At 47.1% G+C, this 144179-nt stretch overlaps 3 protein-coding genes across 6 annotated transcripts; all 3 read right to left on the bottom strand.

Annotated features, from left to right (window-relative positions):
- Window positions 1-14606: 14606 nt before the first annotated feature.
- Window positions 14607-17354, bottom strand: pmp22a (peripheral myelin protein 22a). The gene is made up of 5 exons (XM_086176251.1): window positions 17197-17354; window positions 16396-16486; window positions 16161-16254; window positions 15925-16065; window positions 14607-15817 (listed from the first exon to the last, which is right to left on the bottom strand). The coding sequence occupies exons 2-5, from the start codon at window positions 16471-16473 to the stop codon at window positions 15660-15662; spliced, it is 471 nt and encodes a 156-aa protein (XP_086032377.1). The 5' UTR covers window positions 16474-16486; window positions 17197-17354; the 3' UTR covers window positions 14607-15659.
- Window positions 17355-31606: 14252 nt separating this feature from the next.
- cdc42ep4a (CDC42 effector protein (Rho GTPase binding) 4a) lies at window positions 31607-43745 on the bottom strand. 3 transcript variants are annotated; one of them, XM_086176375.1, is made up of 2 exons: window positions 43264-43745; window positions 31607-34577 (listed from the first exon to the last, which is right to left on the bottom strand). In XM_086176375.1, exons 1-2 carry the CDS (start codon window positions 43273-43275, stop codon window positions 33387-33389), a joined length of 1203 nt encoding a protein of 400 aa, XP_086032501.1. In that variant the 5' UTR covers window positions 43276-43745; the 3' UTR covers window positions 31607-33386. The 3 variants fall into 3 exon arrangements, with proteins under 3 accessions (XP_086032501.1, XP_086032502.1, XP_086032503.1); XM_086176376.1 differs by having other exon boundaries at window positions 43469-43745; XM_086176377.1 differs by lacking the exon at window positions 43264-43745 and adding an exon at window positions 35544-35752.
- A 5483-nt stretch (window positions 43746-49228) lies between these two features.
- Window positions 49229-141082, bottom strand: sdk2a (sidekick cell adhesion molecule 2a). 2 transcript variants are annotated; one of them, XM_086175504.1, is made up of 45 exons: window positions 140962-141082; window positions 88238-88397; window positions 86234-86340; window positions 85896-86043; window positions 84340-84473; window positions 81445-81556; window positions 80709-80899; window positions 80329-80412; window positions 80043-80237; window positions 79407-79523; window positions 78100-78267; window positions 77615-77717; window positions 76709-76885; window positions 76346-76482; window positions 75769-75916; window positions 74639-74779; window positions 74084-74265; window positions 72421-72536; window positions 72050-72245; window positions 71852-71950; window positions 71593-71784; window positions 71398-71519; window positions 71171-71280; window positions 68673-68823; window positions 66084-66321; window positions 65875-65990; window positions 64770-64959; window positions 64503-64601; window positions 64217-64411; window positions 63930-64131; window positions 63753-63856; window positions 63527-63597; window positions 63314-63449; window positions 62112-62168; window positions 61548-61649; window positions 61351-61466; window positions 61090-61276; window positions 59022-59159; window positions 58316-58498; window positions 58097-58222; window positions 57831-57995; window positions 57606-57746; window positions 54585-54729; window positions 52131-52260; window positions 49229-49973 (listed from the first exon to the last, which is right to left on the bottom strand). In XM_086175504.1, exons 1-45 carry the CDS (start codon window positions 141023-141025, stop codon window positions 49569-49571), a joined length of 6600 nt encoding a protein of 2199 aa, XP_086031630.1. In that variant the 5' UTR covers window positions 141026-141082; the 3' UTR covers window positions 49229-49568. The 2 variants fall into 2 exon arrangements, with proteins under 2 accessions (XP_086031630.1, XP_086031631.1); XM_086175505.1 differs by having other exon boundaries at window positions 58316-58477.
- Between the last annotated feature and the right edge of the window lie 3097 nt (window positions 141083-144179).

Here is a 144179-nt window from a genome sequence, read left to right as displayed (position 1 = left end):
TAAACTTCAAAGATGCACCGTCCTGAATTGGTACCCAGAAATAACTTGGCCACTCCTCTGAACCGGTTGAGTATCGAAAAACAAAGGAGGTCCGCGTTGTTTCGCGTTTCACGGACCTGCAAACTGCGACTTATCTCTTCATCAGACTGTGACCTCCCATTGGAGACAACAATTGCCAGAAGGCACCGGAATCCACAATCCAGGACAAGCGGCCCATCCGATTGGAGGACATCGGTGAGGCAATGACAGAGTTTAAGAGTCCCTTCGGCAGATTTAATAACACCGGTTCTGTATCAAACCCGGGGATGGAGATTCAAGCTATAATTTGCACCTCTACTGCCAATCATGTCAGCTTAAAGCCGGCTAAATTCACGAGCTCCGGGTTATGACTGAAAGAATAGCGTCTGAGACGAGGAGCCAGGATATTCTGTTCTTCTTTATTACCTTGATATTAAAAGCAGCAAACTCGCCTTTGGAGATGGAGATCGTGAAGGCGCAACCAGTAAATGAGATGCAACGACAGAATTAAATCTAAAAGATTAGATTATCTGTGTCTGTTGGAGTTTGATGATAAATGGAATCGTGGGGCGCTCTGACAAATGATACCACGTTTATACATCTATGACTGCCACTGCTCCATATTCCTGTTTTAGGTTTATTGTCTATTGGCATGTATTATAGATTATTCGTCTTTATACAGTCAAATAAATTGCATCCGCTACAGTCCCTGCTTTAACATGATACAGCGCTTCATTTGAGCAGTGGCGAGCCGTGCATCTGCTACTCCGGGAACCTACACATCTTAATCCGTCGCTTAATCACGTTGCAATTAAAAATAATATCAATACATTAAAAAAAATGCAATATAACAAGGTGTGGTGTTACACAAAGAGAGACACATTTCTTGCATTGGGGTTGAATACCATTTTTGCTGAAGCAAGAAACCCAGTTTAAACAAACATCTACACTACAACTGCAACTGTGCCAATATTTATCTAACGTGACCAAAACATAAAAGAGAAGGAAATAAAACTCATCCTACTCACCGGAGATGCAAAGTACATTCTCCTTTTTTTGCACAGGACGGCTTCGGTGATTGTGATGGAGGTGATCTCTACGTTTTAGTTCCAGCCACGGAGGCCAAAGATGCGAGTTGTCCATTCCTGGCATATGTTTTTATTCTCTTGATGGCAGTGAACGTCTGCTCAAAAGTTGCTGTGGATATTCACGGTCGGACGTGCAAACACGTGCGGGTGTGGCATGTTCTCGCTTGTAGATAGCCGCAGATAGCGCCGATCCGTCCCCTCTCTCGCTCGATTGGCGTCACAAAACTCCTTCGGCCTTGCCGGACAGAATTGTACATCCAGATTGTTTTGCACAATCCTAAAAATCCCATTGAATGCGTGCAGCAAAAAAATACAACTGGAAGTTATCCGGACTTTTTTTTTAAATCCGGTCCTCGTCATGCTCGTCATGATGTGAAACACCTCTTTGAGGGCATCTCTCTTCTCAAAGTTCATCTAGGCGATGAGTCCGCGATAGTCATGGAAGACGCTGCTGGCAAATATTGTCCGGTAGCTGCGTGTGTGTCGGAGATCTGGAAAGAAAAGCAGACAGGCCACTGAGGTGGGAAAAAAAGATCTTAGAGCAGAAGATAAAGCTAATACGTATAGCTGTGTATAAGGCCGTTGATCATTTTGTCTCTGTAAGCGGTGAACAAACCCTTTCCGGGTGTGAGACAAGCTAGCTAGCTAGCTAGCCGTGGGCTTTGCCGATCTCCTTACAATGTCTAGCTTTTCTGGAAAAAGTCCACATTGAAAGTGGATATTAAATTGTAACTGAGACCAAGTCAATTTCTCCTCCTCCATTCATTTTGGCCATAAAATTAGTAGTTGCCTCCAGGGGACAAAAAAAAGGAAATAAATAACCAACTGAAATGTATTAATGTACGCTGATGATTGTAGACATGTCTTGCAAAGTTGACCGTAACAAGCAAATCAGAGGGTGGAAACAAACTGATATTGTTTGCGTTATATCGGCCAGCGCTGCTGATTCTGAAGGCATTGGGCAGATTAGATTCACATGCAGGTACGGTACACAGTGCAGCCATGAGAAATGCCACAAAATACGGAGAGCAGACTGCTAAGAATAAATCACCATTTCATTGAGAGATCTTACAATCCACATTTACAATAAAAATTACATTGTAAATGTTGGTTGGCGCATCTGATAGTGTTTAGGCCAGCAGAGAAGGCCTTGCTGGCCCTTACAGCCCAACAACTTAAATGATTTGGAGGATTGTTCATCTGAAATTTGCATATCCTATCACAGCCATATTGGACGCCTTGAAACATTTTATTATTTTGGCTTTGGGAGACGGGTTGGGGGTTCTGAATATAGGCGGGGGAATGAACATTTGGACTGCCGGCAGCTGAGGTCAACCAACCTTGTCTTGCCTCCCTGACCAATTCAAACACTTTGCCAAGATACACATAAATAGATGTTAATTCAAATGTCTGAGATAGTAGATATCAAGAGTGCTGGATTTTAAAGTTATCCTCTCTACTGTGGCTGCAAAGGTGTCGATCCTGCTGATGTTAAAGACAATGAAGCGCCTCACAAATGTATTTGCCTCTGTAAGACATTTGTGAGCATGTATTTAATTTTTGGACTACATAAATCAATAAATAAAATTCAAATATTGTAAGAGATGACACCCTGAGTCGCCTGGCTCGGCTTGCGTTGCATTTCAAACAGACTGCATTCTGTGCGGGAACGAGACGCATTCTGTTAGAGTCAGCTGTGTTTCGGCATCTTTATTATTCTGTCAGTTTGCGGCAGAGTTAAAGCAAAGCAGCCTCTCTCTCTCTCTCTCTCTCTCATCATGCATGTGAGCGTGCAGCAGTGTGTCTTAGCAGCAGAGGGCGTTTCCACATGAGTGATAGGACCACATCCCACAATAATTTGAAACAAATCGCGGCCAACCACAGGATCAGAGTCATGTCAGCGGTGAAGATGGCACCGTAGCTTGTGAACCTCAAACGCTTTAGCTTCTGGAGAATCTGACTTGCATCCACATGCAACCTGGCTACGGCGCAGATGATTGAGTGGCATTTCAATGTTCTCTTTCTCTCCTCTTTTACTCCTTCCATGATAATGAAGACTAAAATAAAGCTTAATATCTGACCTACATTCTTGGTGCCTGGTCTGAAGCAATTAATCTTTTAAAAAGCTTCTTAAGCTAGGAAGCAAGTGCACAGCACTGTTTTCTTAATTTGAATTGAAGGGTGAATAATGGCAGGCGCTCTCTCCTCCTCCTCCTCCTCCTCCTCCTCCTCAGCAGCCATCCCAGTCCGTATGACAAATCCATGTCAAAGTCCAACTTTCCGTCACACACCAGGAGATACGAGGGGCCCCGGGAGGAAAGTGTATTGATTAATCCGTTACGTAAGATCTACGCGATGCCCGTTAACCTGTGGATAAGTGTATGTTCTGAGCGCTTCTTCATCCGGAGCAGGTTCTTGAATGCTAACGTGCACGCGGTGAAGGAGGGAAAGCCGTGAACACGAGTCACACGGTCTTCTACTCCTCTGTAGGAGATGTTATCGGCGTTCCTACACTTTGTCGATCCTGAAGTGCGCACGCGATAGCGAACCTGTTATATTCTCACAGTCTGTTTTATCTTATCCCAATTCTTCCTGTGAAATGCCCTCTTTATGATCCCGGCGCCGAGTGTTGATGTTTGCTCGCCCCGCTATCGAAGGGCGTCGGCCTCCGAGCGGCAGATAGACGGTATGAGCTGTCAAAAGCCCTCTTGGCACCTTGTCGAGCCACAGATGTAAAAGTCTCAGTTCAGTGCGTATGCAAAGCCGAGGTGCCGACGGAGCAGCCAAAGCTCTCGCAGCTCGTGTCAAAGATGGCCGGTTTCATAGCGCTTCTATTTCCGAGAACATCTTCGGCAGATTAGAGAGTTTTTCTCTCGACGGACGACAAACGTCGCTTTCGGTCTGTGCAGTCGGACCAGAAATGCGAGAGCTCGTTTGTCGATTGATTGTTTTGGTTTCATTGCCATGCTTGCAAATGTTTCATCAAAAGATTAGTCAAAATCACCAGACCTCTACAAGATCTGTCCATAAGATTTCCCCAGGAGTCTGTAAAAGCAGAATGGGGGTCGGTGCATCCACTTACTGAGCCTCTTCTGTGGAACCGTCTTCCGATCCCCCATCCGGGAGGGGGCGGGGAAGGGCGTCATCCTGTCTTTGTTGAAGAACAGGCTTAAAAGCTTTATTTTTGAGTTAGCGCTAGGCTAGCCCCCTAGTTATGCTGCCACTTGCTGAGGGATATCCCACAATGCACCTCTCACGTCCCTTCATCCATGCACGATACACCCCTCATATCTTCTCCAGGGTCCTCGGGCCCTCAGGTTCCCGCCTGGTCGGCTTGATCTTCCGCAGCAGTCCTGCAAGGCGTCATCATCATTCAATTTATGACTATTAAGGCTATTATTTTATCACGTTAGCTCTGCTGCTATCTGTCCCTCCCGAACCTGGGACTCCCCTGCCTCTATTATAGGACAAAAACTATAAGATAAACTTTATTGATCCCCATAGGGGAAATTCCTTTGTCACAGCAGCGTAACAGTTGCAAGGTTAGAAAATAAAAAAAAGTAGAATAAATATGAATATAATTATAAATAGACAGACGACAGAAGATAGCAAGACATTCACAAATAAATAGACAGCAGGAAGAAGAACAACAGGGATAATAAGATAAGATAAGATAAGAACAACTTTATTTATCCCGAAGGAAATTGTTGTGCCAGAGTTTCAAGCAAAAACATAACAATAATAGATAATAGTAGGAAGGAGGGAGAATAAGAGATACAATAAAATATAAAATATAAACTGTAAGGCTATCAAGTGTTTTAAGGTCTTGTCCATAATAATGTCCATAATGTCTGGTTGTGCATTTTGCACAACCAGAACTAAACGACAATATAAATAGTGACAATAGCGATGACAAGAATAAAATAAATAAACAAAAACAGGCAGTTCGGGCCGGGACCAACAAGGATAAGAAAGACAGCAGAGTTTGGGCCTGACATGTGAATGGGTGAGATTGTGGAAGCGGCACAGGCCGCTCAGAGTTGTAATTCATTCCTTCACTTTCATTCTTTCAATCTCTCCGTCCTTCTCTCTCTCTCGCTCTCTCTCTTCCTACCCTGGCCGGTCGACGCAGGAGACCTCCCACATTGGTGTCCGCTGCCGTAAAAGGCGACGTTTCCTCACCGCCGTCGCCGAGTGCATGTTAATGGGGGAATGTCGGGTTTCTGTAGATCATCTCAAAGGAGCGGTCCAGACCTGCGCTTTCACTCCAAGCGTCATCACACAGCTACGTTGTGATTCGGCGCCATAAAAAAACAGAATCTGACTTGACGCGATGTCGATCGATCAATTGTAGAAAGCATCTTATGACATATTCCAATTCTTCACCTTTATTTTGGGTCTCTCTACGTTCTACTACCTATCATGGCTGAACTGTTACCTCACAAACTTCACCTTCCTCAGTTTTAACGAGTTTACGTGGTGCATAAAACTTTATGATGGTGATTACGCGGAGCCTTGTACCCCGCGGTGATGGAGGCAACGCACACAACGGCTGATCCGTGCACGTGCAGCTTAAAGTTTCATAGTTAGTTTTTATGATGTACCAAACATTATCTCTATTTTCTGTTGCCATTTTGGGGGTTTATAACACAAAAAGTACATCTATCTATAAATAAGGGATTTTTTTTTTTTTTTTTTGTTAAACGTGAGCAACCGGATTCTTTATATACGTGTCATCGGTTTGTTGGCAGGTTGTTTTCAGAAATTTGCCAGATGTGAGACGGGCGCTGCCGCCGTTTTGGAAGAGGCATGTTCTGCCGAGGAGTGTTTCAGCGTTTTCACGCTTAACCACAAATCACTCACAGGCTCAAACTTTTCAAAAACACATTTATTGGGTTCACAGCCTTGTGTGGGCCCGGGGCTGTTTTCTCTGCCTGGCACCAACGAAGACAAGATTAAGAGGCGCTGTAGAGATATGTGAATTAACCTGGCTTTCCGCGGTTAGCAGTTATTCTGGCTGACTCTGCATAAGTAGAAATGTGTTGTTTTACAAAGAAGCGCCGGGATACTTCTCCGGGGCCGCAACCTTCAAGAAATAATTTCTCGGAGTGCGTGCGGCGGATCATAAATTGGTTGAACTTTTAATTTATCCAATAACCCTCCGCAAGAAGGTCACTACACTTTGTCATAACGCCAGACACTTTGATCGGCATCTGCTTGACCAGAGCTGGTGCAGCTTTGGTATCGCGGCATTTAAAATCATGCTTTTTATTCAGTTATCCGCTTGAAATGATAGCATAAATGAGATTATAGATGACAACATCCGAGATGCGACCCCCGACCCCCCTCCCGACGCTAAACATTAACATGGTCCGTTGAACTATAATTTCTGTTCGGTTCGCTCATCGGGCGACCCAAATTGTATTTTCAAAGCAGATGCTGCGCAATTACGATGTGTACTGCAATTTCAGAGGATGCCGTTCCGTGCTCGTTTTTAACCCCCCCCCCCCCACCAACGTGGATGTATTCAATGCAATGATTAGCAGAGGGAGTTAATGCCACGTTCGCAGAGCGGTTGCTCGGGGTCTCGGGGAAAGGTTGGATTATTATATAAGAAGTTGCACGGTGGATATTTGCAGGAACCTATCGGCCCCGTCTGAACCGAGAATTTGTCTTCTGAGGAGATGTTTTGTTATTTTTTTTTCCTCTTTCTCTTTCTTGCTCTCCCTCTCTGCAGATCCGTTCAGACGTTTGAACATCCTCACTGACGGCGTTGACTGGGAGATAACAAGAATTAGACCGGCTTCTTATGCAGACGAGCTTCCCCGGTGTTAACAGGTCCATGCCAGCAGCTTTATTTTTTGCCATTTATGTCAAGAATCATTAAACACCTTACAAGGATTTGAACTCCTGCATATCGAAATTATAACATAAATAGAAATGGATCGATTTTCCTCCGTCTCGTCACAATATCTTCCCATTTGTCACCGGAATATTAGACACCTCCTCTATCTGGTCGGTCATTGTATCACAGACAGACATAATTATTCATCGAAGTCAGAGTGAAGCATTGTGATGTCTTCATGCGCTGAATAGACGTCACTGACGATCACGCAGCTGTAGCATAGCAACAGCAAACCTCCTTTATTTATTTATTTACTTATTTATTTATTTATTTTACAAAAAACCTTGAGTTTCTTTTGTACCGAGATATTTGTCCTTGGACAGTTTTCAACTGATGAGGATAAAACGGTGCAAACTTAACCTGACTGGTGGTGATCTGGAGATGATAAACAGCCTCTTGTGTTGATGGGTGGGGTTGGAGAACTTGACATCAAGCCACCAAGTTTACCTGTGTGTGTGTGTGTGTGTGTGCGTGTGTGTGTGTGTACAAGTCTCCACTAACGTTTTGTCCTGCACTGTTTGCCGAGGGTGTAATTCTAGCTTGCGTTACACCAGCCTTCAGTGACCACCGGTGCTCTGATCATTAGTCATCAGAGAAGGGCATCCAGCCTGGGAAGATAAACAGACACATCCATTTAAAACACCTACCGCCGGGTCGGCCTCCTCTCCCTGTCCGCCCTCAAATCCACCGGGGGAGACCGGCGCTCCTGGACGGGGTCAGTGAGGTTGAAATAACACAGCTACTTCACTTTGACCCCTGATAGTGTCTCAACCACCATCCTTCATCTGATCTGCCGGCAGATACCCCGCTCGCCATTCAGACCTACTTAGCGTCCCGACACACGCGAGGCGCCGAACGGCTCCGCTTACGCAGACGCGAGCGTAACAAGGCAACGAAAAGTGTGACTCGTCACAAGGGCCGATGTTCGGAATTGGCATGCAACTGAATTAGCGTTTCATTTACGCACAAATATAACACCAAACAGTGTTTTTCGAATCCCCTCGGTCCGAGATTTGTGTCAAAACATTCTCACATCCGTGGATGAAATATATAAAAGTGAACGCCTCCTTCTGGCTTTCTTTATCCCGTGCTACGTGTTTCTCGCGTCCGTTCTGTTTTTTCCCCTCACGTGCCTGTACGCGCAAGCTCTCACAAGCTCTCTCAAATTATCTACATATTTTCATCTCCGACGCGAGGAGCATATTTGAAACCCATAAATGGATCGGCAACCATATAACTACTGTTCCCGTTTTCCCCCACAGTGATGTACTGTATCTCGACGCTGTCGTACTGCTCTCTAATTTGGGGGAGCTTTGCTCGGGCCTGAATCACCAGAGAGAGAGAGAAACATGGCGCTCTCCGACTCACTGTTGTATAATTAAAGGAGAAAATGTTTTTCCTCCGTATCTTCATCGCATCATTGGGAGAACGCTTGAAATCCGAGATCTCCGTTCATGATGCACATTAGGGCTGCGTTTGGGTGTGTGTTGGTGTGTGAGCGGAGACCCAGATATGCGTGGATCCAAGCACACACACACACACACACACACATGCGCTGAAAGCGTGGAGGGGACTATATGTCTCATATTGAGGCACCAAATGTTGTCATCTTCTTGCCATATTTTCATACATGCGCTGATGTGAGGTTTGGCTTTTAAAAATAGCAACTGTCTCATGTAACCACCTTATTCAACAACTATGAGTGACTGCAGGTCATCATCATATAACATTCAGATTAGGTTTTTTCCAGAGATGCACAACACAGCTGTGTGATGGCACTTTACCTTGGATAGATCCCGGCTCTAAAGGAAAGACATAGAAAGCATGGATGCGGTACAGACCGAGATAAAAATGATATTGCACAATTAATTTTATTACCGTATTTTCCGCACTATAAGGCGCACCTGAAAGCCTTTAATTTTCTCAAAAAATTAAGTGCGCCTTATAATCCGACGCGTCTTATATATGGATCAATATCGGTTAATCATGGCCGCCGTAGTCAGGGGGCGTCGCCGAAGTCGCAGCGGTGAAAACGGTAAAGGGGAATTCCAGTCCCGCAGCACTTATGTGTGGATAAAGACCCCAAAATGACACCTTTCAAAACACACGCTTACGACGCAGAGTTCAAACTTAAGGCGATCGGTCACGTAGTAGAACAAGGGAATAGAGCAGCGGCCAGAGGAATCAACATTAATGAATAAATGCTACGGAAATGGAGGATGCAACAAGATGACCCGCGCCGAGTAAAGAAGACTAAACAGAGTTTCCGAGTAAACAAAGCGAGACGGCCACAGTTGGAGGATAAACTGGAATAGTGGGTTGTTGAACAGAGAGCGGCAAGCAGAAGCGTCTCTACAGTCACTATTCCAGTGACGGCATCAGCGCTAGCTAGCGACATGAACATCAATGAATTTAGAGGCGGTCCTTCTCGGTGATTTCTTTTTATGAAAAGCCTTGAACTGTGACAAATGGAGTTGGAAAAACATTGTTTTCAACAAAGGCGGCGCGAACACTGGTAAGAGCTACCGGTACGTACGGTACCGTATTGTGAATCCATTAACTTGTTTTGGGAGTGAACAGAGTTGTCAGACCGTTGGTTTGTATTCTATTAATGAAGTTTGACTGACTGACTTATCTGACTGTTTTGTTGACGTTCCCCTTAGCGCAGCTATGCGCCTTATAATGCGGTGCGCCCTATATATGAAAACATTTTTAAAACAGGCCCTTCATTGAAGGTGCGCCTTATAATCCAAAGCGCTTTATAGTGCGGAAAATACGGTTATCCCTCGTGGGGAAATTCGTTCTCTGTATTTAACCCATCATGGATGAACCGTGAGAAATAGGCTGTTTGGGTTCGGTCTCTTGCTCAACAACACTGGGAGGAGCCGGGGTTCGAACCGGGAGTGTTCGGTTCCAAAGACGACCCCCCGACATCACCCAAATCACAACAGCATTGCTGATGATGCTAATAGCTAACTTGATACCGTAATAGCTTTGATATTGGTCGAATAAATAATGGCGCAGATCAAACCAAGCACCTGCGAATTGAGAGACTGATTCCAAAGTTTGTCGGGACTCAGGAGAAGACGGTGTTCCTCTCATGAGAGGCCCATCGTGGGACATCCATGGATAGACATGACTAGGGGCTAGCCTATCCCTGCCTGTAAAGAAGAGATAATTTTCTAATCTAATTTTGCTTTTTTTTTTTTACATTAAAAAAAAACCTCACGTTGAAGGGTGAGCACGTCAAGAAAAAACACCAACTTAAAAACTTAAGCCTCTGTTTCTTGTTAACAGATGATAAAGTCAGAATGCAATTCAGGTCTCAAGTCTAGTTGTTTGTTGTCATGTCATACACTTGTGCGGTTGATAGCATTTGGGGGCTGGTAAACCCCCTTCCTGTACGGAGAATGTGGACAATTGTTGTAGTCGCCCCTCCCCCTTTTCATCCCCACGCCATACAACCCAAAGTTCCCTCGAGAGATTTCGACAGTTTAGGGCAGGAAACGGAGCTGGGTGCTTCCTGTTCATGGCAGGGGTCTGAGGCAGACACTAGTGGTGGGATTTAACAGTGAGAGGTCACGGGTCAGAGGTGCCTTCAGGTTCCACATCTGCAATTTCGCCCCGGATCCTGTCCGGACCGGTGTCAAAGCGGGCAGCCAGCCACACGCTAATGTGTATTAGCAAGACAAAAACAGCGGAGAGGGGCGGGAGGAAGACGGGCTTTGATTTCTCCGAGATTTATGGGCGTGTTGAAATCAGCTCTGAATGAAGCGGGGCTCGCCCATTTTCCATATCGTTTAGTCTCATCTAAGGCTCCGGGGGTTGTTCCCGGAGACGGGCGGTCCCGGGGAAAAGACAACAAATCCATAGAGGAGAAGCGGGGAGGTGCCGTCGCCTTCTCTGAAGTCCTCGCCCGACCTATTCACCGGACCCATCAGCCGGCTCCGGTTCATTGTGCAAACGCCATTACTCTGTTCACCGCAGAATTATAGGAATCATCCTAATGTGTTCCTAGGATACCGAGAAAAATCTCAACGTGCCTCCTGGCTTGCTGTTTTGGAGCAGTTTGATGCAATTGAGAAGCGCGCATTAGAGAAATACGCCGGTCTTTAACAGGTCATGAAACGGCGTTGATGTACGCGGCGGCTAAAATAAGCACCCAGTCAAGCGGTGATGGAGGCGGCTTCCTCTCAAGCCCTTCTCCCCCCGCTCTGCACGTCCTGCAGTAAATACTAAGTGCCCCCCGGTGACCCTGCCAGTGATAAATAACCCTTAAGGTTAACCACATTTGAAATGGAGCCGCAAGGCCATTATAGACCTTGGGAGTTTTCTTGACATCCTCAATATGTTATCTCGACCCTTTTTGGAGCGGCGCTTGACGCCGTCTAGCGTCTGATGAAGTCAGAAAGAGCTTCCTTTTTAAAAAGACAAACTTCAGGGTTAAGATGCTTGCCCGGCGGTTCAATCGGTTACGCAAAAAAACGCGCGGGGGTCCGTTACGAAAGCGTGTAGATGGTGTCGGTTGGCGCGCCGTTTAAAGCGGGCGTATTCTCAGATACTCTCTGAAATTCCGAAAAAAAAAAAAAATCATCCCGGATTGTGCATATTTCATCAGGCTGGATGACGTGACGGACAGATGAGCAATTGCTTCCCCATTAAACATTATTTACTTATGGTTTGCAAAAAAAAAAAAATCCCACTTTTTCCAGTGTGTTCTTGTGTGAGCAGTAAGAAATCCAAACTTTATTTGATCAAAGGCTGAATCCTCTTTCAATAATCCACTGTGGTGTCAACTTCTGAGAGGCCGAGAGATTACTGTCGTGTTGCTTTACCATCGAAAGCTTTGAACAGTTTCTCTCAGAGCCGTAGAAACAGCGAAATACTCGGCATGTCTGAAGCAGCAATCTGTGATTTATTATCGTCACTTTTATTTCGGGATAAATAGTTAAAATGAGATAAAAAGAAACGTGTCGACGATAATGTGGCAAAAAAAATAAAAATAAATGTGTTGCTGTCACCACCTGCTGGAGTGAAAAGCAAAAAGCGTTCAAAGTGGGTTTGACCCTTTCAGGGCTCCGTAACTTCAACATCCTCGCTCCTCCAGAGGAAGTCCTGACAGTTCTGACTTCCGGAGAAGATCAATGACCAATAGAAACACAGGACACTAAAAATCCCTCTGGTCTGATTGATCTGCATCTCCGACACCGCTAAGAAGTGGTAACGGTGTATTTTCCGGCTGCCTAAACCACCATCTGGAGCGCTGAACGGAAGGCGACACCACACCCCGGGCCCGTGAATGGACGGAGAGGAACCTCACCCGAGGAAAAAGAAACCTCGCCAGCGATCGCCTCCTCCCTTGGCCGACCCGGAGGCCCATGAGCAGAGCGGGCGTGGAGCAGGGGAGGTGCTGATGAAAAGCTCGGGACTTTCAAACAGATGACAGATGCAGCTGTGGTGTCCGTGTTCCACCTGCTGGAATACACCAACACCCGCCGATGCAGATGATAACACCTGGCCGGAGCCCGGCTCGGCAAAACCTCGAGAGATTGTGACAGATTTGAACACAAAGAAGAGGAGATTTTACAAACTCGCGGTTTATATGTTGCAGTTTTTGTACGTTTTATCCAATAATGTATTTCATGCGTTCATTATCTCGATCGATATAGAGCCTAAAGCAGGGGCGCTCACACTTTAGCATCATGCGAGCTACTTAGAAAACGACCGAGTCAAAATGATCTATCCGGAGGCCTTTTTCAGCCATCTTGAAATATCTTCAAGAATCGTCCCATTCCGGTCGCCGCGATAAGATTTATCGGCGAATGACGTGACCGAGGTCATCGGCGATCATCACGGAATCATACTTACATTATTTCTTCCACCTCTCCTTTACCCTTTAGGGCAGGGGTGCTCACACTTTAGCGAGCTACTTATAAAATGACCAAGTCCAAATGATCTACCCACAACAAAAATGCAAAACATTCTTTATCTGTACAATGTATGTCGATGTACCTTGCATAACCGCGTGAGCCAATATTGCACAACACAAAATAAGATGTACATTTTTGTCATTACCCAAGTTCACTCTGATGACTTGCATTGAAGTGAATCATCCAGGGATGCTTAGTCCCTGCGTAGTCCCAAAGTATGTTGTGTGAAAAGCGACTGCTGTCCGAACAACTGGGATTTTAGTTCCTTCACCTTTCTCCGTCTGAGCTCACTTTTCGGCCGTGTCGTATTTTCCAGGAACGGTCCGAAAAATGCCGCTCCTCATTACCCGTATTGCGAATTTTAGATCAGCAGATTAGGCAAACGCACTTCAAAAATGTGAGGAAAAAAAGTCCTCCCATTTTGTATGAAAGTGATAGGTTTTTGTCTTCTTACTTGTTCCCAACTCATTTAATAGCCTTTCTTAAGTTTAAGAGAAAAAAAACGAGGGCTAAAAACTGGGGGTAACTTGCCGACTAGCTTGTTAGTTTTGCCGCGCTTTGCGCCGCTGTTTGTGCACGTGCAGTGACCTCAGTGTCGGAAAAAATCAGATGTCTGGCTGCCCTGTTTATCAATCAAGTGACGGGCTGGACGATAGGCTGACGTCTATTTTTTTTAATGTCACACGATCTACCAGCATTACCTTTGCGATCGATGTATTGAGCACCCCTGGCCTGGAGGTTTGGGGTTCACCCTGGACCGGTCGCAGGGCCACATATATGTCTGCTCGCTCCGCAGTTGCATGCCGGCAAAATGCACTGCGGGCAGAAAAGTAAGAATTCCGTTCCCGCCGAGAATCTCGGTCATCCGGGTCATGGTGAATTCTTGACGAAATCTTCTCGTCTTGCCAACCGGACTTGAATTTCTTCACTCGACGACGTTTCGCCCCTCATCCGAGAGGCTTCTTCGGTTCTGCGGTTCAGTGAACCGAAGAAGCGTCTCGGATGAGGAGCGAAATTTCAAGTCTGATTGGCAAGACGAGAAGATTTGGATAAGAATTTCATTGTACGGGGAAACGCGTTTCCACACTACATATGACAATAAACACTTTGAATTTTGAATATAGAGACGTACAGCTCGACACCCTTATTTACGAGTCGTACGATAATACGACCGTTCACCCTGTCATTCACGCTCCTTCACGATTTAGTGACTCCAATGACCATACTGCATGTTTTTGGATCGCGGGAGGAAACCCATGGAGCCGAACCCCCACCGGCACTTACCACCGCGCCGCCACAACAGCGTCTTTTCAAAATTCAACTTTCGCTCCTCTTTTGAATAAAATTACGATTAAATAATACCTTCTCCCGCAAACGCACTAGTCACCAGCGGTGGCCGAGCGGTTTCAGATGGGACCGCTGCACCACGTGGCCATCTAGTGGTCGTTGGTGGGGCGCTGCGAGGCGCCATTCCTGAAGCTCTCCATGTCTGGTGTTGCTTCCTGCTTTCTGCTCCCCAAGCTGTGAATGTGGCTCCTGGCAGGGGATCAGAGAAGAAGGCTCAACAACAAGCAGCGGGCCAACGCGCTCCAGCGAGGTGTGAAAGCTATTCACCGATCGGTGAAAGGGAATCCACACACAGGAAGTCCATTCTACCAACGTGTGGATGTTTTAAAAAGTGAGGGGTTTATTTAGAAGAATACAGACGAAAACAGAAAATAAAAGACAACAAAAACAAAACAAACAAAAAAAAAACTTTTTACAAAGCAAATTAATCACAGGACATGACTCGCTTACAAAGTAGATACAAACAAAAACAAACAAACAAAAAAAGAAAAGCTATACATTTAAAGTAGTAGATGAAAAAGCACCATTTCTTCAAAACAAGGTTACAAAATGCAATTTTTTTTTTTTATTATTATTTGGGATATCAAGTATAATAGTTCATTGAAAAAAAAAAAAAAAACACTAACTTCTCCACGTGGTTAATTCTTAAATCTCAAGAGGATCTTCTCGTTTCTCCGAGGATGAAGATAATAGTCTAGGTTAAGGCGCGTCGTTCGACGGTCGAAACAAACGAGGGGACGGGGTCGGGGGACGATACGCAGAGAGCTCGATACGGCGGCTACTGATGCAACGCTTCTTTGGCACAGCTGCATGACTTGTGAGAGACAAACTCTAAACATAAACGAGCGTGACAATGTTAACTTGACAACACTATATACAACATGTATGTAAAAATGTTATAAATATGTCTAAAAACCACAGACACTATGTACATCTTTGTACTGAAGCGAGGCGGGTTATTATTTCTCTCTTTTATCACACGCGGGTGGAATTTTGTGGATCTCGGGCGCCGGCCTGCAACAAGAAAAAAAAAAAAGAAGCTAGAAAGTCACCGATTTATTTCTAAACACGTTCAAAGACACCGTCACGAGCGCGAGAGGAGGAGGGGGGGGTAAGGGAGTGTAGTGACGTGAAGCCTTTTTTTTTTGTTTTTGGTTTTTCCTCCACCTCGGCTGACGTACGGAAGATGGGAAAACGTCCAGCGGTGAGAAATGTCTTCTTTTAGTGTTTACAAGTGTTTGGTGACATATGCACTTTTGGTGTGTTGTTGAGGTGTCAGTCTATGGTCTGTGGGCAGTAGGCACAGTGCGATGTTGTGGTAAGAGGTCCTCTAACTACCCCTCCTCTTTCCTTCCCCTGCCGCCCCCCGTCTCATTCCTTCTTCCTCAGGACGATGTAGATGAGGCCGCTGATGAGACAGAGCGGGAACGCCACCCACGCCAGTACGTAGGCGTAGCCGAACTGTCCCTCGGATACATCATCCGGCTTCATGACGGTGTAGATGATCGCCCCGCACATCACAAACAGACCTGGCGGGAGGGCAGCGAAAGGGTGAGGCTTCTGTGATCCGCTCGTGTGTGTGTGTGTGTGTGTGTGTGTGTGTGTGTGTGTGAGACGACGACGTGCTCAAACTCACTCGCCAAGATCTGGAAGATGGCGGTGAAGAAGAATCGCCCGCCTTTGACCAACCGGAAAAGCTGATACACGAAAGCGATGAGGGAGAAGAAGCAGAAGAGCAAGGAGAGGATCATGAGGGCCTGGACCGCCTGGATCCAATCTGGGGCGGAGACACGGACGACAACGAGCGTGAAGTATTTTCCCAGAAATATACAAAACACGCCACGCGCAGCTTTTCCTTTCATTCCTCCGTACCTTCATTGCCGGCTGGCGAACACTGGTAGCTTCCAGTGGACGTCCTGCAGCTGTACCACAGATCCGTGCTCGTATCCCCGGTTACGGTCCATGCCTGGAGAACCGAACCGAACCGCAAACACACACATGCACACACACACACACACACACACACACACACACAGCCGTGTGAACACAGAGCAGTGCCTGCGAGGTTATTTTTGCAAGAACCACGCGGGGCGAGAGGACAACTTACGCTGGCCGCCGTGGAGACGATCAGGAGGATGAGGATGATTAAGTGCAAGATCAGCACTCCGAGCAGGATGAGCAGCATTTTCAAGTACTTTCTAGAAAGGGGGGGGGGAAGAGGAGAAGAAAAAAAAAAAAGAAAAAAGACAAGCCACATGACTTCACTGGGCCTCTGGAAAAAAAACTGAAAACGGCCGCCAGGGGGCGCTGTTTCCCCGCTTCACGACCGACCGCAATGTTTACTTCTCTGTGAAAGTATCCTCTTACATCCAGCCGTAGAAAGAATGAGGGTAACAACCACCTTCTTTTTTTTTCTCTCTTCCTGGTGGCTTTAAGTGACGCTTGTCGTAGTGGAACTGCCTCGATTAACAAACACGGATGTCACGACACGAAATCTGACCCGTTGGCAAAAATGAAAATAAAAGAAGAAACCCGGAAAAGTCTTAAGACGCATGAAGTCTTAAGACGCTGGGAAAACAAACCATCTGCAGGGAAGGGAGGAGGGAAAAACATCCCAGCGTCCCGCCATGTGTCGGGCTGGTAATCTTTACTTTTCATATCTTAAACTCGGTCGGGGAGGGAAAAAAAAAACTCCAATGTTACAAATCAAACTTTTTTTTTTTTTTTTTTTGAGAGTTAATCCAAGAGAGCGTCCACAAATGGCGACGTCCCGCCGGGAAGGAGGAGGAGGAGGAAGGGAGGCGAAGACATGCAAGGGAATACGAATCGAGTGAATAAACAGGGTGGAGGAGGGGGGAGAAGAAAAAAAAAAGCCAACAAACTCTCCAAGCGACTCGTCCAGACTTACAAAAGTGAAAGCAAAGAGGTTGGTTTCCCGGGAAGAAGGCGATCCGAGTCTCACCGACGCGCTGCTCCTGTCGACGGGCTCCGCAGCTACTATTCCAGATGTGGCTCTCACACCCCAGTCAGACTTTTTGTCCGCCTGAGAACACCGCCCTGCAGGCCGTGCACGTCACCACGGACCCGCTCCAACCACCCCCACCTCCGCGCACACACACACACACACACACACATACACACACACACACACACACACACTCACTCATACACACCCTCCCCCAGATCCCCGTGGTGGCCGCGTTGCGCGAAACTCCCAAGGATTTCACGGGTTATCAAACGGTATCGCCGCGCGTCCGTGACAACTTCGGGCGTGTGAGTGACATTTACACGCTTATTTGTGTGTGCGCGCTTACGGACACACACACACACAAACACACACATAGAGAAACAGCGCACAACTTCCAGCGGGGTCGTGATGATTTATGACGCGGAGGAGGAGATGGGCTCCACTCCTCCGCTGGGTTCGATCGGACGCGGTGAAGTGCGCGTGCACGCGCGTGCACGTGTGCGTGTATGTGCGCGTGCGTGCTTGCATGCACGTGTGAATCGCCTGCCCCCCCCTCTCACCAGAGGCCCCGCGGTATGCCCAGAATGCCACTGTGTGTGTGTGTGTGTGTGTGTGTGTGAGGCAGGCCCTCTGTTTACTCCTGCGCGCAGAAGGGAGGGGTTGCCCCGTGCCAGGGGGGAGTTAACGTGGGGAAATGCTTCGGTCATGCTGGAGTGATGGGGCTGCTCGGAGCTCCACGCAAAGGGGGGGGTGGGTGTGTGTGTGAGTGTGTGAGGAGGGCAAGCCTACCGTGTTTTTTTTTTTTTTTTTTTTTTGTGCAATTTACACGCAGTGTTGTCAAGCAGAACACAATGACAGTGGCACAACATAAACAAGCAGGGCGATTCGTCCCCAGACAGCGTCTGCTGCCGCTGCCGCTGCAGCTTCTCACCTTTCCCTCTCCTCCTCCGAACTTCTCCCGGCTCCTCAGGTGGAATCCTGCGGTCCCGTGTTTGTAAACAGAAGAGCCACCGGGAGCCGTGGCCCGCCGGATGGTCCCGGCAGAACCGGTGGAGGTCAGAGAGACGGAGAGGAAGAGTGCTTTTTGCCGCTGCTCTGAAGGTGTGACCTGGCTCTGAGGTGGAGGTGAGGGACGGATCCTGCAGGTGAGACGGGATCCTATGAGGCGTTCAGATCTCCCCGGCGGCCGCTCGCCGCGCGGTCGTCCCGTGACGCTTTCCACGGGGAGCGCGTCTGGACAGAATTGATCTGCAGAGACCCGGGTGAGCGTTTGGCGAAGGCGGCGAGGAAACGCCGCCGTCTTCAGAAACCTCGGAGCGGGCGGCCTTCTGCCTCGACCGGTTAGGAAGGAAAGACAGAGATGAAAAGCAGGAGTGTGATTGAGGCAGAGGGCGAGGGAGGACAGACACAAATGGTCTCACGCTAATAATAACAGCTAACAGCTACACGCTAATAGCTGACTTGATTCAATAATAGCTTTTGTGTTCACAAAAGAAATAGCGACAGTGGACGATCAAAAGGAACCTGCGACGCGAGAGAGCCCAAGCACTCGGGAGGAAGACGTGAGGTTACAATGGCGCGTCGGTGAAGGGACGAGACGGGGAAGGAGGAGTGGGAGGAAGCAGCGAGGAGCATCATGGGACGTCTTCTCAGCGGAGTAAGCCGATGGTGGCATAACTAGGGGCTAGCATAGCGCTAACTATCTGCTTTCTCAAAAAGAAGGGTTTTAAGCCTGTTCTTAAACAAAGAGGGTGTGTGTGAGTGTGTGCGTGTGTGCATGTGTGTGTGTGTGTGTGTGTGTGTGTGTCCTGCTGGAGATCGGAAGACGGTTCCGCGGAGGAGGAGGAGCTCTGCACCAGCACCGCCCTGCTACTAATAAAGCAGAATGGAAACACAGAGATAAATATGAAAATTAATTCGTCGTCTACCAAAGATAAAAACAAAATGAATTTTAAAAAGTCACGCTATCTCTTGATCGGTCTTCATCACATTAACTCTTTTTGGCGCTGCGCGTTTAACTGATCATCCCTGCTTGGGAGGAGAGGCCGCGGAGTGGAAGATTACCAGGCAGGCAGGTAGGTGAAGGTGACACCCAACACCGGCAACAAAGGTCACGCAGCCATTGTGGCGAAGGCTGCCGGCTGAGAGCGAAACCCGATACCTTTTAAAGGGACTCGTCGGGACAGGGAGGCGAGTTGTTTTGGAAGTTGAACAACGGGTTTATGGATATTAACTCGGGAGTACATTCTGTTTCTTGTCATCGGCGACCCGCGGCTGCAGAAGAAGCACAGCGCTGTTAAAAAGTGCACCTCAAGCGAAACAGCTGACCTGGGACTCGACCGCAGGGCTGTTATGGTGACTGTGTTTGTTATTACTGGAAACACAAACTTGGACGTGATTAAACTTTAGACTCTTCGAATTTCAGCTCTCCCGGTTCGGTTATCTGTGTTTAAGGCGCGGACGGTTGCGTTTCCTGCTTGGCTGGTCGTGACTAAAGATCGGGAGGAGAGAATACTTTCAGTTTCATTTACGGTGTGTTTAATAAAAACAGATAGAGAGCCCGTGGCTCACGTAAGGAGTCATATAGCCGCAGTGAGTCACCAGACTTTGACAGAATGTGCGCGCTCGCAGCCCCGAGCTCCACCTTCAGGAGTGTCCACATGGCTGTTGGAGAGCTGCCGACGCTCCGGTTTCAAGAATGGGAGGGAAAAGAGAGACAATAACGGGTATGAACCTTTTTCCCGGCAACCTCTGGGACAACTCTGCGAAACAGCTGTACAGACAGTTGCACTTGTGAGAATACGAAGGAATGACGGTAACGCCCAGCGTTCACCTACAAAAGCCAGAACAGAAGAAACACTCCCGGCGCACTTCGGAGTATCTTTGTGACAAGTAACGAAATGGCGCACTATCTGCATGTAGAACTTTAAACTCCTCTAATAACTCAGCGTCCCCCCTATTCGTCGGACTGGTTTCAAAACTCGGGGTCAAACGCGAGGCTCAGACATTCCTCTCGCAGATGCCGGCGCTGCTTTCCAGGATGTTGCACGGCTGTTTCCACGTGTTGTCCGTCCTCCGGGGCAGCGCCGGCTGTCGTCCGTACCGCTTTTAATGTTTGCGTTTCGACGCTTTAGCGACTGCCAGATAGCGTCGCATAGGACGAGGGGCAAAAGAGGAGACCCGGGCGACACACTCGCACGCTCAACCGTGGAAAACCGACGCTGATAACGTTTTACAAGGTGACGCGTCGTGGCCGCATCACTTTGGACGCGTAAACAAGCAGCTTATCTATTCCAAAACATCTTATCTTTGTAGGATTGCGCGATGAAACGTGTTTTTCTGCGGTGTGAGGGAGAATCATTTTCCAGAATCTGCGCAATTCGGATCCCTCGCCTCACTTCCAACCCGAGCCCTTGAGAAATCAACCGTGGCCACGGTGAAGATCTTCATCAGCCCAGGTGTTGGGACAGACCAAGAGGGTCAAGTGGAGGAGAGGGCTTTATTTTATTTTTTTTTTTCCTTTTGGATCCGGCCCGTCCCGCCCTCCGAGGCGGCGACGGTCAAATAAATCAGATACATACGGCGTGACGAACTTCAAAATGTGGCACCCGAGTGATCCTAAACATGTGCTAATCATTAGCCCCTGGCTTCCTGTTGGGAGTCGATGTCATCGAGCGCCGCAAACATCCCAGCAGGCCTGTCCCCCCGCGCACGAGCCGTTGTTTCGAGTCCGCATAACTCAACCGGAGCGATAAAAGGACTTCATTTTGATCACGTTGTTGAAATATCTGCCGTTTGTTCCACATCTCCGTTGGATATTGGACACGCTGGAGTTTTTGATATTTCCAGTCACCATCAAATCCGTCTGAATACACACTTGTGTTCATGTGATCCCGGTTTGCAGCTAAAACCCCCTACGACTCGCAGGGAAGAAGATAAGTCTTGTCTATTTGTAATCAGCTTTTTTTTTTTTTTTTTTTCTCTAATTCCCGCTGCCCTTTTCCAAGGAGCACATGGGTCGCTTTGACTGCAAACAGCGCAGCATGCCCTGATCAGATTGGCAAATGAGCATTAAAATGAGGAGGCGGTGCGAGGTTTACCTTTGAAAAACGGTTGACCTGGCAACGGTAAAAAATATACTCGTTTTAGTTTTGGAGAAATTACACACGTGGTTGATTGCAAGCTCTAAAGCAAACTTTTTTTTGCTGCAGGGCCTAATTTAGTTTTTCAACCCACCGAAAGCAGGTGAGGTGAAAAAAGGACATAAAGTCTGAAATGTATGTGAGGTCTGTTTCCATTGTTCTACTTTTCAACTAAGAAATTCATAAACTGAATAAGAAAAAAAAAAAATCTTCTTACCAGCTGTCGGAGGGTTGAAACCAGCTGCTCCTCCAGCAGGTTGCCGGATTTCCTCGCATTTCGAGCGTCTTCTTCCAACGTCGCTGACGTGCGGAAAAATGCGGCAAATGACCTGTTTGTCATCTGCCGCTTATTACCAATTTGTACGCCAGCACGTAACTTGCTTTTTATGCTGTTGCGAATGTAACAAAAAAAAAAAAAAAGTTTCGCTGAATCCGCGTGCTCGCGGCTTAACTCGCTGCAGGAAGCGACTTTTTCCTCAAATGACAGGTTGCTAGCATAGTTAGCATGCTAACCGCTAAATTCCTTCTTCCTGGCAATGTTTTCCTGAGTTATGGGTTATAACTCAGCTGAAATTAACTTTTCGGCCCTCTGTGTTGAAAACCTGATACTCCCTGTCAAATTTCCCACCTTTTTGATAGCTTATTTTGTCAAGGAGCATTTGAGCTCCGGACTTAGCATTTGAAAAGGCCCGCTGAAATTGTTGTGCGTCACCTAGCGGTACTAATAGATATAGGGAAATTAATACTTCAAAATGTAAATTAGTAAATATCCTCCAGGAATTTAGCCGATTCGAATCTCTACAGGTCGGAGAAAACAACACATTTATCTGTAGTTTGCCCAACCCTGGTCAAAAGTCCTGAAGAACTAGCATAAACCCCACACTTTAGGAGTATGTTTACATGGTTGGCACAGCTCTGAAACCAGGTGGTTTCCACACATGCTTACACTTGACACTTTGTTTTATGAGTTCTATCCGCTACCTCGTGTGAAAGAGATGACAAATATCAAGATAACACCCGTGCATACCGGCGTTTTCATTCTTGCACCTCTGTTTCTTCGAAAACCCTCAAAGAGAACACGTATGGGCTACGGCGTCGTTTCCTCTCTTGTGTTTTTAAAAGAGGATAGTCGGTCAAGTATTGTTTGTTTTAGGGGGGAACGAGACGACGCGGCGGTGTGTAACGGCTGTATCGCGGCCCGGCCGGAGGAAACCGCGGTCATCGCCGGACCCGGCATCCGTTCGGACAAACACAAAAACACGCACAGCGTCGACAGATAACAAAGACGTGCACGCACATATATAATATGTACATGTGAAGAAGTCACATGCATATCAGGTATTCGTCCGGTGACCCGAGCACGTCGTGCGTTTGTGAATAACTTTGACCCAAAAACCATAATTCCTACTGTATTTCAATAATATCTTTTTTTTTTTTTTTTTATTTTGCAAGGAAACCGCAGGATGTTTAGTGAAAATAATTACACATCTAGATTTAAGAGGCTCCTGCGAACAGCGGTTACCTCCATAAGCACAAGTACAATCCCACAACCCCTTGAATATTATTTCAACCTAAATATTTGCCCCCTTCTCCCACTCCCCTGCCACAAACGTGCACATTCTTTGTTTATGAAGGAAAAGAACAGGAAGAACAAAATGATCTATACAGAAGGGAGCACTAGCATATATTCATCGAGCAGGATTTCATCCATCCCACCCACTCCCATCCCAGCCTGACCTCGCTCTTGAGCCAGAGTGATGAGAGGTGTTGGGCTGTATTGTTATGCTTTATGCATTCCAGATGAGACCTTAGCTGGTCGCCCCCACCCATATAAGAGTCTCAAAACATGTGTGTGTGTGTGTCCCCCCCGAAAGCTTCTTTATGTAATGAACTTCGCCCTTTCCTGAGAGAAGAAAATGAGGGTGTGGTCGTAGTAAAAGGGGAAAAAAAAAAGGCATTTTATTCAATTTTCTTTCCTCATGTGACGAAGACCATAAGCTGCGCTTGAACTCTCTTCCAAAATGAGGAAAGAAAAAAAAAAAATGCAAAGTTCAGAATGCACGGACGGAAAAAAAAAAAACTATATTAAATCCCACACTCGGCCATATGGTGTGAGCACGTGGTGAATTCCATGAAGAAAATATAGCGCGGCGGCTCGGATTGAACCCTCCCTACTCTCATCGCGGAGGGGGGAAGGGACAGAACAACTTAATTGAAAGCAGGGGTTGTTTTTTCTTTATATTTTTTCCATTATAAAATAACCCCCCCCCCCGCCAAAAACAATTACCTGGGCTGTCATTATGGGGGGGGCTATATGCCAGCATCGACGCGGTTAAACAAAACGCTCCGTCAGTTTTGTCCGTTGTAACTAATGCAAAGAGTAAAGTACAAACATCTGTTTACTAGACACAGAGAACACACGTATTTTAAGCCACAAACAATAGCGTCTCTCTCTCGTGCACGCACCAGCTTACGCGTACGATCGCAACGCCGCTGACAGACGAAAATGCCACTTTGGGGGTTTCCGAGGAGAATATTCGATTCACTGAGGTCACGGTTTTTTTGGTGTGTAAAACTCCAGCCTGTGAAAAAAAAAAAAAACTACACACACGTGGTCGCGGGAGGAGGAAGGCCGCGTCCGCCAAGTCTTCCGAACCGCCAGTACTACAGTGTAATTTTTTTTTTCTTTTTTTACTCGACGGAAAACTGGATACTTTAAGGTGAAATTATGACAACAACAACAAAAAAAAAAAAAAGTTAACTTCACGCCGTCGGCTTCAAAAGGTATTGATTTTCCGCGCAATAACGGGGCGGCTAAATGTCAACCGTTTGAGTTTCACTCCCCGACGTGACCCTCGGAGATCCGCCCGTTCGGCGTTCTAATGGGATTATCAGGGGCCACAGTTCGGGCCAGAAAATGACCGTGATCTAATTTCCTAGTGAAACTGCTGGTGACCAGAAAATTCCAAAATCCTACAGCCGTTCTTTCCATTGAGTAGCCTTTCCTCTTTGAGTCACTGTCTCGCTGGCGCTTCTCCCTCGCTATGAACCAATGGGCCAGGCTTCAGACGTCATGCAACTGGAGCAGCCGTAACACACACACACACACACACACACAAACACACACATATGCACCGCAGCCCACCCTGGTCACACCCAAGGCATCCCAAGCACGCAGGGCCAGGCACTTACACGGTGATCTCTAAATATGACCACGCTGGGTTGACTCACGCTCGCTGCGGGTATATTTGTGAAAGCGGGGTTCAAACCGACAACCCTGCTTCCAGCGGGGGGGGCTTTCGCCGCGCAGATGAATGGACGGCTGACGATTAAATGGTGGGCCGAGGAGAAAGAGCCGCAACAGTGGGTCGAGTGTCTTCACTCTCAGATATCCTCCCTTCCCAAGGGCCGACAGCGGAGTGACCTCACCCTGCCTCCGCCCCCCCTCCGACACTTCCTGGCTAGCCAAAAGCTGCGGCACAGCTGGAGCATGCAGGCGGGGGGAAGAGCGGAAAAAAAAAAAGAAAGAAAGAAAAAAAAAAAAAAAAAAAAAACAGCATGATTACTTAACCAGCCCCTCTCTATTTGTTCCCTCCCGCTTTGATTTACATTTTATCCAACTTCCCTCTGGCTCATCCACGTGCCCCCACGTAAGCATTCCCAAACACACCAGCCCCATTCACATAAAGGATGAGTCTTCACTGTCAACATGACCTCTTTTTTTTTTTTTTTTTTTTTTTTCTTGTGTAAATTATGCAACGCTGCTTTTTCCGCCTGCGAGGGATCCGGTACACCTTTATTTTTCTTTACCCGGGTGAACCGGCGCGCCGTCAGATCCGACAAGACGGCCACGGACGGAGGGTTTACGGGTCGAGAGACGCCGCAGCGAGGCGGGCGTCTGATCGGGAGAAGCTGGGAAGGAAGGCCTCGTTCTCGGCCGAGGCGTCTTCTGAGCTCAGACCGCCCCCGCCTACACCCGGACACGCCCCTGCGTCACATGCGTGCTGTCACAACTGGGTGTTTATGTTTAAAATAAACACCAAAGATAGATTTAATTTCAAGCCCACGATCATCCAGAGAGAAAAATATCTCATGACAGGGAGCGTCTGATCAGATATTTTTCGTCACCGGGGTTCCGTCCAGTATTCAAGCGTTAAAACGTTAACTTCGAATATATCATTTTCCCCTCTTGTCGAAGTTTATTTTTCAACAGGAGAGCCGTCAAAGCTGTTTTCATTTCAGTCACTTCACGCATTTTTTTTTTTTTTTTTAAAACTCAATATGTCTACCGTGTGACCTTGGGAATTATCCTTGAATGACAAGACGAGTGAAAACTCAATAACAAATAAACCAAACTGACCGCACAAGTAATTGGTTAAAGGTCTACTCGCTCTTATTGGCTTCGTGAACGCAGGAGGAGGAGGAGGAGGAGGAGGAGGAGGAGGAGGAGGAGGGGAGCCTGAGATGACGGAGTGAGCCAGCATCAGCCGGACTTTTCCCCCTCTCCTCTCCAGCTCGGGCCCGGAGGGAAACATGGCTAGTGGGAGGGGAGCAGAAACTGGATGACGGAGTTGTTAAATGGTGGACCAACACCCAGTACAGTGTGTTTTAAAGACGTCTCTCTACGGAGCTCTGGGATTCTTCACCCTCGTGTTGTTTCTATCTCCAGACACGCCCCGGGTTATAATGTCGCCGAGATTTTGCGGGGAGTGAAATAAACCCCTCGGCCGGCGCTGGTTTTGCTCCGGTAAGGTTAGCGGGCTTTTTTTTTTTTTTTTTTTAAAGAGACCTGAAAACAAGAAATGTTGTAATGGAAAGTCCGCCCGATTGGCTCGGCCCACTCCGATATTAGCGTTCACGCAACATCACTGTGGTTGACCTCATATGAGCTCTGTGTACCATGTTGGTGGAGCTAAGAGGCCTAAAGTCATCCACACAAACACAAAGTGAAAGCACAATCGACTTCTATTTTAAGACGGAATCGGGGGCGATGTCTGGAAGCTCCCCGGTTTGATTCCGACAGGGAGTTTTCCTCTGCTGGGTGTCCAAAAACATACTTCATTGGAGACCCTGAATTCCACAGATGCGTGAATGTTTATATATTCCATTCTCACCCCTGAATGAAAGGATGAATGGTCTGTATTTGCTCCAAATGATATGTGAATGAGAGGGTGAATGGCTATAAATGATGAGTGAATGATGTTCCCTTTAATTTTTCATATGTCTGGGCATACAGACGAAGGCCCTGAGCGCACCGAGGATCGCTGTGAGCAACGTTGGATGTGCACGCTGTGGCCGCACACACCAGTATCACACCCAGGATCATAGCGTCCATTTCGTCCATATTTTCCTATCAGAAAACTCGCTAACTACTTTAGCTTCGCTGCATGTTTTGCAGAGCCGACCTTTCTCACTCGAAAAAGGAAAAAAATCTCACCCAATTTCACCGCTTGTTCTTCTATTTGCAGATAATCCAACAGTGATTCCAACTTAAAGGAACCGCATTTCTTTTTGACTTTGGTTCGGTGAGGGGACGAATCACATTCACCGCCCGCTCGTTTCGCCATGATAAAGGGTTAGCATGTTAGCATTAGCGTCACTTGCGCAAATACTGTCAATGCCGTGATTGGCTGGGTAGCGTAACTGCATCTGATCGTATGATGGGCTGGACACCTGTCACTCACAGAGTTACACAGCAAAATGATACAGAAATTTTTTTTATAAATCTAGCCGTGCGCCCACTGCGCTGGATCGGTTTTCTTGTGCGCAGAGAGTGTGCGAGCGGCGCACATTTGCGCAGCTTAGAGGGAACATTGACTGTATGTCTATATATAAAGTTGTGAATGAGACAATGAATGGTTGAATGTTTCGATATGACGTGAAAATGATAAGAACAACTTTATTTATCCCGAAGGAAATTGTTGTGCCAGAGTTTCAAGTAAAAAATAACAATAACAGATAATAGTAGGAGGAGGAAGAATAAGAAATACAATAAGAAGGTGAATGCTAGTGTCTCTCAATGACATGAATGAGAGGGTGAATGATTATATGTCTCTAAATAATGTGTGAATGAATGAGTGAATGGTTGCACAGTACGTCTCTATATGTCTCGCCCAGTGAGGCTCCAGCCTTTCCGTGGCCTCGTATTTGGCATAAGCCGTATAGATAATGAAGGACTGAATTTTCCCAGACTAAATTCCTCGGGAGCCGATATTGTCCTCCCCTTTCGTCCATGAAAGCGGTGAAAGTGTAACAGCGGCATGTTGGCAGATGTGATTAAATTCAAGAAGGCCCGGAGGGTCAAAGTTTAAAGATGGCCGATGGGAAGGGTGACCCTTTCTGATCCCTCGCTTCCTGGTCGGCTTCGGAGTATTTGGCTCCGCGGCAGGCATGCGGCGTCTATCTAACAAGGGAAGTATTGTATGGATGTACACACTGGGATGGCGCCAAGTTGACACGGCTCTGGATGTGGCCTCGCTGTGGGATCATATAAAGATTCCTTTTTAAAACAGACCGGGGTTCCTCAGCAATGTGCTCATGGGGCACCGTCAGATGTTTCTCCTCGGTATGTGGTGTTCGGCGCAGATGTCCTCGCAGGGCGTCCGCACGATACAAACAGTTGGTCGACAGCTCACGACAAACGCCCGGGACATATCTCACTCTGGGCGTTTTGGGGAAGTATAGAACACGCGAAGGTATTAAAAGCTCTTCTTCCCGCCACGGACGGTCGTCCTAGAAGAAGGCCTCCGCCGGTGGAGACGAAAGGGAAGAGAAGCCCTCGCCCCGAGCCATGCGGTCATGGCTGAGCGGAGGCCGGGGCCGGACCTCCTGAGGGTGCGCGCTGCAGCCGGGAGCGCTCTCCAAGCAGCAGAGTGAGACGGGGTTAGCAAAGCAAAGAGGGGAAAAATGGAAAAATGAGGGGGTGAATCATTGTTTCTGTGCTTGTGGCAGAGGCCGGGCCTCCGCGTGCCGAGTTTAGCAAAGCGTGCCGGGCGTTCACAATGGCACCCCGACTGAGCTTCACAATCATTGAATTGAACCAATTTGACGCGAATGTCTCTTATATATTCCGGAGAGCGTTTTCCTTAACAATTCAATGCGCCGGATGGTTTCCGTGTTGCTAAATTAAAGGCAGTTGCGATTTTCCCGGACGGAAAAACAGATTTTAAGACAGAATATTTGAGCGCAACCCAAGAAAGCTGTGACACAATCTCCAGATTTATGAAGGGAACAACTGGTTGCACAATGACCAGGGAAGAATGGAGGATACAGAGGCGTTTTTTGGCTTTTTTTTTTTTTTTTTTTTTCTTTTTTCCCCGGGAACAGCTTTTCCATCTGAGGGAGATGTACCCGCACAGACATACCTGCACCGGCAGCAAGCAGACACCGAGCGAGAAAGCTATTCTGATGTTTAGAGGATGGGCTTCTTCTTCTTCTTCTTCTTCACTGTCCTTGGCAGAGGCATCTGAAGGTCTGAAAAGTGAGGACATCAGAGAAATATTGCATCCTCCCTGCACCCCCCCCCCTCCACACACACACTCACACACCCGAGTCGTGTGTGGTCTCCTCCTGCAGGCCCTGCAGATCCTGGGTTTAGAGGTCAGAAGGCCTACGCTGGGTACTGGAATGTTTATGTTAGCTGCTCCTGCTAACACTAGTATCTGGTGTGCCGAATGCAGCCCCTTCTGGAGGAACATTCTGGCCTATCTCGGACGACGCGAAGAGGAATGCGTCTTAAATAAAGAGTTGCGCGGATTGATGGTGTTGGCGGAGAAGCGGGATCCGAACAGGAGAAGATAAGGTCTTACAAGCATGTTATTTTATTTGAAATAAAGTCAAATCTTATCTCATTAGATGCTAGCGCAGCACAAAAATCCTCCAGAGGCGTGTGAATAAAACATCAGTGCGCGCCCCCCCCCCCAAATTTTTTTTTTTACAGCACGGCTTGAAGATTCACGTCCTCCTTGAATGCTGAATACACATCTGGGTCTAGTTCACGTTCTATACATCCTCTTCTCACTCAGGCGGAGCACGCCTCGCCGGCCAGCGAGCGTTCGTCAGGTCAGAGATGCACGTATGAAAGCATGGGAATGGATGTTTGGAGGGAGTCCAGCTTTTCATTCTTGCCTGCAACCGCAAACTCACAGTTGGGTCTCTCGACCGTGATACTCGCTGTCCAGTTCTGCTCTGCAAACAGATCCTTTCACACCAAAATGCGCACGGCACACAAAAGCACACCATCCCGCACACAGACACACACACACAATCCATCCCCCAATGCAAAATTGCATAGTCAAATCGACTGTTTGTTTGTGGCGCTTAAAAGCAAAAAACTTGCAAAACACTGCAGCAAACACATGAGAAGAAACACCGGAGTTGCATGGGGAGTGGTCTGGGTTTTCGGGGGAAAGCTTGTGTGTGTGTGTGTGTGTGTGTGTGTGTGTGTGGGAGGGGAAAGGGAGCAGAGCCAGGCAAAGGGCGGTATATGAACAATTTAGTATTCTGTTTCTTTTCTCTCCCATCCCCCACTTTACTTCCCTTCTCTTGCTTGCGCCCTCATCTCCCCCCTCCGCCTTCCACCCCCAACCCTCTGCCCTCCCCTCCCCAGTCCCCTCCACCAGCAGGTTGTTTAATACTTTCCAGATTTCGGCATGCCGTTGGCCCCTGGAAGACTTGCAAGTCTGCTGATCTGCTGATGGAATTTGGTGGAAAGAAAAAAAAAAAAAAAAAAAAAAGTTGTGGATCCAAGCAGGGGATCCTCATATGATAAACCTAAAGGCAATGAGCGCCTCCCATTGGTCGTACAAGTAAAAAAAAAAAAAAAAAAAAAAAAAAAGAAACAGAAGAGAGAGAGGGAGGGAAAAAAAAAAGCAAAGAGTGTTGGAAAAATATGAGGAGATAGCTACTGCTGTAACTGTACCCAGGGTGTCGGGATGAGCGGCCAAAGCAGCTGCAATTCTGACTCATCTTACACGAGGGGAGGGCGTAAACAGAGACCACTGAACAAATCAGCAAGTTCAAATGTGAAGGGAAACATGAACGTTTCGTTCACATCTCATTTCCTTTCCAACCCTCTGCCCCATGGCATCATCTGAGGCGTACACGAGACACTGCAATCTGTTAAAAAAAAAAAAAAAAAACATTAATAAAAAAGTTAAACCTGTGAATCAACGGGGTATTGGGGGTTCTTATAATAATAAAGTTTTCAAAACATCTATGCATCAGCCTATGCAAACCAGCCTTGACACTGACACGCCCATCGTGCTGCAGTAGCGTCTCCCCGCCGCTAGATGGCAGTAAACAACAAGACTTGCACGGAGGGAGGGAGGAAATACTGCACGATCAGCAGCACTGCAGGGAAAACTAATAACTCAGGAGAAATGAGTGATTAAAAAAAAAAAACGACTTTTAGAAGAAAACATAAAAAACGTGGTTGAGTTGAAGATTTAGGTTTTCCCTCTTCATAAAAAAAAAAAAAAAAAAACACCCATCAAAATGTAAAAAGATAATGATTTTAAACTGAAGTGTAGGATTAATAGCACTACTGGTTTGTATTGACCACGGCAATCAATACAAATGGCCTGTTTTTACCACAAGAGAAAGAATAATGATGCTTTGGACCCTTCTGGGGATTTGAACGCTTGTATAATGTGACTTTGAAGAACTCAACGTGGTGGGAGATTGAAGAGATGAATGATTGAATCGGGGATTGAATGATTGTGTTGTGGAGAGGGGGGTGAAAAGATTGGAGGAGTTGGCCGTCGCCGCCGAAAGTCCCGAAATGAGACATCCGGCGAGAGGGATATGGCAAAGCTCGACCGTCTTCTGATCAGCAGGCAGGGGAGTTTTTACCTGTCGCCGGCGTTTAAGGGGCTCAGCTAGTCAATTTCCAAACCCTTCCCCCTCCCGGGGCTGAGAAGCCTCTCTGCAGCGGCGGTGGCGGCGGCGGCGGCGGCGGCCTTCCATTTGAATTCCGCTGTCACGCGTTCATGTGACTCAGCACATAACTCCCAGCTTGGACTGCAAATGCTTGAGAGGCGCATCCAACTAGGCGTCAATTGCTTCCTTCCTTCCTCTGTGGGAGAGCGGGAGAACAGACAGGAAACAGGAGGTAGCGAGGAATTGCTTTTTTTTTTGTTTTGTTTTTATATGCAACTGATGGGAGCAGCACCTCATGCATGCATATGGATGTACTGGAGACCATATACAGCAGTAATCATGAATTATTTTATTGAAAAATAGAGGTTATTTTGGATTATACAGAAAGAAGCTGGAAATTTACAATCAGGACGAGGACAGTAAGGCGTACTATACAACCACATACCAAAGTAGCCACATAATTCAACTTCCCAATTACAAAATCGTGAACATACCAAAATATATTGGATAGTGTTTTGAGTTATTGGATCTATAATATAATTTTTTGTTTTTTTAATCCTGCCTATGTGATAGGGTCCTGGTATAATAAGGTCCCCCCCTAACCTGCAAACTCAAATGGTATTTATTTAATTCTTCACACGAACTGAGAAGGAATTGTTTTTTTTTTTTTTTTTTTTTAATTTTTTTTTTAAATTATTTTTTTAATTAAGGTACACAAAACATGACCCTCTCAAGAACGTTTGGCCGCTTGGTCAAGTCATTTGGCACATTTATCGGTTTCGGTTAAGGCGGAGCACGGCTGAATTAGCCTTGACTCAGACGACACAGGAGATCCGGTCGAGCCGCCGCGGCTTCGACTTGCATAAATATGGCTAATTTTTTTTTTTTTGGCCTGCTTTTTTTTTTCTTTTTTGCACTCACTCGACTCCTCAAACGGACAAGGTGAAGATTAAAAAAAAAAAAAAAATCTAACGGGAATAACAACAAATTCATGTAGTGTCGGGGCGGATGATGAATAACTTAAAACTGGGGTTGTATTTTTTTTTTATATATAAAGCTGCCCCTGGACTCATGACGATCTACATCTGCCAGTTCACTTGCACGACTGCAGTAAAGCAACAAGGAAGGAAGTGGGTTTCGTTCTTTGTTTTTTTTTTTTTTTTCAGTTGATTTGAGAAAGCACACAGCGAGTCTCACGAATGACGTCAACCTACGAGCCGCCTGTTAAGATCGCGACTCGGAGGACGCGAAAGAAAAGGTCAACCGGTGAGGAACGCGGCAAAACGATGGACGGCCCCTCCTCGCCGTCGCCGTCCTTCTAGCAGCGCCGGGGTTAACGGTTCACGCGAGCCGATTTATCTCCATTAGCGATCGCCGTTTTTTGCTGTTCTATAATTCACACTCCAGCTGAATTAAAAATGTGAGAATGGCGTCCTGGCGATCGGGGGGAGGGGGGGCGGGGGGGCGTCTTGGGAGGTCAACGCCACTTTACAACAACATTTCTGATGAAAAGAGGCCTCGGGGCGTGACTTGCTGCCACGGCGACAAACACAGCCCCCTTTTATTGTGACAAGATAGCGACGGCGCGGCGACAGAGACCTTCTTTCAGCCCGGGCCTCATGACACGACGAGAGAGAGAACGCGCCGCGAGAAGGGAGTTCAGCCAAATTTCTACAGAAGAAAAAAAAAAAACAAACACGTGATACGTCAAGCGAGAGGGGAGGACGGAGCCCGAGCTTTAGTTATGGAGACTCGTCGGCACAAAAGTTTCTTTTCACCCCGTCCTTTCCTTCTCCCTCCTAGAATGTTCCATATTCAGCGTCTGCTCTTCCTGTCGGTCTTCAAAGAGGAGAGAGGGATTGATGGACAAACAGAAAAATGGAGGGTAAGCCTCTCTGACAGATGGGAGTCTTGGCTCGGAGCTCTTTCTGCAAGACCTAAAAAGTCCTTCCGTCTTTCTTCACAATCCCATTCCCCGCCGCATCCGGAGACGGCGTCTTATTTCCGTTTCGAGTGAAAATCCGCGCCGTTGCCGCGGACCGGTAAAATCCCACCCCTCCCTCCCCCCCCAACCCCGCGACGCACGCCCGTCCCGCTTCTCCGAAGGGCTCATACGCGAATCTCGTCGTCTTCGTCCTCCAAGAAGGAGGAGAAGTTGTTCTCCTCCTCCGGCGGGGCGCTGAAGGTGGCGCTGTCCGTGTCTCCGCCGTGCGCCGCCGGCTTCTCATCCGTGGCGGCGGAGCCCGAGCTGGACACGGAGCAGCTGTCCAGGTGTTGCAGGTGTTTGGGTCGTGTCTCCGGGGTGAACTGAGGGGTGAAGGGCCCGCCGTTCTCCGAATTTAGATCCAACCCAGGATGCAAAGATCTCCGCTGCTTCAAATCATCCTCCCCGGCTGCTATCCTCTTCTCCTCCGCCACCTTCCCCGTCAGCAAGCCGTCTTCTTCTTCTTCTTCTTCTTCTTCGTGCGCGCTGAGCGGCGGGGACGCGCGGCCTTCGCTGCTCTTGCCTTCCTCGTAGCCGAGATCGTCGTCCTCCTTTTCCATCACGCCCAGGATGTCCCCCAGCATGGACGGTCCCAGGTCCACATGGAAGGACATGACCGACTCGGCGTGCTTCATCCCGCCCCCGTAGGGCCGTTGTGCCTCCGGAAGCTCGGTCAGCTCGCCGAAGCGCCGCTCCTCCGCTTCCAGGAAGTGAACCGCCGCAGCCGCCGCCGCCGCTCTCCCGTCCAGCTCCTCCGGCAGCTTCAACGGGCTGGAAGACAGACTCTTCGCCACCATGCCGTCGCCTCGGTCTCCATCGTTGAGGAACGGCAGAGACATGGCGTTCTTCACGTAGGTGGGCGAACCTCCCGGGACGGACAAGGCGTTGTCTCCGTGCTGGTCCACCCTGGTCACTGACTGAGAGCGTTTGCTGCTCCTGAAGGTGCGCGACAGGAGGCCGGGTCGAGGGGAGCGGGGGAAGGAGGACGTCTCCTGGGGAGGCTCGCCCGAGCGCGTGCTGAGGAACGAGGTGTCGCCGAAGGCGTCTCCGCTGCGCCCCACGTGCATGGTGTGGCGGAAGTCGCCCAGCGGCGCGCTGATCATCTCCCGGGTCAGATCCATGCGCGAGCGACGTTTGGTCTGCGAGGAGCTGGACACCAGCTGCTTTAGGATCGGCATGGCGACGGCTCGGGGCTGCTCCTTATCCGAAAAAAGGAGGTAACCGCGGGATACGGTCGGGCCAAGGGAGCCGGGGGGCCGGGGGGGGGGGATCCGCGGGGAAATACCGGTGTCCTCAATTTCACTCAGCCCTGGAACCTGAAAGCAAAATAAAGCATTTTTTATCGCATAAACCCTTTACAGAATAATACACCTTTGTTGAATTATACATTTTCACATTTAATGCATTTAATCCGGGATCAAATAAGATGCTTTGAATACGCAGACACGCCAAACGCCTCCACACCTCCTCCATTCAAAAACACTTTGAGTTGTATTTCAAGAAATGAAAGAGTGAATGAATGAATTGTCCGCACAAGTTCAGCACAAAGCAGCGCAGGATTCGATGTTTGACTCTTAAATCACACACAACTGATTAAAAACATTCAAAATGCACCGCTAATCACGAGAGCTAAAGCCATCAATTACGCCAGCTCCTTAATGAAAACAACAACTCTCCTGCAACGGCGGGGTTAGACGACCACTAAGAGATGGACACAAACGCACACATGCACACACACACACACACGAACACACACACACGTGCACATGCACTAGAGGATTCTGTTGTAAAACTGCAAATACGAGACCAGAACTCATTCCATGTGCAGGCCGAAGGTAACGGTCAGAGTTTTGCAAGAATAGAGACAATAACATAACCGCCGGAGACCGATGGCTCCCCTGTTGGGGGGCGGAGGGGCAGCATTATAAAATAAAAAAAATAAAAAAAAATCAAATATGATCCCAACCAGGGGGTTTGAGAAATGAGAACATTTTCATATTTCCTCTTAAAAGTATGGAACGATGGGCTTTTTTTTTTCCCCCCCACTGAAGCGGGTGGAGGAAATCGCGGCGTCAAATCTCAGCGGACGACCTCGCCGCCTCGGGCGCGGCGTCGGGGCACCGGAGCCTCATCAGCGACTCCATCCGATGCGTACGGAGCGCACGGAAAAAAAGGGGACCACCGTAGCGGCGAGCGCTCTTTGCGGAGCCGGATATCAAAAACACGTGCAGCTCAGACTGTGATCGGAAAAGGCTGTACGGTCGCACCAGAGCGGCGCTTACCTTGCAGTAAAGAGCGTGCACGTCTCTCACCGGCTTCCTCACGGTATCTCTCTCCGCATTTACTCATGACGGCAGCGTCGGCAGCCCGACCTCGCCTTGGGATTTCTCCGAGCGGGCCTTGGAAAAGCCAAAATAGTTTTTTTTTTTTCAGGCGGGACGGCTTTTCAGCTGTTAAATGTGGCATTGACCTCGTTCCTGTTACTCCAACCCCCCCCTCCGTCCCTACCAGCTGAGCCCTCCACTCCTCTTCCTGTTAACGTCTACACCTGCCCCGGTTTCCATGGAAACCCCAACCTCCCCTCCCCTCCCCTCCCATGCAAGAAATCAAGACGGTTTCCTGTAAGAGGCTGCAGAAGCCTTCATGCCTCGCAGAAATGCGCGACACGTGACCTCCTTTTGGGTCTTCCTGATCTGCAAAAAAAAAAAAAAAAAAAACCCTTGAATGCGTTCGTGCCGATTTTCAGCTGCTTCTCCACGGTCCCTGTTTTTATTTTCGGTAGCAGCAGAACTCAAAGACGCTCCGGTGCCGCGGGCAGCTTAATAGGAACGAGAAAGCAAGGTCAAACGATAAGATCGGAACATGGAAAAGAAATCTAAATTGTCTATTTGTTTCGATTTATCTATGAAGGACAGTTCTCTCTCTTTATCAGGTTAAATAATGTGAAGCTTTGTATCATAGATTTTGCAAAACACGGCGCCCAGAGCTCTGCTTTTCCTTTTTTTTTTTTTTAACAATATCCCTCTCCTCCAAATCACACTGCGGCTGGATTTGCCAGATCACGGGACCACAAAAGAATCCGACAAAGGACCGGACGGACAGCTCCTGCGTGCAGAACCTCTAAACCCCGCCGATTGAAACATTCCTGCCATTTCATAAAAGAAGATACAATCGTTTCGCTGGCATGTTTTTTTTTTTTTTTTTAAACAGGAGACGAGAAAACTTTCCTCCTTCAAAAAGTCGGACTGGTTCGTTGCCAGAGCACACAAATAAAGATCACCCCTCTCCCAGAAAGTTGTTTATTATCACGGCTCCGCGTTCTGGTATGTTTTGTTCGGAAGGGGGAAATAATGAGGACCGGATAATTTCATATTCTGCTCAAAAACAAAAAGTTTTTTTCTGTTTTTTTTTCCGAGGCGTGGTGTTGTTGCGGGGTATAAACAGAGGAGGGGAAGAAGAAGAAGAAGAAGGAGAGAGAAATAAACAGAGACGTCCTTCTGTTCCTTCATCTGGGTTTCGCTCCGGGCCGGGATCAAACCGGAAAACCGGGGTCTGTCGCAGGAAATCAGTTTGCAAAATAGTTTCAGGACCACCAGACAGACGCGCCACCGTCATCTGAATCTAAAGTGGCTCCGTGGAGCTCGGCAGCACCGCGGGGCCTTCCACACTCCAACCCGAGCCAAATTCACAGCCCAGCGTCTATTTATAACTGCGTGTGTGTGTGTGTGTGTGTGTGTGTGAGCATCTGTGGGCGTACATGTGAATGAAACAGAAGAGAGGGGCCTGAGAAGGCACCGGTTAGCGTGGGAACCGCGGGGTCACCGCGGAGGGATTGACTTTATAAACAGGCTTTCGCAAACGCCCGAGCCGTGGCGGAGCTCGCCGGGGGGCAGCGGCGGCGGCGCTGGAGACGGGGACGAGAAATCTGCGCCCTTTCGCTTCCGCGGCGATCGACAAAATAACTACTTCCGCGCCGACCTGGAGTTCGCGAAGACGACCGGCCGCTAGCAGTCGCTGGTATTTGTCAGCCCTTTTCCCTGCGTCGCCTTCGGTCCGCACGGGCCACGAGCTCAAAGTGTCACGATTCCTTAACGCTGATAATAATTTAATTGCCTTCAGGACTTCCGCGGAGCTGAATATACTTTTTCAAAGACGCGTCGGCTGATATTGGAGCTGACAGCGCACTTCCCTAAATGTATGTGTGCCGTGGGAATATAACTCCAAACGCTTATACATCACACATAAATACCTAGGCCGAGTTTATGGAGGACTCTAAATCTATTTAAATATGATGAGGTTACAGCCGCTACTTTGTGGGGAGAGAATCCACGCCCAGATCCTCCGAGGCAGGAAGGAAGAGCAATAACATGGGAGACGAAGGTAAAGAGGAACAAGTCCTTCTGCAGAAACGGTGACGCTAAATCTGCGGCCTTGGAATTTTTCAGAGTCCGGCGGAAATACGGCGGTTGTTTCTTTGACCCCCCAAATGCACCCCTGCGGAGCCGATACTCAAATCACCCATGATGAATATTGCGGCGTCACGGCTCAAAAACGCATAAAACCCGGACGAAAGGATCGGGATTATGAGCGGGAAGAAATTAAAAAAAAAAAAAAAATCTTGCTCATCGCAGGAACATATTGACCTCGCGGATATCGAGTCTCCAAGACCAACATTTCACTTCCTGTCAATAATCTCACACCGGGCCAGTTAAGACCAATCCCCATGACAAACACACTCAGGGTTAAACATGAGTAATGGCACATTTCCCTAATTGAGTATCGACGCAGCTTCTTTGTACTTAATTCATCCGGTATGTGGTCTCCTGTCCGCGCGGGGGGGGGATCCTTTGTCCGGGACGTTTAAAGCGGTTGACCTGGACGGACGAGCGAATGACCCGAGGTGACGCTTGACGGCCACCTGCGCCCAGATCTGGAGAAACACGTCCGACGCTCTCGTAAGAAACATTTGCACCGTTTGCAAATGCGACAACGGCACGATTCTTTTTATTTTTTCCTCCCTTTTCCATATGCCACGTGAGCCGGAGGTTCACTGCGGTTCGGCACGCACGCGCATTCGTGCGCCTTCCAGTAATTAAGCAGACGAATGGCCTTTCGTAGATCGCTATCTAACACGCAACTCAAGTTAGCGCGTCTGAGTATCTCATTTAGCAGAGAGCGGCCCCGGGACGCGCGGTGGAAATCGCATTATCTCTCAATCACACAGCGGGGCCAGCAATGGCAGGCCGCGGAGATAAATACACCAAACAAACTGATTTAATGAGAATGCACAAATCCCCCCCCCCCGTCCCTCTCCGCTTATTGAAAAGACAGATTTAGCCGCAGCCCGGATGGCCCGTTTGGGGCACCGGAAGAGGCACGCCATTTGCTTGTTACGCCGCGCCCGCCGATCAAGACGTCGACCTCCGCGGTGACCTCCCGTCTCAACGCCGACATTTCAGAATGGACGGAATAGAAATCCCGCCACCGAGGCCGACGATAGACGTCCGTCGTTTTCTTCTGCATGTGGAAGAGCCGTGCAAAGAGTAAGAAGGAAAATGATGGGTATTTCTTTTGTCTTTTTATAAGGCTGCAGAGAGGAGATACCGCAGAGATACTGAGAGAGCACCAAAAACCAATGAAAGGCTTCCCGGCAGAGAACAAGCCTGCAGCAAGTAACCTCAGAATGTTCCGGCTGACCTCTGATACCTGAGAGGAGATGACTAGTCTCTCCTGCATTTTACAGCCAGCCTGGCCTGCAGCCATGATGCTCCAGCGCTCCCTCCCTGGCCCCGCGCAAAACAAAACAAACCGCGCGAACGGCGGTCGTGACAGGAACCCGCCGGACGTCGCTTCCGCGCCACCGTTATTGGAGCCGATCGATCCGGCCGGGGCGACGACATCAGCTTCTCCAACGAGAGGGCACGCCAGAGAGGCGTCTGGTGAAAAATACAGATGGTGAAAAGGAAGGGTCTGTTGGGCTTTGCGGGCTGACAGAACAGCTTGGCGACTCCCGCTCCCCCCGGGGGAGGAATACTTTGGCGGCAAACGTCTTTCTTCCCAAGTACACACCCCTGTTTGGTGTGTGAGGGGGGGAAAATTTGTAACGTCGCTAACAAGCCACTTCCCGATAACGCCCGGCTCCCTCCTCCTCCTGCCCCTGCGGATGCGATGGCCCTTCGACGGTAACACCGCCATTGTGACGCTGCGTTCATTTCCACACACACACAATGTCACCCAAAGGTGTCAAGTCACACACCTTTACCGGAGTTCCGCTGCAGAGGAGTGATTTGCAAATCCGCCGCCGGCGGCACAATAGCATTCAGACTTTCCCCTTTTCCGCAGAGATGTTTACAGCTACAACGGTCACTTCCTCTGCTGGCGGCGTGCAGCCAACAACATCGCGTGCCGCGTAATCATACGGACGGCGATGGAAAAGGTGGGGTTTTGAGGAAACTGAGAACTGGTGAGTCATTGTAAGACCAGGCTACGCTAGAACGCTGGCGAAGACCAGCCTCCCCGGATGAGGAAACTCATTTATGATTTTTTTTTTTCCCCTACAATCTCATTATTTGACCGCATGTTGCTATTTTAAACTGGTCGGATAGAGCCGGCCCTCAAGGCGGCTGCCTAGAAAGCTAAGTCATCCCTTTTTATCATTCAGAAGGGCCACCGCCACTATAGGCAGATGATGAAGTCTCTGCGTTTCCTTTTTGGATTCGCATGACTCGGGAGAGTTTAAATAATAGCGGAAATACTTCGGTCTAAAAGGCCCCTGTGCGCTGGTGTTGCATTGTCAATTACAAGCGGCCGCCGCAATGGCTCGAACCGTGACCGTAAACATGCTTCCCATGCGTTCTTCCCATGCAGATCAGGCTCGTGCTTTCAAACAACAACAAACATGGCCGCCGCGTTTCTGTGAGGCCCATCGATGACAAGAGTCCAAGGAATTCCACTCCCTCGTAGCATAAACAATAAAAAAAACAAACAATTCTTCCTCTGCTGAATTTCGCTTGTCTTTCTTGACCCTCCCTCCCTTCTGCCTCACGGGTATTCTTCTAAAAAAAAAAAAAAAAATCAATGCTAACGAGTCCGTGTATGTCTTAGTATTCAATGCCGAGACCAAAAAAGTTCACTGTAGATCTGCGGACGGTTGACGCCAGCGCGTCATTTTTTTTCCCCCCACCGATTTTTATCGTTAATTCGTCACTCGAACTCATTTCCCGCCCTTTTCATGGCAGACCGGCGGTGCTTGTCAGGTAAACAATCGGCCTCAGGATATTAATAACTGTCTGGACAGAGACGTCTCCGCCGCGCACAAAGAGTTGCGTGAGTGCGACAAAATGCGATATGGGCGTCGATGCAATTAGTTCGACGGTTCTCGGAGTTGCGGATGACGGAAGCGTTTTGCGGGGGGAAAACGCCGTCGGGTGGGTGGAAGGGGGGGTGGGGGGGGCGTGTCGACAGGAAGGGCAGGGAGAAAATGAGTCGCTAAAGCTCTCCGGAAATCTATTCAGCCTGCCCTTCCTCCATACGCAGGCCAGCGCTTTATTGCCGATGAGTTGACCAAATAAACACAGCTCATATCTCCATCAACACATTGCAATAGGCCAGAAAGCGCTGCGACGCTGCACGCCGTGACTAAAAGCAGGCCGGTGGCGGCGAAACGAACGCCCGGCGTTAAAAAAAATCCGTCTGGAAACTCTCCACGGCGGGTCGTCGAATCGCAGCTCCGACCGAGGAGGTCCGCGTGGTTCGGAAGCCCGGCCAGGTGGCTGGGAGAAGCTGCAGGAGGGGAGTTAAGTTACGTTTTAAAAGCTCCTGCGACTTTGGTTGGAAAACCAGTCGATGGAAAGAATGCGGGGGAATCATGGGAGCCAGAGAAAAAGGCTTTAAAAAAAAAAAAAAAAAAAAAAAAAAAATGTGCCACAATGTAAGTTTGAGGGGGGGGAGCTGCGGAGAAGCAGGAAAAATAAAAATGCAAAGACCGGAGAGAAACTCAGATGACAGATTATAGCAAAACAAAAACAAACCCCTCGAGCCATGAGGGAGAATACGTTAGACTCTTCTGTGATAAAGCACCGATAATTGAATTCACGTGAATTCGCTAAAAACAAAGAGCGGCTCGGAATGAAATTAAAGTTTGCTTCGTGCAAATCGCTCGGCCGACGTCTCCCGGACGGCCATCGGAACGTCGGAGCGTTTCGAGATCACGGCCCGTCGGTCGGTTTCAAAACCAATTGGGCGCTGAGAGGCCGAGGAGACGAGGAAACCGGCTGGTACGGCGGGACGGACGTTTCCTTTGGCTTATGCAACCAGGCCGGCACGCTGGGTCACAGCGCGGGCCCGGAATACAATGCCTCCAAACAAAAGCGCCCAAATCAAACAAAGCATCCACACACTAACACACACACACACAACCCACTTATGGGAATTTTCATTTGGGACAACGCTGCTAGTGAAAAACATAAACCCAACTAATAGCATTCAACTATATCGCAATCCCTACTAAGAGCAAGTAGGTTTTGGGCGTGAGGTTTACGATCGGCGTGTTGCGCCGACCTCTTGTCATAACAGAGAAACAAAAAAAGATTAAAAAAAAAACCTAAATGTGTTCCTTAAGCCAAACATCCTTCGCGAGGCCTCGAGAAAACCCAGCGTTTTTTCGGCGTCACATCCTCGGAGGCATTCCCGGGTAACAAATAACAGTTTATGTTGGCATTTCCTGGAATGCGAGGGGGCCGGACAGGACACACACATTGCCTGCACTGAGCACACCAACTGCAGAAGACATGTTCCAACAGGGACACCCAACCATACATTCGCCGGCCACAAATAACACAGTAAAATTGCGCTCCAGCGCCGCGCACTACCAAGGTGGTGGGTTAGCGTAAACACTGTGCTTATTATTTGAATTTTTTTTGTTTCTTCCCAGGCCTTGGCACGGTGCGCCGACACCACATGAAGGCAGGGTAGCTTTCACCTTGGCGTTGAAGCCGACGAGGTGCTTTGTAATTTAAGCAGAAAGTAGAGGCGTGGAGGGGGTAACCTGTGCGAACGCGCTCACAATACTTTGCTTGTTCACCGTCGGGAGGGGATGGGGAACTCAGAAGCATCCTGAGAAGCAAGTAAACAGGCTCTGGCGATGACACGCCACTCACAGTGGTGAGTTTTTTTGTTGTTTTTTTTTTTTTTTGACAGGGTTTCAACTTCCAATCCATCCAATCCATCATGGGCTGAGAACCACCTCCGACCCCCTGCATGTTTTGGATAAGGCAGGTCAAATGTCACATTTAAAAAGGGTCAAAGACAAAGAAAGCCTCACACACACACACACACACACACACACTGATAGCTGATAACATTGTCTTCCGTTGCGATGTGGAGTGATGACCTGCAGACCTGATCTGAGGTCCATCACCCTCTCCCTAGTCAGGAGATGCTACCAGCAGGCCACTGAACCGGGACAAACACACACACACACACACACACACCACATACACACACACACACACACACACACAGGGACAAAAGGTGTACATCTTCACACTGGACCAAACATCATCTGAATGTGCTTCATCCTGCAATATTAGACGACTTAAAGCAAGTGTAAGAACATTTCATTAAGTCTTCTCATTTGATACCAATATGAGCTCCCTTTCATTTCATGTGATAATATTCCTTTTTTTTTTTTGCTGCAAATCGAATTAACCTTATTAACAAACGGGAGAAACCTCGATTCTCACGCAATAAACGGTGCTGATCCTATTCTTTTTTTTTTTTGCGGGGGGCTTTTTAAGTCTCAGCATCAGCCGGTGCGTTACCGCCGTGTTCCAGGGTGGGTCCCCCGGCGGGCGGTAACAATGAGCGGCCACAAAGGAGCCGCGCCGCCGCCCCGCCGCCGCCGCCGCCACGCAAACTCGCTATTTACATTTTTCCTTTTTTTTTTTTTTGTGCAGTGCAATTTTTAGTGCGGATTCGTCCACGCAAAGCCCACGCACTTACCGAGCATCCCATTCATCACAGCCGGATCCACTTTTTTTTTTTTTTTTAGGCCCCCAGCAGGTTGACAACGGGGGTGCGCTCATCACACGACACGGAAATTGCGAAACGTGCAGGATTACGATCGTGAGTTTACCACAAAAAAAAAAAAAAAAAAAAAAAAAAAAAAATCACAAAAATAGGAGAGTTAAGACGGGTTGATTCTCACTTATTTTCTCTGGGAGATATTTTGTGTGAGTGACACCTGGTCCTCGGAGAAGCCGCTGCTGATCTGAAGCGCAATAACTCACGTCCAAAGCCTCCTGCTTTCCGTGGCGCTCCTGAACACGCCCTCTTTACATGGCTCCTTAAAGACACAGGCCGCCGGCGTGGGCGCCTCTCCACGCACGACACTGCCCTAGCCGTGGGGCTAAAAACTATACAGCTCAAAAAAACAAACAAAAAAAAAAACAACATTTAAACAACACTGTGTAACTCCGTGTCAATCCCACTTTAGAATTTGGACTTTAAATACATTGTGGTGTGTTTTTCCACTTTTATTTTGTGTGTGACTCCAAATCTAGACCTCCATGGGTTAATATTCCATTGATAATTTTTGTCTGATTTTGTCTGATTCCACTATGTAAACAAAGTATTTCATAAGAATATTTATGTATTCTGTGTATGTTCTGTTTCTTCTGTTTTTTACTTGTGAAGCGTCTTTGAGTGTCATGAAAAGTGCTATAAAAATCCCATGTATTATTATTATTATTGTTTAATTCATTCAGATCTAGGATGTGTTTTTTTTTTTTTTTTGAGCAGTGTACATGTAGCACATCGTTTTTGACCATGTGAAATAAAATGCATTCATTTTTCATTATTTCCTAGAAATCCTCATTCACTCCGAGAATACACACATGGTTGCAACACAACAGAAAACAAATGCTTTTTTTGCGCATAACTGTGCGGACTTGAAAGAAATGAAAAAAAAAATTCCACTTTGTGCCTCATTGATATCCTTATAAACGGACCCAGATTTCAAGGAATTAGAATGGAATAAAAAGAATAGAATAGAGCAGAATGCATTATTTTATCTCCAGAGTGGGGAATTCGAAGGGCAGCAGGTGCTGCAGCACAGCGAGCTCAGTATACATATTAAAATAGAAGTGGGAGTTAATGGAAGAAACGATGCGCATATAAAAATGAAATAAAAAATTTAAATAAAAAAAATCATAATATATACCAGTGATTGCTCAGACATGCGAATAACAGGCCGCATGTCTCTTTATGCGGTGTGAATGAGAGGATGAATGTTGTGTGTTTTGATATTTGGCCTTGTGATCGACCTCCCGCCCAGCGACGGCTGGTTTCGGGAAAAGCGTAATATATAATAAATGAATATTATAAAAGATGGGAAAAAGGAGTGACCCGAAGAGGATAAGTGTGTTTAAACAGCAAATGTGCAAATTTAAGCGGGATCAGTTATTCATGCTGAATTTAATTAATGATAGTAAACTTGAAATATTAAATTCCTCTGTCAAAAAAAAAAACATACTAAATATATTTATACGTGAAATCTTTTCCCTTGCTAAGAGATGTGACCGAGTGGACCATTTGCGTGAGCTCGCGTATTCCGGGCCGCGACCGGTCGGCCCCATTAGTTCCTCTCCGCGAGGTGAGACCTTTGCAATGGAAATGAGTTGGAGGCTGCAGACGCGAGGCTGTTTCACTCATTCTGCACCGGAGACAAAAGAACGGCCCAATGCTTGATAATTATCACAGGACAAATGTCAGCCGCCTTCACCACCTGCACGGAATACCTAATCGTTTTCTCCTTTTACGGCCTCGTGGAATCCCGACGCCCATCCACGAGCCTTCTGTTTAATCATCTCCTTCCCGTGGTGTCGTCAGCTGATTGTCCATCGCGCGCGTTGAAAAGTTATTTTCCCACCTGGTTTACGGGACAGCGGGGATCTTTAAGATGAGTCTTAGCGTTTTTTTTTTTGTCCGGGATCAACTTGCATTCAAGTTTAATAAGTTCTTTATCAAATCACAGAGAAACCGTCTTGCATTATTGAACCGCTGTCCTCTAAAATTGACGATAAGCGCATAAAAAGAATATTATGAACCAGGAAATCTTCACCGTATTGCACTCCGGAGATGTTTCTCCCGCTCTCTTCCGAGCGCGGTTAGTGAACAGAAGTTAAAAACGGAAATTAAAGTATGCGGCCGGCTTTCGGAACATAAAGCACCTAAAACTCACAAGCTTTAATTACTCCGGAGGCCGGGCCTCCGGCTGGAACGTCGCCGCCGGCCGAATCGAACGCGGGTTTCCGCCGTGTTTCAAACACGCCAAGTGGAATGATCACATTTTAGCATGGAGCTGGTGAAGTAGCATGAAGCCGCACGACGCGTTCTCGAAAGCTAATGTTAATTCGTCAAATATAACCCGTGTGTATTTGCAGCCTGTTATCGTTTCCTTTTCGCATTTCCATGCAATTCATCAACCCGGGGTCTATCACCGTACAATTTTTGCAAATGCATTCCCGCTAATGTAAAGCTGATCTCCCGGGCAACGCCCCCCTCCCCCCCCTCCACCTCCCCATCTCCAGTTGATGTTTTGTGAGCAAGTAGGTCACCAGTGAAGTCTAAAACATTTCATTTTAGGCAGCTAAAAAAAAAAAAAAAACAGAAAAAAAAAAAAACGAAGCAGCCTGAAAAAGCGTCGCGTCTCGCTGTCTCCCCTTTGCTCCCGTTGCCACATCTCTGCAAACCTGCCGGCGGAGGACGAACCGGCCCGCTATCAGAGAACGACCTCTGTTCCGTGACAAACGTAAACACACGGACTTCTCCTAGCCGGTCGAAGGGAGTCGGCGTTGCGTAACCCGCCGGGCCGGTCGCGTCGACGAGCTAAATCGTCCGAAAAAAGCCGCAGACAGGGGTTGCGTAGCGACAGCGAGACGGTGACCTTTAACCCCCCCCTGAGCAAAACTATCCCGTTTCGCCATCTGTTCAATGCGGTAGGTTGACATTTCTCCCCCACCTGGACACGACGGCCCTTTTAACCTCGCAATGTGTACCACCACCCCCCCCCGCACCCTCCCCACGCCGCTCCCCCTCGCAAGATTCATGGAAATGAGTGCTGTAATTTTTACATAATCCTGCCGACAGACATACGAATCAACAGAAGCGACCAAAAACATAATCTCTCGAGGGGAGGTAAATATGATAAACCAAAGACTGCTACCTCTGCTGTTCTGACAAACGTCTTTGATCATCAAAACTTTTTAAAAGCCGTAACTTTCAGCCCCCCCTCCGCCTTCCCTTCCCCCCGTATCTAGCATTGCGATTGTGTCCTAATTTTGGCGTCTGCAGTCAAGATGAGTTAGCTGTTTTGCAGGAGCGCTCTGATGCTTCTAACAAGCCAAGTTGGAATTAGGACGTGCAGCGAAGATCAGCGTCCCGCGAGGAGACGCCGATCTAAAATATGACAGATTTGTTGCCGTGCAGCTTTGTGCGTCTCTTTGTGTGTCAGTTGGAGTAAGAAGAAGAAGAAGAAGAAGAAGAAGAAGAAGAAAAAGAAGAAGAAGGCCAGTTTATGTTTTTTTTTTTTTTTTCAACAGAGCCTTAGAAGGTGATCAGATATGTAGCGGTGATAATACTGGATTCGTTTTTTTTTTCAAATGTTACACTCATTTCTGAAACTCAAAAACACCAAGTATGTTATTCTTTGGGTTATTAAATATTGAGGAGGTAGAGATGTACGAACACACACACACACACACGCACATGTGGCCTCCCTTGTTTGCATGTTTCACAAGTTTGTGCAGCCATCCTTAACAACATGCTGCAACACGGCCTCAAACAAATCTAAACGGCCGAAAGGACGTTTTTGTCGCATTCAGACATCGTCCAAGGTTGTTTTTTTTAAGTCAGAGCCAAAAACTAGATGGATTTATGCCGTCCCCCGACAGGAAACGCAACATATGTCGGCATGTGTTGCGAAAGTAGCTCTGGAAGAAGCAAACAAACACCATATTCCTTTCGCGTTTGCAGAAAAGGCACATAAACACGCAATGCGGAAGCTTCATGTGAGACGAGGTTTAAATCTAACGTTACTGATTAGCGATTTATTGTGCTTAAAATGCACATACAGTCGGAGCCAAACCCATCTGATAGGGAGGGTAAGTAAGAGATACCGCGACCTTCGGAGGATTAGCGAGTTGACAAGTAGACACAAACATTTTGGTCTGTGGGAGGAAACCTTGAGAAATCCCATGCTTGTTAAAAAAAAAAAAAAAGGAGGGGGCCTCAAAGCAGCCACCCTTTTTTGAAGATCAATTATCCATTAATAATCACCCGCACACCTTCGTGAATCAGACGCTTGAAAGTATGTCGGGAAAAACGTACCGAGATCAAACACAGACGTTCCAGCAACAGCCGTACCCTTGAGTTGACTTTTCCTTAAAACCATCCAGCTTGATCCCTCTGTTCTTCCCCTCTTCTGCCTTTTTCTTAAGATCAATGTTTTCCGGCCTGAAATAAGGAGATTACCCAGACACACTCTCCGAACCTCCCCCAGCTTTTCAGCGTGCTTGCACCAAATCTTCCTCAGATTCCTCCTTGTAACTCATGCTCTTATGCATCCCAATTATGTCTCCGTTGTGGGTGAGGGAATCAGGTCAATTTTTTTTTTTTTTGCAATGCAGGATCAAGTGTCACTTATAATCGCTTTGTGTTCCCAGACTGTGGAGGGGGGGAAAAAAAAAAAAAAGAAAAAAAAAAAAGTCTGATATTCGAACAAAAAAAACAATACGTGCGCTCCGATTTCAAAGCGTTTCTCGGGTCTCGATGTCAGAACAATAACACTGACTTACCTCTGTGTAATGTAGCGGCAGATGACTAACACATGCAGATGAGGCGTGGAGAGCAGACGTTACAAAATAGAATAATTTATTTTTAAAGAGCTATAGATCCATTGGGTTTCGCCGTTTACAGTGATTTTCACAACGATTTGACAAAAAAATGTGTTTGAAGCTCTAAGACATTCCTTTGAATTGTACACTACAGATCCTGTGGAGATAGAGGGGGGGGGGGGCTGACAGTCCCATTTGGTAAGCGAATAAACAGATGTGTCACTGGAAACGTTATCATAGCCTTTATGTGTATGTGCTATATATATATATATGTGTATACATATATATATATATATATATATATATCATAAAATATATTACATTAGCTGTAGTCATTCACTAACGCGCCAACCTGTGCCGTCATCGTCTTCGACCAGACCGATGTAATCGTGGAGTTTTTCCGCCGGCCGCCCCGGCGTGACGTTTTTCGTGTTATTTGTGCTTTTGCCCTTCCCCGAGCGAGCGCCGTTCCCGTCGACGGTATAAAAGCAAAGAGATACACACTGAGGAAATCCTACGGGTCGGCTATTCATCTACCGAAACCTGCACACAATCAAACACATTCCCCAGACTGCTAAAGGTGCCACAATGCTTTAATGTGATTCATAACATTGTCACTAAGTGATCTTTTGACAATGTTGCGCTTTAAGCTGATCGATATAAATATCTGGTAAACAATAAGACGAGTACGTACAGTAAACACGTGATGTATTTAGGCAGAGTGAGAAAGTGGCAGGCAGCCGAGGGGCGGCGTGGACCGCGGGTGCCTTTCTGCAGGTCAGAGTCAATTTCTCGTCGGCGCGTCCTTTATTCAAACAGGACATTATTCTATCAGAGTTGCTTTTTTTTTTTTTCCATCATCCAGTCTCAGCAATCCAAGGGGTCCACACTCTAAATGGTTCTATGGTGGTTGTTTTCCCATAAAGCTCTCATGATAAACGATAATACAGTGTTCTTTTTAAAAACAAGGACTTCGCTTCTTTTTTTTTTCCTTTTTTTTTTTTTCTTTTTTTTTTTTTTTGGGAACCTTAGGTTCTGTTCTTCCTTGTTTGCCCGGTTGTTCCACCAAATAATTTTTTTTTTTTTTTTTTTTTTTACTCAAGCAACACATAAAAACTTTGAAATGATTGTCTTTTTGATAAAATACATGTCACATTGATTAACCGACGGCTCACGCGCACGCACGCACTCACTCACTCACTCACTCACTCACTCACGCACACACACACTCTCTTCACAGGGAATAAAAGCGCTATTCGAGATGCTTGCAATGCGTAATACTGAGCAACGACTCTGTCGGTGTGACAGAGGGGAACGAATGATAAGAAAAGAGCAAAATACAAATAAACCAACAACAACAAAATAAAAGACGCGTCCCGTGGGTCCTGTTGTTATTGGAAGGAGAGCTGTGTGTCAAACAAAAGAGGAGAATCCTGCGGTGGGCGCCTGCGCGGCACAGCCCAGGCTGCTGGGGGGGCGATAGAGGGTGCCGTGCTGGCTGGGGGGCTCGGAGGACAGCAGCGAAGGGGTGGGAGTCCGACTCCCCTTGGGCCTGAACAGGGTGCCCTGGCCCTGGGGTTGTGGAGACGGGGCGCCTTGCGGGAGCAGAGGCGGCAGGGGGGGCACGGGGGGAGGGTGCTGCCGGGACTCCTGCTCCACCAGGGGCTCCGGCTGGGAATATCCGTACGCCGGGGGTCGAGAGACGCCCTTCTGCTGCCGTCGCCAGGAGTTGTAGTAGGTCGGGTCGCTGATGTAGTGACTGACGAAGGAGTGCGTCTTCTGCCGGCTCTGATCCATCTCGTATTCGCTGTCGCTGCCCTGCGCGAAGAGGACGGAGAGCAGGGGTGTCAAACGTAAGGAGGAAAAAAAAACCCACGCGCCAAAAAAATGCTCCAATGGTTACATTATCGTAATTCCCCGGACGATAAGCCGCGACTTTTTTCACTTGAATAACGATGCGGCTAATATATGGATTTTTTTGGCGGGGGAGCTAACAAGCTTCACGCCGCTACAACACTTATCCTCGTCACATCGGACCGATGAAATGACCGGGAATTCTGACAGCGAAGAAGACGGCTGACGTGGAAGCCCGAGATAGTGATCGGTTAGCAGGTGCCGCTTATATTGAGGTGCGCTCAATAGTCCAGAAATTACGGTACATTTTCTTTTACATTACAGTAATTCGGCAGATGCTTTTAACCAAAGCGACTTACAAGAAGAGCAATTCAGTCACTGGAGATCCGAAGTACAAGTAGTTGGAAGTCGGAAGTACCCACTCAACCAAATAGCCATCTCAGAACCATATACATGCACATACTCATTTCATTTTCTTTTTTTTTGGGGTGGTTTGGGGGCTAAGTGCGATTAGTAGTGCTTGGTGAAAAGGCATGTTTTCAGCTCACGGTGAAAGACGGGCAGCGACCCCGCTGTTCTGACCTTTTCTGATTTATTTCAACACGAAATCGCGCGCATGACGTTCTGAGCAAAAAGCAGGATCTTCTTCAGATGCTTAGCGGAAAAATACGTGTGCAAAAATACACATATTTTTGGTGTGCGGATTTTTTTTTTCCAAACTCTACCAAGTCAAATTTTTTTTGGGGGGGGGGATCCAGCACCCATCCATGACCGGGCAGTATCAAACTCAAAGGCCGCGGGACGAATCAGGCAAACAAACGGATTTAATCCGGCTCTCGAAGCTAAAAGATACCAGGTTTCAGGAGTAAATTAAACAATAGGTACATTAAAAGTAATTAATATATCATGATTTTTTCCTCCATGTGGCCCCTGAGCTAAAATGAGTTTGACACCCCTGATGTAGAGCAATGCCACTCGTACAGGATTTGGTAAAAGACTCAAGAATCCATTTCCTTCCCACCATGCAATGTTTTCACCGGGTACCTGCAGAGCTTCTGCAATTTCAGCCCATCGCTTTTTCTCCACAAATCGGTCGTGGTACGTCGGAGAGTCGACACTGTGAAATCTAGAGGCTGTTCCGCCCACAGCTCCGCCATCCGCTCCTCTTTCTGGATATCGATCGGGATGTCCTTCGCCGTTCCCGTTCATCCGTACCGCCGACAAATACCGTCTCTGGCGGCAATACCGCTCCGACGATTGTTTGTCTACCAGGTTTCCGGTTGCCAGTTTTGTTAGAGCTCATCTATTGGTTATTGATTGTCACCGTAAAGACTGAAAACAAGAATATCAAACGTGTTTTGACATTGCTGTAAGCCTCAGCTGAAACAGCTCAGGTTTCCACCTTCTACTTAGTCATCGAGAGGATGGGAGATTTTAGTTATGTGACTGTGAAAATCCTTTGGTGAAAGGCTTAGAGAGGCATCGATGGTGAACTGCACATACCGTGCACAAATCTGTGCATGTTTGTGGCTCCCGGATGTGATAAGATTTGTTCGTTCGGACGATCGACGATCTTTGTTGTTGTTTAAAGACACGACACGCGTGAAAGTATCGGCATTCTGCACCGTCGCGTCCCGCGGTGCTTGTCGAGAAACACAAATAGCAAAAAAAAAAAAGAAAGAGCCGAATAAATGATTCCAGATGTTACATACCTGATACAACAGTGTTTCTGACAAATACCCTTTTTATTGTCCCGCTGAGATTTCACAGTTTAGCACTGTTTGAGGCGCCGTGTATTTGCACAAGTGGCAGACGAACGGCGGGGAAGCGTCGCAAACGAAAAGAACAACACTTGTTCGAGTCTTCCCCTGTTGCGGTAGTTAGTAGTTTTTCTTAAAAAGCGTGGAACAAGGTGTTTTGACAGGTAGGTGCTGCGAATTGGCCGAGGAAATCCTGCGCGGCGAAGACAGAATTTCGCTACATCCTCCTTCCTGTGGCCGCTCAACGCTCCTCCCTTATGACATCGGCGTTTCCACTTGGTCTCAGCAGATTCCCGTCCACGAAGGGACAAACATTTCGACGCGTCCGACACACGAAGAATCTTCTTCCTTCTGAGCTCACCTGAGAGTCGGAAATCTCCGAGGGCTTCTCCGTCAGACTGCTGCTCTCGGCCGGGATCAGGTCGTTGTACTTAGTGCTGACGTCCTCGTCCGAGTAGTGCAGACTTCCAGGACTGGGCCTGGGGGGAGACCTGCTCAGTTGAGGGGGGGGCGGAAACAAGGCAAAATAAGGAGATAACTGTTATTCATTCATCTCCTTCTGCACGATCACGGCTGTTTTTGGGGCGAGATGTTCGCCATGGACGGTGCCGAGACCTACGACCGCTCACTTGTCCGCACGTTCGGACAATTTAGGGATCTCCGATGAACCTCCTGCATGTTTTTGGAACCCCACGCAGGCACAGCGGGAACATGGTAACAGAAAACCTTGCTAACCGCTGTGCCGCCGCGTTACAATTATCATATGTAAATTCAAACTAAAGCAAAAAACCCCAAGCCTCGGAGGCAGTCGGCTAATATGTTATGTGAAAAAAGCGACACATTCCTTATTGAAGATTTATGCGCGGGAACCACCGGGGAGGCGTTAAATCTCACATCAATCACAGGAAGAACACAACACATCATATGCCACAAAAAAAAAACAAAAACAAACAACCAAAAAAAAAAAAACTAAACACATCTTTAGCGCAGAGCAATTTATCTCCAAACAAGTTAAAAAAAAAACTGCGGAAATTGTTATTTGTGGATTCGTTCCTCGAAGATGCGGAAAGGTGGATATAATTGGCTCTTTCTACATTTCGCTCACAGCCTCTTCCTGCTGGAGGGCGACTCCGAGGGGACGAGTTCTGCCTGAGCTTTTTGCCCGACCTCCATCGTCACGAGACGTTAGAGCGAATCCCAGTGTAAAAGGAAAAAATAAAAAAATAAGAAAAAGCGCTCGAGCATCCGCACGAAAGACGACTCTGAGAGAGAGCTGAATTATCCCGAGAAACTGTGCCATACGTTTGGAAAAGTACTTTTTTGAGCGCGGGTCAAGTAAAGAGACCCTTTGCTTCTAGTCATTAAGTGTATAAAGTGTCTCGACTGGGTTATTTCTTTTCTTCTGCGGTAAGGAGCGCTGTTGCCGTCGCGTTCGAGGTCTACCGAGATGGAAGCCGATGACCGGGGAGCCCCGAAACGAAACGGAAAGGGGTCGCCGGCCCCTCGAATCATCGGCGAGCAACATCGCCGCTCAGCCCGACACTGAAAAGGGTCGCTTCGGGCCCGCGGTGAACTCGGATAGGTGTGAAAATAAACCTAAATGGAAAGAGTCGTCCGCGGGGGCCGGGAAGACCGGCATAAAAAGCACCCGTGTCAAGTGTTATATTTCGGCGTAAAGTGGAGAGGCGTGAACTCCGCTCGCACGCGAAAATCTGTAACGTATATTGGAATACACGCAGGGTCCTGGGGAGGGGCGTCTGCGAGAGGTCGAAGGGGATCGCTGGAGTGGGTGGACGGCGACAAAAAAAAAAGGAGAGGAATAAAAAAAACAACAAAAAAAAACTTGGAATCCAGACAAGTTTGAATCAAACATTAAAAGAGTCCGGAGGGGGAGGGGCCACGGATTCCGCTACAGATCACGCTCAATCTTAAATACTGCCAGCGAGCTCTGAATTATTTAGGAGTGTTGCATTTTTTCCCCCTTGCCGTATCCATCTAATTCATCCCCTCTTTCCTTCACCCTTTCAAAGTTCCCACAGGGAGCCCCCCGACGCTTCTTCCTTTAAGTCAACAGATCATTAGCAAACAGTACAGTACCAGATTGGAGCTCTTCAAAGAGAGGGACCATCTCAGGAGTCTTTGATCCCCCTCCGGCCCCCCGGGGCCTCCTTGGGCCGGGAGAAAAGTGCATAGTCTGCTGAGCTCTTCACGGACGAAAGCAACACCTTTTTTAATTAGCCTCACGCTCCCCCCCCCCCGCCCCTGCGACCGCCTCCCGACCGCCGCCGTGGTCAATTCGTCTCCGAACGAGACGCTCCCCGTCGGCCGACGGGGTTTCGGGATCCGACTCTTATCGGATGTTTACGTGGACGGTATCTAAAAGTCAACCTGACAAAGCCGCGGCCGGAGCGGGTTGAAGGATACGCTCGGATTCCGGCGATGCCGCACTTCGGGGTGTTTTTGATTGCGCCGACAGCTCAAGAGAAGTTCTGGGCGAGAGGCCAAAGGCGGACAAAAAAAAAAAAAAAAAAAAAAAAAGCTTTTCGAAAGCTTTGGACGGACGGACAAAGAGCTCATGGCAGAGCTCGTGAATGCTAATTAAACGGCATTGTGCGGACGCCTCATGTGAACCGTTGCTACGTCGAGGCGCTGAATGCCGACGAAGGGGAAACGGAAGGAGGCCGAAAAAACCGACGGCCCGGCTCCCCACGGACTCGGGCGTCGTCGTTACGACCGTATGTCGCCGAGCAAAGTTTGAAAAAGCGGTCGATATCGAGATAATACGGATTGGAAAAGCGATACTTCGGCGACTGACCGTGTGTAGATGCCGTTCTTCCGGCAGAAGGAGTTCTTCACCGAGAGGCGTCTGTTGTTGAGCTCCAGGGAGGGGAAGCGTCCCTCGTCCAGACGCACCATCTCGCCGTGGGTCAGCGGCAGCACCGTGCAGTTGGAGTGGTTGCCTGGACAAGGGTATGAAGGCGACACCGCGTGGGTTCGGGAGGAAATAAACGGTTTGTGATCCCCTGTCGAAATTAGGCAATGATCGATGATGAAGGTTAGAGCGAAACAATCGCATTAATCCAAACAGTGGAACCTCGACCACCGCTTTTGTCCCCTGACCGAGCTCGGTTTGCCCGCATGTCAAATTTAAATTCCCTATTGAGATTCATTGAAATGCTATCGATCCATTCCCAGTTTTTGTTGCGTGTTTAAAATGAGAAAATGTATTCCATAAATAATAAACAATCTATTGAAAAAAAAAAAAAATGTCTCTATTACACTACCTTGCACTGCTTTGCATGACTTGCCATTTTGCACAACCAGCTGCAATTGCACTGATCGCACTTTTTTGTTGCCTCTTACATTGCAAAATCCTTGTAGTTGACTTGGCACATAAAGCGATTCTGATTTTCGTAACATATAATAAAAGAGAATGAATAGAAAAAAAGTGTATTTATTAAGTGTATTTACCTTGAGGATCAGACGAAGATGCCGACAGCGGCAGAGGAAGTTTTTCATTCGGTGCTCTGTCACTTAATTTACTGGCTACACACTCAATGCTACAATGTGTCGCTAAATGTAACTTGCACACTTTGCGGTTAACCTACATTTAGCAACGGATTGAACGCCGCTGCTCTTTTTAAAATGATTTGAAGACGTTCCCGCCGTCTGCTGCACCAAATCCCGGGTTAGCGCCTTCTCACAGGCGTTGCTCTCGGTCACGGTGTCTCACCGACGACAACTCTATCTCTTCACGCGCGCCTCGACAACACACACGCCTCGTATCACGAAGCAGAGAACCGACTGAGCGACGGCTCGTATCCCGGAAAACTCGGAAGTCGATGAACTCATCGGTCAAGCTTCCAGGATTAAACATATCGTCCGAGTTGGAAACAAAACGGCACGGCTGCGCCTCGTCGCCGTTCCGAGATGTTAAGAAACTGTGACGGCGACAACATTTTACCCGCCTGGGAATGAGTGGGAAGGCGGGTAAAACGAAATAAGACGATAATCTTTTCTTATTCTGGTTAAAAGTGAATCAACTTGAATCTGTGGTGAAATTGAAATGTCTTTTTTTTTTTGGGGGGGGGGATTTTATTTGAAGAATAAGATTTGATTGAAAAAGAAAACAATGTTTACAGGGGAGGGGATAAGAAATTCCACTGGTATATCATCAGCCCGGGTCAGGGAGGCCCCCGGTAAAACAAACAGGGCCCGATGGAGCCTCGCAGGGAATGGAAAGAGTTGACAGGGGCTAAAGCCGCCTTTATGTCCTCGCGCAAACACAGGCCCGGTTTTTACTGCGTGTTTACTGACCCCGGGAGCCCCGGCACCTCGATAAACGCTGACGAGGCTCAAAAAGCGACCGGTTTAAGGCTCCGTTTTGACTTTGCCCTTAACTTTCCCCGGGCGTCTCCCAGCTCGACCCCGAATTCATCCCCGGCGAAGCGCGGGATCGTTGGCCGGCAAACCAGCGCGGAACTCTAATAAACAGGTCAAGGAGCATTGATTAGGCTTCCCTTCGGTTTGTTTAAGTTTTAAGGAAAAATAAAGATTCCCGGAAGAGATGGTATCACCTGGGAAACTTCACAATCAGGGAAATTGGCTCCTTGATGCAGCGCCGCGAGAGCCACCGGCGGTGTAGCTTTTTTTCGTCTGACTAATGACCCGGGCATTAAACCGAGGCCGAGCCATTTATCCCGCCATTGATCCTCCCTGCATTTCAGCACAACAATATTTAATCTGCCTGCCTCAGCCTCGCAGATGGGATAAAAGATGGATGACGTTGAAGCTAACCACAAGCTAACCCCCGCACCCCTTCATGTCAGCAAACAGACAAACTAAAATAAACCCCAATGCATGCGATCCTTCTCTCCACGCGGACTCTCATTTAGCTTTTCTTAGATTTTTGGATGGACTGCAGGAGCTCTTTGCAGCTCCCCGAACCGTTTCAGGAACAAGGCAGCAGAGGAACTACACAGAGGAACAGTTCCTGGAACCATTTCAGTTCCTACTCCCAGGGTCGGGTCTTCATATCCTTCCATAGGAACTCGTGCGAAACGGTGATTGGTGGAACTCGTAAGCCAAGCCCATTACCAGACACTGCTTGCGGACCGCGGGCGCAATTTTTAAAAACTATTTTTGGTCACTGGTCAGATGATTTCTTGCGACTTTAGACGAAATTGACGGAACAAGCAAGGAATGGATTTGTCGCGCGCGCGCGCTCGCAGAGGAACGTCAACATTTTGGCTCGGATCAGCAGGGAGAAGATAAACGCCATCTGATAACGCCAATCTTTTACTTCCCGTTGAAGAAGCTAGTTCGTCACGGCAAATTTCGAACCGGACGGTTCTTAAAACTGAGTCCTCGCGACTTTTCTGTCCGAAAGCCGCTGAAGTGTTGCGACCCCTCGACCTTCAAAAGGTCCGGAAGCGCCGGTCGCCACGGAGCCGCTCGGCGACATTTGAGGATGTTCGATGACAACGATTGATTACGAGTGAAAACAACCTGCTGTTCCGCATTAAAATGACTGACGGTGATTAATGGAGGAGGGACCTCATTACCGCATTAGTTGTGCAAAGCGGAAAGCGGAGCGGAGGCGTTCATCTCGATGCACAACCGACAATTTAATCTGTTTCATCAGCAACTTTTAGCCGCGCTATCATTTTTCAAAACCAGACAAAGTAGCAAAATGTATGAATACCGTCTAAACACGAGCATTAAACATTTATACAAACTAGGTCGGGGAAAGGTAATTGTCAGCAGCGCCGTCCAACACGAAGATTCTTTCCGATCGATAATCGTTAAAAATCGCCGAACGGACTGCGTGTCCTACCTGAATCCGCGTTTTTGGTGTATTTTTTACTCTGCCCTCTTATGATCAGGATGAAAACCAGGAGGAGGATGAAAATGAGGCCGACCAGAGCGATCACCACCAGGAACCACCACTCCTCGTAAAACGGAGACACTTTCTGGGCTGCAGAAGGAAAAAAAAAAGAAGGATAAATGAATAAGCGAAACCCAAAAGCGTACAATCGACATCCTTCCACGTACGACCAACCTGATATCGAGGGGGACGGGGCGCTGGGCGAGCCGTATCCGTAGTCGTTGACCGCAATCACGCGGAAATCGTAGGTGACGCCCTCTCGCAGCATGTCCAGGTTAAGTGTGTAAGATGTCACTTCTTTGGGAATATCTTTGATGAAGATGTCCCACAAACCTTCATCTGAGGGCCGAACGGGAGCATAATACGCGTCAAGCGCGATGCGGCCGAACAAAGTGCAAAGCATCCCTGACCAAAAGTGACGTGCTTTTCGTCCGGCTCACCGGAGGGCCTGGCCTCGATGACGTAGCGCGTGATGGGCGCCCGACCTTGATCGCCGCTCGTCCAGTGCAGCGTGAGGGCGGAGCCGTAACGAGAAATGAACGGCTCTCCGGGGGGACCGGGGGCTCCTTGGGAGTTCAAAAAGTACAGATGGTGAGGAAAAACGTCGATTCTGTCATACGAGAGCTATATTATTGCCTCGGATAGCTTCGCGGCCCCACCTTCTCCCGGACCTGTCGTGATATTGGCCTCCACCTCGGGGCCGTAGGTGAGCGTTTTGGCCCGAATGCGGAAATTGTAGGTGACTCCATCGGCCAGGTCCTTTATTTTCATCCATAGCGGGGCGCTGCCTTTCACATCTACTGTCACAATCTTACTAACACCTGGAGTACGAGGAGAGGAGTCTGTACGGAGAACACTAAGACTCTAGATGCTGTTTGCTGCAAGCCACGTACAGCCAAGCTTTCGGCACATTGCAAGAGACATGGAGGCGCATTCAAGATGACGGAGAGTCAGATGAGCGGATCGCAAATACAGGCACTAAAAAGCGTTTTCGGGCATCTTCGATGCTATCGGCGTGATATTCCCCGTTTCTCCCGGTCCATTAGCCGAGGGAGCGCGGCAGCCGTCGGTTTCGACATCCCGCCTCTCCTCCCGATTAAATAACGCCCGGGTTCAGGCGGCGGCGACACAACGCACAACTATTAGCGATTTTTGTTTTCAGAGAGAGAAAAACCGTTATCAGCCAAAGCGCATGAGCTACCGACAGTTCGAGACGCATCTGTTACAAATTAGAGCATGAACCCACGCAGCCTCGGTGAGGAAGTAAACGTTGGCGCGGCTGGAGGTGGTAAATGACTGCCTGGGAAAGCAACGGGAGGGATGCTAAGACATGACAGAGTGACTGGACTCCAGGCGGCTCCTCACCATCCACGGGTGTGCAGGGCTCGTACACAAGGCGGTAGCCCTCGATGATGCCGTTGGCCTGTTTGGGCTCCCCCCAGGACACGTTGACCGAGGTGGTGGTCAGCTCGCTGAAGTGGATGGCGCTCGGAGCGCTGGGTGCTTTTGGACGCCAAATGAAGAAGAAAAAATTAAAGTGAACGTGTTTTTCACACTATAAGGCGCACCTAAAAATCCTTACATTTTCTTAAAAATCGTCCGGGCGCCTTTTGGATGAATTCCTGTTGTGCTAACTGACCTCGAACCAATTTTATCCGTCAAAATTTTTCAGGTCGACTTTGGTAAGCGACGAAGCCGCTCCGCTCGATTGATTGTCGGACCGTTCCCACCTGACGCCGGGACGTTGTCGGTCCTTGGTTGAATATGGGTTGCAACGTCGGACAACGTTATACAACTAATTATGTAGTACTGGAGTACAACGTTGGCAATGATAAACCAACCAGAGAACGGTACGCTCACTTTTTGTAATACCTGTACATACTGTGCTTCGACATAATATTACTGTACGTTTGGCAACTGTTAAGAGAAATTCTTACTAAGCGGTATTCAAACTCAAGGGTATCAGTCACGCAGTAGATCATGGAAATAGAGCAGCTGCAAAAGAGTTCAACATTAATGAATCAATGGTACGGAAGTGGAGGAAGCAAGCGGATGAACTGGGCCAAGAAAAGAACAGAGTTTCCGAGGGAATAAAGTTCGACTAAAATGATATCGCTTGATATGCCGTATGTTTTATCCTCTGTCTTATTACGCGGTGGGCCTTATGTATGAAAATAGACCCGTTCATTGATATTGCTCTTTATAATGCGGCGCGCCTTATGGTCCGCAAAATACGGTACTAAAGGGAACTCATCCATTCATGATTCATTGTTATCAACCTCCTGCATGTTTGTGGACTGTGGGAGGAAACCAGAGAACCTGGAGGAAACCCATGCAGACACAGACGCAGACGCAGACGCAGACGCAGACGCAGACGCAGACGCAGACGCACATATTCTCATTATTAAATTCGGTTGATAATTTGGGGAGAACGTGGTAACTCTGCACTGAAATGGGGGAATTGAACCGGGAACCTTCTCGTCGTGAAGGCGGAAGAACCCACTACGGAATATCCACAAAATTAATATCCTGTCTAGGAGCTCTTCAGAAGTCATTTGACATGTTTATAAAAGCCAAATCCCAGTCATAATATTTGATAAAGATACTTTTGAGTACGGTCATGTCTGTAAAAAGTGTCCTGGAAGGCGTCGCAAGAGAGCAAAATCTTTGGGTGACCTTGAACAGCAGTGAGCTGTGAGAATCCCGCCCGCTGACCCGTCCCAGATCCAGCTAAGTGTCGGGATTTAGCCGCAGTTCTGCATAAAATTCACATAAGCTTTTGTTGGCCGTCTTCCCGGTACCCTGTTGTGTGCGGAGCCAAAAAATGTTGCCTGTGTTTTTAAAAGTTTTCAGCAGTTTGAACCCCTCGCTAATGTCACAGCCTTCAAGGGGGCGGGAAACAGGCAAGAGAAATGTATACTGTAAACCCTTTTTTGTGCTGAAGCCGCAGAGGAGGGACTCCCACTGGCATGTAAACACAGACATCTTTGTGCAGCCGCGGCCAAAAAAAAACAACTAATCTACATGTGTCCCCGCACTCCGTATTCACCGCTCCTCCGCTGTCATTAGGCTCCCGCCCCCGCGGCCCGTCCTGCAGGAGGTGCCAAAAAGACTCCCTTCGCTTCTGCTTTATTTCATAAAATGCGATTCTTTAATGAGAATCTTTGACGTCTCGGCCAATGAGAGGAGCCGGTCGAGCTTAAAGTCGCGTATCAGGCGGACCGTTGCGGGGGCGGAGCGGGGGGGGGGGGGTAACCTTGGGAAAGTACCCGGAGTACTCGGGAGGTGAAAAAATACCGCGGGTAAACAGGAAATGGGGCGATAGTATGCGTGCGCAGATGGCAGTCAGACAGACTGAGGCGCTGAAACAGCAGGGGTCCTTATGAATATCAATATCGTCTTTCCGCGCACATCTGGATTCGGTGCGACGAACCTGCTTGCTGAGTGCGCCCTCTGGTGGGGAGGGAGCGAGGCCCGTCGCCTGCAGCGTTGAAGGCCGCCACGCTGATCATGTAGGTGGTGTAACCCGTCAGGTTCTTGAGCTTCGCCCCGAGCTCCGGCAGGAACAGGGTGCGGAGGCGCTCCGTCTCGTTCTGCAGCTGAAACTCCCAGAAATAGATCTGTCGGCCAGAACGGGGCGGTTCAGGACTCGCGAAAGCTCGAGGGAAAAATTCCCCGGGGAGACCGGCGTTACCTTGTAGCCCTGGATGTCCCCGTTCTGAGCCTCCAGAGGCGGGGGGTCCCACGTGACATCCAGCTGCGTGGCGGTGGAGGACTGAACCACCACGTTTTGCGGCGGCGCCGTCGGGACTGGGAACACGACGGCGCAGAATGTCAACGGCAAAGGTTCAAATACTCTTCCGCGCGCCGCCACGTGAACTGCCAACGCACCTGCTTCTCCCACGAAAACTTCCTGCGGCGCGCTGCTCGGACCCTCCCCCACCGCGTTGTACACGCTGAGGCGGATCTCGTAGCGTTTGTGTTTACTCAAATCTAGGAGGAAAGAACCCCGTGACGGAGTTATAACAGCGCTCGGGATAAAAGAGCGAGGAGGACGTGTTCCTCCGGAGAGACAAACAGTCTTCGTGACGCCCGTGGCCAGACAACATCACAAATTGAAAAGACCAAAAAAGCAAAAAAAAAAAAAAAAAAAAGGCAGAGGAGTGGAATTATAAGACGAACTGATGAAAAGATGAGGTTGTCGCCGGGACACGGAGAAGATTTGTCAGTGATTTAAAGGCGGGAAAACACTAAATAATGACAGGGCAGCTTGCAGAGATAAAAGTCATAGACACATCATAAGAATCTGCAGAGGCCCCTCGGTGGATGCAGCTGAGTGGGAGGATAGGATGAGCAGAAAATCATCGCAAAAAAAGGCCGCACTTTGTGGAAAAATACCGCCGATGATGGATGGAGAGTGATGGCGGAGAGTGACACGAGAGATTTAATACTTACTGTCCAGCTCATACTGGGTTAGTGAAGATTCACTCAGGTTTCTGATGTTGTAAGGAGCTGACAGGACAGGAGCAGGTACATCAAGACCAAAAAAAGAAAACACACGGGATATCGGTCGGGTTACTCGTAAGTCTTGCTTCATGCATTCATTATCTAGACCGGTGGTTCCTGACTTTTTCGAGACCGGCGACCGGCTTTATGCATGAAAATGTTTCCGCGGACCGCTTAGAGGCGCTTTTGTCAGTTCACAGGATTTAATCTGAATACAATGCTACTTGTGGTACCTCATGTGTGAAACGGCGTGACGGAGCTCAGCGCGGCGGTAAGGTGAAGGCGGAAACGGTCGTTTTTCAAAATAAGATCCGGAAAGTCTAATGAAAAAAAGCCGTCATTTGTACCGAGAAAGATTTTCTTCGCGGACACGTCGCGCACACGTCGCGCACACGTCGCGCACACGCATGCAAGCTATTACCCTCATGTAACACGTCATAAAAAGACAAACGACCATTCAGCTTTTAATCACATGCCATGTAGATCAGCGGTCCTTTATTGCGCCACGGACCGGTTTAATGCCAGACAATGTCGATATATACATATTAACGTTTTTTTCTTTCAAAATACTGAAAAGGCTGTTTTTTGCAATGCAAGTTGCTTGGTCTCGACGCAGTTTTGAAAGCTTCATTGCCTCATCGGACAGCCGGTCGCTGCGTACTATGCGCTGCAGGCTCGGTGCGTGGGAATCACCTGCGATAAATCCATATTTTAAGTGGGTCTCCTGGTTTTCGTCTGCTAAATGCAGCTTCCTTTTTTTTAGAGATCATGGGCTCTTCTTCTGTCTCCTCACTGGACCCTTTTCCCATTTGCAAAGAAACTTCCCAAAGACGTCTATTTTTTACCCATTTTGCAACCTCCTGGGTTTAATATTAGAGCTAATGTAGCGCCTGACAAGCGTTTTGAAATGCGTCAAGAGTGAGTCACAGAGAATTAGTTCAGACTCGGATAATAAATAAAACCGAAATAATGTAAGTTATTTATTCTCTCTGTGCGACCCGCAACCGGTCCGCTGATATAGATACATACGACCATTCACAATCTCCAGAAAGTCGGAATCAAACCGGAGACCTTCTTGTTGTGAGTCAAAAGCGCTTCCAATCATGAATATAGTCCTTCGGGTCGGCACGAGAAAAAAAAGTGAACCCTACCGGTGAGATCGGCCCAGTTAGCAGAGGGACTGTTGACAGTCCGGACCGTGAAGCTGCGGAGCCGGTCGTAGTGTAGCTCCCGGTACCTGACCCTGAACCCCAGCAGCACGCCGTTTATGTGATCTTCAGAGGGAGGCTGGAAAAAGAGAGGATGCGTCTTCTTAGTTTCCTAAAAAAAAATAACATTTTGAATGTGTGTTTTATACTCGGTACCTGCCAGCGGACTAGCACAGACGTGGTGGTATGCGGGGTAACGGAGAGGATCGTGGGGGCTTTGTCCGGGGCTAAAAAGACAAAAAAAAAAAAAAAAACACACGCGATGTGCAACATGGCGTCCGACGAAACGCGAACCGTCATCGGGATCGTTGCGAAAAATCCCGCGTCGGGAGTCTTTAACCGCGGCTCGATCGAAAAATCGTGTTTTATTTCTTTTTTTTACCATCTTGCAGAGTGGTGATGGCCTCGCTCTCCCGACTGTATTCGCTGTCTCCGATGTCGTTGGTGGCTTTGACGCGAAACTGGTACGAAGTGAAGGGTTTTAATCTGCGGAGGAGACGGGGGGAGATGAGGACGGGCGGGCGGCGAGCGTGAGCCGCCGGCAGAGTTGCGCGTCTACCTGTCCACGGTGTAGGAGTGTGTCTCATGGCTGACTGATGCAGAATGCACCGTCCAGTTGCTGTCTGGCAGCTCCCTGTACTGGACTGTATAATAACGAACTGGAGACAGGCCATCACTGCCCGGTTCCCATGACAACACCACTTGGCGAGCCTGGACTTCCTCTTGAGGCACTACAGGACAGCTTGTTGGTTGGGGTCGGGCTAAAGGGCAAAGACAACGGCGATTTTCACACGCTATATTTGGAGTTGAAGAATTGCGCTAATAGCCGCGGCGCTTGACTCGTACCTCTCTTTTCCGTTGTGACGACCAGGGCCTCGGCAGCTTCCCCCCAGCCCTTTCGGGTCTGAGCCGTGAGGCGAAAGATATAAACCATTTCCGGTTTGAGTCCGGTGGCCGTGTACTGCCGGGCGCTGGGGCTCAGCACGTCCACGGTGGCGGCGTTACTGTTCGAGGAGTTTCTTCTGTAGGTGATCTGATAAGCTGAAAAGAAAAGAAAAGAGGCGTTGGCCGTGAACAAAGAACTATTAGACTTTGAAAGTCAAACAATTTTATTCGACCTATTGTCACTCACCTAGAATAATGCCGTTCGGCTGCGCGGGCGGCTGCCAGATGAGTCTGACCGACGTGGTTCTGACTTCCGGGAACAGGATTCCCACCGGGGGGCCGGGCACTGTCGCACGGTTAACATCGAAAATTACAAATCCGGCGAGAGAAAACCACCCCGCGCGTCCTAACATGCAGATTTACATGCAGAAACTACGTGGATGTTGTGTTGCATCGCACTACGAGCAACGGAAATGGTCACGGGGGAAACTTTCCGACCGAGTTGCCATCTAACCGTCATCCAGAGTCCTCTCCAGGATGGTCGGCGAGCTCCCCCTCCCGTCTCCGATGCGGGTGAAGGCCAGGACCTGGATCTCGTACAGGACGTACTTGCCCAGACCGCTCAGCTGGACGCTGTGGGTGGTGTTGCCCTCAACTGTCCAGAAGTTCGGAGATGTGTCCGAGTCCTTCTCCTTGTACACGACCTAAAGTACAAGCACGACAAAATCTTCACTGAAGGGATTATTAGATTCTAAACAAGGCTGTTTTAGCAGTTTAGCCACGACTTGTGAAATGATAATGCTATATAATCTATACCAGGGGTGTCAAACGTACGGCCCACGGGCCGCTATCGGCCCGCCAGGGGGTCCAATCCAAATTGAAAATCGACAATTTGAAAAAATACATAAAAATCATGAACTACTTTTCCGAAATAAAAATGCAGTTCCTACATCGTCTGCTGAGGACACGCTGTTTAAGTCAGTGTTAGCGACATGGCACAACACTGTGTGACTCAGAACTTACAGCAGATGACAGCAATGCGGCTTCCGAATCTGTAAATAGCATTTTTTACTTATTGTTAGAAACATACCTGGTTTTCCGTTTGCCACGACACCCTCATCAGCGAGATGTCGTGGTCAAAAAAAAGAAAAGTGGACATGGAGTGTAGGGCTCTCCAAGAAAATTGAACCACTTCTTATTTGTTCATTGAGGTTAATAAGAAACCCTGTATGCTCGATGTGGACGCAGCGAGTTTCGGCGCCACTACGAGACTCGCCGTGGCGAAAAATATACGATGAAATGCACAGAGAACTGAGAAGACAAAACTGAGGCAGAGTGTTGTTGAAATTGTTGAAATTATTTTTCTTAATGAATCTCATGTCGTTTGTCATGTATTATATAACAGTTCATTGCATAAACAGATTTTTATAATTGACCTGTTCCCCTTTACACCAAAACAAAGGAAAAATTTGGACTTATTGTTACTTCTAGGCACACTATGATTCTACCTGCCTGGCCTCAGTGACATGAAATTATTTGGCCCCCCCGGGTAAAATTGAGTTTGACACCCCTGTTCCGTACGTCGATCTCCCGGATCACCAGATCGGCCGACCGCTTACTTTGTACCCCAGGATGAGTCCGTTGCGGTCCGGCTCTGGGACTTCTCCCCAGCGAACCAGAATCCTGCTGGAGGTCGTGGCAAAGGCGGAGACGTTGGTAGGCCCGCTGGAGGGCACTGGGGTAAAGAACGCAAATCAAAATAGAAGAATGGTTGAACAACGAAGAGATTTTTACCCGAGCTGGGAAACGGCATTTTGCCCTTCCTCACCCGACTCCCTGGTTCTGCCGTGGACCGGCTGGCTCCAGGGGCCCGAGCCGATCCCGTTGATGGCCTGAACTCGGACCTCGTACTCCATCCATTCCTCGAGGTCCTCGATGGTGAACTCTCTCTCCAGGCGGTCCATGATGACGTGCGAGAGAACTCCCCCGTCCGACCCGGCTTTGGAGTATTGGACCCGGTAGCCGACAAGATCCGGATTGCCATTGTACTCCCACTCTGGAAGAGGCTGAGGAGATTTGTTGTCCTCAGTGTAAATCCTCAGATTCGGCAAGATTACCGCATGGAAAACATGGAAATGAAATCAGAAGGTGGACTTCAGGGTGAATTCAAAACGGAGGGATCGCCAAAGAGGGAGGGATGTTTTGAGAAATCTGCATTTAAAAGCTCTCGGGACCATCTGCAGCATGACGGTAAAACACGAATTAAATAAAAAGTAAAAAAGTAACGGAGTAATCCCTCTCTTCCTCTTAAATAAACGGTAAGCGCGTGTTCAAATATTTATATTTGTTCAAGCCATAGCAAATCCCAAATAACAATTCCCGCGTGCTCCAAGAGAACGTATGGTTTGGCGTGAACTCATAAATCATTTTTAAGCGAATGCTATAAAAAAGTACAAGTGCAGTTTGCGGCTCTTCTCCTTTGTATCTCTTTTACGAAAGCCAATCCCGCCTCGCAAAGGTGATATATCTCTGTCTTATAAATGACATCATAATAATAACCTTTTAACTTCACCCGTCAAATAACTTCTTTTTCGGAGCGTCCGACGGTCACCTTCCCGTTTTATACATCTCAATTTCGAACACATTTGGAATCTGAAATAAAAACATCCGCCAGGCGCCAGACGCCGGCCGGACTCGTCGGCCGATTTGTCCGTAAACGTGTCAATCAATGTCATCGTTGTCCGGGTTGCCGCTCCTGTGATGCTCAAAGACGTGCTGTCGGAGCGCGTTAACCCGGTTGTCAGGGCGAAGGGAACATCTGTGTTCTCCGAGGAGCTCCGGGAGCAGCTTTGGCTTCACACGGGTGTCATCTGTTGTCATTTATTGATCGATAATGCGACTTAACTGCGCGTTACACTGTTTGTTAGTGAGGGATTGCGGCCTGATGTATCACATCGGCGTCGCATTTTGCATAATCGATGCTTCTTTTTTTTTTGTGTGTGTGTGTGAGTGTGTCGGCGGCGACGGCGAGCTGAGAAGCAAAAGAAGCCGACCTCTGGTTTGGCTCAAAGGTGTTCTTTCCAAAGGCCTCTAAATGCCCTGATCAGGGGTTTGAAAGTATCACAGAGATCATAAAACAGGGGAAGATAAGGCATTCGGCGGGAGAGGATTAAACCGTATTTAGTATTCCGCGAACAATTATATAGTAATTACATGTGCTCGGGCAAGAGAAGTAGTTCTGGACTAAGCCGGAGGGTCGCTGCGGGACCGGACGCTTTGAAATCCAAGTTTTCACGTCCGCTAAGAAACGATAAGAATCTGAGAAGGAAGGGTTGTAAATAAAGTTGGCCGCTTATAAGAGCGCAGGTTCAACGTGAGTTTAGGATTAAACACAGTCGTGAGGGTTAAAGTAATAGATTAATTACCGCGGTTTGCTCTTACCGCGGATAAAAACATCACATAATCCGCCTCATTTACAGTAGTAAATAACACTTAAAGCAACACTTCTCCCCGCCGCCTCCACAAATACGCGTCGGTAACAGAGCACTTTCACACGGATGCACGGACCTCCACGGCGTCGGTAAACACGATTGTTTTCTCGGAATGGAAAGAGCCCTTGATTAATACCGAGGCGTCAGCGCTGCGGCTGCGAAGCCGGCCACAAAGTTTTACTACGGTCTAACGGCCGCCTTTTAAAAAGGATCTAAATATTACGAGGCGCGCCGTTAATATAAAGAGGCGCCATTGCTCGCATGCTGCTACTAACTGCAGGTGACGTGCATCCCTTTAATCCGACGGATACTGCGGGAAGAGCTGGAGACGCTGTATTTTTCACCGCAGGGGCTGCTTACGAAGCAAAGCGGCGGTTTGACTGAGTCGAGGAATAAAAGGGAGCCGAGGAGGGATCGCACGCGTCCGTTCGACGCCTTGGGGTTCGACGCGTGTGCGTAATATGTACGTTCTGCAGGGGGGGGGGGGGGGGGGGGGGTCAAGGGTCGAGGACACGCAAATACTGCAAGTGCATTTCATGTAAATACGGTTGAAATGGTGGATGTTGCAAAAAAAACTGATATCATAATAAAAACACGCGCTTTAAAATCACAAGTGATATTGCGATACCGGCTCGCTACGAGGAAGATGTAACAGCCCAAATAAGAAAGCTTATCTCATAAATATTGCGCCTAATTAATATTCCGAAGGCATTTCGCCAAAACAGCTCGACACTATTTTTAATATAACTGGAAGCAGTACAAAGAGAAAAGGCAGCGATTTCAAATAGCCCATATGTATGCACACCCAAGGCGTACCAGAATGGCGGCGTAAAATTTCAATATCGAGAGTCTGAACGGGAACAACCCAGACATGCAAATACGAATCCGGACCGTCACCCGGTTTGTAATGAGCTACGGCGACTTACCACCCAGCGCAGCCACAGGCTGGTCTCGCTGGCGGTGCGCAGGGTCACGTTGGCGGGGCAGATGTCCGGGGTGGCCTGCAGGGTCTGGATCTTCCTGGAGGGCTGGCTGGGCGGGCTGGTTCCCACGATGTTCACCTGACGCATCCGGAACCTGACGCGAAACGTAACCGGATGAGGGGTCTTATCAATTTTTTTAAATCACGAATAAGATATCGATATGGATAATGACTGGTTTGGATTCTAGTTTGGGGAAAAAAAAAAAAAAAAGATTAGATGTGAGAGAGAGAAACACCGGGAAAGGATTATCTCTGAGAGGATCAACAGAAAATAAAAACAACGCGACGAAGATTAGATAAATGATTAACGGCTTAAAATGAAACAATTAGTGCCGCGCGAGGTCACATTAGAGCAACGGCGCCGGAGACCAAAACAAAAACCTTGCAGGCACAATGGCCATCGGTGAAAGAGAATGCAGACGTCCACACAATGAGGCACAATATGCCTGCTTTGCATATCGCATCACGCGCCGACGTGAGCTGGTGCGGCATAATGTCACCGTTGCTACTGGTTACTCTCAAACTGAACACGGGGCAAAAGAGAGGTTCAGACGACCAACAAACGGTGCAGGACTTCGCTTTTCCGCTACGTTTATAGCAACTTCGGGAGTTGGCGGTTATTGCATTCAGTCATTCATTTTGTCAGCGGAGGTTCTCAGGCATCCGGGTCAAAGAAGTCATATTTGTGCACAACATAGAAAAATCATCTCTGAACAACAAAAAAAAAAGGGGCCTCAGACACAACCTTTCACAAATATACAACACCATTTTTGGTGAAACATCTGCACCCTCCAGACAACCAGGAAAGATTCACAACCGGAACCGGATCTAACTTCCACATGAGCCGAGAGGTTTCACTCCTTTGTTTACCTTTTCACAAAAAGTTACATTACGTTTTTTCATTTAAGTGTCATTTAGCGGACACTTTTATCTGAAGCGACTTACAAAAATTGCAATTCAATAACAGAAAATCCAAAGTACCAGTAGTTGTTATTCAGAAGTCACCACTCTGCCAAATAACCATCACAAAACCGCAAAGTTGCTCTTTTGTCCCAACGTACAAAACTCCCGTTAGCATAACAACATCTTTAGACCTGGTTTCTGCCGATCCACTCTTACTTGTCGAAATCTTCTTGTCTTGGCAACTGGACTTCAATTTTTACACTTTAAGACGTTTCAGCCCTCATCCCAGAGGCTTCTTCAGTTCTAATGACCTGTGGAGAGTTTCCAAATATATATATATATACTGCTCCAAAACAATAAAGGGAACACTTAAACATCACAATGTAACTCCAAGTCAGTCACACTTCTGTGAACTGTCCACTTTGGAAGCAACACGGATTCATTTTGACTTGTTTTAAGGACATTATATCAAAGTTGGATCAGCCTGGCGTGTGTTTTTCCACTTTCGTTTTGAATGTGACTCCAAATCCAGACCTCCATGGGTTCATACATTTGATTTCCATTGATCATTTTTGAGTGATTTTGTTGTCAGCACATTCAACTATGTGAAGAACAAGGTATTTCATAAGAATATTTCATTCATTCAGATCTAGGATGCGTTATTTTATTGTTCCCTTTATTTTTTAGAGCAGTGCGCAGGTGGTCCTCCCTTTACGAAGTGCTCTGTTAACGGCTTTGCGATAATAGTAAAATACGAGTGGAATGCACTGGCAGCGGAGTTGTGAGTGAGTACATATTGTATGCGCTTATATTTGGCTATGCTCATGCAAACATAAACATTCAAAGAAAAAGAAAAGGTCAAATAGCACGGTATAAATGGCCGATATGTATGCGAACGCTCAACGACGAAACCCTTTCGTTAAGCGACGACCACCCGTATATATTCGGAAGCTCCACATGGGTCATTAGAATTGAATAAGCCTCTCGGATGAGGGGTGAAAGTGAAGAAATTCAAGTCCGGCTGCCGAGACGAGACGATTTCGACGAGAATTCCCCACGACCCGGATGACTGAGAACCTCCGAGGACAAGATCGACTCTTCCCTTTACATAAGAAGCCCCCATAACCTTGACCCGGCCAAAACTCTGGCAGTTTTTATTGGTAAACTCCCCACAGGTCACCGGAACTGAAGCAACCTCTGGGATGAGGGGTTAAATATCTTAAAGGGTAGAAATTCAAGCGCAGTTGCCGCAAGAGGAAGATTTCAACAAGAAGTCATTCATTATCTCCAGCAATGAGGGTTGCAGGGCTACCGGAGCCCGTCCCGGCCGTCATTGGGCGAGAGGGTTCACCCTGGATCGCTCGCCAGGCGACAAATGGAGACACACAACCAACTTGTTCACACGTCTGGACAATTTAGACTGTCGGGTGAACCTCCTGCGTGGAGGACCGTGGCAGGAACGCCACGTAGACACGGGGAGAACGTAAAGTCTCCACACAAAAAGGACGCCTTGCTTCTTGTTAGGATTCTGTGCATCACCTGTAGAAGGTAAAGGGGTTCAGGTCCAGGACCTCCATCGATCTGGCGTCAGGCTCATTAGCTAGCTGATGAACCACGAGCCACTCTTCATTCTCTCCGATTATACCGATCTGAAATTAGCGAGGAGAAACCGGTGTCAGCAGATTGGCAGAAAAAAAACAAAAGGAAGAAAACAAAGAAAAAAAAAAAAAAAACAACATCAAGCCGTCCAGCGGAGAGCATTTCACCTGAGCTTCGACCAGCCAGCGTGAAATGGACGTCTTGCCGTCGTAACCGGGTTTGAACTGCAGGTTGACGGAGCGGGGGCCGATGTTGGAGATGGCGAGGTTGGTCGGGGGGCCGGGCAGCTCTGCGGGAGACGAGGAGGGTCACGGCCGCGGACCAAACCGACTTTTAAATACTTTTCTGCGTCGCCCACTGACCTGGGGGGACACCGGAGGAGATGGTGGAGGCGGAGAGCTGGCCTTGACCTTTGGAGGTCATGGCGGCCACCTGGATGGTGTACGTTGTGAGCGCGGTGAGCCCCGTCACCTTATACTCTTGGGTGAGGTTGGGCAGATAATGGGTCACCCTGGTGTTTGTCCTGTTGAACTCCTCCCAGGAGATCCGGTAGCCTGTCGGTGCAAAAAGCGGGTCATTCCGAAGGGGGCTCGTAAATCGCGACGTGTTAATATGACGCACCTGTGAGGATGCCGTTTTTCTCCTGCGGCTCCTTCCAGCTGACTTTCAGCGAGGTGTCCAGGATGTCGGTGAAACTGAGATGCCCGACGGCACCGGGGGCTGTTAAAAAAAAACGGGAGGCAAAGCGCGGCGGGTGAAAAGAACGCCGCCGCCGACGCGCCGGGCGTTGCTAAATCACAACGGGGCCGAGGCACTCACTGTCCTCGTGCGTGCGCAGGCGCTGCGGCGGGCTGCGGGGGCCGTCGCCCGGCGTGGTGAAGCACAGCACCGACGCGTAGTACTCGGTGAACTTTTTAAGCCCCGAGATGTAACCCACCAGAACGCTGTCCTGGAAGTTGGGGCTCGCCGTCACCAGGGTGACGTCGCTCGGACGAACGGGCTCCCAGGCTAACAGCTGAGCAGGAGAGGCGAGAGAGAATCGCGCGAACTTAAAAAACTTAAAGGACGGCTTCCGGGTGAAGCCCGACAACCGCGGCCTCTGATGATTATCATTATTATTTTATCTTAAAAGCGTGCTCTTTTAGCTGTAACCACTAGAGTGCACCAGTTGACAGAAAGGAGACGTTCACCTTGTATCCTTGGTTGATTCCATTGATAAACTGAGGGCTCGGGGCGTTCCAGGTAAACCGCACGGTGGTGGAGTTGACGGCCTCCGCTTGAACGTTTCCAGGCGGCACGGTGGGCACTGATCCGGGAGGAGAAGACGGCAAAAACGCAAGGGCGGGACGGCGGGACAAGGAGTACGAGAGGGAGATATCAACAGAAGTTTAAGATCGAAACGGGCCCAAACCTTTGTATTTCGAGCTCATTTCGGGAGCGGAGAGCGTGCCAGTCTGCATAGGCGTGAGATGTTTGCCCGGGGCGGTTTCCAGGTCGACCCCGCAGCGGTTTGTTTGAACTAAGCACATCATTCTGATGTAACACCGGAAAACAGCCGGGGAGTCCCGTTAATGAAGCCGACCGGCCGGCGTTGCTGCCCGAACCCCTCCCCCCCCCCCCAGCGCGCCGCCGTACCCGCCGAATGAATTTCAATGCACGCTCCTCCTGTTTTCAATGCAGTGACTGACTAAAACCGCCAGTTAATGAGAGACAAGCTACACAACATGACTGTCATTACTCACTGACAGCGACTTGGATGATGAAATTATTATATATTTTTCGCAAGAGAGATGAAGGAGATGAAAATAAACGCGTCTTTCGCATCATTCCTGGTTTTTTCGTCGATGACGATCCGGGATGCACGGGATGCGTATCGGTCCCGTACCGGATGTTGGAATATGATATTTTTAAGCTGCTAGTTTAAGCAAAGAGCAATAAGACTAATGTTTTATTAATTTCCCCGGCATTTAAAGAGGGAGGAAAAAAAAAAATAAAATAAGAGGACTTGTGTCGGCGTCAGCAGTTACTCAAAGTTCAAATGTTACAAATGTGGCACGTCGGTTCGCTTGTAAATGGCAGCGGGCCGATTAAAGCGACGGCGGAAGTTTACACGAGCCGTAATTATTATCACAGACAGAAAGAGGAATTGGTTAGAGGGAAAAGCCACGGCTGGGATTAGAGGCCGCCTCGCCCGGCCCTGAATTTTCATGACTTCCCCATAATTTCAAAGATATACGCGAATAAATTTAAATGTCCAACCTGCACTTTGAGAGCGTCATAAGTAAACAACACATGTATTGAAATCCCGGCTCTGGAGCTCCACTTGTCTCTGATAAGTGTGTTGGAGAAAGGCAGGGAACGCAAAAGGAAAATGAACTAACCGCCGCTTGGAAAAAGCTCTGGAAGTGAGACGTTTCTAGAAGATGCTCGCGGAGTGGATTTATTACAATAGGGATTTTTCAATACGTGAGAGCCTCCGGTCGTTTCATGGCTTTTACTCAGCCGAGACGTTGACGTGTAATCGGAAAGGGCCGGGCGGCATCTATGGAGGATTAACGAACGTTTCTCGGCGGTAAAGCTCATGTCAAGTCCGGGCGGCTAAAACCGAGCGGACTTGACTTTTCAAAGAAACGACCACTTTTCTTTTGAATTTGTAAATGCGCAAATATTATTTGTGCAGGAATGGACGCCGGTGATGACATTTAAAGAAGCCACGTAGCGAAGGTGTGATTTTTTTTTTTTTTTTTTTTTTTTTTTTTTTGAATGAATCATTTTAGCCTGGATTCTTGTGGTTTTGGAGACAAAAAAAAAAAACAATATGTGTTGTCCAAATATTTCCTGCGCTGCCCTCACCCCCTTGCAGGGTCCACTCCGTCACTTTGTGGCTGAAGGTGCCCCTGCCTGCTCCGTTATAGGCGGCCACCTCGATCTCGTAGTTGGTCCAGATGATGAGGTCCTCCAGGAGCAGACTGGTCTGGTCCGGGTTTGTGATATTTTTCATCTGACAGTCAACCGGGAGCCCTGATAGACAGTACCTGGCAGCGGAGGGAGTAATCAATAGGCAGAGAAACGGCGAGATAGACACAGGAAGAGAGAGGAGAAAGTGAAAAAAGATATTATGAGAACATGAGATTTTCTGAATAGCGAGAACACAATTATAGAGGAGCCCCGCAGATAAGTTAGACAATGGCTGCAACAAAAAAAAAAAAAAAAAAAAAAAAGGTGACAACAGATGAGTGGATTGGATGGCATTTAATTGGCGACAATTATTCTGTTGCGGCACCGAGTGAGAAAGAAGGGGAATGGGTGAAAGAAAAAAAAAAAACTGACGTGCCAATTATTATCACATATGAATGGCTGGATGGGGGGGAAAGGGAAAATCGGCGGCCGGGGTCGTGATCTTCTTACCTGATGATGTAGCCCTGGAGTGGACCGTTCTGGTGGCTCTCGGGGGGTTGCTGCCACTGGATCATGATGGACTGATTGGTGCGGCCGCTGGCGATGACCGTTTGAGGCGGGGCGCTCGGGGGCTCCTCCGGGAGGGACAGCCTGCACGAGGTGAAAACCATGGTGGGCGAAAAAAAAAAAAAAAAAAAGAAAAAAAGACAAGCCATGCATTAATGATCAACAGTTTCTGCATTTTCTCATCTTATTTCATCAGAAATAAAGCATTTTTTTTTTTTTTTTTTATTCCTCCTGTATTTTGTAGAACACCCAAAAATCTCACTTCGCCTTTGTCCAAAAAAAAAAAACGTATTCTCTGTGATTCTGCCGACACGGGGGACATCTCGCTGTGTGACATGACAAGGATCAAAGAGGCCACGGTGAAAATGGAGCAGCACAATAGAGAGACGGGGCGAGCGAGAGGGAGATATAAAAGAACAAGAAAGAAGGATCCGGGCCGACTTTTCCCTTAAGACAATTTAAGATGACATCTTGATTTCTTCCCGCCGCTCCGGTGGAGATAAAGCAAAGTGTTTAGGATCAAAGTGGTGAACCAGGAGATGCGTCTGAAAAAAAAAGCCGCCGCCGCCCTCCCGCCGTGCGCGCTCCCGTCTGCTCGCATCCGCCGGGGAAGCTTCGGGAGCGAGAAGGTGCGGCAGTAAGGTGGGCAGTAACGGCTGCTCGCGGTTTCAGGGACTTCCACGCTTGCAGGTGCAAAAGCAGCAAATGGACGGCGCTGATATCGACAAGGTCAGACGTTTCGTGTGTGTGTGTGTGTGTGTGTGTGTGTTTATGCATGTGCGGCAGCCGTCCTGCGCGGCTCCAACTGCTTCATCTTGACAGTGAGGAAAAAGCACTCAGGGATTTCAGTCCGAGCAAAACTCTGCCTCTTTCAAGCCTCTAGGCTTTTTTTTTTTTCCCCGGGAAGCACGGGCGAGATAATAAGACGTGGAGACACGAGGAAGGGTCAGCGCGCCCGTCGGGTTTTCACAAAGCGTGATTTCGGCTTTGTATCGAAACGCCTCATCTGTCACTCCTAACGGAAAATGATCGCCGCGTCGGATAACGCGAGGAAAGCCCCGGGACGAACCCACCGATCGGTCTCCTTGCTGAACTGGCCTCTGCCGACGTCGTTGACGGCGCACAGGCGGAACTGGTAGGACCGCGCCGGGATGAGGCCGCCGACGGTGACCCCGGTGGATTCGGGTTCGATGTTGGCCAGCAGGACCGTCCACGGAGCGTCTGCGCAAAAGAAACCGGCGGGTAACGACCTGGCGAGAACATCAACAGTCCGCGTCCCTTCGCACAAATCGTGGACTGAATCCCGTGTTGTTATTGAATTGTTATTGCAAGCTTCCTTTTCCCCATCAATAACCGCGCCGCTTCTGACGAAGAAGAAAAGGAGAAGAAAAACAAGCCATTTATTTTGTAAACACTCCAAATTTAAAACATCAGATTGAAATTCAATTACCCCCCCCCCTCCTGAAACACATCCCAGCTGCATCCTCAGATTAATTTTCTCCTTAATGACTTGTCATCTTCTCGCTCAGCTTGAGCTTTTCGGCGAACGGCGGCTAAATAGTTTACATGGAAAAAGGTATAGGCGTTTTGAGGCGAGCGTTTCACGCGCGTCGGCGTCAAAAGGGAGAACCGACGCCGACGGAAACTCACTGTTCTCGGACACTTCCAGGATGTAGCGGATCAGGGGGCTGTTGCCGTCGAAGGCCTGCGCCCACGTGAGGTTGATGGCCCTTTTTTCCGTGTTGCTCAGAATGGCGATGGGATTTTCCGGCGCGTGGGGAAGTTGCCTGAATGCGAGGTGGAAAAAAAAAACAAAGTTGACAAAGAACACAATACGGCGGCCGGGCCTCGACGGCATCGGAGGATATTTAAGGATTCGATGGATTACGGAGGAGAGAAGTGATAAACCACAACAGCACGGGGAGGGGGGGGGGGAGCGTCAATCCATCGTGATTTGATGAGATACGGAGAGGAGAATACAGAGGAAAACAGACACCAGGCGAATATCCAGACCTGACTCGGAGGTGAGCGCTGCGAGAGTCGTTGCCCCCCACCGAGGTCACCCTGCAGCTGTATGTTCCGATGTCGCCCGACCACGTCTGGGAGATGTGAAGGGTCCCGTCGGGATCCTGGCGCAGGCGAGGCGAGGCGTTCACGTCAATCACCGAGCCACTTTTCTCCCACAAGTACCTGGGGGGGGGGGGGGGGGGGGCACGTGCGCGGGTTTTAACGGGCGTCCGCTTTCCCAGGCGCCGTGACACTAAACCTGTTTACTTTGTGTCGGAGCGAGAGACAGAAGGCGGCGATGACGACGGAGAGCCTCGGCGGAGCGACGTCCCGGGGATTAGAAGCCAATCTCTGTAGCCAACTAAAGTTTTCGCGTCCCCAATCGCCGGCGTAAGCGCTCGTATGCCTCCGTAATACACTCGCTAGAAGCTCCGATGATTAATCTTGGCTGTTTGGGCTCCGCGGCTAATCTCCTATGCGTTGTGTTTAATTAAAAGGCGCCGTCTCAAGTTATTACTCTGTTTACTTATTCCTCAGCGGACGCCGCGATCTGATCAATGTTGCGGGCCCACAGGTGACAGGCGCGCTAATCAGCCGGGTCCATTGACATCATTTCATTCCCGCCAAAGAGCGACGCTCTATCAGGATCTCGACTGTCAATCCGACTTGAAAAGTTTCAAAGCGTTCCCCGGAGGAGGTCGTCGGAGGACGGATAAATACGAGGAGATCTCGCAGATCGCAAACTCATTAAGTGCATTGCTGATAACCAAGATTGTTGTTTTTTTTTTTTTTTTTTTTTTTTTTTGCGATTATTATTTTTAAATTGGAGTTTCACGCAGAGCTCCCTGCAAAAAAAAATTAAAACGGCTACGTTGCACGCCGTGACATTTTGAAGGTAAACGCCCCGGTTACCTCACGGTGACGCTGGGGTCATGAGTCACACCGCAAGTCATCACAGCCTTGGTTCCTTTTATGACGCTCTGGTCCTGCGGAGGCTTGGTGATACGGGTACGCGCTGCAAACACACACACACACACACACACATGCATGTGGTTGTTGCTCGGAGACGGCGTTCGAACAGCAGAATCGAACATATCGGGGGGCTGGTGCCGGAATTCACTCAATGTCTCTTCGAAACATGAATCACAGCGTCATCCGAACGCGGCGGAGTATTTCGAGAGGCTTAAAGAACCGGTTATGCAAATATATGCGCTGAAATTGAGTACACAGATGAATCATTAGACTATGCATACATAGTCAGAACACTCCGACAAAGACCCGCAGGAACCTCGTACTTATTGTATGCACAAGTATATGAGACTTTAAATGCGCCGGTTGCCGCGTCTGCAGTTTCATCGCTTTTCGGGAGGGAACCGGCGGGTTTGTGCCGCGCTCACCCCAGACCATGAGATCGGCCGAAGCTTCGTCGATACCCCTGGAGTTACTGGCCATACAGGTGTAGGTGCCGGCGTCGGACAGGTGGGAGGGACTGATTAGCAAACTGCCCGACTCCAGCAGGGTGAACCTGGGCAGCTGGACGGAGCCACTGGCCAGGACACGTTCACCTGCGAGGCGGAAGTGATCGATGGGGAACAGAGAGAAAGAGAGATTAGTGTATCGGCGAAATGTCAGGGAAACAAACGGGGAGGAAGAGCAGCGCGGCGAAGGGAAAAAAAAAAAAATCTTGGTTTTGTCGGGGAAAATGTTTATGCGCTTTCACCGGAACGGCTCCCGTCTTGGGCTGTTATAAAAAGGCAATAACATAATTACATGTATGATGTAAACACATGTATCATGGAAAAATAAATGAGGAAAAAAACATAAATGCATATACTTATAACGAAAATAACAACAATACTTGTGGAGTTATTGGTAGTAAAATGATGATTTATTAACAATTAAAACAACGGTGATTAATATAATAATGAATACTTATAATAATGATAATCACTATTATCATAATAATAAGTATATTTTTACCATTATAATTATAAAAACAGCACATCACTATTTATAGCCCCAGAATATATCTTTTAAATACTATGACTAACAACAACAATAATAATAATAATGATAATAGTAATAATTGTTATTATTATTATCATTATTATATTATTATTATTATTATAACAACAACATCAACAATAATAATAAAACTATTAATATTAATATCAACATAACTATTATTATTATTAATAATAATAACTATAATAATTATAATAATAATAATAATAATAATAATAATAATAATAATAATAATATAATTTGAATGTCAATAATGATTAGAATATAAATAATAATTATTGTTAAAACATCATTTCGCTTTTAATACCGGCACAATAAAGATAATAATGATAATGATTATTTTATCTATTGCTGTTATTCCAATTGCAATTGATCTCTTAATTGCTCAAAAGTTTCTCCCCAACAGTGTTACCATCACTTAATGATATTTAACGAATACAATTTAACGATGTTTCGGCGAATCTTTTCGTTTTCCCTGTCACCGTTGAGGAGCGAAGACAGTTTGAATAATTGAACACCGCAATACCTTTTCAGAACAAACCTTGTCATATTTTTAAAAATCATGACAGGTTGAAGCCACGGCCGACCGTCAGACCTCTCGTCCGACAAATCCTAACGGCGGCATAATTAACCCTCCCTTCCCCCGGCCCCGAACCCCTCGCACCGTTGGCCCACGCACCTTTCTGCCAGGTGATGGCTGGCCTCGGGGCTCCTGAGGTCTCACAGTGCAGGATGACTGACATGCCGTCAATCACGGCGCTGTCAGCGGGGCCAGCGGTGATGTTGGGAGCGATACCTGCGAACGGCGGGGTCAGCCGCACACACACACACACACACACACACGCGCGCGCGCGCACCGAGCAAACAGAATTAGATAAAACCGAGGTGATGATGACAGACGTAAACAGATTTCTCCCTAATAAAGCAGATGGCAGCTGCGAGCTCAATAGACTTGACAAAAAAAAAAGGGAGGCTGTCAGCTCTCATTCTCCGGGACGGCTTTGAGAAACCGACAAGGTGCCTCCGTCTCTCTGTCTCTCCTGCACATTCTCCCGCTCAAAAATAGCCAATAATTGCCCGAGCGTCCAAGGTGACAAGTCTGTCACGGCGAAGAGATATATAGATAGATGGGCGTAGGAGGCGAGCCAGAGAAAGGGGGAGAAAAGAGGATTAAGGGGAGAAAACAGGGGAATGGATTTAGGAATAAAAAAAAAAAAAAAAAAAAGGAGGGGCGCGGGGAGCAGGAGGAGGTAAGACGAGCAGAATTAAGAGGCGGACTCGCCGATAGCTTTGAAAATATTTCAAGGGGACATACTGGTGACGGCTAAGTAGGTGTTTGTCTGGATCTCCCCGGCGAGATTACGGGCGAAGCACTGAAACATCCCCGTGTCGTCTGGCAGAAGACCATTGATTTGTAGACTGCCTCCCACCAAAACCCTGTATCTGGGGATCTTCACCGGGCTGATGGGCACGGCGTCCTTATACCACACGATGTCTGGCTGAGGCGTGCCTGCGGAGGACGACGGACATGTCACCGCGACTTTTCTCTCCGATTCCTCCCCGTTTTTCGCGCACGTAATAGCAAAGAGAGAGAGGCAGACCTCGCGCCTGGCAGGGGATATCCACCACCTTTTCCATCTCGGCCGTGATGTGACTCGGCGGCTCTTTAACAAACAGGGGATACTCTGTGATAAAAAAAAAAGCAAGAAAAAAAAAAAAAAAACAGAAAAAACGCTCCATTAAGCCACATAAAATCACTTTATCATCCGCACTTCTTCTCCCGTCTTGACCCTTCTTGTCAGAACTAACAGTTTTACCACTCCGAATAATAACATCAAATAAAAGGCCCCGGTAGGCGTAACGGCAACACAATGTTCTCTCAAGACGGCGGCTTCTGCTCCGACGCCGCTGATGCAATATTTGTATAATTTAGCAGCAGCCGCGCGGCCCGAGCGCCGAATCTAAGTGACGCGCTATTTACCGAGAACGTGCAGGAAAGCCCCGGCGGCGACCGAGCGGACGCTGCTGCTGCGCAGCGACGCCTCGCACTCGTAGTAGCCGCTGTCGCTGACCGCCGGCAAGCTGATGACCAGCCGACGGCCGAAGTCCCGGATGCCCGTGTTGACCAGCACCCCGTCCTTCCTCCAGGTGATGCTCATTTTGACGAGCGGTCTGCGGGAAGACAAAAAAAAAAAGGAAAGAGACGCCACGAGAGATGGGAGGTTTCTTTTTTTTTTTTTTTTTTTTTTATCCCGATTCATATTCCGTTTCAAGGTTAGAGCGTCGGGGAGCGACGGGATAGATCTGTCACTCTGATTAAGTCTTTTGAATCGGAGATAATAGTTAGAATGCAGGACGGGGCGGCGTTAGCCTTGAATCAAAAAAGGGGAGAATGTAGAAAAGGTGCCGGGCTTGGAATCGAACAAAATACTTTTCGAAATCGGAATCGGAATCGGAATCGCTTAAATCGCCGAGTAATTTTACAACTGGGGGCAATTTGTTTTGGTTCTTAACAGACAGCGTGCGTTGAATAAGTGAAAAATAAAAGCGAGATCGCGGTTGGTTGCGCAAACCGTTTGGCGCATTAGAGGGGTCGGTGCAGTGTCGTTGGGGGAGCGAGGCATTATTTATGAGGCGGGCTGCCGACGGGAAGAAACCGTTTAGTTTTGGTGCTGATGGAGCGTTCTTGCCTGCGGCGGTGGCGGGGAAACCGTTACCTGGCGTTGGCGACGCATTCCAAGATGGCCTCGTTCCGCCCGACGGTCACGCTCGTGTTCTTGGGCGGGACGATGATGGAGGGGGCGATGGGGTCGGCGGGCCCCCCGACGTCTACAGAAAAGAATAAAAGGCTCGAATTTGAAACCCGCAATCTCAGATTAAGTAGGTACTCGATACTCGGACCGAGATCGGCCGCGTGTCGCCATCCCTCCCGACTATCACGAGTATTAACACCCCTGTCTTTACTTTAGATCCTGTTTTTTTTTCAAGAGCACGCCGTATTTCCTGAGCGCGGTGTTAGCCCAGGTGTTAGAAGCCATTATGTAGCATAATTGAGACAAACACAAAAAGCGATTAAATGCAGCACCATCACTCACGGGTTTCATGGAGCCTCCAGCCAACCATCGATTCACTGCCCTCAATCAGTGATCTCTCTTTGAATCTGATCTCATTTTCTTTCACCTCCCCTGAGAACAGCTATGGGCTAGATGTGTTTGAGTGATTGTGCACTTACTGCAAGTTGCACCGGGAGAATTACGTGCACGGGCACGGCGGCCACCTTTGTGTGTCCGCGTTCGTTTAAGAAATTTAGTGCGGGGCTACCTCGGGTTATGGGGGCCATAAGCACATTTTTATGTTATTATTATTGTTATTTTGTGCCACTTTATTGTCAGTCGCCCGCCTTCTCAGGGGGTCGTGTCTGCAGCATCGGAGCGGGAAAGTGACAAAAACGTCCGCGACAAATGGCGGCGGGACACGGGAGCGGCACCTGCGTGATCCGGCTCTTATTCCGCAGCTTTATTTATAGCAGTGAAGTTTTATATTTAGATAAGCCCTGTTACAGTTAATTTAAGGCAATGCCAAAAAAAAAAAAGAAAGAAAAAAAAAACTTTGAATGTATGATGTTATGATTTCCTTCATCTTCTCCGTGTCGCGGCTGAGCAACTTTATAAATTCACACGGGGCTATATTAGAAAAAGTCCATATTGGTAAAAAGTGTTGAAATGACAATTAAAGGAGGCTGTGATTTTTATAAGAAATGAATCCATTAATATTATGCATTTGAAAGTGGATTTTAAGCATTTTAGTCCACATTTTCAGCTGATAGCTGTTTGTCTCTACGCGGAAATAAGAGGGTGAATATTATTTATCTCTACGATTTGTGAAAGAGTGAGCGAATAGTTGTATGTCTCTATATTTCGTGGCGAATACTATTTATCTCCATGTGGCGTATGAATGCGAGTGAATGTTTGTGTGTCCGTACGTGGGTGAACCCGCTTCTCGGCCAGTGACGGGTGGGATAGATAATATATGAATGAATGAAGTTTAACCTCTCAAGCGGCTGCTCATGAATGGCTCATGACATTATAACCGTTTATTATCTATTGAGTTTTATAAAATGAATTACACAGTTTTCTAAACTTAAAGGCTAGCCAAGCTTGTTAAATTGTTATTATTTTTTTAAAAGCCTACTCTGTCTTTGTTTGCCTCCGATACGACAAAACCGTGAACGCGTTCGACTCAACTAGAACTCATTTCATTTTCTGCAAGACATGATTGGTTCCTTGGCAGACAGTAATTAATGTATTGCAGTTCATAAACTCTCGGCATTGAGAATACCTCGAGTGTGTAATCTTCTTATTAAATGGGGAAAGTAAACAACGCAGTGACCTGCATAGTAAATTCCTACTATTAATATCACTCGCCACAACGTTTGTGTCTATCTGTGTCCAAAGACATGAGTAAACCAAAGGCAGCCGTAATTCATGGCGTGCTCTGACAGAATAAAAACGCAATATCTGTCTCGGAGCGTTTTTCCCTTTGTGAATTAGTTTTTTATTCCAAGACTTGGGTCGTTTGTATGCCGCCTTTAGAAAACGATACTTCCCGCGACGACGTCTTCTTTTTTTTTTTTTTTTTCTGTCCATATCATTCCTGTTCTCCACAGAATTTCTGTGTGGGAAAAAAAAATTTCAGATGTATATACGAGTGTGTGAACTGCAAGGTCAAGTCTAGAGATATTCACTCCCAATCCCAATAGGCCGCTGTGTTACGCATACTGAGCGCTGAATCACAAACATTGTATTAACATGCTGACCAGAACCTGACACCAAACTGCTATGCCACCAGTACACAAACATATGTGTGTGTGTGTGTGTGTGTGTGTGTGTGTGTGTGTGTGTGATCGCAAATAACACACTGCTTAAAGGAAACAGTCTGTTGACCCGATGTGTAACCGTGCTCACTTGAACAAGGCCAAAGTCAATTTGAAATTGTGACCATGTTCTGTTTATAAATGAGGCCACCTCAGGATTTGATGTGTGTGTGCGGGGTCATTTATTCCCGCCCTTTTTTTTTTTTTTTTTTTTCTCTCGCGAATGTCATTTTAATAAATCTGCCTTTTGTGAGGAGTGACTAACTTGAAGGGTCTAGTTTATAAGCCCAGAGAGAAGAGGGGCAGTTTGAGTGCCACCTAAAGCACACAACATAATCATTATTCACTGCTTGAGCCAGAAATTAGATGACTTTAGAGAGAAGGAGGGCGGGAGGGAGGCAGGCAACTATTTTGAGGAAAGTAATGAGATTGAATATTGTAGTTAGGGGAAGAAAAGAGGGAAACGTGGGGCGACGTAAGGAAAGGGGGCGTCGGTAGAGGGCGCTGTTGTTCGAGCCACCTGTTGTGGGTCGAAGCGTCTGAGCTCGGAACAAGGAAACACTGCAATCTGCAGGAGATTTGAACTAGATCTACGATCTTGCATCCAAGTGCTGCACAAATGAGAACAAGTAATAAAAATGGAAAATGATATGTGTACGATGAGGGCGTATAACACAATGTGCTTTGGGAGTTTATTATTACAAATGGGTGCAACGTGTACGTCTGCACGTGTACTCACTCTCCACCGTAAGCGTGACGGGTTGACTGGTTTTATTCTCGCCGTTCTTGTCGTTGACCGCCTGAGCGTAGTAGCGTCCGGCATCGGGGGCCACCGTGGACAGGATGACCAGCGTGTTATCCAGGGTGATGGCGCTGAGCAAACATTGGTGCAAAATACACCCCCCCCCCCACACACACACACACACGCGCACACACAGAGTTTATAACGCTCTGAAAATAAAAAGCCCAGGCTTACAGTTATTCCCGTGGCATTCGCTAACACTTTAATAAATACATACAGCCTCATTTGGATTTGAATGTGGTTAAATTAAATGAGGGCCGCTGATCTGGTGCATCATAAAACAGGCAGAACGCGCTACTTCACTCGCACTAAACACAGGTACGGGGGAGGAAATACAGACGGATGTAAAATATTACTGTCCGTGTCCAATTGCTAGGAAACGCCAATCAATCCCCTTAAAATCCTTCTGTGGCCGCTGCCCCCGACATAAGCGCGGCTGAATGCCGGTTCGACCGCCGGTCTCGTGTGAGAAGAGGCCCATTAAACCAGAGCTGACGTTAAGCACACGGCCAGATTAGGCTCTCTGTATCTGCCGGCATCTGCTTGATTTGTGCAGGATAAACACACACACACACACTCCTGGACAATTAGAAGACATGGCCCTCGGAGTCAACAAACAATCCGACACACACAAATACCGATACGCGGGCCGGCGCATATCAATGTAGCCCGGCACGCGGCGAAGCAAACGAGCGGGAGATGCAGAACGTCCTGTCAATGCTTGTGATTGTCACCCTGCAAAGCGGCATTTCAAAAAAAAGCTCCCGACTTGGTTGAACCTTGTTAGGAAGTGTTCAGCCTTCTCCTTGGGAACTGTTTCACCGAAGCCCTGCAGGCGGCGACGCGCAACTGGACCGTCCTTTGAGAGAATCCGCCTAAAACTCTTAATGTTATCTACGACGCGGCGATGCCGGTCGCTGAATAATAGACGAATAGCGGGAAGCGGTGGCCTGCCTGCTTCAATTTGTACGGATGGCAAAATTAATCTCAGGTGATTGCCTATATCAAGGCTCTCCAGGAAAATTGCATATCAAACCGGGCCGACACACACACACACACACACACACACATATATCCGAATAGACGTGGATTTACAGATCTTGACACCCCCTCAAAAAAAAAAAAAACCCTCCGACAGACAAATCCACCGAGGGGTGAGCGCTGTCAGTCAAACATATCATCAATTGAAGCCTTTTGTCCAATTTTGTCTAATTGGTTCCCCTGCCGCTCGCCCCGTCCGTACCCTTCAATCACCCCGCCTCGCAAAGTCAACAGGGGCGATATAATAACCCGCTTTATCACCGAGAGGTGACGCGATGATGAACACGGAGGCCGCGCCGACGTTCCTCCGTCCGCCGTTCCGAATGCGAGGGAAACCTCTCACGACCTCTCGGCAGCCGAGCAACATTAAGCAACGTATTTAAGAATCCTCTCTCCGGCTCTCTCACGGAGGACGTGCGGAGCGCGACCCCGCGATCCGAAGCCGGACTTACATTCGGCTGCTGGAGGGAATCTTGCGTCCGTCTCTGAACCAGGTGATCTGCGGCTTGGGGAAGCTGTGTATCTGCGGCGCGTCGATGAGAGCCCCCTCGCCCTGGGAGACCGTCTGAGACCTCTCGCCCTCCACGAAACCGCTCATATCTGGCGGAAGCGGGAGAAGTTGACAAAAAAAAATAGTGGAGGGAGGAAAAGAAATAAAGAACGGCGTTATAATCACTTTGTGTACCTTTTTTTTAAAAGTTAAGCTCCTTAAGTCGGAGCGATTCAACCGCATCGTGCGCGTGACAAGCGTCTCGTGAAACGGCGTCCCCTCCTCAGACCGCGTACTCACAGGCTACTTGGACTTGAGTCGTGCACTGCATTATGGCGCCGACCCGGTTCCTCACGATGCACCGGTAGTCGCCGGCGTGCAAGCGGTCCAGCGAGGGGATCAGGTACCTGACGGGCGCGGGCGGGAAACACAAACCGCTATTAATCACCATCAACTTGACAGACGGTGACATTTATCATCTGGTCCGCTTTTATCCCCGGCAGTCAATATGCTAAATGAATCGAGGTGTTACGCCGGGCGCTTGTATCAGATCTTAAAACGGTGTGCTACTCATTTACGAGGCGTGAACGTTTTTCGAGGCGTCGGAATCAAACGGTCGGCGAAAACCGAAGGGAAGGATCCCGGAAGCGGAGCCGGCAGACCCTCGGCGGGCGAAAACTCACCCAGGTAGGCCTCGGCTACATCTCCCCACCCGATGCGCATTCATGTTAAATGGTGTGTGTGAAATGCTAGATTGATAACCCCGGAGCCGAGTCTGATTTTTAATTGGTTTGCTATAGCCACTTAGCAGCGTCAAGACCACCCCTGACATGTTACCCCTCCACTGCAATTCAGTGCGGTGGGTCGAGTGGGGGGGGGGGTCTGATTAAATGGATTCCAGTTCTCTTCTTTGATCGGGCCTGGTGGAGAATAACAAGCAGAGGGGCCGGCCTGCGCTGCAGACCCGGGGACTGAGACACGTGAGGGTGCAGCCAAATACCGAGTATAGGCGGGGAAGGAGGGAAACTGAGGGTAGAAGGGGAGGAGCGGGAGAGGGAGGAAAAGGGAGGCGCGAATTCGAGAAAACACGGTGGAGGCGATCGGAAGACGATATCCACGGTTGTGGTCGGGGCGAGACTTGGAAACGTGGGCCGAACCGCTTCGCCTCTGACGCGGGGGTCTGAATGGGCACATTGTTCGTTTTTATACCACTCTGCACGATTTGATGGGAAAAAAAAAAAAAAAAAAGATTTGTGTTGGCAGTTTCGAGTTACGCGCGGGGATTCCAAAATAGTAAAACCATTTCACCAACCTTAACTCTGCTCTAACTCTGTTGTTTATTTTATCCTTGTTGGTCTCAGCCCACTCGCATCCTGCTTATTTTCTTTATTTCTGTCATTACTATTGTCAGTCTTTTTATGATGTCGTTTTGGTCTATTTTCAGCCTTTATGTCTTTTCTGCCCCCCCATTCTGTTGTTCATTCTTATTCTTGATGTTGTTGTTCTCTCTGCTCTCTCTCTATTTATTTGCTATTTTTAATTGATTTCTAATTGTCTCTCTATTTATATTTATATTCATATTGACACTATAAATGTTACACTGCTGTGACAAAAGAATTTCCCCTATAGGAATCAATAAGTATACCTTATCTTATCTTATCTTATCTTATCTTATCTTATCTTATCTTGTCTTGTCTTGTCTTATCTTAGGTCATCTCATCTTATCTTATCTTATCTTATCTTATCTTATCTTATCTTATCTTATCTTATTTAATGTCATCTTATCTAATCTTATCATATCTTAACTTATTTAGTCTCATTTAATCTTATCTTATCTTATCTTATCTTATCTTATCTTATCTTATCTTATCTTATCTTATGTCACCTTACCTTATCTTATCTAATGTTATCTTATATTAGCTTATCATATCTTATCTTATTTAGTCTCATTTAATCTTATCTTATCTTATCTTATCTTATATCATATCATATCATATCATATCTCATCTCATCTCATCTCATCTCATCTCATCTTATCTTATCTTATCTTATCTTATCTTATCTTATCTTATCTTATCTTATCTTATCTTAACCCCTTAAACAACTGGCGAATCAGTCCAATAGGCTTTGAATTAACATGTCAAAAGGAAAAAAAAAAAGTGATGAATGGATAAAAATGAACATTTAGCTAATCGTGGGGGGGCAGGCACAGCATCCCGATAATGAGGCACTTGTAGCTGTTGGAGGAAATGTTCAAAAAACACAGACGCAGTGATCTGGGGAAGGCAAGGTGACTCCCTTTACCTGTACTCCAAGGAGAACCGCGTCAGCTCCGAGCCGTTGTAGATCCATTTGAATTCGAGCGGCCAGCTGCCCTCGGCCATGCAGGTGAGGACCAGGCGGTTCCCCTCCAGATGAACCTGGGTCTGAGGAGGCTCCATCTTAAAATAAGGCGGAACGTCATCTGTCGGGCGAGAACGGAGAAAAAAAAAATATGGGTCAGGAAGGGAGGGAGGGAGGGAGATAAATAAAAAAGAGAAAAAGTGAGAACAGTGTGAGGGGAGTTGGTAAAAAGGTGGCGAGTCGGTAACCCCTCGGAGCAGGCACACAACACAATCCCGGCAATTCACGGGAAATGAGGTCTTGGAATAAGCTATTTCCATTTTTCTTCTGCACTGATTGGGACCTTGAAGGTCAGCAGAAAAGCCTGCCAAAAAAGAAAAAAAAAAAAAGAGAAAAAAACGGGATGGAATAAGTTGTTACTGTGAAAGCGGCTTACTCTTTTATTTCAAATTGAAATGTTCTGGCGAAGAGGTAGAAGAGCAATTTGTGCAGCAGAAGAAGTGTAAATTAACACTTCCATACCTCTAGATCAGTAAGAGGGGACGGGAAGACGAAGAAGGACTTACACATATATATTTTTATACAGTGCTCAAAAAAAAAAAAAAAAATGGGGAACACTTATATAACACATCCCAGATTTAAATGAATGAAATATTCCTATTAGATACTTTGTCCTCTACATAGTTGAATGTGCAGACAACAAAAATCACACAGAAAAGATGAATGGAAATCCAATGTATGAACCCGTGGACGTCTGGATTTGGAGTCTCGCACAAAATGAAAGTGGAAAAACACACGACAGGCTGATGTAACGTCCTTAAAACAAGTCCAAATAAATCAGTGTTGCTTCCTAAGTGAACAGTTTGATTTCACACAAGTGTGAATGACTTGGAGTAACATTGTGTATATATATTCATATATTTATAGAGAGAGAGGGGGAGAGACGGAAGATTTTGTGTTAAAAAAAAAAAAAAAGCAAGGGATTAAACAAAAGAAAAATTCAGGCGTGTCGGAGGAAGGGGAGCGTTTCCCAGCCTCAAACCTTTTCTCTCTGACAGGATGAATTACGGTCCGTGCATTCCCTTATTTATCTTTATCGTTTCCTTAATGCAGCCAGATTACACGCAGGCACAGCCCGTAAAAAAAAAAAAAAAAAAGAAAATAAAGAAAAAGGCTCTAAGGTGACGCGCGGAGTCCGTAGTCGAGCTCGGGGAGACAAAGCACTTTTATTCCGCCAGATGAAAAGGCATGATCGGACTTATTGATCTGTCTGCCTCGCCGGCCACGGTGACACTGAGCCGAATGCGCCGGTGTTTGCGGCGGGCTAATTGAAGTCTGTATTAATAGTCGCGGTAAGCCGGCGAGGCCCCGGAGCGCGCATGGTTTTAGATCCGCCGCGCCGGCTGAATCATTCTCGCGGCCGATTACCGCACCCTCTCCCCTCCTTCCTCACCCGTACACAAGTTCACATCCGAGATTTATGGCGGTAAACGCCGGGGACGATGTGGTGGAACTGGGTGAACGCGAGGGCAGCCGGGCCGAGCGAGAGCGGGGATACAGAAAATTGAACCGCCTCGGAAGTGTAAATAAAAGAATGACTGCGAGAACCCCTGCGTCTCGCACCGGCGGTCACGAAATCACATCACGCGTATACACAAACACAGATAGAAAGGGTGCGCCCGGAAAAAAACTCCTTCCCTCCAAAAAGTTTGAAAAACGGTAGCCCTTCCGACTCGCAAACACACACACACACACACACACCGTTCCTTTAACAAGCCAAACAAACACCAGCTGCCTCATCCCTTTTTTCCTCTCCAACCAATCCCAACACTTTCCTGTCGGGCGCTACTTCACAACACGGCTAATCCATTATTTTTGTCATCCTTGCTCAGATGTCTTCAAAACAATCACCGCCGATCCAACAGGTGCTCCACAATGATCTCCGTCTGAGCCAAAATGGAGGAGCAATCGTTACTTTGGCCGGCGGCGGCGGCGGCGGCGGTGGCCGCTGCAGGGGTTTGTTGTAATTCCATCCACCGGTGGATGCATTTGCACTTGAAACACACACACCACACCCGGCCACTTCCAGCTGGTGCAGTGGATTTTGGTGAATGCGGGCACTTGGCGATGCGGCTCGGCGAACAAGCCGACGAGCCGGACGAACAAACCCGAACCGGCAAACCGATTATCGAGGTGAGGAAAAAAGAAAGAAGAAAAAAAGCTGCATATGCGGAATTGTGGGCTGCAAACCGATCGTGGCTGCTGATTTTTTTTTTTTTTTTATTCAAACGCCATGCGTGTGTTAACGCTTTGCCAGACAGCGATAATTTGTCCCTGTTTTTTTTTCTTTTCAGGCGCTGAGAACAATCGCAGTAGGTGTGTAAATGTCCATGTAAACAATCAAGCTTGTGTGCCCACTTTCATTTAAATTTTAATAGACAGAGCAAAAAAAAAAAAAATGACACTGTATATTTCATTTCTTATCATGGTAGCTGACATTATCTTGAAGTTATATCAATAAGTATCGCTATGACAACAAGAACTCCTTCATGCTCCGCTTTTTGGATATCTATAAAGGGGAGCCGGGATTTTCCGACCCGCGGAATGCGGACATCTGACTGGAGCGGCACTATGTCATGATAAAGCTGGCATTTTTTGTGGAAGAGACAGGAGTGGAAAAGGACAGAAAGGAATGAACTGTCACTTCCTCCATTCCAGTGATGAATGAAGGGCCAGTGGTGGCTTTGGCAGGTGCATGATGCCTGCTGCAGGCTCCAAAAGCCAAATGGAGAGATAGAGGGCAGTCCAGGAACCAGGAATTCCTGCAGCACAGAGGCATTGATAAAAGCCAACTGAAGCAGTTAAATAGATCTTGAGAGGACTGAACAAGACGTAGTAGGACCGGGAGGGTTTTTTTTTTTTTTCTCCTGTTACTGCTGTACAGAACATTCCCCCCCGACGGCGAGGCCGATTCACGACTGATTAAAAAAAAAGGGTGGGGGAGGGGGGGGGGGGGGGGGGATACCTTATTCCGTGACAGTTAAGGTTGAATGGTGGCCCGGCTCCAGCCAGGTCCCCTGCTGCAGACACAGAATTTTAATGGCTGGCAGACAAAGACTACAGTGCCCGGGCAGCCTTATATACGCGCGCCCATTGTGTTCCCCCATTGCTCCATGCTGGCGTGCAATCAGACAGACGGTGTTCACATTGTCTTGTAGCCTGCCTCTTTCTTATTTTGCTCCTGGCCTCCCCCTCGCCCTGCTTCACAGCAGCTCCCGCTGCCCTCTTGATCCCTCGGGCACCTGTTTGGGGCCCAATGTGTGAGCGCGGCGCCGGCGCTCGACGCCGGTCGCGTCGCCGAGACGGAGCGATAAAGCCGAGCCGGCGATGTAAATATGAAACGGCAAACTCGCTAACCCGCTAACACGCGTGCAAATACATGCACGACGGATCCACCCAGCCCAGGGATCTCAGACTCGCGGCCTTCGGAACAATATTTTCCGGCCCCCTGCTTTTAAATCAAATCTTTGTGTTTGCGCGGCCAGCGCGTTGTTTCTCACATGCATCGGGGGGTTTGTGCAGTGGGTAACATGAAAAACGGGCAAGGACAAAATGAAAAAGTAACATTGCGATGTAATTTTTGCTTCAAAATTTCAAAAACAAAATTACTTTTTGATGAAGAAACGTATTGGGACATTGTTAAAATGATCTTTTCTTTTCTTATTTCTATAAAAAAAATAAAAAAAATGATAGCAAAAAGAAAACAGTGTACAGTGGGTAACATAAAAAAACTGGCAAGGACAAAATGAAAACGTAACATTGCAATGTATTTTTTGCCTCAAAATTTCAAAAACAAAATTATTTTTTGATGTAGAAACGTCTAGAGACATGGTTAAAACGATCTTTTCTTTTCTTATTTCTATAAAAAAACACAAAAACAATAGTAAAAAGAAAATGGGCAAAATTAAAAGATTGATTCAATAACCGGAATAGCCTTGTAAACATTATACCTCCTCTCATACATGCTACTCATCGGTTTTCTAATAAATTCTAGCGGCAAATTTTCCCACAGTGACAAGATTTTCTCTTTTAACTCAACAATATTTTTAGGGATGTAATTTCATCAATTTTTAATATTAATTTATCATGTATTTTTTAGAGGAACAGTTCAATACATATAAAGATTTTTTTATAATTTACCTGTTTACCTCCTTTACACTAAAACAAAGGAAAGATTTGGACTCAGAGTTACTTCTAGGTAATGATTTTACCGGTCCGACCCCCCTTGACATCAAATTAGGCCGTCTGTGGCCCCCGGACCAAAATGAGTTTGTGCGGCGCGTCAAGTCGTCCGAGGACATTTAAAGGAGTCATTTCGAGGGTCACGGCTGGTCATTTCGATGGGGGTCACGCAACAGTCACGCCGTTGACCTTGGCCGCTGCGATTGGCCGCTGAGAAGGCGAGGGTCGAAAGGTTTCCGGAGACGGCGATGATGAGACTCGCCGTATGGAAATGAAGAGGATAAACGCGAGCGCTCGTCGCTCTACGGGACGGGAAGATGATGTCGGGACCGGGTGTTATTGTCCGGACACGAGAAGAGCTTTTAACAAACACACACGGAAAACACACACGATCATCCCCCCCCCGTCTCATGAAAGCAGTCCTGAAGGTCGGGATGATCAGTCACTCTGTCACCGGCTCCTGACACCGTGACAACATCCACCCATTGATTTACACTCCATCACTTAGGTGAGCCTGAAATCAGTCAAACATGAAGAAAGGGATCAGGAAAGACAACAAACAGGAAGAGGAAGCAGGGAGGGCGAAAAACAGACGGGGGGGGGGAGAAAAGAATAATAACGCGTGGTTTAATGGTAAAAGCAGGGTGGGAGCGGGGCGAGGAACGGCGAGAGGGAGGAGGAGAAATTAAGAGAGAAAGGGGGGCGTCCTCCAACACCAAGCAGCAAGGTGAAGTGACCCATTACAGCAGAAGCCAAATAAGCAGGCCAGGCCTCCAAGATGGAAAGCCTCCATCTTCCCCTCCACTCATTTAAAGGAATGGCCCATGGATCAGCATCTGCATGCGATATATGAGTGCCAGTCCATCAAAAGCTTGATGTCTACCCAGACCACCTCGCCGTTCCCCTCCATCCCCCGTATTTATAGCCCTTAAATCACTCTCCCTACCGTTCAGTAGGGCTACATTATTACCCGCGTTGTGGCGATACAGACTTCATGGTCGAAACGACATGCTTTTTAAAAAGCTCCGAACGCTCGACGTCTCCAGACACGGAATACGGATTTTCTTGTAAAGCTGTCGGAGATTTTTTATTTTTTTTCCCCCCCCTCTCTGACGTTCACGCCGACGCTTTCCGCGCGAACACAAGATCTCAGGCGTCTCCGGATGAAGCGCCGCGCGCACGTCGGCTCCGAGTCTGGAGGCTCGCCGGGGTTAATTGACGTGAAACTGATGCCTTTCGTAGAAATGGGAAGTGCTGCGTCTGGAATTGGATGCTCCTGCGTGTGTGTGTGTGTGTGTGTGTGTGTGGTTTGGGGTGCATATGTATATTTAGGTGTGCCGGTCTGATGCAACAGCAACACAATTAGAAGCAGCAGCATCCAGCCAACAAATGGAGATTTAATTAGGAGTGAAGACGGAGCGCGGGGCCGGTCAACGGGCACCCGATTGAATTATCCGAAACACATTCCAGCGGACAGAACTGACAAATTCACGGTTACGCGTCAAAAACACACACACGCACGTGCGCACTCTGCTTGGAATCCTTCCACGTTTTCCTCAACGCTCCTCTGAGCGTCTTACTTTACCTCTCTGCTATGCTCCACCTGTCTCAAACCATCTTTTTCTTTCTGATTGCCTCCTCTTTTCTTTTTCATCTTCCCGTCTGAAGTTTCTTTTTCTCCTTCCTTTGTCACAATAACAGCTTCCTCTCCGTGATGTGGCGGTCTTTTATTTTCTCTTCTCCGTGTCCTTGATCCCTCCCAGTACAGTTGTTGGCGTCCTCTCCGTCTGTGCCCTCTTATCAGTTGTCATCGCCTTCATTCACACACACACACACACTCTCTCGTCTCATCCGGTTTCCTCAATGCTTATTCTGATGTCAGAGGCGGTATATTGTGCAAAGTACCGAGGGATGTGTCTGTAATATCCAGGAGTATAATTAGTAAGTCCGGCTCCTGGCAGTGAACACGGAACAAGGAGGAGCAGCACGGGCGCGAAGCATATTGTCAGTTAATGAGACCTCACACACCAGCAGCCACCATTACATGCCCTCTGCAGGATCCAGTCTCCAGTAAGCTCAGATGGTCTTTCAGTGGGGAAAAAAAAAAAAAAAAATGGCTGTGCAACTGTTGCTAGCGTAGCGAGATATAAGAAAAATAAGTCTTTAATCACCACCGAAAAAAAAAAAAAAAAAAGATAGACGGATCAGGGATTTTGTGGCGGCGAGATTTGTGTCGAGTATCTCGATTCAAAACAGATCAAGACAGAAATGTTCGCCGAGTGCTATGGCGATACTTATATAAATATAAAACATTGTTTTGGGGGGGGGAAGAAAAGAAAAGGGAGCTTGCAAGATTTCTTATTTGCGCGACCGATGCAAAATACTTCGCCAGGCTTTCGCGTGTGTCTGACTGACATCATGTTTTTTTTTTTTTTTTTTTTTTTTTTCCCCCCATTGTGACAGATGGTTTCTGCAATTTGGAGGCAGCAATAAGGTTTTTTTTTTTTTTTTTTTTTTTTGCAGCAGCAGATCACATCTCTCTGACTTTTTTTCTTCTCTGTATTTCACTGGAGACGAGTGAGACGCCGAAGGGGAGGGGAGGGGAGGGAAGGGGAGGATATAGCTACAAATTTTCACTTGATCTCCGCGAGAGCTAATTGACATTGTTCGGAAAAAAATAAAAAATAAAAACAACAAGAAGGAGCAAGAGGAACGAGATAAACGACAGTAAGCAGAGGAAATATCAGATAAATTAAAAAAAAAGCTGGCATCGGGAATAGAAGGCTGGATGCTTTTTTTTTTTTTTTCTTTTTTTTTTTCCTTTTCAAGCCATGAGAAGGTTGAAAATAGGCCTCGGTGAATTTAGAAAGTAGGACAAAGGCTAATGGAGGAAAATAAACAAACGCGCCGAAATGTTAATTCCGCAGGGCCCCGGGTCATTAGAGTTAATACCGCGCGCTACGCCATCTGCCGTGATTGTTTACACTAGCCTGGATAATTAGATCCTAATTAGTAGATGGTATGGTAGGGGAAACATTATTTCACACGCATTGGGATGGAGATGATCAAATGCACCTGCAGTGCTGCGCTGCATGTCCATCTTGGGACCCCGCTGAAGATGTAGCTCTCAGAGAGGTTGCGATTTAATTGCTCGACGCGCCGCATAAAATCCGAATCCTCAGCATCCGCGGAGTTAAACTTTTTTTTTTTTTTTTTCGGGAAGAAAAAAAAAAAAAAAAAAAGTCGTCTTCTTTGACGTGGAGAAAAACCTGTCGCCTTCTTCCTCTCCATTATCCCTCACGCCATATGTCTGTGCGGGCGTGCCCGCGCGTTATTGTCTGAATATGCTCATTATCTCGTGTTTGCGACTGTGTCTTCCAGATACAGACACCGGAATATTATCAGACAGAATGTATGGACTTAAAAACCGCCATGTTCTACCCATGCTTTTCTCCCCCTGCCAATCCCTTTGAATCTCTGAATGGCTGAGATACCACCGGCATGCTAATAGTGTTTTGCTCGGTGCGAGGTATCAGGGCGCCTGCCATTGTAATATATGTGTGTGGAATAGCTGGTGATTGTGATTCTTATCAGTGTGGCAGAGTGCATGAGCGCAGAGCAGTGAGTGGCAGGATCTGGCAGTAAATGCTAATAGCAGAAAGCAGCTGACAAAGACAAGAATTATTATCTCTCTTCATTACATTTACACGCCCGCCCGCCGCCCGCCCGCCTGTCTGTCTTCCCTCCTTCTTGGTGCAGGTGTGAACCGCTTATTTTCCTTTCACAAAAGACGAACACGCTCTTTGATGCAGATGCGCTAACCGCTCGGGTATTTTGCTCTCGCAACGTACAGTTACACAGATTTAATGATATATAAACAACCCGCCGTGTTTTTTTTTTTTTTTTTTTTGTCTTTCGACAAAGTTCGACGGCATCGAACCGCATCGAGAACGTCTAACGGAGATCCGACCGATATGTTTTCTCATCACGGTCCCACTCCTTCCGACCTTCGCGCGGATCCATCCCAATATTCCGCGCGACCTCGAGTTCAACCTTCCGAGACGTCCAAACGGACACGAGAAACACGGCTCCCCCCCCCCCCCTTTTTTTTTTTTTTCCGCTGTGAATTAAAAGGCCCCCAGGTAGGAAGAAAGACAGGAGGAAAACAACTCGGCCGCGTTGTGCGAAGACAGCCAGCCAGCTTTGTGCCAGCAGGCAGACAAAGATCTGTACGCCTTGACATTATGCTAATGGCAGCTTTTGGTTGGGTCTTACATGACTTCACACGGCAAAGCCCATCTCAATTATCACTAACTAGTGCTGAGTGAGAGGCAAGTGAATTCAAACAAAGCGAAAAAAAAAAAATAAAAGTAGGAAGGAAAGGAAGATGGTTAGATGTAGTAATTGTGTTCTTTCTGCATAATCCTTTGGGGCGGTTTAGCGCGAGAAACACCTTGTTAAGATGTTGCATAACAGAATTCGATGTGATTACTACGAACGTACACGTACGTGGAAGCGTCGGAAAACAATAAACAATTCTGATTGATCGAACAAAACTTTTGCGGATGGATATTATTCTTTCACTTTTAGGTTAGTTTATTGCGCCCGGGTTATCGGAATGGAAGACCCGTTTCTTTAAAATTGGATTCTTTGTTATAAAACATACACACTCACATAAAAATCTGCCTTTCGATTGATCCCATCCATCTCCCTTTAAAACGTCTGTCTCCTCACGATAAGTGTTTAATCTGTCACAATTCCCCCCCTTGGAAGATTTTTTTTTTTTTTTATTTTATTTTTGGGAGAATAATAAAATAAAATAAAATAGAATAAAATGAAATAAAATAAAATAAAATACAATTAAATTAAAAATAAATAAATAAATAAATAAATAAATAAATAAATAAATAAAATAAATAAATAAATAAATAAATAAATAAATAAATAAATAAATAAATAAAAATTGCAAGCTGGCTTACAAGAAAATCATACTCCTTGGTCAATTGTTATCGTAACACTGGCGCAGGCAGCAGCTCGGAGCCCCGTGCCAACAATGCCATCTAATACACGAGGCTAATGATGTTTTTCTAATTATCTTAAGCCTGCACTCGGGCTAACGTTGCTGTCAGTGTTGCACCAGTGATGTTGGCAGAGTTGTTTTCCTCCATTGAGTTGAGAGCAAAGATTAAGAACCTTGCTGAAGGAAGGAAAAAAAAAAAAACACACACACACAAATACTCCGTGTTATTCAAGCGTTGCACTCGGCATTGCAACTTGTCAGAACAAGCGTACGCGAAGCACGGCGCCGGCAAAGTTTTGTTAAAACCAAGGTTATCGCTATTTTTGGACGTGGTCTTATACATATGCACGAGCTCTTTATATGTATTAAAAGAAATTACAACCGCAGCAATTTTAGTCTTCACACAATGTCAGGTGTATCCCGGAGGTTATCGTTAGACATTACATAAATTTAAATAGGAACAATGTCTTCCGTCGGGTTAATGTATTCACTGACTTTCTCTGCCGTGTTATTGAAATGTCCCCCACCGCTTCTCTTAGCACACAAATGTAAAAAAAAAAAAAGAAAAAAACCCACAGTTGTTGGTTATTCTCTGTGAACTTCTAACGCCTCGGCGGACCTACAAAGCGAAGGCATCGATTGTTGCGCTGAAATATGCGCGGACAATCGAGAAAATACGGCGTAATGTTTCCCGGCGCCAAAGCAACAGCATGAGTGATTTGAAGGCTTAATGCAGCCCTCCACGCCACACCGAGTTATGGCCTGTGATTTGCATCATAAACGTCTGTTAAATTTCCACTCTTGGAAATGAATATCAGCAAATGACAATGTGACAGAGAGCCAGATGGAGAGGATGGAGTGACATTTTTTTTTTTTTTTTTTTTTCCCCCCACATTTGAATTTTCTGCCCGTGATGGAACCTAATTCCATATTACTACATCTATAAGCCATGCACAAACACACATCAAATGGTGCTTTTTTTTTTTTTTTTTTTTTTTTTTTTTTCCTACCGAGCATCATAATCCCTGGATAATCTTCATCCACAATATGCGCAGTGTTAAATTGGAGGGAAGATCCACAAATGAACATATTTACATCACTCCCATTAGTGAGACACTGAGGAGATAGTGCTGCTGCTTTGAAGTGCCTGTAGGCACTTAAGAATTTTATTGGAAGCACTTTAACACTCACCATGCCTTGCTAAGTAATGTGCTTTAATACACATATAATGCAGTGGATTACAACTCTGGATTTTAATAAATCATCTGTTTTATTTATTACTGCTCTTTTGCCACTGCGAGTTAATGGCATATTTAATCTCAACCCTGGATTCAGGGGCTTTTCATGCTTTCTTGAATGGATGTGTGAGTATTTGCGTGTGACACGGACGCTGCACGTTTGTTTGCGCGCCTTATTAAAAATGCACGGCCCAAAATAAAAAAAAAATAAAAAAAATGTACAAGTGGGCCGTAGGTATCTGCGCGTGGAATTATTCATAGGTGTCGATGTCGATTAACAAGCATGTAGATACAAGCGTATAAATATGTGTGATACCGAGGAAGTCAATGAATGTATATTTGAATTCTTCAGCAGATTAAAGAGATGTTCTCGTGCTCCGCGGCCTCCTAATGACAGCCGGATCAAAAGCTCATCATGTTCCTGGTTGAGATGAAGGAAATCATTAGTGATGGGTCAACAGGGCATCATTAGCCAGCATGCTACCCGTGTGGCATGTTTACTTTGCTCAGAGTCTCATCTTATGCGCGCGCACCTGTGTGCATGTGTGTGAGTGTGTGTGTGTGCGCGGGATCATCAAATGCATCCATACTGCTCTCTGATCTCTGCACAGTGTGTGGGAGGAACACAGGTCTCTCCGGAGGCAGATTTCCCCACAGACAAATGCCGCTCCAGCAGTGAGAGCTAGCCTCATCTATTGTACCTCCTGCCTCCATCAACTCACTTTCCATCTATTACGATCCAACAGGCTGATCTTCATGGCTGAAGCTCATTGTAAAATCCCAGCCTTGCTGATTCAATAGGCTCTGGAGGACTCTGACAATGACCAATTCACTCATGACTATTATTCATCACAAAACCTTTCCAGCTCTCCAATAAAATCCACCACCCACCTTTCCCTCTCTATTTGGTATGCTGTAACAATCCATCACTTCCAAATGCTGTTGCCCCTACTGAACGTGCACACACACACACACACACGCGCGCACGTGAGTGCGTGCACATCACCTTTCTTTTAAAAGTCCTCTGAACAAACTCTGTCTCACTTCAGAAATTGATATTTTGGTGCAGCGCGATACCGTCTCTCAGCACTTTCCCATAAATTCCACTCCCCTTCGCAAACATTCCCTCCCGGCTACTGTCTGCCGCTGCAAACTGCATGTTTTCCAATGCCAAGTCTCTCTCCTGCCCTCCTTCTCCCACCTTCAGATGCCACCCATCCGCCGCCCGTATGCCTGACTGCTTTGACAGGCTTGATATTCAGGCGAGAGGGGGGCTGGGGAGGGATGATCCCTCCACGGAGCGGAGCTCTGGCAGTGGGGTCCACTCTCCAACCGCCGGACGCAGAGCCCTAAGCCACCAATTAAAAAGTCATGAAGGCTTTTAGGGGCTTGCAGGGCAGCGGCTTCTCACTCTGTGGATTCACTGCCTGAAAATAGTCTTTGTGTTCCAGGAGAATATGCAGGAGTTTGAAGAGATGGAGGTCAACGGAGTAGAGGTGCCCTGCGCACGTACTGTACCTCTCCCTTCAGCTCTTAAGCAGCACTCTCCTACTCGCAGCTCACCGTCCGCCGTGCAACAACAGCACCGTGAGCATTGTTCTTCCCTTTGCCAGTGTGAGACTGCAAAGCTCAAATGCAATTTAAAAAAAAAAAAAAACAAGTGGAAACATTGGCGGCGTCATGCAACGTTCGCTCTTTCGCGTCACTTGTCGTTTTCTTTTAAAAACGCGGCCGCAAATAACTCGGCTATTGTTGCCGGAAGGGTTCGGCTCAATGGCACCGCTGAGTTCAAGTAACAACTCAAGTACCTGTTGAATAGACTCCAAGTTGCGGGTTTCGGGCTCGACTTTGACTCGCAGTCATCAGCAAAGTAAGCACACCGCGTTATTTCAAAATCCATGCACTCAACATTAACTCAGACAATATAAAAAAAGCTATCGGCACAAGCCCCATAAATAAATTCGCCTGTAATTCGGTTACTCGCTGAATCAAAGCTGGGGCTTAAACACACTGTCCGCCGGTGGAAACAGATAGCAACCCAATGCACTTTCTTTGCCGGGACGCGGCTGTCGAGGCACGGCGGCGTCACTTGGAGCTTCACGTCATTCTCGCACTTCCCTTATTTAGTGCCATTTGGCTGTGAGCGTTAGCCGCTGTGCTGACAGTGTACTTGGCACGGCATCTTAACGTGCGCTACCGGTGGCCCAGAAGTATCACAGTAAGCAGCAAAACGCATCCTGTTTTTTTTTTTTTTTGTGTGTGTGTCTTTTCTCACATTGTCATTTTAAATAAATGCGACACGGATCATTGTGAATTTTTAATTATTCCAGTAAGGGATGATGACAGAAGATTAGCTGAAAGTAAACAAAGGTCTTGTACAGCATCACTTGCCTTTTTTTTTTTTTTTTTGCAAACTTTCTTTTTACTTTGAAATGAATTATTTCAGGCGGACGTGTTGCAGTAGTGAGCGCTTCCGCGTCAAGGCGAGAAGGTTCCTTGCAACTTCTGCAACGATAACTAAGGTGATCCATTGAATGGGGAAATTAGCATGGGACTAGACAGATGTCAACATTATTTTTAACCAATACGAAGCGAAAAAAACACAAAGATGCTCCTTTTTTGCTACTGGAGCTACATGGAAGAGTGAAATGATCGACATCACCCAGAGCGGCTTGACCGTTACGTTACGCGACGACGAAAACACGTGTGTGCAAGACCTCCCGGAAGAAGTAGGGAATTCATTGCGTGAGTTTAAAACACATGAGAGTCCATGAGAGAATTTCTGAACAGAATGAATGGACGAATGAATAAATACACAGGCACGTCCGGCGTCGCTGTGGAAATAAATGCTAGTAAAAGTAAATGCAATGGCGGGGGGCGTGGAGCGCATCATCCGACCCGGAAAACTTTGCCTCTTAAAAAGCGGCATTGGAAAAACGCACGGGTGACCGTTTTCCTTGTAATGACTACAAGGACGAGCCTCGTAACAGAAAGGAGATCTTAATTTGCGGTGAAAAAAAACAAACAAAGGAAAAGGCCTCGGCTTCAAAGCATTAGTTTTAGTCTAATGAATAGCGACCATCCATACTATTGTCACATACCATATACCATTGCCAGCCGCTAATGGAATCAATAAAGCCTTGCAAATATTTACAGGACAAGAGAGCCTCGAGGCAATCAATTCCAATCTATAGGACGATGGAAGGTTCTACTGTGGCTGTGTGTCAGGGTAGAAAAATCAATAAAGTCAGCTTTGGAAACAGAGGGAAAAAAATAAATAACAACCTTATTGCAGTGCCCCCCTCAGCCTTTCACTCATATGCTTTCTCCCTCCTTCCATCATTCTAACCCTTGTTTGGATTCCTCCTTTCTTTCACAGTTGTCCAGGTTTGACATCAGCGGTGGTGCTACCCAGCGGGGAGTGCATGCAGCAAGGTATTTCCAGACAGCTTTTGAAGAAAGGAATCAATGTGACAGGCTATTGAAGGCCTGGGAGATAACAGCTTCTACTTCAGGAAATCTCCACTGGTACAAAAAGGGGCGGAGCGGAAAGGCCGGGAGAGAGAGCGAGGGAAAGTCTCCTGACGATAACGTAGGAAAACAACAGTTTTTTCCGCATAAAGCAACAGGTGAGGTGGGGTGACCGATTAAAAAAAAAGCCACTCGTGGCGACGGCATGCTTCGTCAATACCAGGCTGTTTCTATCGGAGAGACGGATAGTTTACGTAATTCCGGGCTTCGTATTTTGCAGCATCTGATTTTAAAGGAAGCACCGAGTCACTTATTGCTGCATTAATGCCTGATAAAAGCGTGGACAGGCTTACGAAAATGGAAATAATGGCTTTTGGCGTCCCCGCTACTTCGCTGATTTTCTTTTATAATTCCGTTCTCCCGATTTATCGTTCTTCGGGTTTTTTTTTTTGCTGTATTTGAAAATTTCTTCCCTGATGAAATAGCCTTAGTCTAGCTTAAGAAGAAAAAACAATAAAAAAATATAGTGAAATTAAAATTCATTCATGAATTGAAAGTTCTAGAAGACAGCGACCTTAAGCTTCTGTAAAACGGGTCGCACGGCAAATCCATCGTCAGTTAAGTTTCGGCGAAGCAATGTATTTTCAATGGTGACTACTGTATTAAATGATTTATTAAAGAAATAGAATGTTTCCATAAATATTTTCTATTTACATTTAATATGATTGTTCACGTACTCATTTATTGTACATTTTGTATTGTATATCAATGTTTATTGTACGTTACAATTATCCAAAAGTGTGTCAGAATGTGGGAAGCGTAATACAATCGATGGTTGGTTGATAACAATTTGCGAGAGGTTCGTAAAGGGTTGACTGAGGTTCGTTGCGGGTTAATAAATCTGTAAATACCATCAAAATCCCTACTTTGCAGAAATTCACTTTTTGGCGGGGGGCTCTTGGGACGTAACTCCCGCAAAAAGTGAGGTCACGCTATAATGCCGATTCTTTTTTTTTTTTTCCCTCTGTAACGTAGAGGAGTCCTCACGCGGCTCCCGAAAAACTTCAGCCTAATGAGCGGGTCGTTGGACGGGGAGGATGAAGGGCGGCGAGAGAGCGACTCCCATCCTGACGCCGTGTTTTCACCCTCTCGTGCACAACGCCGCGAGAGAAGGGAGGGAGAGAGATCAGACAAAGCTACAGCTTTATGCCAGCGGCAATAGGAGCCTCTTAAACAACTCCATCTTCCTTCAGCGGTATCATATATGAGAGAGTCGGTGCATATGTGTGTGTGTGTGTGTTAAATAGCCACACAATGAACCCTGCGGTGGCCTGGCTTTGGTGCGACGGAATTCTAAACAGCTGGAGGGCAATACAAACAACGATTGAACAAGCGCAACTAACAAGTGCGCGGTGAATGAGGAGGCCACACGCTACAGAATATATCACAGTGCGCCGCACCGCCCTGAGATCTTCAGTATCTGGTGTGTGTGTGTGTGTGTGTGTGTGTGTTTGTGTTGGAGTGCGGCTAAATCGGGCAGAGATGTGCATAAATCAGTTAATCCGCTGCTTTTAATGTTTTGACTGCATATTATGAATATGGTCCATGCATCCCCCCCCCCGCCCCCGCCTTCGGATCAGATAGTTATTGAAAAGTGTGCCTCAATTAAATGATTTTTTAATGGAGCTGAGAATATGCAATTCAAGTTTCCAAAATGTGCATGTGTGTGTGAGAGAAACTCAGACACGATACGCAGCATTGGAGAGAGAAACAAGGAGACTGACCACACAAACTTGAGAACCCATTTGGCAAAGCACATGTGGTTCTGACTGCCAACTTGTGAAAAATGTCAATTACTCTCTCCACATCTAAAACTTTTATGAAGGCCGCTTGGCTGTATCAAAGCCTTCCACCTCACCAGCTCCCTCAAAATGTTTTCTCTCGGAGGAAATCCACTTTAATTATTGAAAGTGTGGCTTCAAGTTTATTAGCGTTTTTTTTTTTTTTTTTTTTTCTCTCCAGGACTTCCTTCAAATTGCCGTTCAAGGCTTTTTTTTTTTTTTTTTACCGTCGTGCATTTCAAAAACCGATCTCATTGATCCCGACCTGTCTCGGTCCAAACGGGACGGCTGTCAAACCGTTCACGTCGACCGCCTCCCGTGGAAAGCTTGTGATGCATTAAAGAGGAGAGAACGCGTAACAACAACAAATAAAAGATGTGATTCTGTGAAGGAGGAGGAGGAGGAAAGGGGCGACATACGGACGGAGCCCAACTCTCAGTTTTATCAAAATCTGCCGAAAAGAGAAAAACTGATGGAAATCAATGAAGATGAGCAAGTGATAACGGTGTTTCGGTGTGGCGACGCCGTCCGACGAATCAGCTCCCCCGGCCCCGCGGTGAACCGACCATCCTCTCATCTGCGGCAGAGGGCCGTATACCTTCCCCAGCGGCGTATCAAACGGACAGAAAAAAAACAGTGAGGCTAGATTTTTCTGCCGCTAAAAGTAACACTATTTTAATCCCATATGGATCAAAGGGAGAAGCAGGCTAACCCCCCTCCTCCTCCTCCCCCCCGCTTTCATTAGAAGAACAGAATACGGCGTTGAAACCCTCCCTTTTCTCCAGGACTGAACGGCCAGGTTTGATCAATCCATAGCTCCGGCCTCGGCTCTTCTTGTAAAAATTAAAAATAAAAAAAGGTGGTCGAACCAGAATTACACTTTGTTACGTCCCGTCCCGCCGCTCAAAACAAGAAAGCACGAACGCCGGCGAGAGGAAAGAATAACCCGGGCTGACGACGGAGTGACGGCTGTCAACTTTGCCACCGGTATCCACCGGCGGCGTGTAAATCTTCTTAATCACGGACTAAACCTGCAGAACAATTGACCTATTTTCATATGTGTCTTGTATCCGCGAACGCGTGCCCATATCTGGTTTAGAAGCGTTCGAAATCCCTCCTCAATCTAGGTGATCCGTTCTCACCAACCTTCAACCGCAGTCCCTTAATCCGACCTGATCTAACGCAATACATATCAGCCCGGAGAGAATCGTGTTTGTGTATCGCGAACTCTTTGCCGCGCCGTCCTATATGCGTTAAACCTTGTTGGGGCTCCTCGTGGAGATTATACTCCATATTATATTCCATACTAAATAAATCCGACTGTGCAGCGGCGGTCTGGACGACACACAACTCTGCCGTTTCCACAATCTCACAAGCTCCACCGTTCACCTGTCATGCCCCAACTCTGCCGCCTTTCTTATCCCGGTTGGTCCCAGCTCGCACACATCCTGCAAATTTTGTTTATTTATCTTATTCATTGCTATTGTCGCTCTATTTATATTGTCATTTAGTTCCGGTTGTGTATTTTTCACCCTTTTGTTGTTGCTGCTGTCTATTTATTCGTGGATGTCTTGCTCTCTTCTGTCTCTATTTATATTCATATTTTGTTTCCTTTTTTCCGTTTTTTTGACATTATACCTGTTAGGCTGCTGTGACAAAAGTAATTCCCCCTCTGTGGGTCGATAAAGTTTATCTTATCTCATCTTAAATGAACTGAACCGGTCGGCTACTTGTTTACCACGAGTCAAATGTCCTTTAAAAACATCACCTGTTCTGTTCCAGCGTTTATTATCACAGGATTTTTACATCTGCGGCACTGACATTTAGTTAAAGCGCTAAAAAAAAAACAATTAGAAATAAACAATATGAGGAAAAAAAACATCTCCAAGGTAATTTGTTATTTCTTAAAATATTGGATTGTAGGTGGCACTGTAGGGCAGCGGGCGGCGCTTCAGCCTCGCAGCTAGAAGGTCTCCGCTTTCTCCCCACAGTCCAAAAATATGGTTGAGCGAAGACCCTGAATTAAACAGGCATGTGAATAAGAGCCATGTCTTGTATGACATCTGAATGAGAGTGAGAACGGTTGTGTCTGTGAATGGATGTGTCTCTTTATGATACGTGAATGACAGTGTGAATGGTTGTATGTCAGTGAATGAGGGAGGGAAGGTTACCGTAATTTCCGGACTATTGATCGCACCTGAATGTAAGCCGGCTAAACATAAATAAATAAATACATATACCATATGTTTTTTGCCAGATTGAGATGGTTGGGTCATCTACAGAGAGTGAATATATTGGTAGATGGATGCTGGAATTGGAGGTCTAAGGCAGACCTGGGCATTTTACGGCCCGCTACACTATTTTCTTTGAGTATTTTGAGAAGTATTTTCAATCAATATTGAATTTACAATCTCCTTATTTTTTCCTTTTGTTTAATTTTGCACGGACAATTACATACGAAATAATGTCGGCACATTTATATGATCATGAATGATTTAACCGTTAAGCAAAATGCCCAAATATTTATATATTTAAATGGCAATTTTTGTATCGTTCAATTTACTTGATAGCTAGTTTGCAGGAGCATAAAAATTAAATAAGAAATGTGACCCAGCCAAAATAATTGCCCACCCCTGGTCTAGAGGAAGACCAAAGAGAAGAATTATGGATGCAGAAGAGGATGCTGAGAATAGTTAGGTGGCGACCACTGAAGGGAAAAGCCAAAAGGAGACAAAGAGGAAGAACGTAGCCTTAAATTTTCTCAGAAATCGTCTGTGCTCCTTATAATCCGGTTGCGCCTTATCGATGAATTCTTGTTGCGCTTACTCACGTCCAACCACTTTTATGCGGTACACTGCACTCGAAAAACTGTCAAAATGTTTTAGTGCGACTTTGGTAAGCGTGGAAGACGCTCCGGTTGATTAACTGTCGGACGTTGCATTAAAGTGGGTCCTTGGTTGAATATTGGTTGCGACGTCAAACAACGTTATGTAGTGCTGGAATACAACGTTGCTCCAACCTCGCGCTAACTCCAGGTGTCAAACAGAGAACAGTACAAAGTACGCTAACCTCCACCACTTTTTTGGAATACCTGTATGTACTGTGTACCCCCCAAAAATGGCAACTGTTAAGAGAAATGCTTAATAAGCGGAATTCAAACTAAAGGCTATGAGTCACGGGGTAGATGATGGTGACAGAGTAGCCATGAAAGAATTCAACATTAATGAATCGATGGTATGGAAGTGGAGGAAGCAAGTAGATGAACTCTGCCAAGTAAAGACCAAACAGAATTTCTGAGGTAATAAAGTTCGACTAAACTGATTTTATGTACCGTTTGTTTTATCATGCGCCTTATAATCCAGTGCGCCTTATGGTCAGCAAAATACGGTATGTGCACATATATAGGCCGCACTTGTCTATAAGTCGCAGGTGTCCACGTTGTAATATGAGATATTTACACAGAAAGAACCATTTTTCCGACTTTTTAAAAGAAAAATTCCAAACAGTGCCTGTAACACGGCTGATGAAAAAAAGAATAATAAATAACACAAGGAAAAGGCCATCCATTTTCTATCCCCGCTTTGTCCTACTCCAGCTGATCTCTATCTTGATCTCCCTCCTGCAAACTAAAACCGCCAAAGTCGTCTTTTTCGGCGTCTGAATCGAACGGCCTCAGAATTTCATGGCAATTTCATCGGTCCGACGTGACGAGGCTAAATGTTTTAGCGGCATGATGCATGTTAGCCCCCCCAAAAACTCCATAAATAAGCTGTATCAGTGTTAAAAGCGTATGGAATATTACATATTAAATGTATTGAGATTACGGTATGTGTCCCTGTATGCGGCCCTGCGAGCTACTGGCGACTGGTCCGGAGTGAACCCCACCTCTCGCCCGATGACAGCTGGGATGTCACCCCACCCCAGCTTTCCACCCCCACGCACAGGATAAGCAGTGCAGATAATGAATGAATAACGGAATACCGGATTATATCACATTGGATTATACAAAACTGATCATAACGTCGTGAACGAGAATTCCCGGCCGTGAGGCAAAACATGCCGAAACGATGTTTGACGTCTCCCGCACGCGGGAGCATTTAGGAGATTATAGGTGGATGCGAAACAACGGTCTGCACAGCACAGAAGCAGTTGGCGAGTCGTATCGGAATTCATACCCCGTCCTCCCAGAGTGAAGACGTCGCTCTTGTTTGGAAATACCGGCGAGGAGCTTCTACAAGTTACCCTCAACCCGTACGCACAGCCTTGGATTGTAAACAGTGACAGTCTACCTTCATAGAAGCAGAATGGTGTTGCTTAAGATTATCATCACGCTTTTTTTTTTCTTTTTTTTTCTCTTCCCCCTGACTGGATGCTTGTCAGCCTCCTTCTTCACTCCCCCCCCCCTCCACTACCGCCCTTTCTCTCCACCCCTCTCCGCAACGAAATGAGAAGGGGCGCGTACATGCATTAGTATGAGCAACAGTGAAATTATTATCAGCGTGAGCTGTCCGTCATGGCGGCGCGGTGGGCCGGACCCCCTCCCGTCGGCCCTGTCACTGTGACGATGGGGATGAGACGTGAAAACTTCAGCAGATTTGTCGAGGGGGAAATAAAGCATGGCGCCCGACTGATCTGACACCCTTATCTTCATGGTATCGGTCCGCTTCTACGCGGACGAGTCAACCGAGCGAATCGAGTGTAAGTTACGCGCGAATATCAAGATGAAGCGTAAGGAAAGGCCGCCCGTCTGCCGGGCCGTGTGAAATTAATATGACGTAAGGAGTCGATGCCAGACCTGCCGGGCGAAAGCCAGCGTGGAGACGGATGACCTAAAATCACGCAAGTTTGCCGAAGTTAACCGGCAGAAGGGACCGTGCTGGAGTGGACATCTTATCTCTTCATCTTGCTCTACCTTCCCTTCTTTCAAGCCTATCCGAAACGAAGGCAGGCATATACACTGCTCAAAAAAAATAAAGGGAACACTTAAAAAACACATCCTAGATCTAAATGAATGAAATATTCTTATGAAATACTTTGCTCTTTACACAGTTGAATGTGCTGACAACAAAATCACACAAAAATGATCAATGGAAATCAATTGTATCAACCCATGGAGGTCTGGATTAGGAATCACACTCAAAATAAAAGTGTAAAAACAAACTCCAGGCTGATCCAACTTTGATGTAATGTCCTTAAAACAAGTCAAAATGAATCTGTGTTGCTTCCTGAGTGGACACTATGATTTCACAGAAGTGTGATTGACTTGGAGTTACATTGTGTTGTTCAAGTGTTCCCTTTATTTTTTTGAGCAGTATATAAAAAAAAAAAAAAAAAAAAGGGATAGCCCGAAGCTTCGCTTTTAGCAACGCGCGAAGAAAAACTACACGTGTGTGTGTTTTGAGTTCCTGCTTAATATTCCGTGACTTATCTGGTCTGTACATGTGCGGCCTCCGCGAGAAAAGGAGCAGGTAGTTTTATTATAATTCCTTTTTTTTTTTCCTTTCCTTTCCTTTCTCCCGGGGGTATCTGAGTTTTGCTAAGAGAATTAGCGTGATGCATCCAGGGCCAGAGCCTCCAGCTGCTGACCTTTACTAGCGTCACATAGCAGCGGGGAGTAACCAAGATTACCCACCTCACATCTTGAAAACAGTTAATCAAAGGGTCTATAATGGGCTACCACCTGGGAAGAGGTATTTGTGAGTGAGTGTGACTGTAGGTGTTTGTTTGTCCGTGCATGTGCACGTGCGTGTGTGTGTGTGTGTGTGTGTTAAGGTCTATTTGAGTGTGCATTTGTGTACTCAGCCTATATACACCATCAGTTCAAATGCTAATATGTTCAGGTGCTAACATTAAAAATGAAAAAAATTATCCCACGTAATTAGAAAAAAAAAAAAAATCCACCGAAAGCAACTGTGGGATGATATAAATTGATGCTATTAAATCTTGGGTTCTTTTAAAAGCAATAACCACATCAGTGATGCAGTGGAACAATTGAATATTAACACAATTCATTCAGACTGTTGTAAAGGACGAACGGCGGAGCTGTCTCACTGAGACTGAAATAAAATCCTCTCTTTTGGATCGCAGAATAGACGCTATTCAATCCATAAACACGGCCTTTTGATGCTTTTAATGGTTATCTCTTATAATAGCCATTCATATTTGTCATGAACTGTTTAATGGATGGGGGCTCGTGAAGGCGCAGCGGTTAGCGCTTCTGCCTCACACCCAGACGATCGATTCCGACGAGGGAGTCTCCACGTTCTCCCGGCGTGTTTCCTCCGTTTTCCTCCAAAAAAAACAGGCGGGAGGTTCAGCGAAGACTCTAATTGTCCTTCTGTGTGAATGGGAGTGAATGGATGTTTGTCTCCTAGGACGGCGTTTCCCAACCTCTGCGCCGCGGCACATTAGCGCGCCGTGGAAAAATGCCCACCGTCACCCGATTGGTCCAAAAATGATTTATTCGACGCAAATGTCGTGTCTCGGTACGCCTATTTATTTGGGCGGCGTGCAGTGACAGGCAGAACAATGAAATGCTCTCCCACTAGATGGCAACAAGTAGCGGATGCGGATCTACCTGCTGCTGCTCAAACAGCCGAGTCATTAGTGAAGCTTCGAGATAGACGGCGGCGGTGATACACCGCGGATAAATATTTCAAAAGAAAAAGTACTCAATCACGACCCTCTGGTCCGCAAGAACATTCTGACCCAGATGAAGGCCCGCGTCGGAAAGAAGTAAAAAAAGGTAAGCTGAAAACAATACAATGAAAGTTATATTGCGTCTCCACAACTTTGACCAAACAGGGCAGAATCTCACGCTGAATAAGTAAACTGAGACTACAGTTTCATTATATTTCATTAAAAATGTTGTGCCGTGTGATTTTTTTAATGTAGAATATGTGCCGCGGCTCAAAAAAGGTTGGGAAACACCGTCTCGGGACACGTGGAAGAAAGAGTGACGGTTTGCATATCCCTCTACATGAACGCGGTCGGATGTTTCGATCCAGGGTGAACATCGCCTCACGCCCGGCCGGAATCGCCCGACCCTGAACGTACGAACAAGCGTTTCGGATACCGATTGAATGAATGACTGTGCAGCGGCTGGATGAGTTGAGCTGTAGTGGAGGCGCGGTAAAAAAAAAATCGCGGGATTGTTGAACGTTTTCCGAAAAATGAAACGCCTCCGTCGCTGTCGATAGTCTTTAGAAACACATAAAACAGGTATGTTTAGGGGTTTCCGTCTACTTCATCCTGACAATAAATCAATTTTTCTCGTGAATCGTACTCGCCGTCTTTCCTCTTCAGGCTCCATCGCCATGGTTATTTTCAGTTGCAGATTAAATAAATAACTCAAAAATTAGATGTTGAAGGCCAAAATGTTGACCTCAATTTATCAAACTCTGAATACTTAGTTAAATCCTTATTGACCTCTAAGCTACACCGCCATTGTCATAATAACATAATCAGCAAATATCCATTCAATCATAATTCATTAGGTGTGCGCTTGTGCGTGATTCTTTTTTTTTTTTTTCCCTCAAGGTGTTTTATAGTAAAAGATTTTTAATTGCTGTCGAAGAAAGCACTCTCTCAAATTAAGGCCGTCTCATTCTCCGGCCCACGCCGCGGCTCCATGCCGCCCGTTCCCTACCAATGAAAAACCAAACCCGATGACTCTTTCAGCAAACCCCACAAACCTCTCCGTGATCGGCGCCGCTTTTCCACGGGTGCCGTCCGGGGCCTGCCGAGGCCACCCCGATAATTGCGCGCCTCGCATCAGCATGATGGGGTAACCCTCTAAATGTAGCCGCCTATCGATCGGCGCTCCGGCGGCCAAAAGAAAGCGGGCGCCTCTCTTTTCTCCCGGCGAGGGGAAACGCGGCGAGGAGCTGGCAAAGGGGGTCGGTGAAGGCGGGGAGGGAAAGTGGAAAAATGAATGAGGACGGCGGGAGGAAGGGACGGAGGGAGGAAGGAGGGGCTTGAGGGCTATTATAGCCTCCAGAGTAGGAACTCAATCAGTGGCCAGGCGAGAAGCCCATTGTGTCTGGGTGTAATGGGAACTGTGAGATTTTATTAAGAGAGAGCAATTGCATGTGCTCCTCATCACGGTTTTCATTGTGACACCGGTGGCTACAATGATGTCTGGGGATGATAGAAACAAGGTATTTACCGACTCGCAATCGGATGACTGGACAGCTCCCTGAAAAAGGCCTCGGCTGTCACGTTGGGCGCTCCGGCGCCCATAATTGTCACGGCGTCGTCTCGTTGGATCGCTTTCCTTCCTCGGTTTTTCCTCGCTCTATTATTCCTTCACGTCTCTGGCTTTCTGCGCGTTTGCTTCCCTAAGTCCCTTGTTTGCGCCAACATTTGTCAGTCACCCTTCGGGCCGTCCCTTTGGCCCGCGTCGGCGTTCAACCGCGCCGGAAAAAGTCAAGGGCGCGGCAAGTTTGGTCCTTCTGTCAGGTGCACACAAGCGACAGGTAATTCTGTGCCGTAGGGATGGGAGAAGGTTTAATGGTGTGATAACCGGTGACAGTTTGACGCCATAAGGAAGGGGTTCATTTGTGAGCACGATCCAGAAATACTATAGGGAAGTATTAATATTGGTCAGCGTAGCGTAGAGAAAATGTAGAGAAACCGTAGAGAAACCTTCGCCGGGTAGGCCTTGAAGCACCCGAAATGTTTTTCTGTGTACTTTAGTCTAGAAAATGACTTGTATATTTGACTTTACAGCTGTTTGTTCTCTCCCTAATGGTGATCCAGACTCCCTCAGCTGATATCCGACATCCAACCAATCACAGCTTCGAAACAAGCCGCACAACAGTTAATCAGAGTGAATGTATGACGGAACAACCAATCAGAATAATGGACTGCGCGATGAGACGCCGCGCGGAGAAAGTAATCGGACCGCACGCCGCTACCAAATGTCATTGTTTCTTCACAGCTAATGCTTTATGTGTTTTTTGTTATCTAAAGTAAATAAACTGCCTTGAAAGTTCAATACACTTTGGGGGTGGCGGTAATCTTGTGTGCACCAAGATTGCCCAATGCCACTTCGGGTATTTTTGGCCGCATTTTTATTCCCCGGGAGCTTTTGTGATTATAAAATGACTGGTTTCTATGGGCTCGGCACAGCGAAGGCTGAATAAAGCGGGCGCCGGCCTGATCTGCAGACTGAAATGAAGCCGAGATGGAAAGATACATCTGGCTGCCGAGCTATTCTTATCCGGCATCATCGACACTATAATTAAATTACACAATGTCGTCGACGGCGACCGAAAAATTAAATAGATGCATATGTAAAACGGTCCGTCAAGAGGAAACCCCGTTTCTTACACGTATCAGTTCGAACCCGAGAATGCGGATGTTTTGAAATAAAGCTACATGCTAGTGTTTACCGAGCAGCTGGCCTCATCCGACCGTGATTTCTATTTAATCGTGAATTGTTATCATCGCTGCGGATCCTGATCTGGCGCTGTCCTAATGAATCATACTCCTCTCTGGTCGCAGCCACCGCTGCCTCTCCATCGCAGCCAATCTGATAAACGGATGAGGGAGGATATCATGTGTTCCTCACACAAATCCCGCCTGTAATCCTTACATTGTTGTTGTTCTACTTCCCTCTCTGTAATCTCCTCGCGAGTCCACTTTGTCCTCCGGTCCACCAAATATGCGATATCAAAAAAACATCTTGCTTGGACTTCGACGTGACTGAGAGGACAGAAAAAAAATGAAAAAAAAAATAAAAAAGAGCTGAGAGGAAAAACTTATCACAAAGACTGTTAGTATCTGCGGCGAGTAGGATGACACTGGCGATATGTAGCATTAAACCGCCTCATATACAAGCCGGCCGCATTGCGATCCAGTCCTTCCTAATCTCTTTTGACCAAGACGCAAAAAAAAGTAGAATACGTCTGAAGAGCACTGAGATGATTGGAGGGGAGATAGACGCGTCTGAAATAAATGGATGACACGGTATTACGGTCCAAAATGACAAAGATCAACAGATTAATTTTTCCCGTTAAATCCGTCAATTCGGCGGCCCGTTCCGAACAAAGCCCTTCCCCATAATCTCGTTTCCTCGACGGCCTTCTTGCTCCTCCCCGACCCCGGCGCTTCCCCCGCCCCCCGGCTGCCGGAAATTTACCGGCGTTACAAAACTGCGTTTATTTGACTGTACGCCACGCTCCATCTGCTCGGCTCCGGGAATCTAAAGTGATTGCTGTCGCGTATAATTTTTTCTGATGCGTGTGAATGTTGTTGAGGGTGCGCGAGGATGAATGATCCACTGAAGCATACGGGAAGTTGCCTGCGTGGAGTTTGACCCTAATACGCATTCACACGCTTCAAAAAGCACAGGTAAAAACGGCCATTCGGACCCGTACGATGACGCGTCCCAACAGCTTCGACGTCTCAGCCCGCCCTGGTTGACGAGAAAGCAAACAAAGACCCGCAAATTGGATAAATCAACCCATGAAAACATTGAAATTCAATCGCTCCACATCCGCCGATGTGTACTTATTTAGCCTCCCGGTGTTCGCATGGGTTTCCTCCCACAATCCAAAACCACGCAGAAGGTTAATTGGAATCCAAATTTGCCCGGACGCGAGCGAACAAGCGAACAGTGAGCGAGCGAGCGAGCGAACGGCTCGTTCTCGTCTTCGTTCGGCCGCCTCGACGGACCGAGGCCGAGCCCCGCCTCTCGCCCGGGAAAGGCTCGGGTACCCCCGCGACCCCGAGCGCTACGGATAATGAAGGAATGAATGAATGGCTGTCTGTGATTAACCGGCACGAGCCAGGTGTTGTCAAGCCTCAGGGTCAGCGTGGAGCTCTGCTGCCGAGTTGATAGTGGCAAAGCTCCACTACACACTGTAAACTTGACTGTATGCCATCGGATTCAATTTACAAGCTGTTGGTTTAAGCTGGCAGGACGAACCGCCCTGTTGTTCGAACCGGAACACGCTGTCTGTTTTTCGGCGGCTTTTTCGTCCCGCGGTTAACGAGCGCTCCATCGGGAGAGAAACCGTAATGGTCGATTACGGCTGTGATAATGGTACACTCTTTTGTGTCCTCCCTCACAATAGTGGAAAAAAAACCTGTTCTCATTGAGAGGATGGAAAACAAGTGAGGAAAAAATAAACTCCCAGTTTGCAATCCTGTAAAGCCCGGTGCTTTTATGTGATGTGCTGACTGAGGGCTCCGCTCTCTCCGTCTGTGGATCTGGATCCCAGTCAAGGGGATCACGCATGCTCGCACCCCCACCAACCCTCTCTCATCTGCCTCCCTGTTCTCTCTCTATCACCCCCCCCCCCCCCCCCCCCCACACACACACACACTATTTCTCTCTCTTCACACACACCATCTTACCAAACTGTTCTCAGTACATAAGGGCACTGCTCTGTATTCTGTTGTGTTGTATGATTTTAAGGTTATTCAGATTCATAAACAATGCTGCGGGCATTTCTCTGTCTTTCAGAAAAGGAAAAAAAATAAAATAAACCCTTCACAGGAATAAATGCATATTCAGATTAATCTTATTTCCAAGCACGAGACAAAAGAGGCTGGAGTTTCTGTACTTAAAGTAAAGAATGTTGCTTATCAGCGTGAGTGCTGCAAACCGCCCAATTCCCCGCTAACCCTAATGCATACATTTATACATTGGAGTCTGTAATAATTGCCGTATGCGCGGTTTAAGGAAATATATCCGGCAAATAATTACGAGCGTCTTCACCCGCAAGCGAGAAACATAAAGAACGGTGAACCGGTGGCCGGCTTACAATAAACCTTGAATTCCAATCAGATCTCTGAAGGCTCACAAGATCGAGGCTTTGAACAGAAGCGGGGAAAAAAAAAAAAAAACAAACCGAAAAAAAAAAAAGAAAAAAAGGTTCACAGATGTTGCGGCTAAAGAGCCATTCCTTTTGTTGACGGCGCTGAAATTATACTGTCATTTCCGTTAACCATAAACAGCATTGATACTTTGGTGCAATTAATCCCTGATTAGAGGTCCTCCAGCCACAGCTAGTCTGAGGCCGGTAATGAATTCTTGCTGGGTGACCGGGCTCCCGCTTTAGCTTATTAGTCAAGACGGTTTGCAAATCTCTCCCGACCAACAGCAGCCATTTGTCCTGCGCTCTGTGATTAAACCGTTTCCATCCCAGTCCTTTTGGAGTCTGCAGGCCTTTGAAACGCGACCATCCGGGCGTAGAGACGCCAAATCGGCATCGAAAGCTGTCGGGTTAAAACTTCAAACCGCGCGGCACAAAGACCTCTGTCAACATTGTTGTTGGAAAAATCAACTCTTCATCCCGGCAGCTGGTGGGAGTCCGTATCCCACGGTCAAAGTCTAAAAGCAAAAGACCCCGGACTTTGCATTCGTTTGATTGTCACTCGCGGCCGGTCTCAAAAATCTCGGCGCTTCTGCACGAGAACACGTGGGATGAGATTCGGTAGCCAACAACGGCGCTGCCAAAAAGTCAGAGTCGAAGACGAATCCTGCTTTTTGTTCGAGTCTTGTTTTAGCCTCGCGCGGCGCGTTGCCCTCTATGGCTCTGCATGTTGGCCCGCGACAGTCAAGCGCGAGCAGGCGCGAGATGCTTCGTCGGGCGCCGGGGCCCCGAGACGCGCAAAAAGCCGCGGGAGCGGAGCTTAGCAACGAACGCACAAACAGCACCAGGCCGGTTTACAGTGCCATGTGGTGCGGAGTGACGAAATGTCGGCGGCCAAGACCGCCGTGTGTCCGAGCCCGGTAGGAACGGCGTCCCGAGAAGCGATGGCTCGATCGCCTTAAAGAAGACGCGTCTCCCCCGACGACGCCGATGATGGACAGAAGAGGGGATCCGCGTGCGGAGAAGCGGAACCGGCTGGGAAAACCGTGACGCCGATGCTCCCCGATTTACCGACACAGATCGATCTAATAGATTTCTTTTACTGTCGGGAGACCACTGGTCTTTTGTATCGGTGGCGTCACCGTGGCGATCCCACTCAATCACCTTCCGGTAAGAGTTGACTAGAAAAAAAAAGGTTGTGGGTCAGAACCCGGGGCATCTGAGACTTGGATCAAGGAGAATAAAAATAAAGCGATTGTTCTATAAGTGGACTCATTTATCCAGAGAGTCTTAAGGTCAACGTGTATCCCTGCGCCAGCGCCGGAAATGTTTGAGTCTTTTAAATGGCTGACATTTCTCGAAGGATGCCTTCAAGGTACCTTCACAGTAGCGCGCGGAGGAGTAATGTAATTCAAACACACTGTGTACTGCTGAGGGAGAGGCCGACTGGCTGGAGACACACTTGAATCACAAGCCGAACTGAGGTGAAGACATACCACAGTAATGGGCAGATTTCTTGTTGCTCCAGAGGAAACGCATTCTTAGCAACGGATAAAATGCGCTTAACACCCCGCTATCTCCGGGCTGACCGGAGAAAATAGTCTCATAGTCTAATACCAGGCTTTCGGCGAACATGCGTGATGCCACCTTGTCATAGGCATATTAAGGGGTGGAAGCCAAAGGAGCATTAGTGTCCAAAACTTCTTTGGAGAGACAGACATAAACAAGCATGACAGTTGGTTTTGGAGTTGTGAGGAAAACTGACTGACAGTGCTCCGTCGGCCGGATTAGAGACGTTCATTTCGTCCTGAACTCAATTATATTTTACAAAGGCTGACATCCCAAGTTAATTGCAGCCTTTCCACATGAGGGAATTATTTGCACTTCTCAATTCCCTGGCCATGTGTACTCTGTTCTGCATGTACAGGCTTCATCTAATATGTAGAATTTTTTTTTTTTTTTTTTTTTTGCAAATGAGATGGGTTTAAAAAAAAAAAAAAAGAATAGGAAATTCAGGGAAGTAGGGGACAAAATAAGAAACTTTTGGGGAAAACGAGCGAAACGCCGAAACGGCAAGTAAGACGTGCCGCGGTAAGTGGCTTACTCCAGTCTGTGAGCGGCATCTGGATCCTCGCTCAGTCAGTTTATCTCAGGAACTGATCAAAAGTGACAGCGTTGCGATGATTGACATTGTGATGAAGAGAAAAAGAAGAGAGGAGAAAAAGGTTGCACAGTGCCAGTGGCTCCACAATAATGAAAATGTGGATCTTGCCCTTAGAACGATGTGACAGGAATCCCAGATTGGGCTTGTGCTGAGGAGCTAATGTCAGGGAGGTAATGTCAAGGAGGCCCACGGGCCCGCGTTCATGAACGTCTGCCTGCGTGTGTGTGCGCGCAACGCTCGCCCACGTGCATGCGTGTGTGTGTGTGTGTGTCAGACTCCGGGTTCATGGTACAATGAACTGATTCCGGGGTAGTGCTGCTTGGATTACCCAGCCATTTCTAATTCACCTTGACTCCACTCTGCAGACGCTCCCTAGCTGACATGTGTCACCACACACACAGTCAGATTATCGAGACTCTAATCCACCTCCGAGGCCGCCCGGGTGGGTGAGAGGGCCGGGGCTGATCTGCCGCACGACAAATAATCCAGCACCTTGCATGTTCCGAGCGGAGGGATCGGGGCCGGGGGGGGTTGGAGGGCATATGTTGTTTTTGTTTTTATTACAGTTCCTGCATGTCGGAGGTGCCGGGCGGCCCGGGATTAGGTCGGTTTCGCCGGCCGACATGTGGACGGACAGCTGTCGGCGAGTTGCGTCCGACCGAAGGGCCGCGCGGGATCGTACCGTTCGTTCCCTGATTGGCGGGCAACTAATCTTGTATCATTGTTTCACGGTTTAGCTTCAAACAAAGGGTATCAGTGACATCACCGGTGTTGACATTGGCTCATCAGCAAATAACAGCCGTGTTTATATTTGTCTGCGTGATACTGGGTGAAAAACACTCCCAGTTGGGTTCGTGCCGCTACCGCTGAGATACCAGAGTAAACAGGTAGACAGGAAATATTTACTGGTAATAATCTCATCAAACAGAGCAGATGAATGGAAGCTCCATTTCCCCGACAATAAATACTGCCTCTGTTGTTTGAGACTGGTTTCAATATTATGTGTTTTGCATCCATCCTGTTGAGTGGAATGTGATAAGCATGCATAAAAAAAAAAACAAATTTGCTAAAAGAACAACTCGCAGGTTTCCCCCTGTGCATTTGAAAGGAAAAATCAGAAGTTGACGCGCAGACAGTGAAATCAAAAGAGATAAACATTGAGTCACTACAATATAAACATGACAGCATTCATCCTGACATTGAAATAGAGATTTTTTTTCTTTTCTCCATACAAATAGAAACTGATAATTTTGTCTTTCTGGGCCTTCAGCAACTGTGGAACAGACCAGAAGAGCAGATGCCCTTGGGAATAAGTTGGGTTCAACAAACTCGACAAGTTTACATATGACAATAGACCGTACACACACACACACACACACACACACACACACACACACACACACACACACACACACACACACACACACCCACACACACACACACATAAATATGTTGTCTTTTTTCATTATGAGTAACTAATGGCCATTAATTCTGTGCTGACAATAACTATAATTAATCAATGTAACATAATATAATATAATATAATATAATATAATATAATATAATATAATATAATATAATATTATATTATATTATATAATTCAATATAATATAATATAATATAATATATATGACAATGCTATATATGATATAATTATCTATATATTATTATCCATCCATAGATGGATGGACGGATATAATATAATATAATATAATATAATATAACATAATATAATATAATATAATATAATATAATATAATATAATTAAATATAATATAATTTAATATAATATATATGACAATATTATATATGACAATATTATATATGATATAATTATCTATATATTATTATCCATCCCTAGATGGATGGATGGATATAATATAATATAATATAATATAATATAATATAATATAATATAATGATATCAGGTTGATTTTATATTCTATTGTTGGCCAATTAGAAATGACACATGTCGAATCATGTGGTTGCCTGTGGAGCTGGTCTGGACCAAAATATTTGAGATGATCTACAGAAACCCAGCTGTGCCCCGTGAGCGAGCTCTTTGGCGACAGTAGGGAAGAAATACTACCTTTTCCCGGGGCGGAAACATTGGACAGATGTAATGTCGGTGACTATCAGTGTTTGCATACTCTAACCTTTCTGCAGAAACAGAGGTACGTAAACAAAATACTTTTGCTGCAGCGAAACCCAAAAACGCAACATCTTTTTTTACAAAGTTAAACTGATTAACATTCACACACTTGCTTGTTTATTAAATACCCAGATCTAGAGGTAATGCGCTCCAAACAGCGTCTGTTATTTTTTCTTTTCTCTTTATAAAAGACGCATTTTAAGTGTCTCAGAGCCTCCAATGCAGCAGTTGAGTTCGAAGTCAGCGTCCCTTATTGCCAAACAATCAAACTGACTAATGACCTGAGGACATCGATGAAGAGGTCGACGGCTCGCCCGAAATCTCATCATCCGTGGCGGTTTTCGGTATCTTTGCGCACCAGCCCGAGATTTAACAACAAGTCTGCAGCTGGATTTTCAAATCCAGTGTACCCTTCAGCGCCGTATTATATGTCCCCTCAGGCGGCATGTCTTACCGCGGTCAGCTTTTTCACTTTTTGACTGCAGGTGTAGTATTGGGTGTTTCAGCGGCGACTTTTGAAAAGCGTAACCACCCTTAAGAACGCTCTCACCTCGGCGGCACCTTAACCGTGTGGCAAGCGGACGCATTAGACGGTTGATGTGACACGGTTTACTGTAGCCGCTCGCTGTCGCTGTCTCTCTGTTTCGCCCGGAGTTTGCTCTTTCGCCCAGACGTGCGCTCGAGTTGAGAAATTTGCCGCCGCCCGGTGAGACACGAACGGGCTCTCAGTAGCAACAATGCCATTTAGAGTTCACATCCAACCCTCCTTGGATAAGAGTCAGCGTAGCTTCTCCGAACAGACCGATTTCAACAAAATCATTCATTATCTTTACCGCTTCTCCTGCACTCGGGGTCGCGGGCGTGCTGGAGCCTATTCCGGCTGTCATTGGGCGATTGGGTGAAATTAACCTTTAGCATACTTTTGGACGGCGAGAGGAAAAATCACCAGAAATGGTGAAGACGTGCATGAAAATCGAACCGGGGACCTTCAAACACCATGAGAAAATAAACATTTAATCTCAAGACCGTGTTGTACCGCACACTGTAAGAATTGCAGGACACTGATTCCCCCTGTTGTGATTGTGTCCTGGACTTATTTAACCAAGCAAACAATGAAGTAACTTTTAAATTGGAAATGCACAAAAAAAAATGTTTGGTGAAAATTTGGAATTGAGCTTTAGTTGCAAGTTGTTCTTTTAGTATTCACACATAGTGACAGGGGATGATTTACATATTTTACATTGAACGGTGACTCAACCATTAAATGTTTCAGTTACGCTCTTCCCTCCAGAGATAAGTGTGTCCTTATGTAAATCGTGTACAAGTCTGGGTAACATAATGATAAATTGTTATTGTTTTCTGTCGATGTACTTAACATATCAACCGGAGCTGCGTAGCGTGGAGGTAGCAGAGTGGAGATTAGACTCTGCTTATTAGGACACGCCAATCACTGTTGGCGTTGGCTGAGGACATAGCCTTTCCCTCACCTTGGAGGAGGAGACTGGCTGGACAGAGCAGGAGAAGGTCAACATCAGTTCATACAGCTGTCCATTAGTCAGGGTGAACCGGTGCAACCGACCCTCAGAAGACCCCTGAACACAAGGTAGGACGTAACAGCCTGTCCATGAAGCCGGAGCAGCTGCAGGTCGGTCTTCTCTGCGGTTACTGCAGAAAACTGACCTCGGTGTCATTCCGCGTTCAATAATATTAGTTTGCAAAATGTGCTCTGTCGTTATTTGGAGTGTGGGTGTCGCTCTCCCGTCTCGGAGATGCTCCGGAAAGTCATTATGTATGCACAGCTAGTTTCCAATTACTGTAAAAGTAATGGAGAAATGGCTGGAAATTACATCAAACTGGTGTCTATAAATAAACCAGCTGTAATTAAATAGTTTTAACAGTAAGTGACTCCCTCAGAGGAAACTTGGATAAAAAGTAAACATTTGGTGGGGAAGTGGGGTGTGAACAGAGCTTAGCTTGAGTGGGCTGAAGTTCAATGATATAAAACATCATAACATATAACTTCACCCTCTCCAAGCATGTTACCTTTAGATTCTACATAATAATTCTTATTATTATTGTCCTCACAATTATCATTCATTCATTCATTCATTCATTCATTCATTCAATAATTCATTCATTCATTCATTCACCCATTCATTCATTCATTCATTCATTTATTATCACTCATCATGCACTAAGGGTCATTGGGGGGACACATATAGAAACAAACACCCTTTCACTCAAATAATAATAATAGAAACATAACAAATAATAATAAATCATTATTTTTAGGATTATTGTTGTCGTTGATGATAACAACAACAACATTAGCAATAACAACCATACTACTACTACTACTATTACTACTACTACTACTACTAATAATAATAAAAATAATAAAATATAACAAATAATAATGCATAATTATTTTTAGGATTATTGTTGTCTTTGTTAATGAAAGCAACAACAACAACAACATCAATAATAATAATAAAAATATAACAAATAATAATGTATCATACGTTTTAGTATTATTGTTGTCCTTGTCAATGATAAAAACAACAACAACAACAGCAACAACAATAGTAATGATAATAATAATAATAATAATAATAATAGTATAACAAATAATAAAGCATAATCATTTTTAGGATTATTGTTGTCATTGTTAATGATAACAGCAACAACAATAACAACAATAATAATAATAAATATAATAATAATAATAAAGTAGTATTTCTGTGGGTTTGGTCATCACAATATTACAAAGTTCCATCAACAGGCATCATGACAGAGGCGTTTGGTGTGTAAGGCATATATAATGTATTCTTTATGTGCCCAGTCTGAGCTGTTCAAACACAATCTTTATGGCTGGATGTGTCCTGAGGGACGGCGATGCGAAGGTTAGACACCGAGACACAGCGCGACGGCCGGCCACCTCCCTGCGACAGGGCCCGGCCACCAACCTCACAGAATTTTTAATGGCGCACTAAAATGCTGCGTGAGGACTAAATTGCTGCTCTCAATGGGCAACAGATGATAGAATTAAAGAGATTTAGAGCTATGGGAGAAATGGACTCCACATGTTTGATGTGGGCCCGGGAATGAGGGGATAGGGGGAAAAAAAAACAAAAAAAAACAAAAGGGGAAGAAGAGCAAACCAAGGCAGCATCTGGCCCTTGTAGGGACAACACTGCTCTCTGGGAACTCTCCATGGAGCGAGATGGAGGCTGACTGATAGCACTTCCAACACCCACTATGTGCACAGACTGGCACTCAGATATGAGCAACACCTGCTGCACCCATATGGCGCTACGATATCACCCATCACCTACACAACACGACCATGTGATACATGAAAGAAATTGAAATTAGAAGAAGAAGAAGTTTGGGGAAATTCATTGGCCCTTATATATAAATATATTTAAAAAAAAAAAAAAAAAAACAACGCTTCAATGCTACCCCGACCAGGTAACCATAGCAACCCTTCACCTGCCGTCTCTTTTGAGGGAATAGGCAGACAGCCGGGTCACAGTGACACATTTTCTCCAACTTGCAAATGCTCGGGAGAATTTTTCATGTAATGTGCCATCTTTCATTCTCATATTCCACCAGTGTTTAATTAGATACGTGTTGCCAATTCGATACGCACTGCATTTATTGCCTTTCCTCAAACCTCCCTCCCTCCTTTCCCGCAGTGCTCCCGTTCCCTTCAATTGCACCCCCACCTCTCCAACACACACACACACACACACACACACACACACACACACACACCGGGAAACTGGCAACGTGCCTTCCGCTGCCCACCAAAATGGCAACAGTTATCCTGACCTGGCATATTCCGAGCCAAAGTGAAAAGGTGGCCCAATATAAAGGGCCAGTGGGCTGCAGCAGCCCCTCTATTCACCAGAGACAAAAACTGGATCTGTGCATGATCTGGCTGGCTGGACTTGTGAATAGCGATCCAGCAATGACAGACCTTGTTAACCCCGATGCTAAGAGGCTCTGGCTGCGTACGACACCGACGGACCGACTGACTAGCCGCGACAGCTCCGCGCCGTGGGTTTCCTCCTCGCGACGAAAGCCGCGCGCACGCGAGGTATTCGACGCGCACAGACGGAGCGTAGAGAGGCGACAAATTGTCGGAGAAAGTTCCAGCAAACTGTACTAATCACAACCTCATTCCGCGCTCCTCTCCCACACAAACCCCAGCTTTTTATCTCATCCCAAGCGTGGAGAGAAAGTTAAAAATAATTCGAAGAAAAAGGGGAAAAGGGAGCGGTGGGGGGACAGAAACATTCAAACAAGCTCTGGTGGAAGGGGATGAAGCTAAAGCTCGGCGGCTGTTGATACGTCGGGAACGGGACAGACTTTATCCCGGGTGATAAGAAGGGAGCGGGCCTCAACACCTTGGCACTAATTTAGCAGCTGCTTTCATCTCGCTGCACGGCGGCGGACCCGGTGACTCACACAGCCGGAGAAACGCAGCCAAAACCAATAGCCGCCAGATAGCATCTCTTACGCTAACAATCTTTTCACTTGGGAATACCATCAGCTCCCTCACTTTTTTTTTTTTTTTTTTTCCATACGCCTAATTAGGGACGGACTAAGAAATAGACCCGCAGCTATCTATCCAACCCGGTTTATCAAACCCCCGTCTTCGTCTTACTCGTCCCGATCCATATTCCCTTCATCGGGCTCCCCGACCTGCCTCCCCGTCTTCCCCTCCGCTCCCATTTCTTGCCACCACCAGTGTCCGGCCCAAGGCCACTGCTGCCTCTTAATCCCATTAGACCAAACACAATCAATTATCCGGCCAGCCATAAGGATCTGAGAGTATTAAAAGGTTAGCTCGGGAGATTTAAAGCCGGTGATGTCTATGACAGGAAGGTGCACATCCCTCCCCCCCCCCCTCGCTCTCAGTGTGAGCACTCTCAGCCCGGCAGTATGCTGGTGTCTGCGCTTGTTCATCAACATGACACCGCAGCACCAACTTGAGCCGCCATGCGTCGCCTGCGGATCTTTAATCATGTCCCTGCAAGTCCTGGCAAATTACTGCCCCGCGATGGTAATCAATAAAACGATAAACGTAGCCGCGGACTGCGGCTGCTGGAGCGAAGAAATACGGCCGTGGCCACCATGCTTTTTTTTTTTTTTCCTCCTCATAATCTGATCCCCTCTTGGCAAGGAGGGGTAAAAAAAATGGAAGCCGGAGGAGAACGGGGGGGGGGGGGGGCGATATTGGCTCGGAGAGGTGGGTGTGTGTGGAGCCACAGGTGCGCGGTCAATCAGTGTTATCACGCTGATGGACTGATCTAACGATATTGTAATCTGGAGACTCACTCAGAGCCTCCTTCCCGACGCTCGCCACCCCATCCTGTCACCCCGGTGCGTCCGTACGCTCCGCGCCCCCTTCTGCCGACGCTCTATTCATCGCTTTATCTCGTTCTCACTCCCTCCACTTTATCTTCCCCGCAAACCCCCTCCCACCCCTGTCTCTTACACACTCGGCGCAGACTTGTTCTTTCTCGGGTGAGAAAATTAAATATAATCATTCCTCTTCAAAGGCGCCACTATTAGCCACATAATGAATATTCGATTAATGTAGCAGAGAGAAGAGGCCGCGTGAGCGAGTGACAGCAGGAAATGAAAAGGTGAAAGTCTCATTTTCCGCAGCTTTACGGCACAACCGGGAAAACAAATGAAGGCGCAAAGGCATATAATTATCTATAGAGATTTCACAGTCAAAGAACATGAAACATTGATTATTACAAATACCTTATTACCATGAATGAACAGGCCTGTGACATTTAATGATGTGATTGTAGATCTACCTCATCTCGGTCCAATACATCATTTATGGCTCATTAATATTTCCAGTGATGAATCATTGATTACCGGCCTATTATGAAATACTTCCTCAAATCTGACGTCCCTGATCCGACCTCTGTCGGGAAAATAATTTGACCGCGGCTTAAAAGCCACTCGAGCACTTGTTGCTTTAACTTTAACTCCGCTCTCGAGGAGTCGTCGCTCGGCGGACCGTGTGCGGAGGCCGCCGCCGCCGCCGCCGCCACCGCCGCCGCCAAGGACTTTCTCCGCCGGGATTCAAATGTGTTTCCTCATGCAGACACGATAGCCACTTTCCAATTTCAACTTCATCTTAAACCCCCAATTTCTGCTGTCATGGCAATGATTGAAATATGAAACCCTGCATATATACAGGCCATTACAGTGAATACAAGGCCCCAGCTGCCGTCTAGCCGCCCGCCAAAACCGAGAGAAAAAGAAACAACGGGGATCAGCTCCGGCCAGAACACATTTCTATTTATTTATTATTCAATAATGTCAAATTGGCCTCTGACCTCGAGCACCGGCTCCCACCAAACTACCCTCGGCTAAAAAATGGCCGCTGAATCGGAAGGGTGGGATTAAAAGCTGGCAGATTGTAATGAGAGTCCAACCCCCTCTCCTCTGAGTTTTTTTTTTTTTTTTCTGCATTCTTCGGTGGCGCGATGATTTGTTAAAACCGTGCTTCATGAAATTGCATTATGGTTACTGACGTTCACCCTGCGGGGCGACACGCCGAACACCGACACGCTGACACATGCATAACAGGGACAGTAAATGATTTCATTAGGCGGCTCGACGTGAATACAGTAGGAAATCCATTCAGCGACATTTTCGGGAACGAGAAACACAGTTTGCGAAAGCGAAACAAACGAACCGAGGGGTTTTGGTCGGTAAAGCGGTCGTCCGCGGCTTTCCGGGTTAACCCGGTTAAGTGGGACGATCTGTGGCTTTTTACTGAGACCTCGAATATCGGACCGGCGCTCAAGGTTAACGCCGCGGCGAAAGTCGTGCCCGCCGTCCGCCGCGCTCAGTCTGCCAGGCTACCCAAGTGGCCCGTCAGAACGCTCACCAAGGTCACATCTGTCAGAGCCGATGAACGTCCCCCTTACCGACGACTCGGTCCTTCTGCTATCTCTGTTTTTGGACGGGGGGGGGGCCGGATTTATCCTGCACGCATTCAGACCGCATGCATTATTACCGGGAGTTTGATTATCGCACCTTTGTTAAACAGATTCACCGATAGAATTTGGAATCGCCAATTAATCAATTAAGATACACTCTAGAGAACAGATAAATGTTTTTTGCATATCCGTGTTTTTCGCCTCTCGTCACTCATTTGTATGAAAGACAGAGACAAATCTCGAAACGCTCTCGGGTTTTGCTGTTTTTTTTGAACAGCAAAAAATCTCTGAATTATGAGCGTCGATAAGCAAGTGTTCGAAAACAAAAGCGTGCGGAGTCCAGGCGTGACAGATGGCGCGGCGGTTCCGGGTCGAAAAGGCAAACAACGTCGGTTTGTTCGATGATATTCGCTGTTTTTGTTTTTTTTTTTCCCTTGGTAGATATTCATGTTCAGTGTGAATGCCCCTGTGATGTCACAGCAGAGGAGCGCAATGACACAAACTGCCGGAGAAGAAGGTTGGAGGGCGATAAATTGAGCTAAACGAATTTAAAATGAATTAATGCTCTTTTTTTCTGTCGGGACAGCGTTGAGGAATTGTCCGAAAATGTGAAAAAAATTCTCCTTTATTTTGGAATAAATCACTTGCTAACAATGTGGCAAAAGTTCAAGAATCCCCTGCTCGCTGGGACATCACGCATAGATGGACCAATTACCGGTGATTGGGATTTCAAGAGCATGGACATAGACAGAGTGTTACTGTGTGTGTGTGTGTGTGTGTGTGTGTGTGTGTGTGTGTGTGTGTGTTTGCCTGATCTCTGCTATAACCTCTAACTCCAGGGACTGCAGCTCCTCTTCATCATCCATGCCCGACCCATGAGAAGATGTGTACCTGTTCATTAGTCCTGAGTGCCATTCACTGCGATTCTTCACTGCAGTCCACAACCATCAGGGGCGGAGTGCGGAAGAATCAAAAAAAAACTTTATCTGTCCCCGAGGAGCATATTCGGTGGCAGCATGAAATTTGTGAACATTACGAAAAAAAAAAAAAAAAAAAGTAAAATGAAAAAAAATAAAAAAAGAGAATTATATATACATATATACATACACTAGTGAGCCAACAATTGTGCAAAAGTTCTCAAACTTGGAAAGATGAGAGAGGCCTGTAATTTTCACCACAGGAACACTTCAACTAGAAGAGACAGAATGCGAAAAAAAATGATCCAGAAGATCACATTGTCTGATTTTTATAGAATTTATTTGCAAAATATGGTGGAAAATAAGTATTTGGTCACGAGCAAAAGTGCTTTGTTATCTCAGTGCTTTGTTATATGCCCTTTGCTGGCAATGGCAGAGGTCAAATGTTTTCTGGAAGTCTTCACAAGTTTTTCTCACACTGTTGCTGGTGTTTTGGCCCATTCCTCCATGCAGATCTCCTCTAGAGCAGTGATGTTTAGGGGCTGTCGCTGAGCAACACAGACTTTCAACTCCCACCAAAGAATCTCTTTGGGGTTGAGATCTGGAGATTGGCTAAGCCACTCCGGGACCTTAAAACGCTTCTTCCGAAGCCACTCCAAAATCTCACGATACATGAAGCTGTTCATTCTTTCCTTCACACGGATCGCTCGTCCTGGTCCCTTTGCGGAAAAACAGCCCAAAAGCATGAGGTTTCCACCGCCATGCTTCACAGTACGTATAATGTTATCCTTCTCCTGCAAACACAAGTTGAGTTTTTACCAAAAACTTCTATTTTGGTTTCATCTGACCATAGGACAATCTCCCAATCCTCTTCTGGATCATCCAAATGCTCTCTTCAAACTTCAGACGGGCCTGGACTTGTACTGTCTTAAGCAGTGGGACGCGTCTGGCACTGCAGGATTTGAGTCCCTAGGGGTGAAGTGTGTTGCTGATGGTATCCTTTTTTACTTTGGTCCCAGACTCTCTGCAGGTCATCCACTAGGTCCCTTGTGAGCTCCTGCGATTTTTGCTCACCCTTCTTGTGATCATTTTGACCCGACAGGGTGAGATCTTGCGTGGAGCCCCAAATCTAGGGAGATTATCAGTGGTCTGGTATGTCTTCCGCTCTCTAATAACTGCTCCCACAGTTGATTTCTTCACATCAAGCTTCTTACCTGTTGCAGATTCAGTTTTCCCAGCCTGGTGCAGGTCTACAGTTTTGTTTCTGGTGTCCTTTCACAGCTCTTTGGTCTTGGCCATAGTGGAGTTTGGAGTGTGACTGTTCTAGGTTGTGTATTCTGAATACTTATTTTCCACCGTAATTTGCAAATAAATTCTTTAGAAATCCGATGATGCGATTTTCTGGATTTTACTTTTTCGCGTTCTGCGAAATGAGGTGTACCTATGATGAAAATTACAGAATTCTATCATATTTTTAAGTGGGAGAACTTGAATAATTGGCGGCTGACCAAATCACAGAAAATTAGAATATTGTGATAAAGTTCTTTATCTTCTTCAATGCAATTACAAAAACAAAACATTCTGGACTAATTACAAATCAACTGAAATATTGCAAGCCTTTTATCATTTTGATTCTGCTGATGTAAATTAGCTTACATGTAAATGGCTTACATCTTAAGAAAACTCAAAACTCCTATCTCAAAATATCAGAATATCATGAAAAAGTAATTTTTGTTTTTTTACATTAAACTTTGCATTAAAGAAGATAAAGAACTTTATCAAAATATTCTTATTTTCTGAGACAGTCCTGTAAATTACTGTACAAGGTGGAGGAGGAGGTCTTGCAAAATAAATAACACCGCAAAACACTGCAATGGTGCCGACTCTCCGTCAGCGAGGGGTTTCGGTTTCCATCAACTCCTTTTTTCCCACCAAACGTGAAGAATCCCGAGCGGGCCTCCCCTTCGGGAGATGAGACGAGAAACGGCGTTCAACCGGTCCTTAAAATATTAAATCAATAATTGCGGCGGAGAATTAATTACGAACCATTTGGTTTCTCTTGACCCACCACAATATCCTGCCTCATAGCATCTCGGTGGCAGACGGTTAATTGTGCAGAATGGCTGGTGTGAACGTTCGCCGCAAATGAGAGCAATTAGGCATCGCGCTCGCTCTCGACTGGGTTTCGCCCGCTCGCTCAAAGACAACGCTTTCCCCCCTTGATTAGTCTGTAAGTGTCACATAAAACACGCCACGAAATTCCCGTCAATTAGTCAACCGGCGCCGAAGCGCCGAGTGATCCCCGCGCCCCCCGGCTGGTCCCATTACGACGACATGAATGTATATTTTTTAACATAAAAGTACTTTTCCCGGGGAATCATTACGACCCATCATACGTTCGTGTTTCTTTTGTACGGAACGCCGTGCTCCACTTCGGTCCCCGCGCGTTTTAAAGTAATGGATGTAGGCCGCTACTCACGGCCATGTTTTTTTCATGGCTATTGTTTCTGCTCCACCCCACTTTAAATCAAGAGCACAATGCGGCCCCCCCGTCCCCGACACTATACGGCCGTACCTCACTCTGGACAACATTAATAAAACAAGCATTCAATGGTGCAGAGTGCAATGCCACACTGGGGCTCTTTGCGCTGGTGTGATTAAAGCTTTTAAAAACACCACCACCCTTTGAGTTTGCATATGCCAGCTCCGCCGTCTGTATTTGTAAGGCGGCAGGCGACACATGTTCCGCGTTTGTCGTCCGCCTCGTTTCTCTCTCTCTCTTTCCCACACTCGGTCCTCGCTAATGCAAGCGAGGGCGAGGAAAAAATATGGGGTTCGCCCGAACACGCGTAGCAATAACGGGCGCTTCCACAATAAAACCAGATCATCAAGTTCAGGGCCCGCAGAGGAAGATAAAATGGGAAGGTAGGCGCTCGGCTTAAGTGACTGCATCCATTGTTCTCGGTCTATCGGCTCCACGCGTTCTCATTTTTTTATAAGTGACATAACCGTTCATGCCCTCCCGGTGTCTGTTTCCCTTTCCGGCGTTCACGACGTCCCCACTAGTGTCGTCTGCATCGGCGCCGATAAATCACCGGGCGGGACGACGGTATATCTGCGTGACGAGGACTCCGTCAAATTGCTTTTGTTCTTTCGCGCTTTTTCCTCCGTAACCTATTGACTTCAAACCCTGAAATCATTACAGAAATTGAAATAAAGCCTTTTTAATTAAACACACGGAATTAAACACCAACCGCGGCAACGCCATTAAATAGATATGACTTTTTTTTTTTTTTTTTTCTCTCTCCGAATTCTGCTACACCCACAGGCAAGGAACATGCTCAAATTTGGTACAATGAGATAGGGGCTAAAACATTCCCTTTCGCGGAACGAGAAGTTTATTATTTGAAAGCTTTTTTTACTTCCAATGTTTCCGGGAGAGAATTGCGCGCACGTTTAAAGAACAACGAAATTTAGCCGGGGGTCTTTCGGATGCGCGAGCGTCACGAACCGGAGCAGCTGCGGCGGCCGCCGACCACATCCAGCCACCCTCGCCTTCGCGGCACCGAGTCGGGCGACGCAAATCGGTTCCCCGGCCGTCATACGTACGTCACACGTGATGCAGATCCGATTTGGCTTGCCTCTCACGGGTAAAGCTCTGCGTCAGCCCAGAGTGTGTTCACATGTCTAGCGCTTCTCCAATATGACAACAGAGAGGGTAATGTTGTCTCAGGACCTCCCGGAGCACCGCGCCGCGCCGCGCCGTCCTCGGAAGGGCATCCCTGCGTTCCTTTGTTTAGGTATTTTTCTCTGGCTCTGACAATGAAAAATAAATAAATCAAAAAGAAGACAGTGACCGAGGTATTTGGGACAAGGCGGGCCCCTGCAGAATTAAACAGGCCATGTCTCAAGCCCCTGTGACAGGAAATCTCACTCAGATCACAAAAGGCAGCGCTGATTGGGTCTGACATTTGCATTCTCTTCCCTGAGATGCTATGTCTTGTTTCCCCCGGGAATACTCGTGTGTGTGTGTGTGTGTGTGTGTGTGTGTGTGTGTGTGTGTGTGTGTGTGATCATTTGAATATTGCGCCGCTGTGCGTGTTCATTACTTCACTCAGCCTTTTCAAAATTGGGACCGTAGCTTGTTTGTGCACTGTTTCCTCCCATTGCCCGTCTTAGAGGATGTACAATTACTGGAGGGAAAAAACAAACAAAAAAAGGAAAAAAAAAAAAAAGCGCAATTTCAAATTTTAAACCCTTAAAGTAAATAGAGGCCGGTAGTTTCGGCCGACCGCGCCGCTGAAATGCAGGGGTGAATGTATAAAAAGAGCTGGCAGTGGGAGAAGTGGAAGGGGTTACTGTTTGGGCTCAATCTGGACACACTAATCCCTTTGATCCCCCCATTTTACTGTCAGCTGTTTCCTAGCTACCGTCAGATCTGCACAGAATTTAGGATTTGTGCTACTGTTCACCACAGCAATCTCTACCCCACTGATGCAGCGCTCTCCTTTCTTTCCTCCATCAATACCCCGCCGCCGCGACCCCCTTTCCACCCCACCAACCCCCAACGTACGCCTCCTCACAATGTCCACAGCAATATTCATTTCTCTCACTGGTCCTCGTCCTGCACCGCCTCAACGCCGCCGCCGCCGCCGCCGATTGCGATGTGACAGGGTTACATTAGAAAGTATTTCGCCGTCATCGGGAACGCGCCACGCAGGAGAGGGGAAGAGGGGAAAAAAAATAAATAAAAAAACAGCTGACTCGGAATTTCTCTGTTCACACCGGCGCTATGGCTGTGCCCCACTTTCATTAGTCGTGTTGAAAAAAACCTCCGGAATCCCGGTTCGGTCTTTTCAGAGCGCTCCGGTTTGTAGATAATGAAATAGAACGCGCATGTGAGGCGTGCACATATATGTGAATATATATATCTGAGAGAATAAAAATGTGTTTTCACGGTCACACACTTTCATACATCTCCCGAGTCCGTGTTTATGCATTCGCTATCATGCATTAATGCAATAAATCCACTTTAATTAGTTTCTGCTATCAAGTTGTCCTCAAAATTTAAATGAACGGGGTGTTTCTGCGCAAGATCTCTCACGTCCCCGCCTGCGTCGGTTGCTTTATAAGAGCGGCTACACGCCGCGGGATCCCTCTGAGGAGAGCCTCCGAACTCACCCTAAATTATTTCAGACAGAAACACCACGGCAGACTCATTTTCAGCGCGGACGGACCCGGCCTGTATCGTACGACTACGTCACTCCGCGACCCCCGGACTCTTAAATTCTCTTAGCATGTTCATTTAAAAGTCGTCTGTTCTTTGCACCGCCATAATTTGTGTCAAACAATCAAAAACACACGAGACTACCTTGTTTTTCCCGTTAGCCTCGGTTCGTTGTATTCACGCGGATCGGGAACTTGAAAGACAAATAAATAAATAACAGCGATGAATAAATAATCAAAAACATTATCAATAAGTTATGGGGCAAACGTAACGCCGCTCAATATTTGTGTCCTCCAGAAGCGGCTGCAGGAATATCCCGTTTATGTCTCAACGCGCCCGTCCACGTCTCGACGTGAGGAGACGAAAGCAACGTCGGACGGAGGTTTTGTTTGAGCTTTCGCCTGAGTTTGAACCGCCGCCGCCGCCGCCGCCACCTTCCCCCGCCCGTATGCTTCCCGTCTCACACCTGAGGCGCTTACATCCGAGAACGGAGGGGCCAAATAAAGAGAATCCAGATGTGACATGAGCCGGCAGAAGCCCGCAGTGTCGCTGTCAACCCCCGTCAGCGTCACGTTCCTTAACCGACAGTCTGTCGAAGTCGGCGGCAAGGACACCGATCAAACATATCTTTACATTAAAAAGCGCCGCGGCGCTGAAACGACAGGCGCCGTCGAGAACCCCCTCCCGTTCGGAGATCCGTCGCGTCCGGTTCGCCCCGAGAACCCACCGGCTAAAACTTAAACATCCGAGAGGGTCGGCGTCTGAACCCGGTATATTAGAAGAGGAGGAAAACGGGCAGGTGTGAAGGGACACGAAAACTCAAAGTGTGTCTCATGCGGCTAAAACCGGGGATAGAGGGAATTAGAGACAGCGGTAGTCCGAATAAATACGGAGCGCGAGGCATTGAGATGCAACTAGAGGCGATTCACCGACCCCCCTCCCCTGCCCCCCGTCGGGACCGGGAGGCTAGCTGCCAACCGACGCCTGAGCAGACCAGCAAACTAAGCCCTGGAGAGCAGTGAGGCTCAGAGCCGGGCAGTCTTTCCAGATGGGACTCGTGGACAGGACACATGCCAAAACACTGAGATACTTCCTCTGATCGCTAAACCCCGCCAACTGTTGACCCCCGACCCACTGTAAATGCACGGCTCTGAAAAATACAGATGGGAATAAATTACCGCGGCGTAAACAGCAAACGCAATGAAACGTTAACATTTGGAAAATGGAAAAGAGATGAAAAGAGCAAATTGCACCGTCTCTTTCGCTTTCTCTTCTTTTTTCCAGATGGTTTTACCGTGAAGGTAACTGACTTCATTATCTGCGCATGTTTACTTTTTCCGACTTTTGAGCGCACCCGTATATACGCCGCACCGGCAAAAAATAACTAAATAAATATTTGTGAGGCCGCACTTGTCTATAAGCCGCAGGTGTCCACGTTGTAACATGGGATATTTACACAATCTTTTTTTTTTTTTTTATCATTTTCAATTAATTACATGCCGGTAACATCCACACATGCGTACCGGAAATGCTTTTTTTTCCCCAAACGGTGCCCGTAACACTGCTGATGAAGAAGATCAATAATAAATAACACAAGGAAAATTCCATCCATTTTCTATCCCCGCTTTTTCCTTCTCCAGCTGATCGCTATCTCCAGCTTCCTCCTGCGCACCAAAGTCGTCGTCTTCGGTGTCGGAATTGAAAAGCCTCAGAATTTAAGGGTCATTGCATTGGTCCGATGTGACGAGGCTAAATGTTTTGGATGCTTGAAGCTAGTTGGACCAAAAAAAAATCCATAAATTAGCCACATTGTTCTATCAGCTGCAGTGTTCAAAGCGTGTGAAAAAAGTAGCGGCTTATAGTCCGAAAATTACGGTAGACGTCAAATAAAGAAATACAATCGTTCACTTTCTCATTTGCGCGTCATTGAAACAAACAAAAACATTCACCCTCTTATTCTCATGTGGTTTAGAGACACGTGAATGAAAGGGTGAATGTTTGTTTGTTTCTTGTCTTTTCATTGCTATTGTCACTTTATTTTAGGTTTTCTATTTTCACCCCAACTGTCTTTTTTCTTTCATTCTGTTGTCCATTCTTATCCTTGATGTTGTTACTGTGCTGTCTATTTATTTGTAGATGTCGTTTGCTATTTTTAATTATCTTCTCTCCATTTATATTTATATTCATATTCATTGACACTATAACTGTTATGCTGCTGTGATAAAAGAATTTCCATTTTGGGAAATTATCTTACATACAACAGTTGATCCTCCCATTCACACGTCATATAGAGACGAACGTTCACTCTCTCATCACACATCATTTGTGCATCTATATGTCAGTAAAGGGTGGATGCTTGTATGTCTCTATGGTGTGTGAGTGTGTGTGTGAGGGTGAACGCTTGTATGTCTCCATGACAAGCGTGGGAGAGGATGTGTGTCTCTATGATGTGTGTGAGAAGGTGAATGCTTGTATGTCTCTATGACAAGTGTGTGAGAGGGTGTGTGTCTCTATGACGTGTGTGTGTGTGTGAGAGGGTGTATGTCTCTATGACGTGCGTGTGTGAGGGTAAATGCTTGTATGTCTCTATGGTGTGTGTGTGAGAGGGTGTGTGTCTCTATGACGTGAGTGAAAGGTTGAACACTTGTATGTCTCTATGACGTGTGTGTGTGTGTGTGTGTGTGTGTGAGAGGGTGTATGTCTCTATGAAGTGTGTGTGAGGGTGAATGCTTGTATGTCTCTATGACGTGTGTGTGTGTGAGGGTGTATGTCTCTATGACGTGTGTGTGTGAGGTTGAATATTTGTATGTCTCTGACGTGTGTGTGAGGGTGAACGCATGTATGTTTCTATATGTGGCCCTGTGATGGACTGGCAAACGGTTCAGGTTAAATCCCACCTGCGGCCCAATGACAGCAGGGATCGGCAGCGGCGCCCCCTAGTTACCTGAAGGATGGTGTGGAGAATGAATGAATGAATGAATGAATGAATGAATGGATGAATGAATGAATGAATGAATGTCATGCGGGCTGAGACACTTGGTGGCTTCGTTGGGTGCGATGATGAGGTAAATCGGCCGCGGGTCATCGCAGGAGTGGAGCGGAATAACAAAAACGTGAATATACAAGAAAAGCAGATGCTTTCCAGCCTGGTTGCTTTCAGTGGAGAGAGGCGATAACATAAACCCATCGCCACGACAAAAACCATTTCTCCTCCGTTTTACCGCTTGTTTTTTTTTTTTTTTTTGCCATTTTACTCACAACATAAGAATACACTCACCAGGCCCCAGGAGGGACGAGCTGAATGAAAGCAGAGATTCAGTGCACACATTACGCCGTGGAAAAAAAAAAAAAAAAAAATCATTGTTTCGCGCCATACTTTTCCTCGAGTTGCCTTTGTTTTGTTTAAATGTTTACATGGAACAGCTTGGGGGCTTGAAGGCAGACGTATGGTCCAAGAATACCGCCTCAGAACAATTCCTCTCTTCCTCGGATCAAAGTAATGACACCATTTTGGGGGCTTTCAAATGGCTTCTTAGAGAAATGCTTTGATGGAGCGGCGCAGCTTCTTTGCACTCACGTCAAAATGTTATTAGACAAATCAAATGAATTCTGTCCCTTTGCATCCCCCCTTTCCTATCCAAGGTCATTTCCTCCCTTCGGTTTCGGTCCGGTGTCTATTCCTCGAAAATGTTCACTCCGGTTCTTCCGAGTGGAAGAGCCGCTTTTCCAGATTGATTGGCATTTTTTTTTTTTTTTTAGCCGGGAGAGAATTGATATGTGGAGTATTTGTCTGCCGCCCCCCGCGGCACTCCTCCACGGAGCCGAAATCACTCGATGCAACGTGATTAAAAACTGGATCCAGAAGAAAGGAAGAGCCTCCTCGGTAAATTACGCCATTACTAAAAGTCGAATTTTAGAGAACTTTACCTCGCTCAAATAATATTCCACATGATTCCAAAAAAAAAACATGGATAGATAAAAAAGTTTGCATTAACCCGCCGGTTGCACCATTCATTTTCACTTTAATTAATAACGCAGATGTAAGTTACAATGTGTGCAGCGATCGATTCTTGGCGTAAATTCCCTTAATGGTAATAAGTGCTGAACACGGCGCAACAGAAACGCGGTAAGAAATAAGCTCGCCTAGCATCGCCGACATATAGACTCATGGTCGGATATAGGAGTCATCGCCCCGTGCAAATAGCCATTACCGTAGCCCTTTGGGCGAATGGCAATTACTGGGCGAAGGGCGAATGCCAAAACCCTGTGGTACTAGTTAATTTGATTACATTTCCATTATGAACTATGAACACAGTTTTGCTGCTCGACTAAGCCAATTAAAGGTCTCCTGAAGCTAAGAAATGTTGACAGCGCAGCAGCCCTATTGTTCTCCAACAATCAGGAAGATTGTAATCATTTGTCACCCTTAAACTGGTTTGAAGCCCCCCCCGTGTTTCATTCCCCTCCCGTGTACACAGCTACCAACACAAACCTTTTCATTTTAAACGCCGCTGCCGGTTTTCGCACAATTTTATGTTAATTTTTCAGTTGTGACAAGCTCCATCTTGGTGAACGAAGCGTCCCGTGGCAACATGAATAAACATGTGTCGACAGCAGTTGGCAGCCGGAGAAAAAGCAACCAGCCAGACGTGGAAGGCGAGCACCGGAGACACGCGAGTCAGATTTGGATGTCAAGCTGCCACTGCGTTTTCACCTGAGGCCGCTGTAAGCCTAGCTGGTCTCTCGTGTCACTTAGTGGGAAAAAAAAATGAAAAAAAAAAAAAAAAAACATCCAAAAGCGTCCGCATTTTTAGCAGCAACCCCCCCCCCAAAAAAAAAAAAAATAGATCTGAATAACCGCGCATCGCCGAAGCGAAGGGATCAAGATGGCACCGAGAACTTACGGCACACCCACTCTCGAGTCGCTTTGCCCCCGACGGGACGCGCGACGTGATCAAAGTGCCCTCAGTTCTGGAAGAATGCAATGATTTCATCAGGCGCCGGGTTTGGGATTAGTACCGCGAGTAAAACCGCGACACCTGGGGCAACCGCGGCGTCGGCACATAGGTCGACTTTTGCGAAACGGATCACGCCGCCTGTTGTTCGCGGGCGCGGCCCGCCCGGTCCGTCGTCGGGTTTCCTCGGAAGTCGGGGGAAAACCTCCGGTTCTCTTAAAAACCGGATAATATTTCTCTTGATGGAGTCGCGTAATCTCGTTCGCATCGATTTTCCTATTCTTCCGTGGACGTGTTTGCACGTGCGCATATGTTAGTGTGTCACTGATGAAGATGAATTGTGATTCGGAGTCTGCATTAGAGCGAGGAGTTTTAATCACACAAGGATTCAGAATGTTTTAAACAAATGCTTTTTGTAAGCACGGCGGATTATCATAAGATTTAAAGATTTGGAAATGCCTGACAGCTGTCAAGCAGCATAATAATGTACGTCCAGAAAATTATAGCAGCTGCCGGTTGGCAGAATGTCAATGCTTGCTATCTAGATTAAACCTCAATAGACGGGAGCATAAGCGTTGACGTGCGCACACACACACACACACACACACACACACACACAAGAGGTGTACGAGACACTCACATAACACAGAGGAGTAGTTTTCAGGGGTAAAATCACTGAGGTGGCGTGACAAGGAGATAGGGAAACCACCAAGAGGTGAAAAAAAACACAGATCCTCACATCTGCTGTGTTTGTTTTTCAACCAGGGGGTGTAAATGAGGATTGAAACGGCCTGCTGGGAGCAGCCGCTGGCTGGAAAAGGTCCCCCCTCTCCCCCCCCGCGGACCCAACCAGGTATCCCCTCGTGCACGGGAACAGCCAGCGGTGTCGAGCGCGGCGGGAGCCTGGGTCGGAAGCCGTCGAAAAACAAGTACGCGCCAATCCGCCTCCCCCCGGGGGGGGGGGGGGGGCGCGGGGGGTCTCGTACGCCTGCGTGGCGTCTAATTTTCGACATCCTCGGAGGATCTCAGCTCTCCGGGAATGACATCTCTAACTTTATGCGCAGACACGGCTACTCCGCCAGTCAAACGCAAGCGTACATCACCCACAAAGGATAAACCGCGCTTCCGACTTAGCCGGAAGCGGAACTCTCTGCAAAGACCCGGACCCGGGCTCTTCGCCGAGCAACCGAAAGCAGCGACTGGGCGCCGTGGCGCGGCGGAGGTCCTCCTGCAATGAAAAGCGAGGCAGGGAAGTGATTCCCCCTCCCATGCAAATGCACATTCGGGAATATTGGCCCGGATATCAAACGCGGGGATTAGACGGGAGTGTCTGTTTACACCGGGAAGGTAAAACCCCGCAAAGTAGCCCGGTTGCTCTCAACAGATCCTCACATACTCCAGACATGTTACCTCGAGACAGGGATGGTAATAACCGCCGGAGGAACTGTGCCCTGAATAATAAGAGACGCCCCGAGACCGGTCTCAGATAAGGCGGGGAGCACTTAAGAGCAATGCGCTCTGTTCGGAGACAAACAAGCAAAGGGATTATTCTGCTTTTAGCACTTGGTTGCAGCGCGCATTGTGATGAGAACATGCTGCGAGGACATGGAAAAGACACTTCTCATACGGACCGACTTCCAAGACGAGGCTCCAATATGCCTCCCATTGGTATAATTAAATGAAGCAGTCAGAAGAGGTTTATGTCAAACGCCTTATCTCGCTTCGCCTTTATTAGAGGGGCAGCCCTCTAATGAAAAATGAACTAATAGTCAAACAACAAGGCACGTGATTAAATGCCAGTTAAATGGACTATTGATAAGTGCAGGTGGGTGGCATATACTGTGCAGGTCGGGGGGATCCGATACGGTCAACTTTATTTCCGTCAAGTCAACTTACCTTTGATTTTTAGAAGATAAATTGCAATTCTGCGCATAAATTATATGAGGTAACGTCAGCAGGATGTGTGTTTTCCTGGTCGTCTCCATATACCGAGTGCAACTCTACCGGCGGGGTGACAAGTCGTGGTTGCACAAGGAGGGGTGACGAGTGCAGGTCATGTTCATACACACACACACACACACACACACACACATATATATACATCTTCATATAAGACGTATACAAACATTGTCACACAGCTCAGGGATGCATTTTGGCACTACAGCATTCTGCCTGGTTCTATTGGTGCAGGTTCAGGGCTGCTCCTGCAGGAGGAGGGTTCAGGATCTGGTTCTGGATCTGGTCTTGGTCCACGGTCAGCAAGACAACTGAGTCTTTGTGTGGACTTTGGCTGTGAGGGATTACTCCACTCATTCACCCCCTCTATTTTTAAAATCCTACTTTTTTTTTCTTTATTTCCCATTCTTAGCTCATCCGGATTGATTTTTTTTTTTTTTTTTTTTTTTTTTTTTTTTTAAACCTTGCGTACCGAGAAGAGGCAGTACTCTGTGCGTGTGTGCACCCCGGGGATGCGTTCAAAACCCAGTGTTTTTCTCCCGCTCCTATGAGAGGGAAATAACTTTGGATGACGGTGAAAGACAGTCATTACGGCAGTTATCGTGCGTGTGTCTCAGACGACCGTGCATTTCGCCCGGGAGACTTTCCCTCAGTCGCACCCCAAGAAGACACTTGTGAGCCCGGATTTCGGATTCTTACCTTGAGCCCCCGCCTCGGACACGCACGTCGCCCACAGCAGAATCCAGCAGGAGACCCGCAGCATCCTGACCCGTCCACCCCGCACGGCCGTAATCACGCTCCGCAGCCGCACCGTCGAGACCCCCACCCCCCCTCCTTCTCCTCCTCCTCCTCCTCCTCCCACCCGGGTGCGCCTCCTCGCCGGGTACGTGTTGCTCGGCGGCCCCACGCTCCCCGTGGAAGGGTCCTGGCTGCTGCTGGCGGTCCCGCGCCGTGCGTCACACCGCTCCTCACCGGCGCCGAGGTGGAGTGACCGGGGTGTGTGTATGTGCGTGTGCATGCGTGCGTGTGTGCGTGTGTGTGTGTGTGTATGTGTGTGCTCTTCCGCAGACACGCGCCGTGGAGAGCCCGTGGACGCGTCCCGCGTGAACGAGGCGGAGTCACTCCAATTGGATTTGCGGGGCTGTCAAGTGTGCCGGAGCAGGATCCCGCTCCGAGTCGCCGCGCACTCCATCGCGCACACGAGTGGGGCTGCAGGAAGGTGGGGTGGGGTGCTATTTTCCTGCGTGGACTCCAAACTCTCCCCGAGCCTCCTCGCCGCTCTACCAGGTGGTCACTTCCGCCGAGAGCCCCTCAGGTGCGTGCGTAAAAAGTGCGTAAAAACCACGGGTGCGTAAAATCGACCCGCACAATTCCCGATTCGTGTCCGGCATCAACCTCCCGATCCTCCAAAGGATCATTTTGATTTTCATTTATTTATTTTTTAAAATCCCTAATATGCGTGCGACTCGAGCCCGACGTCTGCGGGAAGGGGCAGGTGCTCTGTACGCTACTGCCCCCTAGCGGCGGGGAGCGGTATGACACCCTGCCTTTTGTGCAGCCGCGGGTGGACTGTTTGAACAATGAAGCTGGATTTTGAAAAGTGCCTCGATGAACAAATATCCCTCCCAAATAGCCGCCTTGAATGTTCTTGCCGCTAAAGGATAAATCGATGACTGGGTCAAAGCCTAGAAGTAAATACCAAGACCTACCCTTTAAATATTTATCAAGCGGGGGGGTCCTCCGAGCAAAGCGGCGCCCCGTCCGATGATGTACAACGCGGGCCAAAAAACAAACGCTCTGTTATTTTATCCACGGTCGGGTGTTTCTGCGCCGTAAATTTCGAAAATCTGTGTACAAAGCACATCCCGTGTCTCGGATGACAATAAATCATTATTTTCATTTCCCTCTCCTGCCTTCTGAACGTTTGCATGATGGCGTTCATGATAGGTAGGTTTGGCTTATACAGCAGAGTATTTACTGACAGGCATTCTTTGGTAAAACTATTAAATGTGTTTCTGGATTTGAAAAAAAAAGGGCGTTGCGTTCACGGCGATCAGCGCTTCCGCCTCACAGCTAGGAGGTCCCTGGTTTGATTCCGACAGAGAGCCTTTCTATGTGAATGGTTGTATGTCTTTATATAACATGTGAATGAATATACTGTAATTTCGTGACTATAAGCTGCTATTTTTTTCAGTATTTGAACGCTGCGGCTTAAACAAGGATGCGAATAATGAATGGATTTTTTTGGGCTAACGAGCTTCATGGCCCAAAACATTTAGCCTCATCACATCGATGAAATGACCGTGAAATTCTGAGGCTGTTTGATTCCGACATGGAAGAAGACGACTTTAGTCGGTTTTAGTGCTCAGGAGGAAGACCGAGAAAGCGATCAGCCGGAGTAGGACGAAGCGGGGATAGAAAATGGATGGATGGATGGATGGACTTTTCCTTGTGTTATTTATCATTGGCCGTGTTACAGGCGCCGTTCGGAAAAAAAAACATTTCCAGTACGTATCTGTGGATAATACCGGTATTTAATTAAAAGACAAAAAAAAAAAAAATCTGTGTAAACATCTCGTATTACAAAGTGCACACTTGCAGCTACTAGACAAGCGCGGCCTATATATTTACACATATATTAATTTAGTTATTTTTAACCAATACGGCTAATATTCATTTGCGCTAAATAGTCCAGAAATTACAGTATAGCTGTGAATAAGTGACGGCTGTACATGCAGAGAATGACTGTGTGTCTCCATATGACCCGTGTAAGAAGAAGCGAACGGGGTTGTAAGTCTGAATATGACATTTGAAGATTCATATTGTTTATTTTCACATGTACAGCCCGGAAACATGCACATATGAAACATGGTGATGGACTTATGAGGGGTCCAGGGTGAACCCCGCCCCTCGCCACCCCATCACCTTAACTGCTGGAAGCGCAGTATAGAAAATGAATACTAAATAATAATGAATGAATGAATGAATGACCTTGCATTAGGACTAACCTGCAGTGTAATATTCATAGTAGTTCAACCGAAGTTCAACCAAATACCTCAATTAGCCGGCACGCTGAAAATCAGTAGGTTGTAATTTTAACTCCTCATCCAAATCAGCGAAGCAGATGTCGAGTCATTTTCAAACGCATTAAAATATCACAAATAAATAAATAAATCCACGGTTAAATTTTCCACACGGCTCTTTTTGTTTCGGCGTGACTCAGTAAACCCGTGCAGACGTGGCGTTCTGCAGCCAGTGATACCGAACATGCACACATTCGCAAGTACCAAGGGAAGATCAACAAGGACTGAAATCTGTGAACCTGCACACACAGCTCAGCTGGAAAAAAAAAAAAAAAACAACCGAAATCACGTCTCTTTGTTTGTTTTTGTTTTACTGCGATTAAACAGGCAGTCCCTGTTCAGCTCCGCTGTTTGGAGAAAAGGCGCGGCGCCGGTTTCTTGTTAAACTCCAGGAATCTTTTGTGAACTAAAACTCTGCTGAACCCTCCGTCAGCGTGGGGGTGAGTAGATAATGACTGAGTCGCTATTTTTGGGGGGGAGCTGCTCCTTGAAAGACCGAATCCACGGCAAACATGATTCAACAAATAACTTTTGCACAAGTGGAACTGGCTACTTTTGCCCCCCCCACCCCTCCGGTGCCAAATCCTTCGGAACGCCTCTACGCTAATTACGACAAAAACAGAAAACGATGAAATGAAGAAACCGGGAACAATTTGACCGACAAAACTGAGAAAAAATTGGAATGACTGAATGCTGCACCTGGAGAAAAACAATCCCTCTGCGGGCATGTGCATGTTCATACCAGCCACACCGATAAAAAAACCATGAACGAGGTTTGTTTAGTAAGTAAAACGAAGTCAATAATAAATACGCAACATTAAAAAACAGGATATT

This window comes from Fistularia commersonii, chromosome 28 (genome assembly GCF_037954325.1).
Source record: "Fistularia commersonii isolate RoL2024-O1a breed Wild chromosome 28, RoL_Fcom_v1.0, whole genome shotgun sequence".
Taxonomy (NCBI): Eukaryota; Metazoa; Chordata; class Actinopteri; order Syngnathiformes; family Fistulariidae; genus Fistularia; species Fistularia commersonii.
Note: the sequence above shows the minus strand (reverse complement) of the source record. Positions and strands in the feature narration are given on the sequence as shown.

Coding starts and splice junctions, on each gene's coding strand:
- pmp22a (XM_086176251.1), bottom strand. CDS start 16,473: ATGCTGCTCATCCTGCTCGGAGTGCTGATCTTGCACTTAATCATCCTC. Junction 16,066..16,160: donor TTCGCCAGCCGGCAATGAAG/GTACGGAGGAAT, acceptor TCTCCGCCCCAG/ATTGGATCCAGGCGGTCCAG. Junction 15,818..15,924: donor CATCTTCCAGATCTTGGCGA/GTGAGTTTGAGC, acceptor CCCTCCCGCCAG/GTCTGTTTGTGATGTGCGGG.
- sdk2a (XM_086175504.1), bottom strand. CDS start 141,025: ATGCTGCGGGTCTCCTGCTGGATTCTGCTGTGGGCGACGTGCGTGTCC. Junction 86,044..86,233: donor GACTCAAGTCCAAGTAGCCT/GTGAGTACGCGG, acceptor CGCTTCCGCCAG/ATATGAGCGGTTTCGTGGAG. Junction 59,160..61,089: donor AGGGCGCACTCAGCAAGCAG/GTTCGTCGCACC, acceptor GGCGTCCAAAAG/CACCCAGCGCTCCGAGCGCC.